At 42.5% G+C, this 143,122-nt stretch overlaps 4 protein-coding genes across 5 annotated transcripts; 2 read left to right on the top strand and 2 right to left on the bottom strand.

Annotated features, from left to right (window-relative positions):
* Positions 1-28,545: 28,545 nt before the first annotated feature.
* RBX1 (ring-box 1) lies at positions 28,546-40,273 on the bottom strand. Its single transcript, XM_074168730.1, has 5 exons — positions 40,178-40,273; positions 37,740-37,818; positions 31,443-31,513; positions 30,056-30,141; positions 28,546-28,724 (listed from the first exon to the last, which is right to left on the bottom strand). Exons 1-5 carry the CDS (start codon positions 40,253-40,255, stop codon positions 28,712-28,714), a joined length of 327 nt encoding a protein of 108 aa, XP_074024831.1. The 5' UTR covers positions 40,256-40,273; the 3' UTR covers positions 28,546-28,711.
* Positions 40,274-59,738: 19,465 nt separating this feature from the next.
* Positions 59,739-78,698, bottom strand: XPNPEP3 (X-prolyl aminopeptidase 3). Its single transcript, XM_074168282.1, has 10 exons — positions 78,362-78,698; positions 76,701-76,817; positions 73,845-74,252; positions 71,854-72,056; positions 70,930-70,992; positions 68,965-69,078; positions 65,859-65,944; positions 65,015-65,198; positions 63,401-63,521; positions 59,739-62,588 (listed from the first exon to the last, which is right to left on the bottom strand). The coding sequence occupies exons 1-10, from the start codon at positions 78,492-78,494 to the stop codon at positions 62,422-62,424; spliced, it is 1,596 nt and encodes a 531-aa protein (XP_074024383.1). The 5' UTR covers positions 78,495-78,698; the 3' UTR covers positions 59,739-62,421.
* A 94-nt stretch (positions 78,699-78,792) lies between these two features.
* On the top strand, positions 78,793-105,402 carry ST13 (ST13 Hsp70 interacting protein). 2 transcript variants are annotated; one of them, XM_074162380.1, is made up of 12 exons: positions 78,793-79,014; positions 84,146-84,203; positions 85,477-85,546; positions 85,658-85,728; positions 86,245-86,311; positions 86,885-86,969; positions 89,050-89,160; positions 90,745-90,847; positions 94,172-94,288; positions 95,908-95,971; positions 97,172-97,272; positions 100,936-105,402. In XM_074162380.1, exons 1-12 carry the CDS (start codon positions 78,905-78,907, stop codon positions 101,062-101,064), a joined length of 1,086 nt encoding a protein of 361 aa, XP_074018481.1. In that variant the 5' UTR covers positions 78,793-78,904; the 3' UTR covers positions 101,065-105,402. The 2 variants fall into 2 exon arrangements, with proteins under 2 accessions (XP_074018481.1, XP_074018489.1); XM_074162388.1 differs by having other exon boundaries at positions 78,905-79,014; positions 85,501-85,546; positions 95,908-95,972; positions 97,161-97,272; positions 100,936-105,392.
* Positions 105,403-110,357: 4,955 nt separating this feature from the next.
* On the top strand, positions 110,358-129,316 carry SLC25A17 (solute carrier family 25 member 17). Its single transcript, XM_074168393.1, has 9 exons — positions 110,358-110,517; positions 115,272-115,332; positions 116,407-116,473; positions 119,210-119,361; positions 121,007-121,123; positions 121,818-121,963; positions 123,922-124,017; positions 128,164-128,246; positions 128,716-129,316. Exons 1-9 carry the CDS (start codon positions 110,374-110,376, stop codon positions 128,861-128,863), a joined length of 1,014 nt encoding a protein of 337 aa, XP_074024494.1. The 5' UTR covers positions 110,358-110,373; the 3' UTR covers positions 128,864-129,316.
* The last annotated feature ends 13,806 nt before the right edge of the window (positions 129,317-143,122 follow it).

The raw sequence follows: 143,122 nt of genomic DNA, 5'->3' as shown, positions 1-143,122 counted from the left end.
TGCAGATCTATATGTTTTAAAAGAGAGGTGGAGGGAGCCTTGCAAGGACAAATAAGTGACGGGAAAATAGTCTGGAGAGCAGAAAGTCTCAGAATTAAAGCTGTCGAGGCTAAGAGCATCAAGCTTAACACCATCACCTTAGAAGCGATGTTACGATTCTCACAGGTTTTTTTGTCTCTTATTGCTACTAAACTCCCCAAAATATTCCAGTTATAGAAGTCTTGTATTACTTCAATTTATTTATTGTCAGATTGAGTGTTACCCTTGCTTGTAAAGCAGTTTTTTGAACACAGCTGAGACTAATTTTAACTTTTTTTTTTAAAGTCTCCTTAGAATTAAAAGTTGACTGAAATAAGTCTATATAAGGTTTTCAGACTCTCTAGAGGCCCTTAATCCATCGTTCAATAAGGAATTGGTGCCAGCTTTATAGAGACACCAAGGTGCACATAAACACCTAGATGCTTTTAAAAGTCAGGCCCTTACTAAACAACGAGTTTGGAGCAAAGCAGATGTTTCAAATAAGAGTTCTGTGACACTAGTTCCTATCTAGAGACTTGATACTACCAATAGTTGCACGTGTGCTTAGTTTTATATAGCACCTAGTTCCACTGGAATCGCGCTGTACTGCTCGCCAGAGTAAAACAAAGCGCATGTGCGCTTGCTGGAGCACAGCCTGGGAGATAAAAGCTAAAGAACTGGGTAGTTATTTGCTACTCCGGAGAGTATCACATGGACTGGTTAGCTTTGTTAAGTACCAGAAAAATCTCACAAACAAAATAAAGTCCTTTTTTTTTTTTGGGTGCAGATCCCCCTCTGCTCTGGCTACCTGTTTATCTACCCCTCGAATGAGTTCAGGGCAGCGTACCTGAACTGTGGGAAACATAGACCTTTTGGTGAACGCTACCAAACCAACATCTATTTTCTGAACATGAATTGCAGATATAAGTAATTAACCAACATATTAGTAAACCCATACCTCTGCCTTACAAGCTTCACAACCAGTAGAATATCTTAGTTCTTTACATATTAGAAGGGCATATTTAGTTAGATTTCTATATTAGAGACTTAAATGCAAGCTGAAGTATATTAAAAATAAGTTTTAAAGAATGCTACTTCTGTATTTTTCTGACATCTAAAACAAGAGAAGAAGAAAGAAAAAGGAAAACCCAGGAAAACAGGGTTAAGATAAATCATATATATACATATAAACAAAACAAAAAAAAAAAGACCCACATCAGCATGTGTTAATTTTTCTAAAAACACTGCATATTCTTAAATGAACCCAAGTACATACAAGCGTTGCTAAATGCTATCTGCCAAAACAATAACATACAAAATTACCAGAAAGCAATAATAGAACACAAAGCACACTAAGAAGCAAATACATAAACCTATACAAATAAAACCAGGAAAGGATTATGGTATTAAAAGTAAAATAAAGCTATTTACCCAACAACTGCTCCTCCTTGCCTCAGTTTCCCCATTCTTACAGCAAGGATAGTGGTATTTATCCCTTGAAAATAATACCCAGAAGAATTAATTAGCTCATTATTGCCAGTAATTACAGCAGTCATTATGTGCTTTGAGATAACTGGATGAAAGTACCATAAGTCTGATTAAAATGAGAATCCGCTCAGGAAGGCAGTAAGAAGAGGAATGCAGGGCCTTGAACTTTTATCATGGGATCTCATTTGGCCTTAGCTGGTAGTTACTGACATTTGTGAGTGTGCCCAGCTGCTCTGAGGGCTACAAGGAACAAGATAAGATCTCCTCGCCCTGCAAGGGTCAACCTGATGCCCGGAGCTCAGCATCCCAACATCAGTGAGAGGGGCAGGAGGAGCAACAAGCGTCTCCCCTGGCTGGGAGGGAGCTGGGGCTGTGGCCTTCCCCTTCCAGCTGCTGGAAGGAGAAGCGGTGTGTGATCTCAAAGTCACTCGACCAACCTCCTCCCCTCCCTAATGCCGCTTGGAAATCGCCTATGCTAAATGAAACTTCCCTGCTCCCCTTCTGCAGCATTTGCCCTGTGGCCACTCAAGTATCTCCGAAAGAGGGTGGCTCGTGGGATGGGGGGCAGGAGCCAGGGATGGGGCACTCCCATCTTCTCAGCCCTGTTTCTGCCTGCAGTTTCCAACTGTATTATCTTTTTTTTCTTCCTGTATTATCTTTTTTTTTTCTTCTCCCCCCCCCCCCCCCCCCCGAGCTTTCCAGGGCCACTGCCTGTGTCTGGCAGGTAATTTCTCCTGTTCCCCAGCTGCCTCCCACCTCCGCAGCTCTCTGCTCGCACAGCACCGCTCCCGGGAGCGAAGGAGGAATGACTCCCTTTCTTCATACCGGCAAGGAGATCTGCGTGTGGAGGGTCCTTCCCGGCGCAGGTCAGAGGGGCGAGGAAATGATTTAAGGCTGCAATTTTTGCAAGTAATGCCAGGGCGCAGCTATATTTCTGGAAAGCAAGAGCCAGCTGTGCCGGCCCAGAGAACATCGCTCAGTGCGGCGTCAACATTAAAACCCAGCAGCGTTTTGATACGAGACAAATTTTATTAAAACCATAAGAAGTAACCATCCAATAGCTGGTTCTTGCATCTAGCGTGTACATAAAAGAAAGGGCTGGCTTTCTGACAGCAAGCAAAATGCTTTCAGTCCTCAGCCCCAGAAACGCAGGCTTCCTCAGTCACACAGTTTTCAATAGCTGCAAACACAGAGTTATGTTGCTAAATGTTAAGGGCTCAGCTGTTTACCAGAAGAATGTTTCCTCCCTGGAACACATGGTTTTGCTTAAAAGAAGTTCTCCAAAAAACCCACTTTATTTCATTAACGAGTGCAACATTATAGGCCTAACAAACATGCTGTGCAATCTCCCCTTGCAAGAACGAAATAGAAAAAGGTGACAAAAATCGACCTCTCCATCTAAGAGAGGGGCAGAGGTACACTCTGCCTAGGAAATACCGTAGCTTCGAGGTCTGATGATCCAAAGCCAAATCTTGTGCTCTGAAATGTGTGTATCTTCATACACTGTTTTCATATTCTGGTTCCCATTGAAAGCACGAATGTGGAAGAGGAGTGAGAGGCTTGCATGCTCCCCCACCTTCACCAAGGGCTGGCCGAATCACTGCCTGTCTCTTCCCAGGCTCAGCTGTCCCCTCTGGAACAGGGAATTGGTGCTACTCCCCCCTTACAGAAAGCACATCTGAATCATTAAATGAAAATGTAGTACTCTCATCTTCTAAATAAAATTACACCAAAATTAATGCGTTTACATCAGCAGTTGATTTATCCCAGAGTGTTACAGGGACACAAGCAAGAGGTTCTAGAGTGAAAGTATAATATTGTTAATTAAGAGCCCTTGAACTTGCCATGTGCTTTGAGCTTGTGGAAGGTCAAAGGATGGCAAATTCCTGAACAACTCGGTCAGCTCAGCACTATATTTACAATGATCTGCTAAAAATTATCATTGTGTGATGGAGCTCAAGCTAACATGGGAGATCTGTGCTGAAAGAATTACACTTATTGTAACGACCCGGAGGAAGCACGCTGTTCACATTCCTCTTACTTCTTTTGACTCTGGTATCCAATGGGAAAGTTCTTGATAAGCTTTATTGCGCTGCAGAAGGTATAAACAATGCGCTTTGAAATCTGCCGAGCTTAAATCCAAAACTTATCTTCTCATTTGTTTCCTGAATTGCCCCACAGATACAAATCCACTGTCCGCACATGCTTATAAAGAACAAAATACATTTATTTCTGTTATAGATCCCCTCCTTTGCTGTTTTTTCGTGTAGTGTTCCTTAATTCAGATAATTTTTTTTTACGTGCTACAACATTCTTCTGTATGCTGAACTGTGATGTGTTGTTTGATGTCTGTAATCAAAATGCAAAGAGCGAAAAAGTAACATTTTTTTCTGATTTATTAGTTTTCATGCTTCAAGATATAAAGTGATTCCTTCAATGGGGTCAGGCAGGAATTTATTCTGCGGCAGAGAAATATACTGAATTGAGAGGTTTTCAGTACAGAGGGTATTGGCCTTCTGACGTAGCTAATGGGACCCTGTTGTTCACAGGATAATACACTTAGTTAATCAACACAATCTGAGCTGTTTTTACAGTTGCCATGGAAGAAAAATGTTCCACAGGAAATATAGGTCTGTTTGTTTCTTTTTTCTTTTTCTGCTGTTCTCTAAAAAGCTCTTGTACTTTCTTGGCTTTTTGGCATGCTAGAAAAGTCAATGCCTTCATGAGTGCTTTTCTTCTACATGCAGATAAAAGTCAATTATTAACCACAAACACCAAAAGCCAATTGATTCTAACGCGACGACTCTGTGTAAAACAATAGGGTTAATCCTCAGTTCCTTACCTTCCTAATTTGTATGGGTTTATCGCTTCTCTTCCCAGAAGTTCCCTCGCAACCCCTCACGTTTCAACGCCCATGGGGGTTTTTTTTTCTTGGTCTCTCCTAGCAAGGGATGATGATATCAGGCAGCCCTGGAATTTCTGTTCGCATCCTCTGACCTGTACGCAAGATCTCTGAGTCTCAGAGAAGGAAGCATCAGCCCCTGATGGTGCTACACTATTAAAAACCACCAGGAGAGCAGCAAGAAGGCAGAAGCTGTAGCGGCCCCCAGGCAGCACGCTTTTCCTCCTGGTGCCTGAAACCAGCAGGGCTGGTTTATGAGCTGATTTGTGATACTTACTCCAACCTCTTTTGCCGTCTCAGATGCCTTCCCTTTGATCTCAGGACAGGCATGTGAGGGAGATGCCACAGCACACCCTGGATTAAATACACAGCGGTGGACACAAACAGCCCATCGATGGGATGTCAGGGGAGGGCTGGTTGCCGGGTCCAGCGCAGGCACAGCAATAAGGATGCAACCACCTGAAAGTAAAGCTGAAAACTTTTGAGACGGCTCGACCGGCCATTAGAAAACACTGGCAGGCTCCCATGAGAAGCGAAGGTTGTGGTTGGCACAATATTTTGGCAGCAAGGACTTGTTTATCTTTCATTAGAGCTGAAGAAGCATTTAGGTAACTTCTCCGGGAACGTAGAGAGCTTTTCTAGTGATCAGAAAAGTAACAGCTTCAAGGTTGATGTTGCTCCTCTTTTGTCAATGTTTATATGACTGCAGATTTGTTGCTGTTTAAGAAGCCACTTCAAGAAAGCCAAATACAAAGTGTGAGATGCACAACGGGCATCACAAAATGACAGAATGTGTGTGATGAGTAAATGTTTTGTGCAAGCTTTTAGGCCCTGTACAGAGGGGCTTGGCCATGGCTATTCTGCGTGGTGCTGCAGGGCCAAGCCCCAGGAGAAGCTTCCCTGGGCGACCAGGACACTGAGCTCCCCTGGGCAGAGAAAAATTAGTTGTCTCAGCAGGAGGAAAAAGGGTTGTAACATCGGTCCCGCAACAAATCCTTGCAGTATGAACCACCCCCTGCTTCCACAGCTGCCCTGCCCAGCGAGCATCGGCCCTGCCTTTGGGAAGGGGCAGAGGGGACTGTGCCTGGCCACGCTGGACCTGCTCCCGCTGTGCCTGCTACCTGCCTCCCGGGGGACATCGTGGTGGTGGTGGTGGTGGTGGCTCAGGCAACTGCTCCAGCAAAAAGGACCATGGTGTGGCGTGTGGGGAGACGCAAAACTTTAAACACGGGTGTGAGTAGCGTAGCAAAAAGTCTGGCGGCTGGATGTGCCGGTTGTCTTGGCAGCTACGCAGGGTTTTTTTCTCTGCTCAATGTAGGCATCTGAATTCCTACTGAAAAGAAACAGAGGTGCCCGAGGCCTCGTGTAATTCTGCAGTTTGCTGGTTCACATGTCTTCTGATCTGTGACGCTGCCACAGATACATAAATATATTTATGGATATTTCTATACCTCAGGAGTAGTGTTTTGTTTAGAATATTCAAGCCACCCTGGCATATTTAGCCCCTGCTAGAAAAATCTTTTAAATTATTTGCACCGAGGTAAGCGTCTCTCTACTTGCAGAGGAGCTGCACCAGCTGCCAGCAGGTGAGACACGTGTGGAAGGTTCCCTGTTCCCGTGCGAAGGAGCCGAGCCAAGGGCTAACAACGGTGGCCCGACACTACAATATGAAGCTGTGCTTGCGCGCGAGTATCCCGCATCGGTGCGAAACGGGCCTGTGGATTCCTCTGTCCCTCCTGGGTATTTCAATTAAAAGCCGGGGAGGAAGTCCAAGAAAATGCCTAAAATGGCTTGAGTCCTTCCTCACGATCTGGAAATGGAAGTCAGCGGTGACTAACTCCAGCCCAGCCATCAAACCCCTCCCTCCCCGACTCAGCATCGCTCTGCTCGCTCCCAGCTCCTCTCCTTGCAAACAGTCGGTAGTGGAGACAGGGAAGCAGCCCGGCTTCGAGCGCCAGGAGCACAGGAGCGACTGCAGCAGTGACCATCACCCAGCCGTCCTGCTGTCTAACCTAGGCAGAAGTGATTAAAACCTGACAGGGGCAAGTCTTGATTATAAGCAGAGGAGTGATTTTAAAAGAGGCTGCCACCAAGCCTGGAAACAAAGCCCAATTAAACCCTGCCATTGACTTAAATTGGCTTCAAACCAGGCCCCTAGCAGCCTCTCCAGTAAAAAAAAAAAAAAAAATTTAAAAAAATTGCTTTTTTATAATTTTTTTTTCAGCCAGTTCAGGCGATGTCTTCCAACCTCCTCACAAAGGTAACAGATAGCAATATCCATAACAAACAAGATTAACTAAAGGAGTGGTCAGGAAAGCCCCATCCCATACTCACTCACAGTGTGATGGCCTCTGTAATAGGTATTTTTTTGCTGTTGATTCAGTTATGGTTGTGCAGTTGAGCTGGATTTTAAAGCATCAACCCCAAAAGAAGAGTCAGCTGGATGCTGGGAGCAGCAGAAGCGTGTGCTCTGATGGTGGATGACTCCACGACACCAGCCCAGTTCTTTCTTTCTCCATTCACTCCCATCCTGAGCCAAGTGTGAAGTTTCAGCCCTTCTGCTCAAAATTTCTAACTGTCTTGGTGCAGATAACCAATGGAGAGCCTTTTTGAGGGATTTCAGCTGCTGCCTTCCTTCCACCACTCATCCATCTCACATCAAAGTCCATTGAGGCTTGCTCTTCATGTGGTACCTACCCCACGGGGGTTGTGGTCTCTCATGGTATCCAAGAACTACGATAATGCAAAAAATAAAGAACAGAATGGGATGCTTATCATCCCAGCGATGTGTTATTCAAAATCTTACAGTTCAAAATCACACCTTCTCTTTCAGTTTACTTTGGCCGCAGCTCTTTCCCCAAGGGCTTTTTTAAAAGAGTCAGAGCTCTGCAAGCTCGCGAGTGAAGGCTGAGGGAGGATAAATCCGCCAGTGTGGGGTCCAGGATGCCCTGTCCTCTCTTCCTCAATGGTGCGGCATAGAGAAAGATGTCCTCAAAAAGGCTGACCACTTCTGAGATGAAGCCCAATGCCGCTGGGTGTCTTTGGGAGGTGCTGGAGACCAAATGTGCTTGGAGATGACTTGATTTACAGGGTGCAAAGGTGAGCTGCCTGCATATGCCCTACCCAAATTTACCATTGCCCTCAGGTTTTGGACCTCCGTTACTGTTCAATAGGGTAAACCTACCTTGGATATTCCCTGCAGAGGTGATTAAAAAGGATGAGCAGATGAAAGCACACCTGAGCAAGGATATCACTAAACTAATTCATTATTTTTACTAAGCTAATTAAAGGCAGACCAATGAAGTGATCACACCGGCACCATGGTTAAGATCAAATCAATAAGTCAATAGATTCAAATGATCGGCCATCAGATTATATATCCGTCTATCAAAGTGATTTGTGAAGTTGCCACTGAAGGAATTACTTAGATTTAATCCTGCCTAGGGAGATTTCAAGGAGCAGGCAGAGTCTTTTCAGGCTAAAACCCCAGCGTGCTTCAGAGCAGATGCAATGACCCCCCTGGTGAAGAAGACAGGTCTTCAAAGGCTGTAAGGATATCCCCTCTTTGAAAGATACATCTCCGTCGCTACAAAGGGGGATGTAGCTGTCCATTCTTATTTGGATTTTTTGCCAAGTTACATGACCCAGGTCATGCGGTAATCTTTCTTAGCTCTGTTTGGGGCACTAATTTGGTAGGTATCTCCACGGTAACTCTCCTTTAACACGTCTTTCTTAAACATTAAGCTTGCTTTTAAGCATATTAACATTTATTGTCTGTATATTCCCAATTTCACAAATGGTCCAGTTTTCCTCCACTGTTAAAGCAGAGGGAGTGGTCAGGGAAAACCCAGCTACTTCTGAATAATCTTGTTTTCAACTCCAAAGATTGCCACCCTAATTCATTTAAAACTTTATTTCAGTAGCCCTTCAAGAGTATTTTTCTCCACCAATACATCCGTTCATACCAACAGAAAATTGGGAAAACGAGAAGCGAGGGAATGAGTTCATTAAAACAAAGGTAAAAATAAACAGCGTGATTTCATCTGCATCATTCCCTGGGATTTTTTGTTCATGTCTGTGTTTCTCCGTTATGCTGAGCACAAGCACTGAAGGCTTCCTGAAGCACAGCACTGAGCACAGCACTGAAGGTACGCAGCCTGAAGCCTCATGTGGACCCGGAGCAGGCTGCAGCCTGCCCAGCCCGGTGAGAGCCTTCGCTTGAGTCCCGTTCCTCTTCCTCTGCCTGGGTTATCCACTGCGAGGCAGAGAGGTGATGTCGGTGTTTTTATTCTGGGGAATGGATAATACGAAAAGAACCATGTTTCCTGCATCGTTTTCATTTGTATAGGTGTAATTTCTCTTTAGATCGGGTTCAGGCTGTACGACTGGTGGGCCACTTGTGGAGCCTGGTGTTTTAGGTGGTATCTGTCACCCAGGTCCCTCACAAGTTGTTCCATCAGCAAGTGATCCTCCATTTTACCTAATCTTATCTATCTACCTATCTATCTATCTATCTAGTATAAAATACAGACAGGTATGGGAGGAAGCCTTGTCAGTAAGGCAGTTGCCAGTTTCGCAGTGGGATAAAGGAAGTATAATGCTGTCAGCAGAAATCAGTTTTCAGAAAACTATCCTGCTCAACACGCTTTCTCCCGAATTTCCTCATGCCAGTTCCTTCTCCAGCGTTGTCAGCAGTTGTTAAAGTACTGTGAACTTTTTAATGGAAAAGAATTGGGGAAGTAACTTTGGGTGAATTTTTTACTTACTCTTACGGCTTCTGACCTAAATCTACAAAATGCTGTTATATTAATCAGTATTTGACCGTTAAAGTTTTCTTAGAATTGACTCTAATTTGGGCCTATTTTCATCCCACAGCCTCCAGTCCAAGCAAGGGTCAAAATGTATTGAATTCCCCACTCATGGGGGCTCCAGACTTGCTGGTAACCCGGTGAAGGATTTTCACATTTCTTTGTCACTCGCATGAATTATAGCGTGCCTGAGGTGAAATGGGGGCCTTAAAAATAAAAAATGAAAATGTAAAATAAAAGATGCTCTGGTTCCCCTTTTGCAGAGACAGCACAAATCAGGAGGTGAGCTCTGCACGGTGCTCTGGTAGAAAGCAATTTCCTGATTTAGGGTGATATGTAGCTAAGGATTTTGACTGATCTCATCTATATGTATATTCACTCTTTCCAAGATGCTATTAGTAGGCATACCCGAAATTTGAATGTCTTATTTTATTTTACAAAGCCTCCTTTATATTATTTTTAGGGAAAGTTATCTGTGTTACTTGCAGCCTGACACAGCTTGGGGTCATCTGCAGGTTTAGCAAACCTAATCTTTCCTCTTCCAGGCAGATAATTTATATGAAAGCCATGTACGGGCCTGTACCTGGGCTGGATCCTGTCTCACCCTCACTCCGTACAGCCTTTCATTTTGAAAATGAATCACTGCTAAGGACCAGAATAGCATGGGGGTTTGCCACCCATCCTCTACTGGTTTGATCCAGCGAGTTTCTCTGCCTGATTTAGGAGAACATCGCGTGAAACTGTGCCAAAGCCCGGCTGGAGCCGAGCTGTGGCACATCTGGAGTTTCTTCTTTCTCCCCAGCGCCTGCTGCTAGTCTGCTTTAGGAGCAAAGTGGATTGGTTTGGGCTGGTGTGCTCTTGACAAATTCAAGTTGGCTGCTTCTCATCTCGCTGCCATCTTCTGGAGGTTTACAAATAAATTGATTATTTGTTCCAGAGAGTTAAAGTTAAGCTGATGGGTCTGTGATTCCATTGGCTCCTCTCATCTTCCCTTTGCTGTTGATAGGAACTCTTTTGCCCTTTCTTAATCTTGGGGTGCCCTGATGTGTCTGTCACAAAATCCCCAAATTCGTCACCTACCGTTCTGAGGTAATGACAGTCAGTGTTGGGTGAAATTTCTCCTGCACAATGAGATTGAAAACATATGCCTCATCCAGGTGCTCTCCAACTACTTCTTTCTTCCAAGGTTGCATCTCATTCCCTTTGTTAGCTGCCCACTCAGCAGCAATATTTTCACTGAAGACCAATGATAAAGAAAAGTATTAGGCACTTTGAGTTTATTGACATTATCTATCAATAGTATTTGCTATTTATTGAGTAGCAGAGCAACACTTTTCCTTACTCATCTTCTTATTACGATGTGAGATGAAATCATCCGTGAACTGTGCCCCATGCTGAAGTCAGGGGTGTCCAATGCTCTTTTTTTTATCAGTGCACGACAGAGCCAAGTGTGGAGCCAAGCTGGTTTGTTCTGGCCTCAGTAATGGATTTTCAATACATTTTTAAAAGTTTTTCTGGGCTCACTCTCAAATAGAAACTTGGGCTGGTGAAGATATCAAGGTCACCTCCCTTCCCCAGCGCTTGTGCTAAACGCGGACAGCTCAGCGGCTGTGCTAAGGCCACATTTCTGAAGGTCCCCTCCCAAGATCCAAAGTCCTCACATCTGCCCAATGACTCCTTTGGCAAGGGGGCCAGCAGGGAGGACCCTGTCTGTAAAACCTCCCACCTGCCTCCCAGAGAGCTCCTGCCGAGGACAACCCTGACCCCCCTGTCAGGATGCTCATGCTTCTCCTGCACTGTGGAGTCTCGGAGGCTGAGGCTCCCCTGCATCCTTTTGGAAGCCCCGTCGCTATGGCAACAGTGTGCAGCTTTACGGTCTGTTTGTTGTCCACCTATTTCAATCGGAAACGCTTCTGGAGCTTTTATATTTTCAGGGATTTTAATTCAAATTGCTAGTGGGCAGTTTTGAATTCAAGAGGGAGACGATTACACTGCGAAGAAAAACTTTCAGAAACCTTTGCGGTCCGCTGTTGCCTTCATTTATTCCTTAATGATTAAAAGAGACTTTTTGTCAATTTTATATCCATTTTGTATCATTGCCACGCTGCTCTGAGAACATCAGTAAGAAAGAGAAAAATCTTTATTTCTGCCCCTGGCTTGGGTGCAAAACCCACCAAATCACTCCTTATGACCCAGCCAGGGTGGCCTGTGGCAGTGAGAGGAGTGGCAGGGCTGCCCAGGCGATGTCCTGCCCCGATTCCCAGGGGACCAGCAGGAGTCGAGCAGGACGAGCTGGTATCGCTTCAGAGTCTGCAGCTTAAAGGCAAATTTGGCCTGGAGCAGATCTGTAGGTGGTCCAGAGCGATCCCCCTCTTGGTGCTACCAAGCTCAACCAGGGGACAGACGAAAGGAGAAGCGATGGAGGTGAAGCCTCAGAGTGTGCATGTGGCACCTTCACCCATCTTTGCTCACCTGTTCATCACAGAGGGACATTTCGGAGGCCAGCGGTCGCTCCTCCCAGCTAAGGATTTAATGCTTTTACCTGCCAGATTGTAGTGCTTGTGATCTGATGACTATTTTAACCAAGGATCCCAACTTGCATCTGTGTCCTTCTTGGCCTGTCCCCCACCAGGGTTTCTCCCTGTGTTTGGCAGAGTCTTTATTCTTTGCCTTCTGCACATTCCTCCAGCTGCTTCAGGCCCTCGGCCACAGCAGTCCCCTGGCACCCCCCATCTCCTTCCTCTTTTCTCTTAGGAGGTGAAGAGCAGCTCAACTTTGACAGATGGTAGTACTTCTGCATTTAATAGTAGTGTTTTAGGGAGGCATTTGGTTTCAAAGGCATTAAAATATCTCTTTCTACCTTTGTTGCATTTCAAACTTTTGCATTTCGAAAGTTTTGCAAACTGCTGGCATGGGGAAAGCTGTTTGGTTGGAAACTCGTGGTTTGCTCTGTAGGTTTGAAATTATCAATGAGGAAATCCTATTTCTCAAAATGTAGTTTAAAAAGAGCTACCAGGTGACTAATAACGAAAAACGTACGGATGTGAAATCAAGATGTTATTGGGGAGAAATACTGAACTCTGCTCAGAATGCTTTCAAATAAAGAAAATAAGGACTATGTTTTTAGTTGTGTTTTCATGTGGTTTGGTTACTAGAGTTCATTTGTTCCGGACAGCCAAAATAAATTATTTTCTTTAGATTTCCTAACATTTTTACTCCCACCTTGCCACATGTTTGAGACAAAACACTGCCCCCTTGGAGAGACAAGAAATGAAATACTGGCATAGCACAGAAATGCTCAATCAAAGAGAAAACCTCGCCTTAAGTTACTAGACAGCACAAATACAAATGTCAAAAAAGTGGCTGGACGCCCAGGATAACTAGGACTGGTCTGAGGCACTTTGGCTGATCACCCCCTGCGCATCGGGGGTCCCGGTGCACATCAGAGAGTCGAAGGGTAATGGTGTGTGCTTTGAAAACCTGCAAACGCAGTCCAGCCCTTGGCCTGAGGTTTGCAGGGAGCAATGGGTGGTGTTTGCCCTTGCTGAAGAAGGAGGGGATGAAGAGTCACCTCCCTGTTCTGGTTGGTGCCACCCTGTTGATTTTCGGGAAGCTGTTGCTACCAGCGATGAGCATGCTCAAGTTGGCCCAGACGCTATTAAAAAGCTATTCCGAGCGCTCTGGCTGGCTGTACGCATTAGTGACAAGATTATTAGCATCAGAGGAAATCCCAACTTTTGTTAGGAAGAATGTAAACAACTGCTGCTCACAAAAGAGCTGCTTCATTCAGCATCCAGGAAAGAAGAAAAAAAAAAAAAAAGAGAAAAAAACCCTCTCAGGCTGTTGCTGCCCGTCTGGCTTCTGCTCAGCACCGTCCTGCTCCGAAGCAGAGGGCCTGAAGGCTCTTCAGGGACAAACAACAGGGAAAAAGCATAAGCTTAAATGCAGCATTTCGCATGAAAAAAACCTGTGCACAGGTTTAGATGTCACCTCACACCGAAGCCAGCCCCTGTTCCCCATCAGCTGAGCTCAGAACATCATTTCCATACATAAATATACACACTTATAATAAAAGTTATGGCATTGTGTGAGCTCCCAGAGATCTGGGATATCAGAAGGACTGTAAATATGTAGTGTTGAATTCATTGCAGTCCATGGTCCCATATTGGAGTCACTGTCCCCCTCCACGATCTCTTGACAGAGCTCAGTACATTGGCTCGGCATTGCCTTTATCCTCTACTATAAAAAAAAGGAGTCAGTTTGAAAAATCCCTATTTTAATGCATTTTCATCTTAGGGAGTTGGAAGAGCAGCAATTGACAAAGACAAAATAACAAATTATCACATCATTGAGGGTTCTTTTTCTTTCTTGTCTCCAACTGTAAAAGCAACCATCTTCTGGTCACCTATCTTTGCTGAAGGACCCAGTTTCAAACTGTTACTGGCCTAACCCCAAACCACCATTCAATTGGGCTGAGACACAGGCTTGTCCTGCAGCAGCCCCTTAGATGTTTGTTTTCTGGAGCTACCAGTAGGTCCCAGAGTGGTGCCAGCAGGATGTCCTGGAGTGGATAGTGATGCCTCTGGATGGGGCAGGCTCTGTGGCTATTACTCATCTCAGCTTTCATGGCATGATGGGGCACAAAACAGTCCTGGGAGGCCATGGGGGTGCTGTGCAGAGCAGAGGAGGAAACATCTCCCATCCATACAGTTTAGCAGTGCATGTGCCAGGCAGGAAAATCAATTGCAGAACTCTGCCAGTGGGAGACCTCAACGATAAGTGTATTTGGCCCCTTACTGCCCGGACACGTCTCAGTTTCAGGGTAACTTATGGGATCAGGACAAAGCAGGGATGAGTTGGGATGCTGCAGTCCAGTCCCTGAGCAAATATCTAGGTTCAGCTCCTCCAAAACACCTTGTGGACAGTTTAAACCCAAGTACTGTCTGGCAGCCAGAGATATGGGCAACAGGTGAACAGGTTGCAGACCTCACCAGGATTTTGAGCCACTTCTCAAGCCCACCCCTGCCCTGTGATCCCTGTTTCAGTGCTTTTCTGAGTGAGGCTGACCCCAAAGCCCTTTTTACTCCAGTTGGGAGTTTATTGCTTTTAGGGTCGTTGAATTCCTCTGCTTCTCTAGAGAATGGCAGTATCCAACAGCAGCAGATACTGCTGTGGCAAAATTGCATGGGCTCAGGGTAACCTGGAGCTGCTCTAGAGACACCCTCCCCCCCCCCAATTAGGACCTCCCAGCTAGAGATTCTCTCTCCTACTGAACTGGTGCCACCTAGTAAGTCCGTGATGATGTCCCACCGTGCTGGAGAGGCTTTGGGCATCACTCCAGAGCCACGGGGAGAGCAGAGCGCTTGCAGCTCTGCGGTACCCACGCTGCTGCCGCCGGATAAAACATCACCAGGAGATGGGAAAGGCCACAGCGAAGGTGGTGGGAGGGCTCCGGCAGTGGCAGAGCAGCCCGCTCCCAGCTCTGCTGCAGCTGCCTGAGGTGATTCATCCCGGACCGGGAGTAATTGGTGTCGGCTGCTGAAACGCCGAGCCCTGAAACTTGTTTCGTCATATTTAGCATTTCCCGCTATATGACATGCAACTTTTTGCAAAGTGCTCTGCTTGGAGTCTGCGCTGGAGCAAAGCCCTTAGTCACCCCTGGGTCGCAGCAGCGCTGTGTCAGTCCTGGGGAAGGAGTAGGCACAACAGATCTTGCAAGAACAGGCAAATTACTTTCACTTGCTCAAGGAAAAAAAAAAAAAAAAAAAAGCAAAAAAAAGATAGTAAGAGGAAGTGAATAATTTAAAGCAGCAGGATCCAAAGTGAGTTCCTTTATTACAGAAAAGCCTGAATCATCTACTGGCATGGTATGGGAGCTGCAAGTGCCCAAGTGATGGCAGGGAAATCTTCCCATGCAAGAGGGCACACATACTGATGGCAAAACAAGTAATAGGACCTTGCTAACTGCTTACTGTGGGTTTGTCCAACAGGGCTCCTTGCTCAGAGCTGAGAACATGACTGCCCTGGGGCTGGCTTTCCCCAGTGAACCTCCATGGAGTGCAGAGGACTGGCAAGAACCAGGCTCCGACATGATCTAAAAGGAAGATAATCCTATAGAGAAGATCATCTACTGGGAACATTCAGCATTGTGTGTTTTAAGATGTTTGTTTGCTGAAAATGTTGGTGGATTCGTTTTCCCAAGCCAGGCATTTTGCCCACAGGCACCTGGAGAGTTTCATCAGAGCGTTTTGCTCCTCGCACCACCACCTCAGTCACCAACCCTAAAAAATTCACCTCCAGAAATGAACAGGTAGAGGTTGCAGTGATTGTCACGCTCCTGATGGGAGGCGCTAAGGAGGAGGTCTTGAAGATTGGCAAGTCTTCCTATAACGGACTTCCTTCACTGTAACCAGCCCCTGAAAGAGGCTGCAGCATGAGACCCCAAGCACTGTTTAGCATGTTTACAGGGCTCACTCCCCCATGCTGGCAGCCAGCCACACTCTGCAATTTGCTGTAGCCTCCAAAACATCTCCAAAGGTGATCCTGAATACCCCTGTTGGCAATTCAGCAGTGGGGAGTCCACCATCCTCGGTACAATGTCAAATCCCGCTTCAGGCTGTAAGGGTCCCACACCTCTGGCAGTAAGAGAGACCTCTGCCAAAACTCCCACCCCACCAGCCAGATTTGTGGGCTGGCGAAAGGGTGGGCCTGGCACGCTCCTCTCCAGCCATAAGCCACAGACCCCCTTGTAGAAGCAAGCCTTGTCATTAAGTCCTGGTTGAGATGCATGGTGCAGCACATCTCTTGTTTGAGCTACAGCTCCAGCTTCTCCACAGACTCCAGCAGACATCTTCTAGGTAGTGTTTTCAAATTTCTCCTCGGTATGATGAAAGACTGGAAGTTCAATTTATTAAAAGAAATAATCTTAGCCTCTGGAGCTGAGATTTTGGTTTCATCGCCTCGCTTCAGGAGCTGGGACCTTAGCACAGATGGATAGTGCCTGTCTGTTAATCCTGCACCGGAGAAAAGAAAGGAAAAAAAAGCTCATCATTTCACAGCAAACCAAAGAAAGAAATCATTTTGGGGCCCTATTCCTACCTGAGACTCTAAGAGCACTGATGCATCGAGGCCTTAGAGTCTTTTTTTTTCAAAGGTCAAACGCACATCCCTGGTACGGAATGAGCAGAATAAAAATTGGCATTAAATGCTGTGCGACTAAAACCTTGATGCAGAGTCACTGCGGGTGAAAACTCCAGAGAACATGAAATGCTGTTATAGTTGTACTACAAGGCCTTGGAATATTTTTTTTTTCTCTTCTCCTCTGGCGCCTGATGTTCCTGCAATTAATTTAGCCTGTGTTTCTAACTGTGTATGAGCAGAAGGAGGGGACAGGAATGTAGTGTAAAGCAAATTGATTTTTGGTTTTCCTTGTATCCAAACAGTATGACTTGTTAAAAGAAGAGCTTACATTTTAGCCCTAGCATAAATCTCTCTTACATTGTGGGTAATCCATGGAAAAAAAAAACAAACCCCAAAGAGTACATTTTGGGGAGGAGAAAAAGACATGCACACAGAGGCCTGCGAAGGGACCTGTGTACTGCAACTGCCAGAAGACAGGTGAGGACCAGGGCTGGGCGCAGGGATGCTGGATGCCGGCACTGGCCGTGGCAGCTGCCTGGAGGCCACCCAGCGGGATGGGAAGCAGCTGCTCAGGACAGACAGCCCAGGACGGAAAGCCACCAACAAATTACTTCTGATCTCGCCATGACTCACTACAGAAACTTCCCTACCTTAGCTCGTCTTTTAAAGACATCTCCACTGACGACTGATTTGTGGTGTTGGGGTTTTTTTTTAAGCCAAACTTAGAAAGCAACCCAAACACGTGAGCACTGAATAATTACCGTACACATTTAGCACCCACATAATAAAAGCGCTTGTGCTGCACTTTTCCAATCGGGAGTGCCGTAGACTCTGAGTAATCGTTTGTAGCCTCGTGCTACCGATGTTCACGTTGCTTTCCCAGGCCTGCCGATGAGAGAGCGGAGGGCGAGCCCGGCATCCTGGAAAGGCCGCAGAGTCAGACCGAGAGCGCGCGGGTGTCGCTGAGATTTTCAGCTCTCCCTGCTGCACACAGCCTTTTCAAAATGGCAGAGCCAGGACTCCTTGCCTGTATTTCTCTTCCTGCTGTTCCTCTGAACACTGTTCTGCACACAAACACACCCATGGACTAAATATCTTGAAGCTCATCCTTTCCAGATGTACATTACCCTGTCTTCTCTTCTTCAAGCCTCTGTATGACTTATGCTGTAGCTGAACCCAAGGCAGAAGTGCAGGGAAAAATGACGATGGAAATAATCTGAGGAAAGAAAGAAGCCAGAGCAGCTCTGCCAGCTTTTATGTCTCCTCCTAAAGCTGGCATGAACATAAACATGGCTTGGAGGAAGCACATAGAGCCACTTTCCTTGCTCACAGCAGTTTTGAATGGGCGTAGGAGGACCTGGCACCCTGAAAGTGAGTAATTTTCCTGGGCGCACTGTGTCAGAGGGTTGGTGGTGTAGCCTGGCACACCGCTGTGCCCATTGGGATGCTCCCCACACCAATCCCTGAAGCTATTGAAGAACTTCAGTGCTCACCTTCCATAGCCGCCTCCCGGCTCACCAGGACAGGCAGGTGCAGGGCCTGCAAGTGTGCGGGAAGCGAGTGGAGGCACGGCTGGGGAAGGAGGGAGGTGGAGAGCAGGGTGGGTGGACCGAGTGTCCAGCACATGGAGATAAAATCAAAATCCCACAAAGGGATGTGTTCCTCACGTAGAAGGCTGTTTGAAGGGCTGTTTTAAAAGATTTCTCCAGTGGACTGAGGAGGAAGAAGAAGACATGCCCAGGGAGGTGGTGGAGTCGTCATCCCTGGAAGTATTTAAGAAACGTGTAGACATGGCACTTCAGGGCATGCTCTAGTGCCTGGGATTGTTGGTTTGTGTCTGTTTGTTTGTGTCTGTTTGGTGGTGTCCCTTCCAACCATGAAGATTCTGTGATTCTGTGACATTTTACGTGCTTGAAGTACAGCACGTGTTGCTTTCAGATATGTTCATGGGGGATTTAGGGACAGCTTGATCTACTTAAGATGCAAAAGATAGCCCAAGATAGACTGAAAATTTGGAACAAAACCGAAGGACGTCATGTTGTTACAAACAGGTAAACACTCTGTTCCTCTTTCAAAGATTTTAAGCAGATTTTACTGCAGATCTTTTACTTTTTATCCTCATGATTTGTACTTCCGATGAATTGTTCACTCAAGAGAAGGCAACCCTTCCATGTCCACATTGCCAGGGGGAGCTGTTCCAGGCCCAGCTGGCGAATGAAATCTCCTCCTTGAAAGAAATTATCCATAATCGGTGAAAAGGTTTCTCAAAATTGTATGGAGAGTCTTCTAATAAAAAAATATAATAAATAAATCAAACAAACAAAAAAAACCCCAGTTCTGTTAGTCCCATGGTAAGGAATTCAACCTACTTTTACTTTACTCCACCTGGAGCTCTTCAGCTCTGCTTTTACAATGACTGGGAACGGAAACACAAATTTGATGCCACTCCCGGTTCCAGAACTGCAGTCAGTCCAAAATGTAAAACCTCTTTGGTTAATACTTTTAGCTCTGTCCTTCTTCAGTCTCCAGCCTTTAAGCATTCACTTGTCAGTGAAGTGTCAGTGTTCAGCCCCCGGCTCTCGTCTGGAGGCAGCTCCTCAGGATGTCAGAGGCTTGCAGTCAGACGTTGGATAAAACCCCACTTTTCAAGTAGCCTCTCAAAAGCTGTTGGAGCTTTCTGAGCCTATTTCATCCAAGAAAAATTATTTTAGATCCATAATAAGGAGTTTATTCCAGGTCTTTTTCTATTTTGTATGCAATATTTTAGTTCTGGCTATACCCTTGCCAGCACCATGGGCTGTTATTTTGTCGTCGCTCCTGCTAATGAAGTAAATAGCTTTGCGTTCCAGCTCATGGTAATAACACAGCTATATTCCTAGTTGGCCTTGGCCAAGACAAGCTATTAAAATGAGTTTTGTTTAGTCACGTTTCAGTTTCTGAATCACCTTCAGGAGGCGGGGAGCTGGTGGAAAGGCACAGAGTAGGCTGAGAGTCAAAGGCAGGAAAAACATCTGAGACGAACCTGCCACTCCAGGCTCCGCTGGGACAAAAGCAATAATGTTGCTTGTCTCCTAACGCCGTGCAAAGATGCGGGTGAGAAAAGACTCATTTTTTTGTGTGTTCAAGTACAGTCCTTTTTTCTTTTTTTTTTTTTTTTTTAAAACCTGCCGCTTGCAGCTCACAGTGAAATGCCTGCGCAGACTGGCCGCTGGCTTTTGCTGCAGTGAGGTGGGCAGTGGAAAACGCGGCACTGGGCTTCGCTGGGTGCTTCCCTGTTACTGGAGTCGCTGTGCTCAGCAGCGTCTGTTCTGATAGGAGAGGGAAAAAAGGGGGGAAAAAAAAAAAAAAGAAAGGCCGTTAGATTATTTCACATGACTTGAACTGTGCAGCCTGATACGATCATTAGAAAGCTTTGACTGGGTTATTTATAACTTTTGATGCTAGTGCAGCTTTGTGCAGGCTCCTCTCTGAAGCTCCTACCTCGGCAGCTGCCGTCAGTAGCTTCACCTAACGTAGAAGCATCCATGATTGCAGTCTTTGGTGAGGATGGTGGGATGAAGAGATCATCTTTGTGTTCACTTCATGAAAACGCTGCCTTCTGCTTTGTTGGGGATGAGGAGGGCTCTAGCCCCACATCTCACACCCCACATGCTTCTCGACACCACCTCGTTTCTCGTTTCTTTAGCTATGTAGGGTTGCATCCATACCGGGATCCCATAGGTCCTTGGTACAGATCCGGCATCTCTCACTGCATGGGCAAACCTTTTGAAGGGGACCAGCAAATTTCAGGGCAGCCAGGAAAAAAAAGCCTTCACCTCAGCAAAACAAGCCTCTGAGCAGTTGCCAATTAGCTGCTGCAACAGCTCATGGTGTCAGGTAGCGTTTGAAAGCCAGAGATTTATATTCCAGGGTCACATAAAGTCTATGGCAAATCAAATCTGTGATGATAAAAAAAGGCTGTAATAAAAAGATTTGACACAGGAAGTCTTATAAACTCTTAATTTTACTTAGGATAATTACAGTATTTACATCTAGGTAACGCTGACAGTTCAGGGCTTTGATATTCTCTAATGTGATTTATGGGCAGCAGAAAGGAGCTGGGTTGAGGTCATCATCTTCGCCCCAGGAACATCCGTTCTCCGTGCAAAGCTCTGACGAGTGTGTGCCACCCAGCAGATATGACCAGTCACAGGTCTCCCCTCTGAAGCAGACCAGTCATGTACAGCATCCACAGCACGGCATCTTCGGGGGCTGCTGCTCAGAGATGACCCTAAATCACGCTGACTAAATGCTAATGAAGATACTACATTTGCAGACAACTCAAAGAGCTCGACAAAGAGCCCAAGGGAATAAGCCAAAAATGGTGTACTGTCCCTAGAAGAGACAAATGAGAAAGGAGAAAGGAAACAAGGCTGCCTCATCTTCCAGGAGCTGCTTTTGGTGCTTTGGTAGATGGTTCATCAACTGCAGCCATAGCCCCAGGTATAAAGGAGGTCACCGTCATCACCTGTAGCTCCATTCTGCCAATGCAACTTACAGCATTGGGCTGAGGAAACAGATGCAAAATGAGCAACAACCAGGGCTCTAACATCAATTTTCAGCACAAATGCTGCTGCTGTTTGTGTTTTTGAGGAGTTGCTGTGTCCCCCCATCACAAACGCCATTCTCTCCCTTGGAAGTCTCCAGCTGTAAGCAGGACAAGCCATGTAGGTGAGGTGGTGGTGGTGGTTGCAACCTGGGAAAGAAATGTTGCATGAACACAGTGGTTGCAGAAACAGTAAAAGCAATTTTTGAGAGAGATGTCAAATGTAGTATGGGAATGGAATAAGGACGGGCTCAGTTTCTCTATCTGCAGAAGGAGCATCTCTGGGTGCCAGTCTCAGGTTTTAAAGGCAGGTAGTATCTGGACCAAAAAAAGGAGACTGTTGTTTGGGTTTATCAGCTGGTAGTGACTGTCTGAAAGAGGCTGATGCTTGTGGGTCATGCCAGGGAGCAATGGGGACAAGGTCTGCAAAATTAGGAAAAACCTCCTGAAGCAAATCCAGCAGAGGCCTTTTTGAATTTTACCATCCTGGAAGTGGTTTCCAGTAGACCCACAGGGATTCACATTTACCTCAACCCTCTCAAGAAGATCCCACAAGGATAAAATGAAATCTGTCCTAAAATGCCTGAAAAGGGATGGAGTATCTCATTCTGCCTCCAATCTGGGAGTGTTACCTCTTTGCCATCTGACTGCCCCTCAGGAAAGGTACACACAGTGGCACTGAGAGACACCCAAAATACCTGCCTGGGAGGACAGGTCACACTGATCCCTTTAGGGAGTGGTTTATCTTCTTGGAAGGTTTCTGGAGAAACCAGAGGCTCAGAGATGATTCTCACAGAGCTGCCATTTTTCTTCATAGACTTTCATTTCTGAACAGTTTGGAGATCAGTGATTTATGAGTATTTTAAATGTTCGGTCTCCACGTAGCTGAGCAGGGAGATGGATGGCCACTTGCTCCGCACGGAGCAGCAGGATGCGAGAGCCTCAGCACCTGGAGCCACCTCTCACACCCAAAACTGAACAGGGGTGAAAGAGTTTTCACAAGCACAGGGACTTACACACTGAAACTGTACACAACTGAACTTGCTTTTTGCAGAAAAGGCTGCAGCTCTGGGATGAATTTTGGCAAACACACGCCCTTCAAAAAATCCGTAATACTGAAGTTCGGGGGAGGGGAAGCACACAAAACATCCAAGCCCATGTTTTGCATTAAAAAATCATAACGTTTCATGTCTAAAACGTCAAGATGAATCATTTCAATGCATCCGATACAACCGAGATGAAGAGACTGCTCCAACAGCACGCCACCTCTCTCAGCGAGCAGACAGGAGACAAATGCCCCTTTCGATTCGCATTGTAGCTGATGTCTTCTAGGACATGGAAGAGGAAGGGGGATGAAAAGGATACTGAGCACGCTGTGTCTCCAGAGAAAACCTCCTTTAATCCCCTTCCCCAGCACAAAAGGACCCACTTGAGACCCAGCATGAGAAGAAAAAGAGGAGATGAGAGTGACCACAGAAGAAGAGCACAACCAGAAGAAGAGCACATGTTCTCAAAAGCCCTGCCAGCATACTGCCATCTAGGATCATCTGCCCGTGACAGCAGACCGACTGAAAATACCTGCCTGATGCCCCATGGACAGAAAATCCTGATGTGCCAGGGTCATACTGCTTTGCAGTCCCATCTTGAGTTTTGATACCTACCATGCTGGGACCTCTGGTACCTTTCCAGAGGCAACTGCCACGCTGTCCTCCCAGCTTATGTCCTGAAGCCGCGAGGCTGGGACTTGCCTCTCATGCAAGGACCAAGAAATCAGGTGACTGTGCCATGTTCACAGGCATATGGAAAGAAAAGGCGGCAAACGGGCAAACTCCAGGCTGCTGCAGTGAGGCAGGGAAGTTCAGCAAGGTGGCAGTCAGTGGTGCATCCCCAAACCCGGATCTGGCCTTCCCAGAATCAGCTGATTCTAATCTTTGACAGACTTTTTTTAAGTTGCAACCTCAAATACTTTTTTTTTTTTCCCTTGTACAGCTGGGACCGTTGCTAGCAATGGCACAATGTGAAGGCCCAGCGAGCTGCACCACCACCGGGCTGAGGTTTGGGGAGCATCCCCTTCTGTGTCCAATGGGGAGAGGCTGGAAAGCAGCTGAAAAAAAGAGAGACACCAGGCCAATGTCCTGTTGCTGGGAAGGCGTCAAGTGACAGAGAGACAAAACAGACCTTCCAGCAACTTGTAGCTTGACTTCTGGGACTGGATGCAACTTCAGCTCAGGTGAGCCAAAAATCTTCCCACCGACCCCCTGCCTCAAGCTGCGGAGGGAGGAACGTTGATGCCTCAGGATCTCCATGGGAACGGGATCAGAGAGGGGGAAAGCGGAAGAGGAGAGCAGGGAGCAGACCGGAGTGAGCAGCGGGGAACGGGGAGGTGGTGGCTGTGGGGCAAGTGGCCCGTGGAAGCCATCCGTGCTGCCGAGACGTCCTGCGGTGAGGAATAACAGGCTTGCTGCAGAACCTGCGGCACTGGGGAAGAAAATGAAGCAATGTATAGAGCGTGTGGTGGGGGGGATGGCGTGCTTCCTCACAGCAGATTAAAGCTGGCAGCAATATCGGTGGAATCAGCTTGTGTGGAAAAGCAAAAGCAGGAAAGAAGAGCTCCCTCTTCTCACGGGTTTTGTGGGGAGGAGAAGGACAGGGTAAGCAAAGCAGGGAGACAATGGTTGCTTCTCCACACCCATCCTCCTCGTCCCCTCCAGCCCCCTGGGGAACCTGTGGTAGGAAAATACCCTCGGCAGTGTTACCACCTCCTTCTCTCTAGCCATGGCCTGGGGATCTCCTGTCAGTGGCAGCTTTCACCTGGGCTGGGGTGAGCAACTGGGATGCTGGTGCCCGTAGACCCTACTCAAAACCTCATCGTTCACCACCGAGGTGCTTGTCCCTTTGCTGGATGGCAAAGCAGCTGCCGTAGGGCAGAAGCACAGGAATTCATGGTGGGCCAGGGAAAGGACGGGCAGTGGGGTGGCCTGTACCTCTGCACCTTGCAAGTGCCTCTCTGCTGTCCCATGAAAGTACCATATTCCTGCTGCCCAAGAATGATGTGGGAGCATTCCCACACTGCCAAGGGGGAAGAGCCTGTGCTATCTACCAATACCTGCACTGGTAACCCCCACTGGGACATCTCCTTGCCTGCCTCCTCATGGGAGCAGTGTCCTGGGCAAGCACAGGCAGTGACAGTCCTGGTCTCTGCCTCTGCCCATCTCTTCTGTAGGGATAGGGTTTAGCAGTGGTTTTGGCAGTGTTAGGTTGTTGGTTGGGCTCGATGATCTTAAAGGTCCCTTCCAACCTAGATGATTCTATGATTCATATTATCTTCCCATCCGTTCTTCTGCCCTGCTCCTTTCTTAGCTGAGGGAATGAAACCCATGGTGGCGCCAGTCAGGGAAGTGCCGGTCTTGCCATCCTCTGCCCCCATGCCTTTGGAGAAGGGAGTTTTCCAGAACCAGTGCAGATCTCCCCCTCTGGGTGCTTCCCTCCTGGAAGCTCAGCTCTGCCTGCACTGGCTCACATGACTAGTGTCATCTTCATATCAGTTTTGCTGAGCATTTTGTGACCACAGACTACTTCAGGGTGCCATTAGCTTCTCCACAAGGAACTATCAGGAGAGGACTGATGGATGCTGGCATCTTTGCCTGCCTGCATACACAGATGCAGATTTTCACACGTGTGAGTTAGGTTTCACCATCGTCCCTGACTGCACAGTGGTGGCAGCAGCTCCCAGGGCTCCCCCCATGAGGGGTACAGGCACAGGGCCACCCAAAGCAGTTGCACCCAATCCAAATATCTGCATCCCTGCCCTTCTCCATCCAACTGAGGCAGGAGGACACAACTGTAATGTTCACTCCATAGTGTGTTGCTATAAGCCTGTGTCTCGGTTTGAAGTAAAACCGAACCAATTTTCTGTTCTGTAACTTTACATCCTAGCTAGGCCTCCTCTAACTCTCTGAAATTAATGGCATATTGTGGAGAAAACTGCTCGTTCTCAGAATGATAAGACCAATGTTTGTGCTCCATGCCAAGGAATGGTATGCAGGGAGTCCCTTGCTTATACTTACTGCCATAACAACCAAGGTCAGCCAATTCCGTTATTTGCCCCCTTAGAGGGTCGAAAACAGAAAAAACATAGAGGGGTCACATCGGTGGGGAGGAGTGGACAGGACAGGTGACCCAAACCTGACCAACTGGGGTATTCCATCCCATCTGCCCCATGCTCAGTATAAAAGCTGAGGGATCAAAGGGTCAGCCCCTTCCTGCGATGGCCGACGTCCAGAGAGGACTCTGTCTGTTCATCTGCCTTTGATCCCGATCCGTGTGTTCCGACTCCAGAGCTGGAATCCAGTTCCCATTCATTGCTGAGACCAGTCTGGGACTTCCCCAGTGCCTGCTGGTGACGAGACTGTCATCCTGGGAGCTTGATACGGTTTTGTGTATATTGTATCTATTTCATTATTTTCTTCTTTATTTTTATTTTAATATTAATTCTTCATTAAAGTAGTTTAGTTCATTATAAACTTCTAAATCTCCTTATCTCTTTCTCCTCCTCTCTCCTCTTTTGGGGGGGGGGGGAGAGGGGGAGGGAAGGGCCATCTATCGGTCTGGTTTTGGTAAATTTGGCTGAAACCACGACAGCCTGGCAAACTGGTCAAGGCTTCAGCCATTCCTCTCAGACAACAGACACCTTTCAGCCAGCAGACTCCTGGATGGTCAGCCGTTATTTTAATGTATGCTCCTTAGGGTGATTTTGAGGGGGAATCTCGACATCCAGAGTTTCCCCCTCAAACTGCTGCTCAGTTTGGTTGCTGTCATCTCCTCCTACTTCTGCACAGCCCAACACGCCATCCAGATTCTGGCATTTTAATGCAAGAGGAATTTGGCCCACGAGGCACAGCTGATGCCACAAAGCACCTGGAGCTCATTGCCTCCTTTCCAAAAGGAAGAGAAGGAAGCCGCTGTCTGGTCATTTTGGCCTGCCCAGAGTGCTCTCTGCCAGGGCCTGCTCAGCGATGCAGCTCGCCTCGGCTGACAAACTTGTGGAAAGCATCAGAAATGTCAAAATTGCCTTCTGCTCTGCAGCAGGTCTACCAGGGATTTGTTTTTCTCTAAGCCAGGCAGCTGCAGGATACTCTACTCTCTGCAGTTTTAACCGTCATCTCCTGATTTTATTTTTGGGTCCACAGTTCAGACACATCCTTCATTTATAAGATGGACAAACAGTGCTGACACGGTCATCGCTTCTCCCCTGCATACCTACCTTCCCCCCAGGATGCTTAGAAATGTGTCCAATTCCTCCTTCCACCCAAAAAACCTCTCTGTATTTTACAAGAAGGGGAAGTTGTTGTCGAAAATGATTGTTGCTTCAGGAAAAAAAAGAAAAGGGGAGGGAAGAAATCGGCTTTCCCCCTCCCACCACCACATCCAGTGGAGATGGAGGCCGAACAGTAAGTTGGGACAGAGCTGTTGCCAGCCTGAATGAGCAACCATGCCCTGGGGAAATGGGGCAATTTGTGCCTTTGGATAAAATAGATCCCTCTTACCTCCCCTCGATGCTGCCTGACGTGGAGCTTCTCTCTTAGGCCGCTTGCTGAAGCTTTTCTTCCTCCCTGAAAACACAACCCCTTAACGTGCTACAGAAAACAGCTCCTGTGCTGGAGCTGCTGTGGGTGGTCACAGAGCTCCGGCCAGTTGCGGCAGGGGAACAGCAGCAGGGACATTTCAATGGGCACCAGCTGAAAAAGGGATTGTTCCTTCCCAGGTCTGTAAGCATTTGCTGCTTTACAGTCCGTATTTTTCCACTTGGGAAAACCAGATTTGGGACAGACGCTACGGTAGCAAGCCAAAATCAAAGTTAACAGCTAGGGCTTTACACGCTGCAGGTTCAAAGGGTGTGGGGGGAAAGTGCTTGTAGCCTGCCATTTGGAGGGATCGATTAAAAAAAAAAAAAAAAAGGCAATAAAAAAATACAAAACTAAACTGTCTTCTTGTAGACACAGCCTCAAGCAAATACATGCGAAGCCACGAAAGAGGGGGAAATGCCTGCACTGATGTGCCTGTCCCCAGTCCAAAAACACACGCTCAGGGCAGTATGTGCAGACTGAAGGGAGATGAACCAGAATGATGTTGCTGGACCCAAAACAAAGTTCTCAAGGAAATACATTCCCCCATCAGTGAGCATCTGGGTTCCAGGTCCTGAAAAAAAAATAAATCAATCAAACACTGTAGGCAAAACGGACTATCATAAACAGGGACATCTGACATTTTACGCAGCTGGACAGGACATTAAATGGGAGCTCAAATCCAAGGGAATGGCATTTAACCTGGATATCCCGCTGCCTGGATGAATGTTTGTTGAGAAGATCACCTTTCCCCTCTGCTTTTCTGTTCCATTCCTACACCCATCACCAAAACTGCCTTGCAAATTCAGGATGAGCTTTCTACCAACTAAACCTGGTAAATAGTGTCTAGCTATAAACTCTTCTGATTCTAGTTGTTCCTTTTTTTTTTTTTTTCCCTTCTTCAGCGTGGAAAACAGCGAACCGTATTATTTCAGAGCACTGACACCAGCTGATAAAATAATCCTGACATTTGCTTGCTGCAGATTAAAGAAAGTCCCAGCAATTACTGAAAAACCTGCAAGTTTTGGTTCTGTCAATGACTATCTTTATTCCCTATTGCTATAATACACTAATGTTTAACATCAGCTATCAAATTTCCCATCCTCAGTAACTTGCAAAAAAGTGTTAATCCAAAGGTTGCACCATGAATAACCAATGGAGGAAATTTACTGTATCTGCTGCCATGAAGGGGCATGGCCTCTTGTAGCAGGAAGAATTTCTTGGACCTTGTTTGAGTTCCCAGCATCTGCTGAGGCTGTGGACACAGGGCCCAAAATTTGATGCGGTGAGGACACCAGGCTCTTTGGCACAGGAGATACCAAACAAAACAGTATGTAGTTTTCAGAGTAACAATTTTTGGCCAATAAGAAGTACAGCTTGGCTTGAACTGGGACAATACCAGTAGAAAGCCAACCAAGAATTAGTTTGTTCATTGGCTGGAAAGCTAAAAGTAAGTAGTCTATCTAGCACGTGAATTTCCTGAGTTTACTTTCACCTGACACTAATAAAAACTAACATGAAGTTAATGTCCCTCAAGCTAAACAGATGGAACTGAAAACAGTTAGTGAAATTTTCCTCTACAGGGGAGCTAGTCTAGTCAAACTCAAGAGCAGAAGCAAGAGAGCATAGTTTCTAATAATGACACAACTCGTAATTGCACACATCATCATTTCAACTCAGCTGCAAGAAAGCAAGTCCACATGAAATGCTATTTGCATAAATTATGCTTCGCCAGGCCAAGTCCTGCACCCACTGCACTACGCGATAGAGCTTAATGCCAACCTCGGCAAGCCAGAGGCGTGGTTCTTAATTGCACAGGAGTAAGACCAAACCCACAGTCAAAAACTGGGCATGATGACAAGAAGAGCTGCCCAGTTTAAGAGTTGCCGAGCTTAAGTCCGCCTGGTCTACAGATAATTCTCCTCCCTCATTCACTGACTGCCCACTCCTGAACACAAGACAAAAAAAACCAAACAACTTAGACAGGAAGCTCCAGCAAGATTTTATTCAATGGTATACAACAGGGAGAAATTAAGATTAAAGAAGAATCGTATACATTACTGATTTTTCAAGTTGCTAAAACAAACCCATAGTGACAAGAACAACTGAGGCTGACGACATAACAAGAAGCGTGGTGACCATCTCTCTAGTGTCCATACCTGCAAATATATAATATGTTAATGCTTTATTAAAAATTATGTTTCATACTGGTCCTGCTTTGGGCAGATTTATTCTTATTCTACCACAATGCAATTAACACGTAAACCAGATGAAGGTGAAAAGCTATGTTATGAAAACCTTAGGAAGTTCTCCACATTTCACTTCCCCCGAAAGTCTATCCAGATACTAGTTAGAAGAGAAATTGAGCAATCCATGATATCATACTCAGGAGACCCTCAGTACCACAACCCACTTCAAATATACCCTGCATGAAAGCAAGGCCAAAGCCCGTCACAGCCCCAGACATATTACTGAGCATCCATAAGAAGATATTAATTCATGTCTCCACTTCAGCCCACGCAGCATTAGCCACCAGCCAGGCAACACAGGCTCAGTTTTCATTAAATGTTCATTAAACCATCGTAAAACTATGGTACTCAAGTTGTCACGTCAATGACAATTTACACAACTGATTATGAACCACATCCCAAAGACAATCCTGAACAGTTATAATATCTGCTTTGCTTTGTTTAAATCTGGACTCTGGTTAGAACTAATTTATTTTTAAAAAAATGTTTCTTTTTAAAAAAATAGGGAGGGGAAGGGAAATTTACAGTTAAGATGAATGTTGCAGAATGAAGCAAGTGACAGGCAAACTTCCTAACTACTGTCAACGGACAATTACCCCTCAAAATACAATTACCCCTCAAAACCCCATCCATGTATCTCCTACTATTATTTTAACAACAGACCTTTGAAGAACACAAAACAAAATAAAGAATGCAGAAATTATGGATAAATGGGCCAAGGCTGTGGCAATGGCTACATGGACATTTGCTTTCCAGATGCTAGGAATTAATCTCTGAGGCTATTAGGGTTACAAAACAAATCGCCAAGATACAGAAGGACCCAATAAGACGTCTGGCACCTCAGTAGAGATGCTCTGGAAAACAAGCAGCTAAATTCAGGTCATTTTCTAAACCCATATTGCTCATGCAGCAGTATAGCATTCACCTGAGGCTCCACTTTCAGCGAATTCCATTTCTCTTCTGCTCTCCATTCTTTAGAGAGACTGTCAATAGAAATCACTACTTTTTAACAACTCCCACTTACCCCGCAGCTATTTGGACTTCCTTCAGAGCTCATTTAGCACCAGGTGACTAAGGAAAGGTCCCTATGCAGCAAGGTGAAGAAAACACCTTTCCCAAGAGCAACTATACCCTCAGACCCACAAAGGAGAGAGATTACCCACATATCTGACATTGATCATTGCTATTGACAGAAGGACAATTGGATTTTTCATTTTGAATTTTATATACAGGATACCTACTTTTGGAACTCCCATTCCCTGTTGTCCAGTGGACATACTTGGCGAGTTTTGAGCCAGCGAGAGATGCAGTGGAAGTGGAAAGCATGCTGGAAGAGAAAGATCAGATCAACATCATTTCAGAACACGTGAATGTATCTCAATGTGAAAACTACCATAGAAAGCATCATGGTGAGAAGTGAGTAGCAAGTGTTTGCAGACAAAGATGGGGAGGACCCATCAGCCAGCTCACTAGTAAACACCAGGGAATTGATGGATGTTTTCAGAGAGGAAAGGAACACTAGTGAAATGGCAGCAGGGAGCCTGTTCCACAGTGCATCCCAAGGCAAGCGACTGACTTCTGATGAAGGAGAGAACATAGAGTTTAGCAGCTGCTAAAATTGGCAGAGCAGATGCTGATAAGAAGCATAATCAGAAAGACAAGAAAGAGGATTTCACAGTGAGTAGCAGGGATGGTATGTATGTATACATGCTGAAGCTTTCTGCCAGTCTTCTGGAAAAACCAAAGCCTAAATAAAAAGGAACTTGCAGAATTAGAAAGAAAAAAATTTCAATTGCATGTTTAATAAGGACACCCTTTTCCATATTCCATATAGCTACTTAAAAACAAGGTTTCACTTGCGGTAACTCTTACACACAAAATTGTAATTTTGACACTAGAATATCCTAACGTGGTTTTAAAGAATTGCTCTTGCCCTTACAAGCAGAATTGTAACATTTACAATCCTGTTCCAGCATTATCATGCTGTAGCTTGATTCCACACCATAGTGAAGATGGGATGAGGAATAGGTAGTTATTCTATTATGGAAAATTATATCTTCCAGCTCAGGTCTGGGCTGGCTAAGAGATATACAAGTTTGAGTTCACATGCTAGTGGGTCCATGTACGGAGTGCATAAGGCAACAAACTGAAGAGATGGAGATTACACACTAGAACCGATTTGATCTTCCTCCAAAAGTGGAAGCAAATCACCTCATTATCCCATACTGACTCCTTGAATCAGCCTGCACAAAGACAAATCAAGCATGCTGACATACAAGTAATCCTATTACCAGGGAAAAAAAAAAGGCATAGCTCCTAGGCAGAACCTTGATCAGGAAAAGCAGACTCAGAACGAAAGAGTTATTATTCTTCTTTCTTAGAAAAAAAGGGGTAAAGGCCTATCTTCCTCCCTTTTCTTCTGTGTCCTCTGTATTACACCTCTCCAACTTTCACTCTTTTTTTTTTTTCCCCTTCTCTCTCCTTTCTACCCTCTACTAAACATATGGTACTTAAAGTTCTTTTTTCTGGTGGATTATCTGAAACACTTTATAAAACACGTTTTTTCCCGAGCCATGAAGGGGATAGCATCACCACATATGAGTTCCACAATAAAACCGTTTTCCTTACATTGCAGACACCCCATGCAACTGTGCACTCTTCAGAGGTAGCTGATGCTTGATTTGCTTGACATTCTATGCCTGTGAAAACAAACATTAAACACATATATGCAGGAGTAGAAGATGTACATGCAACACCAACTCATAGATTTCTTCATAATAGCAAGGGGTGGGAGAAGAGCTCTTTGTTTTGTTGCATTTATTACATCAGGAAACATGAGACCTGTTGGTTTGATGTGTACTGTTTTCCCAAAAGTATCAGATCAAAATGTACTTCATCCTGCTTTCCTCCTTCCTCTACATTTTTAGTATTCCAAATTTCCAGAGGGCAAGAGCACACGGCTCATCTACCAGTAACACGTGTCTGCTTTGTAAATTTTAGGGATAAATATTTTTAATTTGTTCTCTTGTGTTGTAATAGATGCCTATTGATGATCAGTTGCAGTAACAGATCCATAAAAGAAAGTTTACTTAAATTTCTTACCCAGGTTTCTCTAAATATAAATTCACTGTCTTGTCAGACATTTTGTACTATTTACAAATTAATTTGCTCATGTAATGCTACAGTTTGATGGTCTCTCTTTTATAGTCTTGTGACAGGTAAGCACAGGCCAAAAATACATAATAGAAAATACATTTTTAAAGGTATTTTTTTAACTTTTTACACCTTAGAGCTGAGTACGTAGGATGACCCCAAAAAAGATAAGTGCTATTTGTGGGTTTGGGTTATTTTTTAATTTTTGTGTCAGATGGCATGGATGAAGGAGATGAGAGAGAGAAAAGAAGGAAGAACAGCACTGAGATAATAAATCCAGCAACCTGATGCTCTGTTCTAGACCCTGAAAAATTCACTTCTGCTCCCACTCAAGAAGAAGCTCCAGGAGAAAAAAAAAAGATATTTCCAACACCTCCACAGCCAGCAACACAAACCTACGAGACCAACATTTTATCTTCTACAAAAGGATGCTTTCTTTAAAAGTCAAGCCCAAATGATTTGAAAAGACATTCTGAAAGACGATTGGCTTACAACTTGACACATGGGCTTGTTGCTTCCTTGTTTTGCAGACCTTTTTTTCCTGGCAAAGAAAATGTCTGAACGAGCTCCAATTCTCTGTTCAGTTTTACTGTGCCCAAATATGCTTGGAGGAAAAGGAATTTGATTCACCAATTAAAGATTCAAAAACTTTCAAACCCCACAGGCTTGGCCGAAAAATGTAATCTTTATTTGCTCTGTCCTATTCATCCCTTTCTCCATTTTTCACTCTTAAATAGAAATAGAATGTGGAGATAAGCAAAATAAGAGAAAGGCCCATTTTTTCTGAGATGTGAGAAAGATCAGTGTACCTCAGTCATGAGGAACTAGTCAAAATAAGACTGAGATCTAAAGAAACTCACTAGCAACAACTGTTATGCAAGATTTGAATGAACCTGTATTTATTATATGGTTTACATCAAGATATGATATATGTAGCAGGAAGTCCAAAGCTCAATCCTTGGCCTGCCTATAGAAAAGAACAAAATCCAGTGCACCTGAAATGTCTGATGTCTTAATTCCATCAGCACTCAATACATACAGCAATAAAACTAAATCTGATTAAGAAAATGGAAGATGCTCAAGAACCCTGAAGAGCTTCAATTACTTTGGACATTTGTTTACAATTTTACACCCAAGATTACTGCAACAATTTTACTGTTACTGCAGTATAGACTCATGGTCTTGCTGAGTATCATGGGGTATATTATATTAAGTTTTAAATATTTGGTCTGGACAGTAACAGAAGATGGTGAGAATATGAGTAGTAGGAAAAGGAGAGGAAATTAATTTGAAGGAAGAAAAGTCAACTGGTAAGCAAACTTTAACTCAGGAAGTATCAGCTGAAAGCAAGGAAAATATTCCAGCACACAATATAGTTATTTTGTTTCTTCTCCTCTTTCCCTGCTGGAAACAGGATATTGGGCATATTAGACTGAAGTCCATCTAGCCCATTTTTGTGTCATTTTGTCTTCTTTTTTTTTTTTTTTTTTTTTCCTGTTCCTCTCTAAGTGGCCCTAACCTGTGAGCTGAATGCTTTGGAACACATTTATTTTTTTTTCCAGGTGTTAGAGGACTCTGTATTTTGACTGGGAATGAGAGGGATGAAAGGTGGTTTAGGTAGGGAGGAAAAGCAGCACTGAAATTCACTTTAGTGTTACTCAAGCATTTGCTGGCAAGCAAATACAGTTTAAGACACGACAGCCCAAAAAGCTTAAAAGGACAGATGAACTTTTGCAGAAATAGCTGAGAAGGAGTTCCCTGTTGGTGATGTAAAGCCCTTCCAACAAGACACCCAGATTTAACTCCCTCATCAAACAGGCTGGAGACTGCTGCTGGCGCTACTACCTTTGGCTGCCTAAAAAAATGACCTCCCAAAAGCTGAAGCACTTTTTGGTCTCCTATTTGCCTCATTTCAGAAAAGGACAATATATCAACAAAGAAATAAAACAAATGAACAATCTCTGTCAGCGAATGAAAGCTGATGATTCTGACTCTCGAAAGAAAGAGAAGCTATTCACCGTCTGCTGACCCAAAAGAAGCGGTAAGGGTCAGACAGTAACAGGTACCGGAGGAATACTGAATGACTCTTCCTTTTGCTTTGCTTTTGAGAGAGTATCTGGAGGTGAGGGTAAAGAGATACAGTTAAAAACTGAAATACCTGTAAATAATTGTGAAAGATGCAATGGAAGCATTTCAACTCAGGGAATTACAGAAAGGCGTATTATATAATAGTAACTTCTGACTCCTGGCACCTGTTAAGAATCATCCCTCTTCCTATACAACTTCTATTGCAGAAATCTTCTGTATATTTATGTAACAAGAAAAGTAGCCTAAGATTTAAGTAGCCATAATGCCAGGTAACAGAAGTAAAGTGCATGTCTTTTGTTTGCAGCTACAGTAAGAGCCCACTGCACTAGTAAATTTGATGATAAGACATCTTCTGCTTTAGCAAGGATAACCACTGTATGGGTTCCCCTTTTTCTTCACATGTTCTCTTCTAAAGTTATCATGAAGGGATCAACTTATTGGGGAAAAAAAGAACTCAATACACACAGATTGGCTAACAAAACGCATCATGTACTCAGAAAGCAGAGACAGAGAAAACAACCAGGCTAATAAACATGAAGTACATTTGTTACTCCTAAAATGTACAATAAACTCTCCAATTTATTTTCAAGCTTCAGAGGGATTTCAGAGTTTTCCCCTTGCAATCCTCTCCAGTTTCTTAGGAATTATCTGCAAATTTTACCAAATGTACTCTATGTTCCCCCTCATCATATCATCATATGATACCTTCTACTTATAACCCCCTTGTATGACACTCTATTTCCTGTTAGTATCACATCCTCAAAGTATTTGTACACAGCTATCATCTTCCACTCCTACTTATGACTTAGCAAACTATATATACTTCTGTTCTTTTAGTTTTCCCAGAAATCCAAACTCATTCAACCTGTTAAGCATCCTGAGATTCTTCTCTGGATTCTATCCAATGTATCTACCTTGTGAAGCTGGAATATCAGATGTGGTACTTTGTATCTTACTATCAAAGAAAGGGAATGGTATTTTGATGCCACATTTTATACAGTTCAAAACTATACGGGTTACCTTACTACAATATTACATTCCACGTTTTAGACCAGAAGGTAATCCACTATACTAAGCATAGTGTTTATTTAACACTCCCTAACTTACCATGTTGCAATGACAGCGCCAGAGAGCAAGCCTTTGAAGAAATCAAGAACACTGCTCAAGTAAAATCGAAATAAGACCTGGCTCTTTCCAGAGAAGAATCAAAACAAAACACTGAAAACCTACGCATTCCTTCTGTACACTAAATACAAACCATAGTGAGGGCGGAGGGAATCCTTTCACCATATTATAACCGAGTCATAATGTACACGCATGAGAAGAACTGCCTGACACCTTAACATTGTTATCGCCTAGCTTTTGGATGTCTGACTTTATAATGTTAACAATCTTCCATTAGTATGGCTGGCATTACTTATCACTCTTTTTAATGTTTTCCCTTTCAAGGTTTCTCTTCATCACAAGGAGATGGCGGCATTTGTATCCTGCATTATATCAAATTGAATCTTGTGTTGTTCTTCCTTGCACATTCTATTAATTTTTCCTTAATTTCCCATCACTTCACATCTCATGTTTGAAAATCTAATTAAAGTGTTGTTTAACAACATTAATGATCTGTAACAAGGAAGTAAGTAAATCCAGAGCCAACACTGATCTCGGAACACCAATTTAGATACCCCCTCTACTCTGTATACTGTCAATTTTGGTCTGTCATTTGCAGTTCAGGCTTTTCATAACATTGCTCATACCCAAACTAATAACGTGTTATGCTTCAGCAACTTAAAAAAAAAAAAAAAAAAAGTAGTTACCTATGCTCTCTTCCTTCACTGTTTTTCCCAATCTACCTATATGCTCACAACCCCACCCCCATTTTAATAGGTTTGGTTTTTGCTTTTTTTAAATAACTGAGGCATGAAATTCTCTACTGGAAAATAACACCTGTCCACTCTCCTTCCAGCTCCTCCGCATCTCTCCTTCATCCTCTTATGTCCTCTGTGCTATTTATAAAAAATAGCAAATATTTGAGAATCTATTTGGTCTCTCATGGGAGATCTATTTGGTCTCTCATTTAACCTATACATTTGTAAATTCTATAAATGCAACTTAGGTTCTAACAAATCTTTAAAATTCCATTTGCCTGACAGAGATGTGCTTTCCTCTCTAATATATTATAAATCTGAGAGACTAAGTGGTAGTCCAGTGTCCACATCAAATACTTTTCAAGATGGTACAGGTTAGAGGTACTTAAAAAGGAAATCTTTACGTCACAGGACCTCAGCATATTTCATAACCTCTGTCCTCACTTGCTTCTCTTCAGTGTCACCATTCCCTTTCTAATAACCAAGAATAAACGGAGGCATCGATAGGAAGCACCTGGCTCAAAATACAAACATATCTGTCCCAAAGCAAAGAAGTGAACTTGCTTAACTAACTTTCAGCCCTGTGTGTTACAGTGTGTTTTCTCTTTATTAAAAAAAAAAAAAGAAAATCTTCTTGAAAGCAGTTTTTTAATTATTATTTAAATGTGACACAAAATCAGGTGCATGTCTCACTAGTTGTTACTATAAACTTGAGGTCTCATTTGTCTGAAACATTTTAATTTGATATAGGCTTACTTGCAGTAAGTTACCAGTAGTTCCAAGGCCTACTACATAAAACCAAAGTGCAACAAAACTATCACAATGGGATCATGACAGGCCCTTCCCAGGTACTGCAGCTGTAGCTGCTCTTGTTTTGGGGGGTTCCACAATCCTCACATTTTAGTAATATAGGCAAATTTCTATCTGGGGTATGTTAAAAGGTCTTCTGTCCATCATGACTGAAACAAGATGGACAGTTATGGTGTCAGTATCTTGTCAGTTTTGAGGGGGAAAAAAAATGGTTTTGTACTCATTACCAATCTTTTAAGGGACTGAAACCAGTGACTTAATGCACGCACACCTATTTCACAATAGAAATTTGTACACTTAATTCCATTATCACTTTATTTTCCTACATAGCAACCATATTTGTTAATTGAACCATCAAGATTATACAGCAAAAAATCAAACCAATACTAGCAATACTTTGATTTTTATTTCGGCATTTGATTTTTCTCTTTTGTAAACAAACAATTAATTCTCTAGGTGGCTATAAAATTCCCCATACTATAACATTAACTAACTTACGCAAGGTAGTTTTTGTAGAACGAGTCGTCAAATGAAGTCACTGGTCCAAGCCTTTCCCGGTCAGACACAGAAAGCGTTACAAGATCTCATCCTATTGAGTGTCATTGAAAAGCTGATACCTATAGCAACATCCCAAACCCTAAACTCTAATACTTCTGTTTGTGAGCAATACTTGTTGATCCTGAATAATTTCAGTTCCTCCTGCCTCTTTATTATTACTCCTTTTTCTCTTTTTTGCATCCCAAATACACTCAGCAACATCATCTGTAGATGTGGTACCAAGTGATTCTGCTCTTTACAAGAAAAGGGCGAGGGAAAAGCAGTATGGTGACAGAAGTCACAATAATAGATTATAGGACTTCAGCGTTACATAAAATAGAGCTTAGTATTTGCGCTGTGAAGACTTCCTAACTGAAAACTGCATTTGCTGAATTATACCCTCAACAGGGGAAATTTCAGCCGTGCGTCATGTACAAGTCAAAATCATCAACTGTATTCCCCACCATTTACTTACATAGATCCATAATATGGTTTCTGCAAATGGCACAGTTATCAACCACAATGTCCCATGCCCACAGAGCTACTGCGTTCCACTAGAGAGGAAAAAAAAAAAAAAAAAGGAAAACACAGTTTAGACTCAATTTACAGCACACAAATCTTCATCATTCCTCAAGACCCCATGTATTTTTTAAAAGGAAAAGCTTGGATATTTTAAAAAAAAATTAAATCTTAGAAGTCCTGAGTAATTCTTTATCTTGAGTTCATAAGTGTTAATAGAAAGCCATGGCACGTTCTTCTCACATACCTCTCAGACCCAGTGTCTCATTCCAGCTTCAGAAACAAGAAGATAACTGCCATAGTCCCCTTTTTTGTCAAACAAATGCAAGCATCTGCATTTCTATTCAAGATCCAGAGGCAGCTCATGCCACATCCTCAATTCTGATGGAAAGGCCTGTGCCTTGGAGAAAGGCCACTCCAGATGCCATTTTGTTAAGAGGAATTTCCATTATTCCCAGCAGTTCTTCTAGTAATCACCCCCCAGAGCAGTTGGGGCCAAGAACTAAAATCACGTGTAATGCTACCCTTTGCTGATTCCTGAACAATCTTCTGCAAAACGTTACTAAGCAATGACCTATCAGCAAGGCTGAATATAAAAATTTGAAAGTACTACCAAATTAACCTTTTGAAGACTTTGTTTATAAAAGAAAAAAAAAATAAAGAGGAATACCTCTGTCCCATGCTACTTCAGGGGAAGGGCTGGCTACAAATTTCCATGACAATTTTAGAAAACTGATTCAGAATGAAGAATTTAAGACAAGCTATGCAGAAAAGCATAGCACCTTTTTATTCTTTCCCACAAAAACCATAATTGGGTCTTTTGTAAATTCATGAAATAGATGGGCTTGCCTTCAATATTCAAAGCAATCCAACAGCATATTGGTAGCCAGGATACTCTTAATTTACTACTTAAATGGTCTAGATATTTTTGTTTCCTTCCATTTTTTTCAGTATATGATTGCATTGACTGTACTAGAGTAAATCTTCTCTACTTTGTTCCATTTACATCTCAATGTTTTCATTGCTTCCCCTCAGTTTGGGATTCTGAAGGAGGAATGCAGATTGCCAAGTATCGATAAGCAGTATCAATTTTGATAAGCACTTCAATTTTTCATTAGTACCGATACAAAAAGTCTTCACAATACTACTAGATCTTTTAGGAAATGGGTCAGTAATGATCTAATTTTTTCTCCCCATCTTCCAAACTCAAGTCTAGCCAGCCTTCTGGCCAAGGTACTCATCTCTCAAGGACTTCATCCATACTTCAAGGCTGCTAGGATTAAAAATTCCCAGCACCCTTATCTCTCCCATACTCTCAGGTACTTAATCTTTTGTCCCATCATAAGCTACTCCTACAACTCACAGACCTGGACTGAGCCACACATGCAACAAATGTTCCTTGGCACCTTGCTGTGGAGGAGGAATGCCACTGACACATAAAAGGTGCCGCTTCCTGCTCATGTGCTATTATACCTGCTCCAATTTCCAAAGAACAAGCAATCACGTCATCCAAACATCTCCTTCTGCATAGATCTGCAACCCTGTACAGAACTAGGGTTTTCCATCATCACTGATGACAGCTGTGAGCACAGATCAGTGAAAATGTTTGCTGATACCCAGTCCAGGGGTAATTTTTCCTCAAATTCTACCTTAGTACAAGCCCACACAGCTTCCCTACTTCCTCTGCACCCTCCTGTAACAGGTGCGGCCTACTGCCAGGATCCAGCTGACAGACAAACTGGTGGAACTGGGCAGAAGAGTGGCATTATGGCTGTTTTGGGGAAGCAGACAAAGCCAGGGTAAAAGAGAGCATTTGCTGAATACACACATTGTTATGGCTTGATTTAAAAAAGAAAAAGGGGAAAAAAAGCCACACAAATTTGTGCAAAGCACCTTATGTAGCGCATAGGGCAGCTCAAGCAACTGGGCCAGAGCAGCCAGGACTGAGAAGGCAGCACTCCACGCCTGCTCCCCGGCCTGAGCTGCCCAGAGGCTCGGCGAAACGCGGTCCGGCCGCGGAGGACACGGAGCAGCCGAGACCAGCCATGCGAGCAGGGCCCGAGGAGAACGGGAGACGAAGCCCCCCGACAGCAGCAGCCCCCTCAGGCCTCCCTCCTCCCGCCCGCGCGGCCTACGCCAGCCGCGCCCGCTGATTGGCCAGCCTCCGCTCCACGTGCGGCCAACCGCCTCGGCCATTGGCCCGGACGCACGCCAAGACGCCCCCACAGGCACCGCCCCACCCCTCCCGCTGCGCCGGTGCGGAACCGGGCGCCCGGCTTCGTGAGGGGAGCGGGAAGTCGCCCTCTCCCCCATCCCGCTGACCGCCACCGGGCTGTCCCCGGCCTCCTCTCCTCCCCCTGGGGCCGGCTGGAGGAGCGCGCCGGCGAGCCTCACTTTCTTCACTTCGAAGCGCTTCTTGCCGGCGCCGCTGTTGGTGCCGCTTGGGGTGTCCACATCCATCGCGGCCGCCATTTTGGATGCGTGAATCTCCCGTCCAGCTCCGCGCGCATGCGCGGCGGGAGGGGCGGGGCGAGCGGGGGGCGGTACCCCGAGAAGAGCCCCGCCCTGTCGCCAACAGGTGCGGGGAGGGCAGAGCGCGCGCGGTCACGTGAGGCGGGGGCTGTTCAAGGCGCCGGTCAGGGCGGGGCCGTGCGCCGTTACCTCATGAAGCGCTCCTGCCGCGCGCGGGGTTGCACAACCCGAGGGGCGGGCGCGGGCGAGCGAGGAGGCGGTGGGGGAGGGGCCTTTAAAGGGGCACGCGCCCTGAAGGGCGGGGTCCTGCTACCCGTCAGGGGAAGCAGAAGAGGCGGCGGCGGGCGACGACCCCGACACCGAGATGGGCCCCGGGCCTCCCTCAGCCCGGGCGCGCTCGCCTCCCCGCGGCCGGGGAGCGGGTGCCGCGGGCCGGACCGCGCTGCCGGGACGGGCTGTGGCCTCACCCCACCCCGGAAGGGCTCGGCGGCCGCCCGGCCTCGCCTCGCCTCGCCTCGCCTCACCTCACCTCAGGCAGTCCCTGGCGCGACCCCGGTCTCCGCGATTTCACTAAAATCACTTGGGATTTGACTGCCCTGCTATGAAGAGTTTCAGTCCTTAATAAACTTTTTTTTGCGAGTTTTCTTGCATTCTAATTGATCTCCAGCTAGGGCAGAATGAGGTAGGGTGGTTGGTGTCCCTGCTGTATTAGCCCTTTGGTTCACTAGCAGCCCAGTTGGTTTTTTTGGTTTTTTTTTTTTTAAATGGAACACCAAATTGTTAGGACAGAGGGGCCACGAAGATGATCAGAGGGCTGGAGCACCTCTCCTAAGGCTGAGAGAGTTGGGGTTGTTCAGCTTGGAGAAGAGAAGGCCGCGGGGAGGCCTTATAGCAGCCTTTAGTACTTGAAGGAGGCCTACAGGAGAGATGGGGAGGGACTCTTTAACAGGGAGTGGAGCGATAGGACAAGGGGTAATGGTTTTAAACTGTAAGAGGGAAGATTTAGATTAGATATTAGGAAGAAATTCTTTACTATGAGGGCGGTGAGGCACTGGAACAGGTTGCCCAGAGAAGTTGTGGATGCCCCATCCCTGGAAGTGTTCAAGGCCAGGCTGGATGGGGCTTTGAGCAACCTGCTCTAGTGGGAGTTGTCCCTGCCCATGGCAGGGGGGTTGGAACCCAATGATCTTTAAGGGCCCTTCCAACTCTAACCATTCTATGATTCTATGAATTCACATTGTCCAGACTGCTCTCTTATAATGCAAATCAGGCCTACAGTGGTTATGATCAATATGGGTTTTACTTGTGGTGCTAGAGCCGCCCAAGCCCTGCCTGTTGTGTTACAGAGATGGAGACAACAGGCATGGGAGCTACTGCTGGGAACTTCTGTCTCTGTCAGTACAGCTTAAAGTACTTGTCTGAGAAAGCAAGTAGCAGTATTCCCCAAGGTGTGGAAACTGAGGGGAAGATACTCCACAGCAGGACAACAGCGGGTCTTGAAATGTCACCGAGCTTCACAGGTCCTTGTAGATGTGCTATCTCTCTGCAGAATCCACCCTTTTAAATCAATTTTTACACCAGGCTGCTGCACAGATGCAGGAAGGAGGAGGTGGTAGAAGCATAGAAAGGGCATTCCCTTGCATATATAGAGGCAAGTGATATCTATACTGTACCTGTCATAACAAAGCCAAACAGCACAATTCCAGTCTGGCTCCATCATAACCATATTGCTGTATGCGTACAGCTTTTACCTGACGTCCAGAGCCTGCTGGGATGGGATGTCTGGCAGTCTCCAAATAAACTTTAACCTAAAGTAGGTGCCTGCAGTAAGGACAAGAAGATGGTGCGGTTGGATGTATTGGAATAATTTTCAATGGGATTCGTATCTGAAAGACGTGTAACACTTGTGCCTTGAGTTAAGCACGTATCTAAAGGTTTGCAGGGTCAGGTTGAGCCTGAAAGTCGCACACAGGGAGTAAAGATAAGTTTGAAGAAGAAAAATGCCCTCTCTCATTTATACACCCTTTAACACCTCTCGTTGTCTACAAGGAAAATTTCTGTTTCAGTTAACTGCCCTGAGATGCTGCTCAATTATGGTCTGCCTTTTATTGCTTACAATAAAATGAAGCTGCGCAGATTCAGGTTTTCATCCTGTTGCTCCTTATTCAGGAGTCTAGTGTGAAGGCCATTGCAAAGGATTAGTTTGAAAATGGAAGGTGGGTGCTTGAGAAGATTGATTTTTCACCTTCAAGAAAATGGCTTTTTTCAAAGCAGAATTTGCAAGATTTTCTTTTTAATAGAAACATTAATTTTAATCCTAGATCTGTATGGTAGTGTCCACAGTAGGACATTACTCAGCAGGAATTCAGGAAATTCAACAAACATCTACAGTAGGGCATATGCATACCAGAGAAATGTTAAGATTCATTTTCACTTTAAATGACTAGTGCAATATAAAATTATAGTCTTCCCACCTCAGCTGATGTCATCACGGGGAGATGGTTGCCAATGGGTAAAAGCCGGCAATCATACGGTCTGGATTTATCTTTCTGTATCTGGCAGCAAAAGGAATATAGCAATGCAGATCTCGAGTTAGGTCTCGCTAAAAAGGTGGTGGTGTTTTCGGGAAAAGAGGTAACAAACCTGGTGCAGAATAGAACATGTATCTCATTTAATTAATATTTACTGATACGTGTGCGCAGATGCATAATACCAACAATGGGAAGGACGTTAAGAAATCTCCAGTGTGCTTCGCAAAGTGAAATTAGTGATGGTGTTCCCTAATAGTCTTGCACTTCATAAAATGGTCTGAGCCACATCTTCTTTACTGTACATGAAATTATTTTCTGTTGATTTTAGTGCCATCTCTAATGTCTTTCCTCCTGGGAAAAGTGCAGCTCCTCAGACCTGTTTTCCCCCCTCTTAAGGCTGTATGTTATAGAGAGGTGTCAGTAGCTGCCGCAGAAAGAAAGGCTGCAGCTTTGAAAAGCATCAGCCTTAAAAGAAATATAACACTGTGGTCCGAATTACTAGGGGTGCTTTGAAGAATGGACCATTTTTCAAATCACCAGGACATACAGGAGACTGCCAAGCTGAAAAGGCATGGGGACAGACAGACTAGGTGACACGTGGCAGCTGCTCTGAATATGGTTAGTTCCAATTAAAATGAGACAAACTCCCTCTCCCAGTTGTCAAAAACTGTTCCAGCAGGCAAAGTACCAACAACCTGGTGACTCCAGTGCAATTACCTTCCAAAACCAGTGTCTTTCACTTTCCTCATTGTCTTTCTCCTTTACAGTCCTTCTGTTGGTGTGGTTTTTTCTGCAGCCACCAACATTTTTCTACGTGGGATTTATCCCCCAAATGATTCACACACACACACCCCCCTCCAATACACTCACCCTTTGATCACGTGTGTCTGGCTGGAGTGCTGTGAACTGCTCATCCCCGCACCTGCACCCACGCGGGGACAAGGCAGAAGGTCTGGTGGTGGTACTTACCAAACCTGTTCCTCCAAGGCACCAGAACGGAGGGATCCACACGGCAGCAGGAGGATCCCCCAGAACTGAGTCAGAAGGAAAACGCACACGGGAAAAGTTGCTTTGTTTTTCAGTCCTGGCAGCCTGAGCCTTTCGTATTCTGCTTCCCAGCCCTGCTGGCAGGATGAGTGATGCATCCTCTGCTACCACGACCCATTCTGGGTGCGCACACCAGTGTCACAGGACCTCTCTGGGGCACTCGGGTGACTCTGAGAAATGAAGCTGTTCTGAAAGAGAGGAGAGAATTGCAACGCTTTCAACACACTTGTGTTACACACTTTTCGACACACAACTTCAGAGCAACACTGTTCCTTTACTGTACAGTCATGAGAGTAGGGATGGGCCTTCCAAAACTGCCAGGAGCAAAGAGTGGGGGAAAAACGGGAGGTGGCCTTACAAGTGCTTACAAACCTCAAGTTTTTCTGCTGTCTTTCTGTGCTTCTCCTTCTCAGTGCTTCTTGCTTAAGGTGTGGTTTCAATGGTGCCCTAAGCAGCTTCAAGCAGGAATTACCTGGTATATGAGACTAGTTCCCGTTCAGTGGTTGGAAACCAAGGAGCAAAAATCAAACTCATTTTATTACTCTTTAAAGAACTGTAGAGCTAGCTGGCTGCCCTCCAGTTGCTGATGCTACTAAAACCATTTGAACTGACTAAGTTGGGATTTCTAGCACCCTTTGCTTTTGGATGCCCAGACCCACAGACAGCATTCACAAATGACTGACGGGGCAAAACTGAACCTACTGTCTTTCTGTGTTGCCACAAAAACTTCTCAAAGTTCACAAAGTAAGTAATCAACCTCCCACCAAGGCTCTGTAGCATCCCCGGCTGATTCAGTGTGCTTGGCACAGGAAACCTGAATTCAAAGAACAGAGCCAGAGGGGTAGATTAGGCAATATATCCCATAGATTTTTGGACCAGACTGTGCTTGGTTTCTGCAGAAACCCAAACCCCCTGCTTCTTTGCATGTTTTCCAGATGATGGTCACATTATACCCCATATAGTACCCCTGGCTTCACAATCCATTACTAAAACCTCAGGAGAGAAACGGAGCCTCCAGCCCCCAGTAATCCAGCTAAAAAGGTCAGATGAGATTCCGAGAGAGGAGCAGGTTGTACCATCTAATGGGATAGTGACTAACTCTTGCTCTTCTATTCTCATGGTATTTTACCTAAGCTGCTTGATAACTTGCAGATAAAAAATATATATATACAACCATCATGACGGCCTGCAGGTAAGTAGGTGCTTGTAAAAACCATGGTACTTAATGACTGTGCCTGATCTCCTGCAGACAGCCTTTCCCCACAGGTGAAAAAAGAGCAGCTGGGAGTGTGGCTCAACAAATGACGCTGTCCCCACAGTGGGCACCCCAGCCCCACATCACACCGGACAAATCAGCTGCAGCTGATAGAGAGAAGCATGATCAGGATAGACAGACCTCAGTGCATTAGGATGAGGGTGTCAGGCTGATCCCACTCCGCTTCAAGAAAGGGTTTGAAGGCCATCCTTCCTATGCATCAACACTCCCACACTCCCCATCCTAATCCTCGCCCCCAACTAAGGAGCTCCACCTCAGAAGGAATCCAACACCAACACCACCCTCCTGCCTGCCACCCTTTTGCAGTTCTGGCTGCCGAGCTGCAGATGCTGATCGCATCTGGCTGTGCTGCCACCTCCCGAGAGAAACCAGCATCCCAGCTTCTGCTCAGAGGAGAGGACATGTTCTGCAGCCAGGCTCGCAGCCTGCACGGAGGTCCCCAGGGGAGCCAGGGCTCTCCATGTCGCTCATAGCCTGGAAAGACAAGAGATGGGCCCAAGAATCACCATACCTCGAGGTTAGCTGCAGCCTGGCTGCCTCTTTCATTCAGAAGGCTGAAGAAGAGGTGGGAGGGTGAGACTGCCTACAGCAACCGAGAAAAAACGCACACACAGGAAAGAGTGAGGGCTTGAGAGAGAGAGTCCTGCTTTAATCTGAGCTGGGATCCTGAAGAGATGTCTGAGACAGAGGCTGAGATTGTAGTTTAGAGAGAGGGCAAGTCTTTCAGAGGGTGACAGGAAAGCAGTAACAGGGGAGTGATGGTTTTTAACCTGAACATACCAGAAGCACAGCATGAGGTGGCAAGAGGCTATGGGATAGTCCAAGCGCAGGAGACAGTACCACTAACCACACTAGAGATATCTTTTGAGTATCAGGTCACAGTCTGGACCTCCTTTGTTGCTTAGACAAGAGTTTTCAAAGTGCCTTTTATCCTTCTAAGTAGGATGCAAAAAAAAAAAAAAAAAAAAGGAGAAAGTTAGAAAGTTGCAATTGCTCAATACAAGTAGTTATATTCATCTACTACTGCATGTAAGCAACGTTGGAAGATGCTGCCAGACTAATTTGCAGTAGCCAGGAAAAACCACGAGGGTAACCAAAGTAGTAACACAAGCTTGCCTGCATATAAATCAATGAACTCCTACTGATTTGGGAAATCCGTGAACCTTCAGTAACATGAGGAGAGGCAGTTCCAGACTGCTGTGTGGGAGACACTAAAACACTGTTTACAGATATTCTTATCTACAACTTCTCCCTGACAGTCTTGAATGTGGGGAGAGTCACAGAGAGGGAATAAGCACTAAAATCAGAAAAAAAAAACCCATTATCAACAAAGGGAGGTCTGGAGGCTACCTCCAGTGAGTCAAAGGTTTTGATACTGTTTGAAAGGAGGCGAAAACCATCGAGCTGCAGCTTTGCATTTGTCTTCCCCCACTAATTCTTTGTCCTTTTTCCAAAAAATATAGCATCCGAAAATTCCTCCAAAGATCTCTTCTGACCAAATCAAGTTCCTAGCTGCAGGCCCTGCTCAACAAGACACAGTTTGTTAGCCTTTGCCATCCTGCTTTGTCACAATAGGAGAGATGCTGCTATCAGTAAAAGCATTTTGTTGAAGCCCCTGGTAGTCATAGCAAAGGCACCGTTTGGCAATTGAAAACTGTAAAAATCCAAATCTAAGGGTTTTGGGGGGGGGGAGGGGAAGGAATGTGAAGGTGGAGTTCAGGTGTGATTTCAGGGCAAAAAAAATAACTACTTTTATACCACTTCTTCATGGAAAGACACAAAGGAATGGGAAAAATAAACTAGGTGGCCCACAGACACAGCAATTACTGTTGCAAAAACTATATGGATATTACAAAAGGAGCCAAAAGCCAGGGAGCCAGCAGTCCCCTGCCTCCCATACCAGCATAAGCAGGAACAAAAAATTGTGGTACCTAACTCAGATAGTTCTCAGAAAGCAAGATTTCAAGTATTTCTGGCATTTAACCGCTTGCTCTCATTAATGCCTAGATAAAGACAATATACTGAGTTTAGCCTTGCGTTGGACTCCACTGTAAAGTTCATTGCAGCATCTGGGTCAGTGAATCCCACAAGAGATGGTTTGCCTGCCAGCTCAACACTGAACAGTAAAATAGATTAATAAACTGTCATATTTCTTTGCAGGTTCATATACCTTGAACGTTATCTTGCTGTGTCAAACGTCCTTTCCTTTAATTTCAAAGCTCAGCACAACTGGATCTCCAGAACACCAATGGAAAAAAAGGGCCATTTGAAGCAGCGAGCATTCACTGATCAGAAAGCACAAGCTCCTCAATCCTGACAGCTTCAGAAATGCAGAAAATAGGAGCGAGCAGAGAAACAAGTGTAGGTGTAGGGCCTAGTGCTTTGGTAATTTTTGCTTTTAGTAATTTACCATTGCAAAGCGATGTAGTCCCTTCTTCCCCCTCCTCCACAGTCACTGTGGGGTTTGTTTTTTTTTTTCTTTCTCTATCTGCTCACCACATTCATAAATCATATTTCTCAACCCAATTTAAGGATTCACTGATTCCTGTCTATGACAGGAGGAAGGGGAAAGAGCCATATCCAGCACTAGGAATACTCTCCTACCCACCTGCAGTATCAACAAGACTTTAAAAAAAAAGAACAGGACAAGATGCAGCAGATTCACGGAGGTTTTAGCAAGACATAAAAAGTTCTATATTGGGTGAGAGTTTCCTACAACCGCCAAGGTGTTAGTTCCTTTATGTCAATATATAGAAATACGCATGAGTTCATCGTGGAAGATCCTTTTGTTCACATTCACTCACATATAACCTTCTTTTGCAAGTCTGCAATCATGCAAGACAACTAGTTGTGCAGGTCTGAAAGGGAATATTATAAGTAAATTTGAGGAACCAGGAAAGCTGAAAAAAGAAAGAGGCCAGAGATCTGGCAGTAGCACACACATACAAACCATCAGCAGTTACCAGACCCTTTTCATTCCCTGGAGAAGAAAAAACAAAGCTCCATTCTCTTACCTTCCTTTGTTCATACAAAAGTGACAAAGTACCTACCTTTGCATTTAGACACATTTCTCCTGCTGGCAAAGACAACTTCTGCAAATGCCCAACAAACAGCAGCCCTTGGTTAGAAAGGGGGTTAGAAACTCTTATTTCATACAGCAAAACTATCAATTAATTAAAACACTTTGGAGAGTATAAGGAAAACTGTTCCCTTTCTCTTTTTTCAGTTCTAGGACAGGGGAAAATGGAACAGATGACAATTTATCTGGGTAAGAGTGGGGTGGGGGAGGTTGAGGTACCAATAACCCCCAGAAGCTCACGAGTGCAACTTGCATTCCTATGTTACCTGATTAATAATTAAGGTGGTTGCTTATGCTAAACCAGTTTTCCCTCGATTTACTCTTTTACTATTTCCTTCTATTTGCTCCTTTCACCCCTGCTTTCTCTCACAGTGTATTTTATTGTACGATTCTCTGATTGTATGTTCACATTTCACTCTATTTTTGAAGTCAATCATTAAACCCCAGGTTGCAAGTTTGTTGGTGTGTAGAAATTATCAGGTAATCTTTCCCTTCTGCAAATACCTATTTCATTCCATCTTATTTGCATTATGAATCAATATGGAGCGTGGTTTGCTTTCCATCTCCCACTTCTTTGCTTCGAGAGCAAAATCTCTGAAAATACCCTGTAGACTTACTGGTCACAAAGATAAAGGGGCTTCTCTGCAGTCCTGCAAAGGTCTTTGGTGAGGTTTTGTAAGGAAAATTTAGGTATTGTTTTTGCAGAGGAACGACTTGGTCAGTCTGCAATGACATGGGCCAGGAGATGATTAAGAACAAATGGGCTTATCAGGAGACATGCGAGAATACTGATCACTTAGACAAAAGGGAAACCAGTCTACAACAGATTGGTGGTTTAAAGGAAGGATGAATGGCTAACTAAGATGGGCAACATGGAGGAATATTACCAAAAAAGGGAAGAAATAAACAAGTGAAGCAAGAGGTGTAGGTGGGGTGATGGAGAGAAGCAGAGGCAGGACAAACGGAAACAGTTTTAGTCGCCTGGGATAGGCTGGGAACTCTGAAGCACCCAGTCAATGGGGAAACAGGGGAGGGACACTGCGGCCGGGAATAGGGAATAAAAAGGAGTCACTCCAGGACCCCAGGTGTGCCTACTTGTAGGGTCACCCATTTTTGCAGGAATGTCTAAATAAAATGTGATTTGTATCGATCACTGCCTGAGCCATTGTTATTGGATAAGGAGCTTTTCTCACAGTTTCAGGACAGAGGAATAATCTATTCCGTGAAAACACCAGAGCTGCTGTCAAGGCAAGCTGAAGTTTAGAAACCTTAAGTGTCCCAATACCTAGGAAACACAAACTAGAGAGGATTTCGGATCTTTGTAACCTGGAGGAGGCCGCCTCCTCACAGAGCCCAGCGAGTGGTGGTATTCCTTATGCCACCTGCCTTGATCAGTGCAGTTACAGCTGGCAAAAGAGAGGAGTAAAAAACATCCATCATTTGACAGTGAACAGGTTTACAAATGCAGCTTTCAGCGGAACCTTGGGTGTTTGTTTGGAAGCTTCTTACCATGGTTTGCAGTCACCCCTCCTCTCCTGACGGGGATGAGCAGATTTCACTCCATTAACTGTATCTCCCTCGGGTTCTCTGTTCAAGTTAAAAGAAAGTTCTCAAAGAACTTGGAGGGCACATTTGGGACTCGTGTACAACACAACAGTGGTTTGTTTGCAGCGGCTTAATTTAAATTGGATTTCACATCAATTCGCTGAACAGCTGAGGAACCCCGTGTGGACACACTTATTTGCCTTTAGAGTTGGCTTAAAATCAGTTCCTAATCGATTTAAGCTCAGCTGATCAGATTTAAATATATATTTAAAAGGTCAACACAACCTTTTGCATTGATTTAATGAAATGATATTGAAAGCAACGCTTGAGTAAACTGGTGCAGCTCTGTGTAAAAGCTGTCCGAATTAGTGTAATATGGATTGTCAAAAGATGGAGAAACATTTCTCCCCCTTGAAGCTGGCAAATTCAATCTCTTGATTGAATGCTAGCAAGATAGAGGCTGATGGATCTCTCCTCTGATGGAGACACATATTGATTTTATCATTAGATATACAAAACAAATGCCTAATTCAGTAATGGGCACATTTTATGCTTTCCCTTGATGGTGTTGATCTTAGCCCTACATATATATTTTTTAGCTCAAAATCACATATATTCTCTCTTTGATATGAAAGTTCAAAATTCAGGCCTGGGAATGTTTTGAAATTATGATTTTTAAAAGACTGTAGTCTGGAAATATAGGACCTTTTTAAAAATTCAGATAAATAACAGCATGAAAGGATCACTATGTTAGGAGCCTTTTTCACTGTTTAACAGGTGCAGATATTCACCATAAATTAAATCTCATTTGTGCTGAGTGGTTGAATTGCTGAGGAATCCATTTATTGGTATGTGAAATATTTACTATGTATAGCTGGACAGCTTCCCAGGAATTCTGATGAAACACATTAATGCACAAGAAAGAACATCCTTTCTTCATAAGACTTGTGAAAGCATAAGCTTTGCTCCTCTCAGTATCTTATATGGAGTCTTTGAAAACTATCTGAATTGTTACAAATTTATCTAGAATACCTATTAAGAAAGATCTTTTTAGGTAGAAAATTGTTTCTCTGTTGAGGAAAGCTGCTGATATAAACACGAATATCCAAAATAAAATACACTTTTATTTAAATTATGTTTTTCTTGAGCCTTTTTAGAAATTGCCTTTTTTTTATAGATGGGTGAGAAACCACATGCTGCTTTAAACAATTTCAGATGCCCAAAAGAGAAGAGCGATATTGGGATCACTTCAAAAAGCACATGAACTTAGAAGCCAATAACTAACATTTGGCTGGGAATTATTTGCATGTGTCCTTTGAATAAGGAGCTCTATTTGCTAAGAATGATTTATTTAGACAATTCAGCTATGGATTTCTGTATCTGTGGAACAACCAAAGTATGGTACAAAGGTAGGAGAGACTTCCAGCTACTATCTGAAAGTTCTGGGTTCCCACCTGTAATATGAGATCTGGGTTTGCTATGTACAGTAATTGATCTGCATGACAAATACAGGCAAGTTTAGCTCTTGGGGAGTGTTATAGTATGCAAGAAAAAAAAGGACACCAATAGCAGGTTTACACAGACAAGAAAAGTTTTAAACAAGTGGAGGCCACATTCCTTGCAGCTAAGGAGCCACATAAAAAACCCAACCTAAATTAAACAGCAATAAAAGCCAATATGAACTGTGCTATATTAAAAAGCTAATACCGAGAGCCATGAAAGCTCTAGAGTTTACATGAGCAGCCTATAAAATGCTAATGTTACTAACACCAGGGAACTCTGTAGAAACCATCCCTCTGCAAATCCAAAACTATATTAAAACAAACAAACAAACAAAACCAACAAAACCCCAAAAAACCAACCCCAAACTATTTCCAGGACCAGGAATAACAGCTGTGTACAAATTTGCAAGGTTAAAATTTGTTCTCTGTTCCTGATTCACAGGCATATGTCCCCAAAGTATACATATAATTTTCAAGAATATGTTTCTCTGAGACGAAAGCAAGTCCTCCGTCCCACCTGGCATAAACTGCCTCTGAGTTTGAGTTCAGGGCACCTGAACATGAATAGTACAATTGCTTTTTCCACCCTGTAAATATTATGGCTATGCAGTGGACTGCTTATGATAGTCTGAAGAACTCCTTTAGACTAGCTGTGAACAGCAGTATTTATACTATTTTTTGCACAGATGCTTGTAACAGTATTTTGAATATTCATGCTTTATTCAAATTACATGGGAAAGACTAGGTGCACAGGGCAGCGTGTTTATGTCTGTGTTGGCTTTGACTCTAGAGTGAGGACATTTCATTGTCTGAACAGTCAGGGAAAGAGCGTGAAAAAGAGGCAACGAGTTTTTATATATTCACTATGATGCACAGAAAACTGCTGGAAAGCAGTCAAGGGTCAAATCTTTAAAGTTTTTTTCCCCAAGAAGATACAAACTGCCTAAGTAAGGACTGGATGAAGCGTTTCCCCCATGAACACTGCACACATTAGGCTAAAACCATTGTGCTAATTATTTTGACTCTAAAAACGCGGAATAAGTGAAGAAAGCATCTTTTTATTATAAAATTGAGTATTTTAGTTAAAAGGGGAATTATGGCTTCTGCCATTAGTGCTAGCACATTCATACAGATTTGCAAAAAAGAACTTATTTTCTCACAGAATGGAAGTTTCTTTCTGGCTCCACATATGCAAAAGCTCATATAGAGCTTGTGGTCTCCCTCTATGCAACCAACACAGCAGCAGTCACACAGAGAACCGTCCTTTGCGTAAAGGAGCAGCCAGATCAGTTGGGAGACATTTTCTCCATCATATGAATGCATCGTTAATATTTAACGATTCAAATACTCATCAGAGTATGACAGAGAACATCAGTCAGTTCCATCCAGACTGGAATTCATAGGAGCAAAAGTCCTATCCTAACAACTAAAACATTGCTGGAATAACACTGGGAACACTTGTTCCTGTTTCCATCGGCTCAGCAATACTTCAGCTGGCTTTTATTTGAGGATCAGCTGAGGGTATGACGTGCAATAGCAGACCATACATAAATCATACTTCCAGTCAGAGACTGGAACATCCCAGTTAACTTCAAGATCAGTCTAATCTCAACTACATCCTTAGGGGCTTTTGTACCTGGGGGGAGTGAAAGGGATACTTTAAAACTTTTATATATTAACCAGTTATAAAATTAATTACAATTCATATTGTTAACTCTTCTAAATCAGCTCATCTCCTACTTAAAATTTTATTCTTTATATGAATGCGTTTCTTGAATAAAAAAGTGAGAAATAAGGAATTTTGCTTAGATCTTTATAATCCAAAAATGTTTTTAATCATCTAATTTATGTAACAATTTCAAAGCTGGGAGAAGAGGACATGACATCTGCAACAAGCATAAATTTCAAGAATGCTTCTATTTGCCATGTGGCAGTTAAATAATATTCTTTTGAAGAAGTAACACACATAATAAAAATAAAGCAAATTGTTGTTCCTTGACACTGGTGACCTCTAAAAAGTTCCTGAAACAGATTAAATATTATCATCAGTTCAGCCACCTCCAGATAAAATTAAATACTGCTTTGTGGCACAAGCAGGTTATGAGAGACTGAATGGAAGAGCCTGAGCAGAACAAAATTCAAAATGGAGCAAGGCACATTGAGAGCAAAATAGCGATACGACTGACTTGAAAAAATAGAGGAACTAATGAATTCAAAATTAGCAATAGAGACTGCCCATCAGTGTGTGCGCCGTATGGTCACTTCTCTTGGATTAATGACCGAAACGAGGAAAGTAGGTGTATATCTGCTTCCCCCTATTTGAATTGAAAAGGAAGCACGCAGAAAAGCACACAGTAGGTGTACACAGGCTCACACCCCTTGTCTTCCAGGTGTGGAATAAAGCTCTCACGGTGATGCCCTCCTGGTCAGTGCTTGGGGTTGGGAACGGCTGCCTGGGTCAGTCTCCTCCAAACTTTTTTCAGGGCAAATCCATGTTATGGATGCTGTAAAAGGTCATTCCTCCTTTTAACTACACTTGGTGGCACTTGTATCTTCCCACATGCAATCTGGAGCAAGCTTTCCAATGGAAATGTTGTTCTGAGAACATCAGGTGACAGGATGGGAACGTCTCCTGCCACAGTCTGTTTACTACCTGTTAGATATAATATAGTTGGATCAATACAAGTTTACTGAGTGGAATAGAAAAAAAAAATGGAGGTACATGAAATTTGTACGGTGCCTGTTAGATTTCAAATGTGAAGCAAGAACAACAAACAGACATTGAGGATTTCAGGGGAAGACCTTCGCTGTTGAGGAGGTTAAAGTGATCCAATATAACAGAAAACAGTTTCAAGGACGGGCCTTTTCTGAAACACCAGATCCTGAGTCTAGAATGGAACCTAACAGGCAACATCGATTCACAGGATTTCTCAATTCTCTCCTTTGCACTTACTCTTCAGGATTTGGATTTTTTCTTTCACTTTGCGTTGGCATGAGCAGTCCGAGATCTGCAAAGCCAGGTGATTCGGGGATATAAATGGGAGACTTGGATAACAACTGGACTATGCTCAACTCCTGCACAATTGCTTATGTTATGGGAACAAAGCTGATGGCAAGACGAGGGGCAGGCCCTGTTGTAGTATGGATCCAGGCGCAGAGGAGTCACTTTGCAACCCCTTTTGCAATTTTACATTTAAAATACACAAAGATTATATAAAGTACTAGGGAAAAAAGAATAAAAACAAGATGGCACTATTTACTGGAAGACCTGATTTTCTTTTGTGTGTGTTTGTAGATGTCCAAGATCTTTTCTAGCAGTGGAGAGCCGTGCAACACGTATGTCTCTTCATGGCTTATTTTCTTGTTTTCCTCTCTGGTTCTGTGTCCTTCTGGGTTTGCTCGCCTTGCTAAATTGTGAACGGCCCTGTTCTGCAGCTCTGGGGACTGAAGGGGACTGTGCAGCTCTGCCACTGAGGGAGTACATGAAGTTCAGTATTGTAGACATTTTTGTAGAAGTAAAGTCACAGTTCCGGTGCCAAGACTAAACTAAACCCAGAGCAGGTATCCAAGCTCTTCATTAAGCATATAAAGTTGCTCCCTATCCTCCCTATAATACCTGTTTCGGGGGTAGGGCACGGGCAAAAAAGGTGTGTAGATTTTTAATGATGGGGTAGCTAACAGCTGGACCAAATGACTGAAAGAAACAATCTTCCATCTTTTCCTTCTCCCTCCCCTAGCATTCAGATCAAGGCTTGATGCCTCACTGAGGGATCTGTTGCTGTCACACACGAGCTACCTGGCTCAGCATTAAATTGAGGAGGTAAAATGCAATGGCTGTAATAGGAAGGTGCTCAAAGTACTTGATCAAAGGGTGCCTCCTACCCTTTCATTTAGTGACTCTATTAACCAAAGACAGGCAATATTCTGGAAGATTTTCAACTCAGTCTTCTGTTAGCTTGTGACTCATTAAAAATGGAGTTCTCAAGAAAATTAGCATTTGCTGCATTTCTTGTCTTAAGTGAGCTTAGAGAAACAGCTTATCAGTCTTCTAATTTATTATTAATATTCACTAAAATTTGAGAGAGTTGCATACTAGAGGAAAATAGCTCTCATATCTAATTGCTGAGATTAATTTGCAGTTATCAGTATATTAGGAATTTAGGTTTGCATTACAATCCTCCTTTTGATTAATTGCTATACTTGTTCTATTTTATTTCTCTAAGAAACTAAGTTAGAATTATATGTTTGTGTTCAAAAAACCCAGTTTACAGTTTTGAATTTCAAGAGTAATAATCATATCTTTCAGATAGCACATTCTCACCTTTTTTGGAAAGGCACTCCTCAGGTGAGAACCAAAGAATGCTGCCTCCTCAAAACCCTCATACGGCAGGGAAATTACGTTATAAAACTGAAAAAAAACCCTGAAGATAAGGCAATGTTAAGGCTACATGGCAACGATTTACAGTAAAATGTACTACAGAGATAATGCAATTATTCAAACCCCAAGAATTATAAACCCTGGAAATTCTAAGGTAAAATTAAATTTAGCAAGAAATAAAGCATACAGAAATGAAGAGTCAAATACCTAAACAATCTTAATTATGCTTGAAGAAAATCTCTTCTAAATGTCTAACTAGCTAGAAGGCACAACGTTTGTTTGCATAATATGTGTGCGTTTGTGTATATATACTAATACACACATGCTTTCAAAGATGAATCATTTCCACTTTATACTGTATAACTGAAAGTTCACTAGAAACCTCTATCTGTTCTGTAGGGAAGGGCAAAAAATATAGCCTGCCTTTTAAAAAAACCTGTTAATCTTATCCAAGTCCACAAACGTAGAACTATCTCAACATGAACTGTATGTTTTTGCCTGGTTACAGTCACCACAGTAACACCCATGTAGCTGTTAAAAAGCTCATTGCCTGGAAAAAAAGAACAGGGTAAAGCATAAATTAGAAAGCAATATACATACCAGATATCTGCAATGCATCACAGGAACCACAGCGGTACCTTATGGAATCTGACAACAAGTAAGAGGTCAGTGCAACGCGCACATGGAGGCGACGGCTGTTTCAGCTGCAGACTGGTACCTCTACAAGTCTGGTGTGGGAACAGTTAGGAGGAGAGTCGGAGATTTAAGGCCTCTGTGACAGGGGCAGCTGCGTGGGGATGTGAGGACCAGACGTTCCTGAGCTGTGTCTCTCTGCCCCTCTGAGAATGAGTAGATATATGGAACTGGTCTGAGGGAGTATATGCACAGCATGCCAAGAGTCAGCCAGACCAGCTCCACCACAGTTTCAAACCCATGAGAGGAATTCTCCTTATCCCTGATGCCATATCAAACCTTGTCTATCCAGGGGGCAACGTTAAAAATGTTAAGCAGTTACTAGATCAAAACAGGATCCTGATGGCGCATCAGGACAACGGCATAGAAACACCAACACAAATGACAAACTTCACCCAGGCCACTGAACACAAACGATCAGTCTGCCAAAAGGAGGTAAGAGAGGGTGTTCGTAGGTGTTATCAGTTCCCTGGTCTTTGTAGCCTAGTAAGGAACCTGCACCTAGAAAGCTTAAACCCCAACCCCTTCTGTACCATGAACAGCTGTGCCTTCTCTGAGTGACTACAACGCTGACCAACACGTCCACAACCGAGATGCAATACCATTAATTACAGAGGTATCGCTTGTAGCTCCCATAGGCAAACCTGATGTTCTACGTTGCACTCTGTGTGCATGTTAGACTGGAAAAACAAACTATATTATCCCCAAACTTAAAGCGCTACCTCTCCGAGTAAACGATTATCACATGATAAGAAATCACCAGACATCTGCTAACTATTTCCTGGTACAAGAGTCAGACTGCTTAATCTTAACTTGGATCAGTGGCCTACCCCATTTTGTATTAATCTCTCAAAAATGGACAGAGGCAGAAGCTTCGTTCTGCCTAGGAATGAAAAGCAGCTGAGCCTATCTCCCCTTTACACAATATTGTTCATATTGGCCCAGTTTACTGACAAAAACCCACAGTGAGCCTATTTCCCTGGAAAGAACTGCACTTGGACCAGTTTTTACTGGACAGCCAACTTCTAGTTGATGGTTGAACCACAGGCTGAGTGTTCCCGACCTCTGCTGCCATGATACTCCTGCCTGAATCATGAAAAAAAGAGATTCCTTTAAAAAGCCACAGGCTCTTCATGGTCTTGAGAAGAGAAAACCATCACCGAGCTTCAACTGCTGTCAGTTCTGAACCATCACAACGTGTCTAAGACCGGCATTTGCAAGAAGCTCCCAAACCAAGATGGCACGTTGGTCCTGAAGTGCTACTTGTTTCCCCAACATCCAAAAGGAAGGAACATTTTGAACTCTTTCTCACTTAGCCATCCTCACTTCTGGGTCTACAACCAGCTTTCTCGTTTACTTTTTCTTTGCTCAAAGACCTGGTCATAAGGCTTACCCAGACAGGAATTATTTTTTTTCTTTGCCATTGTTAATGGATAACTCTGTCATGGTAGTTAGAAAGGCATATGTGGTATGAGTCAGCACGTATGGAGAACCTGGAAATTCTTCCTCGTTCCTTTCTGCCTGTCTTCTGAAGAGCCTGGTTTTGGTTAGCCAAGTATCGGGTGGTGCTTCTGAGAAACAACCAGGTGGGCTCAGGCATAATTTGTCCCAGAAGACAGTGGTCCATTGCTCCACTTGCTGCTCGTGGGGAAGGCTCAGAGCTGGCAGCCAGTGAAGGCAGCAAGACAAAAACTCCAAGAAGGTGATAGGAGCTGAATGGAAAAACTGAGCGTCACTGAGACCCCCCCATACCATCCGTTTTGATTATAAATTCAGCTTTAAAACGTAACTTATCGTTAGACCCCTGAAATATAATGAATTTTGTCAGACCCACTCCTACAGCCAGCGTTTTCAGAGTGTCCAAGTGGTGATTTTTAATTAAGTAGAGGCTGAGCATGCATGTAGGGAGCACATATAACAGAGATGCTGTAATGATCTCAGAAAATTACAAACTTAAATGCAGTTTAGATCTGCATACTAACAAAGAGATGCCTATATAGGCTTCTAGACAACTCAGTTCAAAAGAAATCAAAAAAATTCAATTTATTGCAGTGCAGAGTTTTGTTATCCAATTACACAAAGTACTACGCATCTCATAATAATTAAAGCATTTTTGTCATTTATCTCATATAGATTTTTTTCTAACTTTAACCCTCTTCTTGCTTTATGGTGATTCTCCTGGCAGTAATTACTAAATTTCCATAGCAGTAATTTGGGTAGCATAAGAGCATGTAACCTCAGCCTTGCTCTCTCCATCACAATGAAGATTTTGCCAAGAAATGTACGTTTTCCCCTTCACATTATTTAAAATATGACACATGATCAATAACATGAAACTGCAGAAAACTTTCTCATATGATAATTCTATTGATTTTTAAAAGAAATAATTAAACTAACTGTTAAGACCAAGTTCATCAATACAATCTAACTCCTTTGTTCACCCCCCCGGAGTAGGACAAATCAATCGGGGTCTCCTGGTTGGCATTGCCAGTTTCCTGGAGCTACTGCACCACTCTTGACAACATACTGAATAGCCATTTTATACCCTGTTGTTCCCTCCTTGCACTCACATCCACCTGCTCACATCCCCACAGCTCCAAATCATACCTTTCTCCTGAATCTTCTCTATTGCATTGTGCATTCCCCAAAACCTCCATCGCCATTCTCCTTTACGTGCTCCCCCAGTTTCCTTCTTCCTACACCATCAGGTTCCTTCACAAAATAATGAATGCAATTTTAGGAAAGACATATTGTATTTTTCACAGATAACAGAGACAGAATGCCAAATTGTGTTACGTGCCAAATTTCTTTTCACTTTGATGACAGAAGCATGTCTGCAAATCAGCACCTCTCCTTAGACTGTACTTTTAACAACAGGACTTTACTACTAACTAGTTCTCTGCAAGGCAAAGCAGGCCACTGGTAGAATGTGAGATGGGAAAGGCAAGAAAAGCCTCCCGGGCTTCCTCTGAAAGCAAAGCAGCTTTCACACAGGGATGGCTGCCTCTCATTTGAAAATTTTCTCTCCTACTCTGACGCCCTTAAGACCTGGGCCGTATTTGCAATAAAATCTCTCTGCAGGTGAACTTGCATATGCCTCAATTTCCCTTTTGCTTCCAGTGATCCCACCAACGCCCTCACCAAGCTGCTGCCACCGAGAGCTGCTCCTGCACCCAAGTGGTTGGAGTGAGGAATCTCTTCCGTGGCAGAGGCGGACCACAAATCTGGCAGGACGGGACAGGCCATTTGGGAGGTACACTACGGGTACGTGCAGCTGGAGAAGGGATTCTTTATAGAGTTTCTTGATGAAGGTTGTGTAAAATGTTCATGGATTTGGTTTTGTTCAAGGGACGCTGCAGCATGTGTGTAGGTCCCAGGCGATACTCTGATTATCCACGTCTGCAACAAGTGAGAAAAAGCCTTCAAAAATTTAGGTTGATAAGACTCAAATTTAATACGTTCTGCAAAATCCACTCCTCTTTACATGGAACAAGAGACTCAAAACATCAGCAGCAGTTTATGCTGAAGAAACAGCTAAACACCGTGGAGGAATTACAGAATATGGAGCAATGCACAGCCTAAATCAGACACACTTAGCACGGTGGGGCACAGCAGCCCTAGCAGATCCGTTATTCCCCACTCAGCAGTCACAAACACTTCTTTACTGGCAGAAACAGTAATCCACAACATTCCTGAGATCTACTGGTGTTCTCAAGTTGCAGGATTTTCCTGAGAGGAGTAGGAATTAGTGTGTGTCTCCATTTGACAATGGTTTTTCAAGTCCAATATAGGTTACAGATAATTTATAAATCTCCCTGAAAAATAATGCTCTTCCTGGAGGTGCTTATATCTATTCAACAGCCATACAACTCGATGGCCTGAGAAATGACTTTCTACAAATTGTTTTATTTTAAAAATAACTTTTTTATATGTATTTCAAAGGCTTATTTACAGTAATTACAATTATTAACTCTGTTAGGTACACGGGCAAATGTGCAGATCAGCACACACATGTAGCTCTCAGGTTAATGGTATTTTAAGCTGTTTACATAGTTCCAAAATCCAAGATTTGTCCCAGTTGACATGGCTCTAGCAGGTGTAATTGGAACAACAAATGTGTTACAGATCAGAACAACATCCAAGGTATTCATCAGTTCTGTGTCCACACTTAACAAGCCCTCCTTCTAACAATTTACGCTGTATGGGTTACTGTAACACATGAGCATCTAAGAAATGCTTCCGTCAAAGATTAGCACATTCTCTTAACTAGGTGAAAGTTAATACACTACACTCTGTAAGAACATCTACTTTTCATCATATTTAAAAAATAAAACAACAGTATGTCTTGGCTGCCTTTCAACTACCAAATTCAAACTCCAGTGCATGCACCCAGCTCCTGTTAAAAGCAGTGAGAGATACAAGACACTGTCCATTTGGCCTTCACTAAGTGAAATGAAACACAAAAGAAAAACAAAAAAAAAAAAAAAAAGAAGAAGAAGAAAAAAAGAAAAGCAGATTTCACTAGAGGTTATGCAGCAACATAGCCAGAGGTTGCATTCAGGAACCCTTTTGACTATCTCCCCCACATGATTCCAACTACATCCACTGTGGGGAATTAGGGCAAACTGGGAAAGAGGCAGTGATGTTGATTAGAAAGCAAAATGGACTAGGAAGCAGTACATAGACATTATAGTGGGTCAAAAATATATAATGTAGCAAGAGACAAGAAAGAAAATTGAGAATAACAGACGAAAAATACTGAAAGCTACCATCAGAAAGGAAGTAAGATGATGTGATGCAACAGCAAACACAAATAACAGGACATGCACCCATGAGAGGCATTTTTCAGACATGTTAACTGGCTGCTTGTCAAAATATTTTCAGTAAATACGCAGATGCCATGTTTGCCTCTAGTAGGTGTATTTACTGCTGCATACAATGGCCTAGGTGGTAGGCTGATGTTGAGGGAAGACAACTCTTCTCTTTACTCCTCATCCATTGTAGACTCTAATCACATTTGCAGCTGCCTCAAAAATATTATCACAGAGCATTAGTTACTGACTGCCCTTGGCAAAACCCAAAAAGCAGCTGTGATCATGCCCCCAGTGTTTTGAAAAGGAGAATTACTTTAAATTCCATACAAAAGCTGTATAAGGACTTGAGACTCATCATAGGGCAGACTCTTCAAAAATGCGTTGATTGATAAATCAGAAAAGTGCTGTGACTGTCCCAGAATTGCACACCTCACATCTAGGTGACAACCAGCAGCTCGCCAGTGGAGTCCAGCACAGCCAATGTGGCCCTGCTTCCCAGGATAGAGGTGGGTTCAGAACAGGAGACTGGAATGGACATTTGAGACAAAAAGAAGGGAATGTGGAATACAGCAAGAACGAGTATGTCCAACCTCCTGAGCCCTATCTGTCCTTTCTTACCAAACACTCCAATAAGCTGAAAAATCAGATGAGATGTTTTTCCCTGTGGTTGGCCTATTTTATATATGCCTGAACAAAGACCAACCACATCCTTATCCTTAAAGCATTCTCCACAGGCTTCAGAAAAAAACCTATCTCCCAGGCAAACCCATTTTCCTGACTACCAAACCCCCTTCTTCCAGGGCTCTGTAAAAATCAAAGCTGTCTGACACACTTTATTCCTCCAAAACAGCATTTATCAAAGTTTCATTTTAAAAATCTGACTGTTGTAAAACTACTGCTAAAGGAGAAAAAAATGGGGCCCTGGTCTCACTAGTTGCACCTATGCATCTGGAGAGGGACCAGGCAGAAGTTCTGCTGGTGGCACTGACAAAATTCATCCCTCCAAGGGCACCAGAAGAGATGGATCCACAAAGCAGATGGATGAATCCACCCCCATGTCCTACAACAGCTCAACATCAGCACTAATTGAATCAGAAGAAAAATGCAAACAGAAAAGATTGCTTTGCTTTTTCATCCCTCAGCACCCAAGCCTTTTGCATTCCACTTCCGAGCCCCAGTCTTGGAAACAGTCATTAACTCTCCATGCCCTCTACCACTTGACAACTACAGTTGGCTAGAGGGATCTGCATCCCTGGAGGGCTGCGTCTCCCCAGGAGGATGCAAAAGGCAGAGAAGAGGCATCACGAGTTGCGGCCACAGATCTGCTCGATGTGGTAGACCTCCTTGGGACAGTCGGCAGACAAGATGAGAGGCGCATCCTCTGTTATCACAACATCATCCTCAATGCGCACACCAATGCCACGAAACCTCTCCGGGGCACTCACATCATCCTCAGGGATATAAATGCCTGAAAGAAGGAAGGGAATTAAAACACACAACACTTTCCAGAACAACACCTTTCCCTTGCCGCACCACCATGACAGCAGGGTTGGATTTTCAGCTACATAACATGAGTTTGATCCTGAAAATTTTTAATAAGGAAAGCTACTCTTTTTCCCCTCACTCATGGCAGTTGGTGGGCAAAGAAAGGAAAGTGTCCCTTAGTGCCTACAGACACTAGCATGTTAATAAAAACTTCCACAATTATAGCTGACCTTTCTTCACTTCTTGCTCTCAATACTATGTTCACAATGATGATTTTAACAATGTTCTGAATAGAGAGAGAGAGGAGCCAAGCATTAAAAATCAGTTTCCAGCTGACAGCTCCAAATCCAGTGACAAGCAGAAAGAAAGATTCATCGTGAAATGCCTAATTTGCAAAGCTAAGTTGTGAATGCCTGCAATTGCAGACTGCAATGCTTGAGACTTACACCACCAGTGACTGGTAGTAGATTAGTCCCAGTAACACAGAACATAGTACAAGTGAATTTAGCCTCTCTGCACTGCAATTGACCTGTGCTGCTGTGGGTCAAACAGCAGGGTCTGAGGTCTATACTACTCTGCCTTCTGCGGCACAGACACTTTCTGAGAGTTTACTCCCATGATTTGTTACCTTGACTCTGTTTGGGAGGGAAATAAGGTTTTCTAATACTGTAATCATTTTCAATTTCACCAGAAAGGACCTGAATGCTTTGGTCTCAGGGATCAATTAATTACTCAAGGCAATACTTTATCCTCAGTATTGGCATGTTTTTGTCAACTGACTGCATCGCTTTTTACCTGGTTCAATGGTTATCACCATGCCTGGCTGGAGTGGGAGCGATCGGGATACATCTGGGGTATCATGAACATCCATGCCCAAGTAATGGCCCACATGATGTGGGCAGTACTTTCGAACAGCCTAGCAGAAGACAAAACAAGTGTCACAGGGGCAGTTAAACACAGCCCAACCTATCGTTCCAATACAAACGATGAGGAGAAGAGACAGAATAGTTATGTGCTTTACTAGAAATCTTACTGCCAAGTCACCAGGCTGTCTTCCATTTACCAGAACTGGATGGCCCTCAAAACCCACCCGTACCAGGTGCCTAATATGAGCGTACTGCAGAGTGTCTTTCTCCCTCACTGAGAAGAACAGTCCACCACCACCTCAGCATGTCAGGCAAGACTTCAGTTTTTGGCTCACTGAGCTTTGCTGCCCCGATCCTTTCCATCCCTTAAACATCCAAGCCCTGCGTTGCTCCCATCAGCAGATCCTGTCAACCAGCAGCAGCTGATACAGCTGTTACGTGATGTGGCAAAGAGGTCTCCTATGCACGACAGAGTGAATGCTGTGCCAATTTCACTCAGCAGCTAAGGCAGGATTTTAATCCACCTCTGCAGGGCACTGACACCGCCTTCCCCCGCATCATCCTAATCCCCCTCCCTCCAGCGAGAAGCTCCTTGACAGCAGGAATCAAAGAGCTAATTCCTCCTCTGCCCCATGCTCCTGACATTCACTGGGGAGTGAGTGAGCTGCAGACTGACGCTGGTCTCATCTGGCTGTGCTGCCACCTGCTGGCATGACAGCCTCCGTTCACGGGCAAGAACTTCTGCTGTTATTGAACTGACACTGTAGGACAAGCAGAAATCTGTCCTGCTGCCAAAGGGGTAGTCCTGTCACCTGGTTCCACCATCTTTCTTGTATTAGCATCAGCAATCATGCAGGTTTTCAGTGAGTGGGACCGGATAAACTTCTCTAACTGCAAACCAATCCTATTTTACCTGCAGGTTCAGCTCTAAGGGAACCAGTTTCCCAGCCTTGTTCACCGGGTAGCCTGCAAATCCCAATACTAACACAAAATGGTGCAGAAGCGGCAGCAGGTGGAATGACTGAGAAGAATGGGCTGCACGTTTTGGTGACACTGCAGATTTATGCTATGTTAAACAGATCACAAAACTATGACTAATTGCCTGCAGCCAGCCCTGGACCCAGAATTTTGTGTTAGTGCCAATGTCTCAATAGGTCCCTTCAGACTGACTGTACTCTAAAGTTGCACCTACACTAACAAGTAATGCAGACCAATGGGAATGGATCTGCAGACTGAAACAGCAAGTGTTGAGGAACAAATATTCACATTATGTGTATATAAGACTGGAGGGTTACCTCAGACTAAATTGTGTGCTGAATGGCTGAAACACATCTTCAAAGATGTTTAGCCTCGTGACAGAAATCCAGTCCTGTGCCGAGACCAGCCCACAACATAAATTAAAGCATAGTGAGTGGGGACAACTGGAAGATTCATCTCAAAACCACATTCCTGGGCCAAACTAAAGCCACTAACATAACCCAAGGAGAAAACAGTCAGGCCTAGTGGGGGGAGGCTGGAGTAAAAAAAAAAATCTTCTAAGTACCTTGAAGAAGTGGCTGTCAGTGATGCTGCTCTTTAGTATCCCCAGCTCTTTCAGTTTCTGTCCAATAAGGCTCAGCATGAGGCTGTAAATATTTTCTAGACTCATGCCTGGGGAGCAGAGGCTCAGGCAGGACTTCTGGATATCCAGGACAGCCTGGTATAGTTCTGCTTGGGGTTCGGTGAACCTGAAAACCATCGAGAAAAGGAACAAAAGACATTTCTCACAATTAAACCTCTACCCAGAACCAGGATTTGGGACAGATTCAGTTTAATGTTGGAGCAGGGTAAGTCAGAAAGGAAAGCAACTGGCTCCTTATATGAAATGCCAGACAAGCCATCACTGCAACATGCCCTTCAATACACTGGGTAGAAGCAGGGTTTCTCAGCTGCCAACTAACCCCAAAGCAAACCAAGGCAAAGCTACTGCAGGAAAAAGAATGCACTTGAGCCAAAACACACAGGAATCAAACACACAACCACAGGGACACCACACCAGCAAATTCACAACTGACAGAGCCATGTACAGGTCAACTACACTCCTGTTTTCTTACATACAACCAGAGTCAGACACAGCTGAATGCACAAAAGTGCTCTCTGCACTTTTAAGCATGCTATAATAGCTGAAAATAGCAGTAATCACACATATTCATGCAGTAATTAATGAGACAGTGGGGAATACAGCTTCTCATGCTCAAAGATTAGTTTATATAATTTGATTACTCTGAAGAACCACAGAATGGGACACGTTAAAAACCTACTCACAGAGATTAAACACACATACACTCAATCAATCAATTATTTAAGAGCTTCTCAAAGTTCTTCAAAACAGCCTTATCGCAGCATACCTTCCATTGACGGGCCAGGTACGCGTGATGTCACTTACATAGCAGGCAGACTCACATCCACCATCTAGCAAGACCAGTTCACCATCCTGGAGAATAACAGGAAAAAATGTCCCGTGGGTCAGTCGGGCTATTAACTGAATTGATTTTTCTGTCTGAGAGCAGGAAAGGAGATTATGTATTTACTTTTGCAAAGCAGCTACAGAGATGTGAATTCCTTTTGCAGAACAACACCCCAGGTGCTACTGTCTATAAATAGGCTATTCCAGTTGGATTGTTTCTCTGCAAGGTCATCTCTTGACTGTTATGCTCATTTAAAGCCTGAACTCTTAACACGCTGATTTTCAAACACTTTGGAGTAAAAAAAGACATTTTCCTTTAACTATTTTGTGCTCTGAGACTTCAGTCCCACTCACACCTGGATTGCTTACTCCAGGAAATTACACCAGTCACTCCTTTCACTAGAAGTTCTCTGCTAGTAACTGAGATAGAAGGGTTTTACAACAGAAACGTAGATTTCTGAGCTACCCATAAGATGACTAACAGCTAAAGATTTAGCCTTGTCACAAGGTAGGAGGACCCAGCAAAATCACTTCTCTGAAAGTGTATCACTGTTACCAAAGGCAGGCCCCTGCTTTGTTTATAACCATATGCCAACTAAAATGAGTTAATTACTGAGCTTCTTACTGTGTGAGAAAATAGTTGGGTCACCGAGCTGATAGTGATAAGGATGGGATAACAAGAAGTAGTTAATCACCTCAAGGTTCTCTCATATGTCAAAATATGTATTCCTATACCAATTAAGACAGAGTTGTGGCTACTTCAAAGGACATCCTTATCATCCTCAAGTAGTTGGTAAATGTACAGTAAACTTTTCCTGTCCTGAGATGACTCAATACCTTCAAAGTATAACGTGAGGAAGGGTATTCTTACCCAAACGACCACCGAGGAGCTCACTGCTGTGCAGAAGTGTTTTGCTGATGCTGCAAAATTTAATATGCATCTGCAAAAGGGCTATTCGGTCATCCTAATGAATATGTAAGCCTAGGTAAAGTTATGTATTAGGTAGGCAGAATAATGAGAACCTTGTGTGTATAAATAATGGGTGAATGTCTCCGGTAAGGTGTGCTAGATTTGTGGATTTCCACCTAGCACCTGACATTGAATAAAGCAATATCTCCTCTCTAAACTGCTTCTGGTTTCAAGAGCTTTTGTTTCAGGTAACATCACTCCTGTAAACACACTACTGAATAGCTTGTACCATCTTCCCTGTTCTCTTCTGGAACTTTCTTGACTGCTCTAAGATATACTTCTGAATCTACCTGGTGATTAAGAGAAAAGCTTTTGGAGATGTGAACCTCCAATTCACTTCAGCAAAACTGTTCCATGTCAATTAAATCACTGCCTGCACATCTTCCAAAAAGCCATGCAAAAAAAAAGACACAGGGCCAGCAACAAAATCACTGCCTTTTTTTCCTTCCTTAAAAGGACTAACAACAAATAGAGCAGCGAGATCTGTAAAAGTTTGCATTAAATTCACTATGGATTTACACTACATGTAATCCAAGGCCTTTTATAGAGATTCACTCCACAGATCCCATGACTGTGTGAACAGCCATGATGCGGAATGACAAGGAATCATTCTAGCACGTTAAGGGAAAAAATAAGAAGCAGAATTTCACTGCTAGCACTAATTCTAGCAGCTACTATCATTGTGTACGGTTAAGTGGCACAAACACTTACATAGTAGATAAAGTAGCAGTGAGCAGATCCCACTATCCCACTGAATAGACAGGCCATAAACTATCCATTTAAACTGTACTTTTAACTTTTTCAGAACAGCTGGTTCAAATCTTTAAGTAAAATATAAAATTATAGCACCTGCCCTCTTCTAAGCAATTAAATAAGCTAAGTAACAATTTATTGGCTAAGGGAATTCAGCCTGTGCTTTGATTGTCCAGCAAGTGCTTTATGTCATGCAGCTTGTCCTCATTCTTTAAAGCTCAGTCCACTAAGTGGTGGACTGAATGAAGCCCACAAGCAGCCTTCAGATACCTTCCAAATTAGACACTTTGTTAGCCCATTTGGCAGCAAGATCTGCAGGAAGTAGCGCACAAAGGAAAAGAAAGAGTCAAGTTTATGGGTATAACCTCCTACTTAACAGTTTTGAAAAAAACAAGTGACAGTCATTTAACTGAACAACTTTAACAGTAGCAACTGGAGTTACATGAGCACGCCTGACCTCGGATGACAGTACAACAAAGGAGGTTTCTTTCTGCCAAAGGCAGTCTGTCATATCTTTTGTATATCTGTCTCTGCAGATCACTTCAAGGTCTGCTACCACACTAGCTTCAAGAAAAGACAATGCCAGTGGGAAAGTTTCATCTTGCATTAAGACAGAGGAAAAATATGTTCCTCTGAGAGTGAATCATGAGTACAGCAGTGGGGGAATACTGCTCCTCAAAATACTTATCTGAATCTAAAGCTGTATCATCAGGAAAGCTAGAGAGGGTTCAATTCAACAGTTTGAATCTTCAGAATAAGACAAGACACGTTAGTTTACATACAGCCATCTAATTCACATCTCAACATTTAACGCTGATCCTTTCCCTCCTCGTTCTCCTTTCCTACTTTGCTGGCCTACATGGAGTCCAAAATGCTTTTCAGCTTCACCAGAGCAGGAATGCACTACTGCACCTTACGTTGCAAAGCAAGGCAAGTGACAGCAGGAGACACCCACACTGCCTTCACTCTGCCTGCTGCAGTGTTCCCTCTCCTTTGTGAGGTCAGCGATCCACTGCTGCACACGGGGTGGGAGCAGACCTGCTCACTCAATGAAGTTACTTGCAAGCTTGTTTGCAAGTCCTTCCAGCGTTCAAAAAATACTGCAGAAAGTGCAAAGAGTAGAGAAAGAGACTACATGGAGTGAAATTAATCTTTCACTGACAGTAAAACTAACCAGGGTAGGACTCCTTTCCCCTGCTCACTTGAAAATAAGTATTTAAGTATTTTGATCTGCTCAGTCAAAACAAAGAGCAGCTAGGGAACACATATGGGGACAGTGTGTCACAGCACTGCATTTTAAGTTACTGGACAGCATATAATTTACCTTGATGAGCTGATTGTTCTTCACATAGTGCAAAGTGTTGGATCTGTTGCCTCCAGCAACAACAGGGGGGTAGGCCAAGATGTCAGCACCACGAGCCCGGCACTCGAATTCAAACTGGAATACCAATTCAGAGAGCAGACTGTTAGTGCCGATTCAGGTGATTAACTGCCCTGGGGCTATTATGATTCACGTGCTACAACTCTTAATTTGTACAACACAAAGTGAAACTGGGAAGTGAGTTCCCTACATAAAAGCAGCATTGAGGGTCTTCCAAGAACTGGAAGAGAAAAAATACAGAATTATCCACTTTTCAATAGAGTGTTTTAAGCCTGCATTTGGTCTCAAGGAAGTTTTTTCCAGTGCAAGATGTTCAATACTGTGTCAAACATTCATTATGTTGTCATAAATCACAGAATGGTTTAGGTTGGAAAGGACCCTAAAGATCATCGAGTTCCAACCCCCCTGCCATAGGCAGGGACACCTCTCACTAGACCAGGTTGCTCAAAGCCCCATCCAGCCTGGCCTTGAACACTTCCAGGGATGGGGCATCCAGAATTTCTCTGGGCAACCTGTTCCAGTGTCTCACCGCCCTCAAGAGCGAAAAATTTCTTCCTGATACCTAATCTAAATATATCCTCTTTCGGCTTGAAGTCATTGCCCCTCATCCTATCAATACATGCCCTTGTAAAAAGTCCCTCTCCGGCTTTCTTGTAGGCCCCCTTCGGATACTGAAAGGCCGCTATAAGGTCTCCCCAGAGCCTTCTCCAGGCTGAACAACCCCAACTCTGTCAGCCTGTCTTCACAAGAGAGGTGCTCCAGCCTTCTGATCATCTTTGTGGCCCCCCTCTGGACCTGCTCCAACAGGTCCACATCCTTTCTGTGCTGAGGACTCCAATCCAGGTGAGGATTTGTTCTTCTGTAAAGTAATTCTCTTAGCTGCCATACAACTTTGTGAATTTTCAAAGATCCTAAATGTAAGCATGACAACAGTTGTGTTTTGCTGTTGTCTTTTACAACGACAAAGCACCAGCATATTTACAGCAGTATCCATTTTCATGACTTTTGAATTAAGGTTTGAAAGCATGCACTACCCCAATGTCCAAGGGGAAAAAAAACAACACCAAAAAAAAAGCACTATAAGCCTCAAGGTCTTTACCTTTCTTCAGTGATGAAGCTGATGAAAGCATAGAAATTAATAAACTTACATCTATAAAGACCCTCTATATCCTCAATATATTATAACACGTCTTTTCTGTAATTATCAAAACCACGTGGGACAGAACACTCCAGGATGCCGACATGTAATAAAGTAGGTTTTACGATCCTGATCTGGAGTGAAAAATTGATCTGTAAAATACACTTAAATTAAAATAATTTTCTTTACAAGTCATTACTGCTACTCAGTGCTATGTCAGCACAGGTCCATCTATGTCATAACAGCAGGTCAAATCCTGCTGATGTTTCTCAAACAGATATCTCACTGCAATGCCTTACAAAATTCCATACCAAACGTGCAGGCCAATTAGTCCACATTTTGCAACTGAGAGGCATCAAGATAGCTGTGGTAATTGGATGTAGTAAGAGGCTAGAGTCAAGAGAAGGAGACTTTACACTTTATACCTTTAAATAGGTGTTATAACTACTTAAATTCTGTACAAGAGAAATGTATTATAGAATAAGATAGTAACTATATCGCTAATTGTTTTGCACATTTTTTAATCCAGTGAAAAAGACACGAATAGGAGATAGGCAATCACTATGTTCTTTCAATAAGTGTATGGGAAGTACAGCTGAAGCATTCCTCACAATGACTTTTCTGCAGGTCCTAGGGACCACAAGAGTTGGATGAAGAAGAAATGTGCTACGGTAGGAGGCACATTACAGAGAGATTTTACATTTCTAGTTTCCTAGAAAGATAACCAACATCCAGCCCTTCTATCTCACCTCCAACCATGAAGTACTCACCTTGGCATACAGAAAGGCTTCATCCACTGGGGATTTGCTGGCAAACATTGTCTCTACAAAAGCCTATGAAAAAGAAGGGCTTTTCAGTTAGCAAAGGAGCCTGAACTTGAAAGAAGTTCTTTTTTTTTACCTGCTGTCTTTTGAGGAAGGCCTAAAATCAGCTGGCCCAGAACATGGGAACCAGAGGCAGCTGAAAATGCAGAGTGCTGTCAAGACTAGAACCAATTAAGCTCTGTTTCCCGTGAAATTGTATTTAGGGGCTGACTGACTCTAGTTTTTGAAAAAGCGTTAGATGATCGAAGCTGATCCCATGGGTTGGCATTTCACAGGCTGTCTCACCGGTGGATTTCCTCGTGTGTAACAGGAGTGCCCTATGCAGCTTCTCCTTCAGAGAAGGACAAGCTGTGCCCCTCTCTTCTATTTGACTATCTATTTTAACATTTACAAAAACATAATTGCATTTGAGGGTACCTGTCAGATTTGTTTAAAACTAGCCACTGAGCTCAGAAGGTATTTGACTGATAAGGGGAAATTTGGAGACATACACAGGCAATGTGTTCACACAAAGTTTCCTCAAAACAATAGGATAAATGGGAAAGAAAATGGTGTAGGGAAGTCAGGAAAAGAGTAAAGAGGCTACCCCTGTTCCTGAATGGATATTGCTTTTAAACAAATCTAACTGCTCTTAGCTTTTCTTCACTGGAGTTACACTAATTGAGAGAAGCTGGTAGTCCGAGTTGTCTTCCTGTTTCTACTTGTCTTGTGGAGGCAGCTGAGCCCAGCGGATGGTTGAGAGACAGCAGTTCAGTAACAGATTAGACCAAAGCTATATCCTTCCAGCCTGTCCCCCTCCACCAACAACCCCCTTCTCTTTCCTCTTTAAAGGAATGTACTGGTTAATTTGGAGAACACACGACCCCATACCTCTGCTGTCACTCGTCCAGCTATCTTCATCCTTTCAATCTCTGCAGGAGATTTGATCAGCCGAAGGTTTTGCACTAGATGTCGGATGCCCTGGATGTGGTTTTTGTTTCGCGCTTTTATCTCAGCCAGGGGCTGCATGTAGTCAGAGTGCAGCTCCGTGTGCACTGGCTTCGTCAAGTCATACCAAACAATGTTTGACTCACCTGGAATACAAAATAAAAGCTGACACAGACAAAGATAAATGTAGAAACTTCCGTACCATATTGAACAAACTCACTCCTCCTAAAGTAAACCTGTTGCTGTATTTGAGAAATTAATTTCCTCTGAATCTGCATTTACAGACCATATAGACACTTTCACTGTCACAGGATACTTGTAATCTCTTCAGAATCTGCACAATTACCAACGCATAGCTTAAGTTTTATGATCATCACTGAATGTACCTTGCACATACACATTCAGAGTTTGCATATCAAAGTTGCACTTGTATAAGCTAAGCAGCCATTGCACTGCAGTGGTGCATGTTCTCAATCACTCTCTCCTGTAGCCTGTTCTCGCTGATGCTGTAAGGCAATTTGCCTTTTATCCATAGCATGGAATCAGGGTCATTATTAACTACACTTCAGAATATCTTTGGGGAAGAGCTGCTTATTTCAGCCATTCAGAGAAGATGAACTTACTGAGGACAAACATACTAACCAATGTGGAAATTTATTTAGAACATCAGTTAGCACGCCCGTTCTCCCCACAGGAATGTTTTAAATGGGCATGAGTAGGAAAGTCATGTTGAGTCCCAGCTAAGGTTTACCTAGGCCCTCCTTCTTTGGTGATAGTAGCCCTTAGCAAGTGCTTCCAAAAAGTCTCTAATAAACAGGGCATTTATAAAAGAGTATTTCCCCTAGTACATCCTCCCTACTTCTGGTTTCTTCATTTCAAGACTGCATCTTCATAACGGTGATTAACTGCTTTTCACAGACCTTTCCCCCACGGAAACTTCTGAATCCGTTTATACTTTTGGCATTCCAAACCTTCCAAGAATGATCTACAACTCAAAACTTACAAGGTGTCAAAACCTGCCATCTGATCATTTTATTCAGTGTTTCTTTTATTTGTAAATTATGAAAAATAGCGACTAATCATTCCTACTTATCCTCTCTGCAATAGCTATAACCATACACGTCTCTCGCACCCTACCCTCTGTTATCTTTTTCAAACTGAGCAGGTTTGTCCAGCATCTATCTCATGCACACGCCATACTTCTGATCATCCTCATTGCCCTTCCTGTAACTTTTCTATTTTCATATGTCATTTTTTGAAACAAAATAACTAAGAATCTGAGATGGTATTTAAGACTCCAGCATTCATGCTATTTATGTAATTCCCCCAAGCAGTTGTCCTTTGCATATTGTCATAAGCCTTCAACTTCATTTTATAATGCATTTATGTTCATCCTGGATTATAAATATTGAGCCTAGAGAGTGATGTTAAATGCAAAAGAACACGTCTAAAAGACAACAATGTTCATATTTCAAGAGCAAGTTAACACATTGCTAAAAAAGCTGAGTAGATTAACCACCTCCCTGCGTGGATCATTTTCCAAGTCTATTACAAATAAAATACCTTCAAGTTTCCTGTGCTTCGTCTGGCTCTGGCTCTGTCAGCAAAAACATGACTAAAACAGTAACACAGTTTAGGATGCTCTCTTGTTTATCCTGTTCCTTACATTTCACAGATGTGCACACTTGGGTTCACGTGGACACACAAGAAATTCAGAGGGGAGAAAAACCTATTATTTTCAAAACTACATTTCCATTAGTGACCCTCAAGAAGCTAAAAAGAACTTCCAATTGTCTTTGTCATACTGTCATACCCCCTTCACCTCCTCAAGTTCATGATAGTTTTGAATTCGTGTCACAGACCAGCGTCCAAACCCATACCATTCAGACCCTGCAAACCATGGCTCATCTCATCCCCCCTCCATTATTTGTTACCTTTCAGCTTAGCCACCAAGTGCCTGAATTCCTCGATGGTATAAGCTTCATCTACTCCTGTGAGAGCAATTGCCCCATCCGTGCCCGATCTGGGCCCATCCCACAACTCTCGGCTTGGATCTCTCCGGGGAACAAAAAGTATGGATTTGTGGGAGGGCAGCGCTTTGCCAGGAATGCTCTGCAGCACCAGGATGCTGTCAGGCTCCTGGAACCCACAGAGGTACAGGAAGTTAGTGTCCTGGTGGAAAACATAGGGGATGTCATTGCTCATGTAATACGTGGGGTTGGACAGCAGAATCACTGTGTGGTCTAATCCATCCCAGCCATGGGCTTCCTTCTGGATCAACGCCATCAGTTTGTGTCGACGGAGAGCATATTCCACTTGTGACAGTCCCGGGGTTACCTCTCCTACAAACACAAAACAAATCAGGTCGAGAAATTCAAGGCACTCCTGATATTTTCCTAGTTGCATGCCTGATTCCTGCCTACTCCCTGATGCCTTTCATATGCACGGCTTCATTGTGGTCCCTCATCAGCATTTCCATTGCTCTCTCACACACCTCTTCAGCTTCCATCCCTACAGCACTGTCCTCACTCAATCTGCTCCTCCGTTATGCAAAGACAGGTATTTATTTTAATAAATTAGATTTTCTATTACATATTTCTGTGCAAAAGCAGAAATCACAAAACCTGGTAGATTTAAACAAACATCCAAAACAGATGGTGTTTTCAGAACAACATGTAAAAAAGGGGAAGGGGCAAGGCAAACTGGACTTTGACTGCTGAAAACTGATGGATTTTACAGCATCTGGACATTGAACAGAGGATTACCTCCTGAGGTTGAGCATTAATTTACTCAGATAAAGCTAGAATGTCTATTCAAATACACACTAAGTCAACTCATAAAGTAACTAGTTCTAAACCGTGAAGTTTAGACAGTGGGAGATCAGGTAGAAACACAGACATTGAAGAGTCTAACCAGTCACAAGATTCCAGACAGAAAGAAACCACGAACTGCAGGCTGGCGGCAGTCTCCATTTAAGAGAAGGAATCTTCTCCAAGGCAGATGTAGACTTTCTCAAGAATTAACAATTAGGATTTTTCCAAAGTCAAATAGTACATTCCCAATGACTCTAACTAAACAAATGATCTCTTAGATGAAAGCACGTTTTAAACTGCTCCAGTCACAAGGGATATGAAGTCAGCAATCAAGATACTCACCAAAACCAGACTGAAGTTGAAAGAACAACCAACAGCAGCTTAAGTATGTATTTTTAAAAATGTGAGACTTCTTAACTATAATATGTAAGCCTTAATCAGTACTTTGGCTAATACCCTATTTTAACATAGATTGCATTTTCATACTGTTAACTTTCTACTTTCACAGTCTCTTCTTCCTCTTTAATATATTAAGCAGTCATAATTCTAGAATAAAAACTGAAATTTGACTTGCACTGAAAGTGGATTCCTGCATGGGTGGGGTGGGGAAGTTCTATCCAGAATGTTTTTCCTTGAAAAGAGTTTAAGAAAATCACATATGTTGTATTTGCATTAAATTTTACTCCTTTTCCACACCATACATGCCCAACACCTATTTGGTGTAAAAGTCTGTTTGTTTTTTTTTTAAAGAAAAAATTAAAACCACCGAATTTAGTTTACTCCACAGATCTAGAAATGATAGAGAACACAGAAATTGTTTTAATGCAATCTGACCCCACATTTCTACAATATTATACTGCTAATTTCCTATGCTCCACTGCATTCCAGTCATCTATCACACAGAGTCCAGTGAAGTTTAGAAGCTGCAGTAGGGTGGAACATGGGAATCCCATTTGTCTTCTGATGGAAGGCCTGGAAATTCTCTTTGCCTTAGAAGTATTTGCTTTTAAAAACAATAATTCCAATAATGTTGTATTATTTCAAGGAAAACATCACTCCTTTATTAAATGGAAAATTACTATAGGCACCTACAATTAATCTCCAGTGTCTCAGCTGTGAGTACTTTTAAAGTGACAGCCTCCTTTACTGTGAGCTGTTAATCAGTGCCCTGAACATCCTAATCTAATATTGAAGTTAGCCCAGCTTTGAGCAAAGGGTGGACCTGCTAACTTCGCTAGGTTCCTTCTGACCTGAATTATTCTACAGTTGAATATGTAAGTGCATGGTTCATCTGTTCTCTCTGTATGGAAAAAGAACACAGAATCGGAATGTTTTCCTGGACATATTCTTGAATATATTTTTATTTCCCTTTTTTTTTTTAATAGACTTAATCACAGTCACCTTGTACCTACATGCTCATTTTTCATTAATCTCATAGAACTGCACAACCTCAGCTTCTCTTTCATCACTACTGTCTAACTTTATAGCCACAAGGCTCTTTTCCTTCTTTTCCTCACAGCTTGAATACTCTTCAGGTGGCGTGCTCTTTAGACAAGTGGTGTCCTTCTATCAATAAATGTCTCCCCAATCTCCTTTTCTGAATGACACCTTTATTTTGTGTCTCACAAGACATTGGATGTGAAGCATTTCAGGTTGCACAAAGGTCTCACCCTTAACATAAATCATATGTATTTGCAGGACAACGAGCTCACAAAACGCCACTGTGGTTCTGAAGTCAGTGACACAGAGCATTCAATGAGAAAAAGTAAAAAGCTAACACATGAAGCCTATTTTTGGAACCAGTATCATCTCAGACAAGGAAATGAACTACTAAATATAATTACTGCCTAATGAAGGTAATCATAAACAGCTGAAATCACAGACACCTGTATGATACAGCAAATCAATACTCCATCCTAGGCAAATAGAGACAAGAATGAATACCAATGATTGGCTTATACAGGGCCTGAACCTAACCTGGTTTGAGAAGGTGTGGGTGTGTGAAGGGGCTGGGCTGGCCCAAATACCGGTTTGGAATCTTCTTCTGCTGGGCAGGCTGGATGGAAAATCTTCGGAGAGCACATGACTTGCAAACTGGAGGAAAAAAAATGCACCACATCAAGGTAAAAGACCTTTCCCGTTAGCAAACTGCAGAATTATACTCCAGTCATCTGACTCTTGGTAGCATTCATTCACCTTATACAACATAAAACCTTTTCAATTTGTGGTATACCATAATAGTTTATGAAACAATGTGTACAGAACTTAACTAATGATCAAATATTCATAAAACAGATAGAAAGAAATTAACATATACTAAACCTGACAATCTAGCACGAAAACCCAGAGAGCTATGTCAGTTTGCACATGCCCAATTTCTACACTTGTTCTCCTTCCCTTGTTTTCCTCAAACACTGCAGGGCTCAATGCACAATGCTTGTATATCATCTTTTCTTGACTATGTCTTCAAAAATACCACTCATATAGAACAATTATACAGTTTTCAAGGCCTTTCCAGTTCCACAGGTTTATACAGTAATGCAATTTTTTTTCTGTATGAAAGATTAAGAGTTTCTGTTTATGTATTTAACTTACTTAACATTAGAATTAGCCAAATTGAAAACTGTTCCTCAGCGTACAGTTATGCATCCCTCTTCCAAATTCACACGCAGCCAAAGCAGCCAAGTTTTAAAAAGAATTACAGGTGTGCATTTGGGATCTGGGGGTGTGCACGATAAGGTAAAAGTGAAAATTAAATACAACTGTCACAAACTTTACCAACCTTGTAATTCTCAGTCACACTTTTTTGTGTCACAATTGTTTGTGCCTAGATACAAAATCAGAGGCATGGAAGCAGATGGTAATCAATTTCCTAACATCCACCAGCTGATGTTTCCGAAACTGGTTCTCTGTCACTTACCATGTGTCTACTACAAAAGCAATTCATGCTGCCGTAGCATGGCACTGGATTCTTAGGACAAATGACAATCAATTCTTCACTAAGCCTAAGCAAGTGTTAACACAAGCAGTGCAGCTGCCTGCTTTTCAGGGGGCTGAGGCTCAGAAATTTACAGAACATACAGAGCGTGGATTTTCTGTGGGAGCCAGTTATGATTAGCCACTAATTGAAGATCACTTATGCGTGACAACCAATAGTCATAACATAAAGCATTCACTGGTTATGACTGACTGGAGTAACAGTCTGGAGACTTAGGCACTGAAACACAATTACAGCCTTTTGTGCAGTTTAAAAAGAGAGGGTTTTCATTGCTTCTTTCCAACTACAGAGAAAACAAATAGGATACCTTGCAACGAGACAAGGGAACACAACAGGCATTAAAAAAAGCAATGTATTGAAGACGGCAAGAAGCTTTCCGCTTTCTTGGAATCATTGCTTTCTTTTTCACAGAACAAGCCGTTCTTCCCCCGAGTGCAACCGTGACCGCGGCCAGCCGCTTTCCCGCGCCCCTCGCACCCACAGCGAAGCGGCCACGGGGTGGACCCTGGTGCTGAGGGGAGAAGGGCGGGCTCTAAGCGGCCATAGCACCTAGCGTGCCCCGGGGACGCAGGCCCGGACAGGGCCCGAGCGGCACCGACCCGCTGAGGTGCAGTACGGCGTGCGGGTAGCAGTCTCTGACCTGAGAGGCCCCTCACCGCCGCCACAAGCCCCTGGGCCGGAAGACGCGACATCTCCCAGGGAAGACGCCGGCGTGGGGCTCGGCCCGGCCCGGCGGGGCCTTCCCTCGCCACCGCGCAGCGCGATGACACCATCAAAGAGCGCCGGCGCCACTAGCATAGGCGGCCGCCGCAGGCGCCTGTCTCAACGGTAGCAGGGGATGCGAGGAGGAAACCGGGTCACGGCGGAACCCGGGAGAGGCGGGCGACAACATCAAGGAGTGTAGAAGGGGGGAAGAGAGGGACACAACGATGCCGCACGTAGCTGCACGCGCCCGCTCGGCGGCCACCTCCGCTTCTAGAACGTTCCCGCCGCTGCGCGGCAGCGGGGCGGGGCCAGGCCGGGGAGTGGGCGGGGCCCGGCGGAACGGGGGCGGGGCCTCTGGGGGGGCGGGGCCGGCTGGAAGCTTCCACGGCGCCGCGCGGCGGTTGGGCAGGGAAGCGAGCGGGATTCGGTCGCCGTCTCCGCCTCCTCACTCCCCTTCTGCTGCTGCCGCTCCTCCGCCATGGACGCCCGCAAGCTGAGCGAGCTGCGGGCCTTCGTCAGGCTCTGCAAGCAGAACCCGGGCCTGCTGCACACCGAGGAGCTGGCCTTTCTCCGCGAGTGGGTGGAGAGGTCGGTCGCCGGGCCGCGCTGCCGCCCGTTGAGGTGGCCGTGAGGGGAGGCGGCGGTGAGGGGAAGGGGAGGGGTGGTCTGCGCGCGGGACGCGGAGGGGGGGGGGGGGAAGGGCGGCGGCACGTGTCGGCGCGCGGTCCCGCCGCGTGGCCGGGAAGGAGGTGGGGGGCGGTCGGGTCCGGTGCGGTCCTGTTTGACGAGTGTTAGGCGGGGAGCGGCTCCGGTGCGCGGCCGCCTTCAATCCTTCTCTTCTTCTCCACCTGCTCCTCCTTCTTTTCCCGCCCGGGGCGCGGTGCGGTTACGGCTGGAGCGTTAAAAAGATTTGTTATTGTTTTGTTGTTTTGTTTTGTGTTGTTTTTTTAAACTCTGGCTATTCCCGTTGCAAAACCCTGCCCCACCTCTCCCCCCCCCCCCCCCCCCCCCCCCCGGCCATCTCAGTGGCTCGGCTTTCCAGGCTGGAAAGCCCCAGAGCAATTACTTACCCGAGCTAATTCTCGCAATTATGCAGCAGAGTTGGCTAGCCTGTCTGAAAACGGAGCCCAGTTTGTGGGGAGGTGAGTGGCGTGGACTCCCATCCTGGTACCCAAAAGCGTAAAATACCTGACAGTTCAACACGCGGAAGAGTTCCTGGCCCGAAATGTGTTTTGTTTTCCCCCTTTTAAGTTTTAGGTATCCGAGGAGCTGAAATCTTGCTCCCCTGTGAGGCACTTAAAGCATCTGCTGTTTACGCTGCACGTCGTCTTCTGTGCACGCGTGGCCTGTCACAGCAGATGCTTCTCGGTATAAAAACATATGATACAAGCATATAATAAAACATCCTCAGCTTGGAAGGGCTGAGGTCCTTTGCTGCTGGCAGAGAACCCCCATGTTGCTGTATTCTGCTGGGGTACCTCTGCTTGGCTTTCATAGCTACAGCCCTCACGAAAGGGCTCAGAAGTGAGAACTAAGTCCTCTGGGATACACGTTTTGTGAAAGGGGAAGTTAAAAATTTCATATCTAGTGACAAACTGGGATTTATTTTAGAAAATTTGCTTTAAATTTTAATCTGAAAGTACTTTAACAGTACTTTCTGCTGTATTAATTAGCAGATTACAACTCATTACAGCTAATTAGTTCAAAAACTAGTGGGGTTTTGTGTGCGTGTATATATAAGTAAATACTGGCATGTCACAGTATGCCATATAATGAAAATGGCTACAATGAACTACTTCTTTTCTTTTTACAGGGACGTCTAAACTTCTTTATGTATCTGAATGTCAGCGTGGTTGTAAAACCAATCCTATTTAACTAAGCTTGGTTTTGCAGTACTGACAGTAGCTTCACATATCCCTAGGAGTGAGATGCATATCTTTTCTATCCTACTGCAGGTCTTTACTTCCTTTTGCTAATGTGCAAAAGACTTCAATGCCTCACCCTAGGTTACATCCATTATTCTGTTGCGTAATTCTGAAGGTGTAAACAGAGTATTTTGGGAGGGAGAGGAACAACGCTGGCTTCTTTTGGCCAGAGAAAGCATTAGGGAATGGAAAGGTGATCACCTGACTTCTAACTTTCTCCATGTTAAGGGGGGGGGGAGGGGGGCTCTAACTTCCAGGTTAATTTTTAGAGTTTATATTTGGTTAATAGGGGGATGCTTGTATTATAAGTATAAAAATTAGGTTTTGAACTGTGGAATGTTTTTTTCCATGTAAGATCTTCACTGGATATCTTTATCTCAGAAGTTAAAAAAATATTTCAAAGTAGAACCTCCTGTAGCTCTCTTTAAGTTTTCTGGTTTTCTTCACGTATTTGAGCTAAATACTTGAGTAAGTTATTGGATATTTGGAGTGGTAGACAAATTACTTTCCATGTCAAACTGGAAGCCTGGTGGGTTCCCCTCTTCTGTTTCTTAATAGTGCTGTTTGCAGTAGGACTATTTAGTGCATTTATAGGGTCTGCTCATTCTTTGGAAACTGCTTGAAACTTAACATGGCCTGGCTTGAGGTGGAAATAATCTCAATGAGTCTGGTATCTCAGTCAGGCTTACCTGTATTAATGTAAAAGACATAGGTTTAGTCCCCAAGGTAATGTTGCAAGTGATTAGAGAATAATGACTAAATTACACTGAAATCCATCAATAAATTTTTCAACTAAAATTCTGAGTGTTGATTTGCTGTTTTGTTAAAGTTAATGATTCTAACTTAAATGGTGCTACGTGCTCATCGAGCCAGAATGAGATGTTTTATTTCTGACTTGCTGTTAATGTTGCATCAGAAGCATTGTCTTTCCTGTTTTCATGTACTTGTTGTCTTCTCACCTTTATTTAACCTGTATTTAATTTCTACATAGATGGTCTCTGTATAGAAATCATATAAGCATACACTGGTGTGTTTGGAAAGTGTTTGACATTCCTTTTTAGTCATGCCTGCTTTTTCATAATTGCATAAAATACAAATATTTTGACACGAATTGTTATGAAATGAGTCATTAAAAGCCAACATGTTTCAAAAACCTGCAATTGAGCGAAGAAACAATAGCAGTCCTTAAAAGTAAAGCACAGAAACCCAAATTGATGAACAGGGCTTTTTGCCTCTTTTGTTGTTTTGTTCAAATAGAATTTGACCCTTTTGAATTCTTGGTAATCCAGTTTCTCTCTAAAGATAATTTTGCTGTCAGTGATGAAAGTGGATGCAGAAATAACAGTTGTGGTTCTTCCAACAAGAAGCATTTCTCATCACTGTGATGGGTGATGCAGTCATTGCTGCAGTGGAGCCCTGACAGCTCCCAAGAGTTGTTACTGGAATTGCACAACTCTGTTTTAGCACAAAGGTTTAATTTAAAATCTTTTTTATTGTTGTTGTTGCGTGTATGCTATTTATACAGCTCAGTTTCTGCCTTTGCCTTTAAGACTGTCTCATATATCTGTATACTGTTAGGTTAAATACGTTGCAAAATTTGCATATATCCTTGCTGTGCTTTTTATCGTTGTAATCAAATACTGGTTTAAGGGATTTTAGAGTGACTTGCTTTTGAATTGTTCTGGGACTGTAACTAGATTTGATGGAGAATAACTGGATAGTAAAAACATTTTCAAGGACTGGGAGTGAAACTGTTTAGCCTTGGCAGTCCATAAAATAGCCTGTTGTAAAGCCTGCCTATGTGTTAGTTAAACGTATATCATAAACTGTTCTGAGCCTGAAAAGTTTTAGGGGGGGATGTGAAGAGGGCAGAAGAGACTGACCAAGTTGTTTTGGTCTCGAGATGATTCAAGGTGTCAGATTAAAACCGGCTGGTCTTGAGGCTGATAATTTGGAATTGCTCAAGAATTTGATTCCTGCGTGGGTTTTTTGGTTTTGTTTTTTTGTTTGTTTGTTTGTTTTTTTAGCTTGAGCTGTTCTTAAATACGTGATTGGAAGCTGGGAACGTTATTGACCTTTTTGAGTTAGAGGGTTCTTAGTCTTCTTCCAGTAAGCCAGGCTTTGTAAGAGTCTTACTGTTTAAAAAAAGAAAAAGGAAAAAAAGAAAAAAGTGTTGCTAGCAAGCATTAGATGGATCTTAGCTTGTTCGTGTTGTGTAACCGTGGATATTAGCTATTAGCACTACTAAAATGCTTCAGAATTTGTGATTTCCTTTGTGCAGAAGATGAGAAGTTCCAAGGCTTCCCTAGACAGTCCCTATGGTCCTGGAGAAAACCCTTGATTTCTTTTTTACAGACTGGTAAAGAATTATGTGCCCTATTGTCAGCCTACAAGGGTAAAAATTTAGGAGGAACAGTTACTACAAGTGCTGTGTGTTTTGCCTTGCTCTGTAACAGTTTATCAGACTGCAGTTGTTTAGTTCTTGCAGTGTAACTTAGATTAAGTAATGTCAACATTCCAGGGACACATTTAGATTTTTGCAATGGCTTCAGAAGATGCCAGTTTTTGGAACTTGTGGTATTTTATCTTGACAGTTTATCCTTGTAGACTGGAGGTAGTGTAGTGCTGTTTGCTTGCCTTTTTCTGCAGGTCCTTGTGCCAGAATCTGTCACTCCTGCCACCTCCTTTTCCCTCTTCTACCCTCTCCCCCCAATTCATCCCTGTCTCCATCCTGTCCTGCCCCATCCAGGTTTGTTTTCAGCTACTTTGGGGCCTGAGTGTGAGGTGGTGCTGGTGACAGGAGGGAGAAAAGAAGGGAGAATGGGACTGAAGCAGTCTGACTTAAGCTGTAGGATTTTATCCTTAGGATATAGTTTTATGTTGCACTAATTCCTGAAAGCAGATAGTCCTGCACCCTTCCAGTTCCTCCTGCCCATTCCTGTTGGCCTGGTTCCTTCTCCTCTCCCTTGCATCACGTCTTAACAGTTGAGTGGGGCCTCAGGGAGTTGGTCAAGCCTGCTGAGTTGATAGAAATGCTTTTATCCCTTCGGAGCGTGTATGGCCAGAGCAATTGAAAACTATCAGGAGATGGGAATGCCAGGCAGAGGATGGATGGGAATGGTAGTCCTTGTGGCAGCTTGCCATTAGGCATGATTAGATGTTATATGAAACAGCTGGAGAATTCAGCCTATGCTTATTTCTGGCTGCTACCCAAAGTCGATATAATATAGAAGTTTATTCTATACTGAAAGAATGCTGTCTATACAGAGAAGGCTTCTTAACTTGTAGCTAAGGAAAGACATGAATATTGAAATACATAAGAGAAATGAAATTGTTGTCTAGGCAGCAATTTTTTAATTGCATAAGCATTTTAGGCCATTAGGGTTTTCCTAACTTGTTAGATCTCTGTTCCAAAAATAATTGTAATTTTAGTAGTATCTGTAATAATACAACTTAGCTTTGACTTAAAACATAAGTTACATTTTAAGGAGAAAATTTCAGCCAAGGAGGCAGCTTTTCCTTATGAGACAGGGTGGGTGGATGATGTGCGTAAGTACAAATGACAGTGGGGTTCTAGGTGAAAGAGCCAACAGACACAGTGGGCATTGCGTTACACTAAGAAAAGCGTGGTGCATGTTTGCTTTTTATTTGCTGGTTTTACAGTGAATTGGATCATCATGTTTTGTGTCGCAACAGAAAGCTGAGATTATCAGCAGAATTTGAATTAATAAAACACGTCACACTTTTGATAATCTTACTGTTTTTTTTTTTCTCTTCTCTATTTTACTGAAAAGTATGGGAGGCACAATACCGCCTGCTCCAGCCAGTGCATCCACAGAGGAGACAAGTAAGGTGAGATATGAAGAATTTATCATAAAAACTAACATTTGGACTCTCTGCAAAAAATACTGAGCAGGAGGAGGGAAAAAAATTGCTGTCTATTTTCACTTAAATAGGGTAGGTCAGTATGCTAGGGTAAGTGAGTGGGAGAGTTCAGTCTGAAGCCCATTGCATGTTGTAGATGACTCGTTACAGATGGTTTCCTAATTTATTTCAAGCGTTATCATGCTCCATTTCCCTAATCCTGAATGCCTGATGTTCTGGGCAATGCAAATGCCAAACAAAGTCTTAATTTACTTTTTTTTTTATGTTCTCATTGTTTATACACCTCTTCTGTAGTCATCAGTGGATTAAATTATAATCTGTGCATGAGAAGAAATATTAGTGAGCATGGTAGGTAATGAAGTGAACAGTTGAATTAGCAACTTTTTAAGACAGTATTGTTGAAGAGTTTTTCCTCGTATTTTGTTCATTTGTTTTAAAGGACATAATAGATTTGGTTTATAGATATTTGTAGAGGGATTTTGCCAAGCCTGAAATTCTTTTAGAAAAAGTAGAAATTTTTAAAATTTTTTTTATTTAACAAGACAGTGGATGCTGGAATTACTGGCTAGTTACAACTGTATGGAGGGATTGTGTGTACGTAGCAAGTATGGTCTGTGACACTGAATATGCAGACAAGCAGCTTAAGTCTGTGATAAAACAGGACATCCTAAGTTATGGGATTCAGGGGAAATTAGTACTGTAGTTGGAAGATGATAAAACATTTGAAAAAACATTCTAAGTACGTGTAAGTGGCAAAGATCTCTGACCTTGGCAATTGCAAACAATATTTTGATCATTGATACCAGCTTATTGTTTACTGCTAAGGGACCCTGGCTAAATAGTACTAAATTGAGAGAATTTTTGATGCAGAGAATGTGTGAGGGAAGGCAGGAAGATAGGAAGGATTGGTTAGTATTAATTGCAAAACTCGTTCTGAATTGGGTATTATCTAGATTATTTGGTTTTGATTATTCAATTATACAATTTGAAGGATGGGTTTTAGCAATAATAGAAGATCATGTGTCAAAATTTGGGCTCTGAATTATTTGCATGCCTGATAGACTTAATTTGAGAGGAGGAAAAAGGAGATTTGTATCTTAAAAATAAAACAGTTTAGCTGTAGAGCAGTCTGATGCTTTGACGATTAATTTTGGATTTTCTGATGCATTGTTATTTATTAGAGTGGGAGTAGAATATCAGTCAGAAATAATGTGTGCTTACAAATACATTTCTGTTTCAGGGCAAAGCAGAGGAACAGCCAGAGGAGCCAGTTAAATCACCTGAACCAGAAAGTGAAGAGAGCGACTTAGGTGTGGAAAATAGATGACTTCTATCACATTTCACCAATTTGAACATGATTCTGGAAATCCTCTCTCTTGTTTGTAGATGGAGCTTAATCTTGCTTTTTGTTTTTCCCCCAGAAATTGACAATGAGGGAGTGATTGAACCAGACAATGATGACCCTCAGGAAATGGGAGATGAAAATGTGGAGGTAAGGACAATATTTTCATTGTCTGTGGCAGTAGGAAAGATAGGGAGAGGTTTTGAGTGTGGTCAAGGATAGCAGCTGAGGGGAGATGAGTACCATGTTAGTCAGGTAGGCAGCAGTTGCTTTGGCTCTTTTTCTCCTAAGAAGAAAACTTAAAACCACAGTCTTTTCTTGTTCAAGATTAGAGTCCATCAAAAAGTTCAGTGAGGAAGATCAGGTCAGAAAATACCAAAAAAAATTATCAAAACACCCACGAAAACTAGATATGTGGAAATATGCTATTATTCAACTTAGCTAGCAAATGCTCAAAAGGTAAAATAATGGTGGCTAATGTCTGAAAGCAAAGTTGTTTGTATTTTGGGTTTTTTAAATTAGGATTTCAATGCAAATTAAAAACAAGATCCTGGAATCAGAAAACAGGACCTCCCTTCTTCTGTGCTGTCTTAGCATAGTAATTCTGGCCTGGACACTACAGTTTTTGGGGTTTGTATGTGATTTTTATTTTCTTTATTTTCTTAGGTAACTGAAGAAATGATGGATCAAGCTAATGAGAAGAAGATCGAAGCAATAAATGCTCTAAGTGAAGGTCATAAATCTGTTTTTTAATACATGTTCAAGGACCTTAGGTTTGGTTCTCCTTTTAAAAAAAGGAAGTAAATATCTTGGACAATTTGAATGCTTTCAAGGAAGAGAACCTACTTCCTGTTGGATATCCAAAACTATCTAGAAGACGAAAGTTTCTTTAAGTGCTGTTTTCCCAGTGTAGCTATGGTTTTGCACAGGATGGGTGAAATGAGGTACTGCAGCATCTTAATTACAAATTGCTCATTATAGTACTTCCCTACATACTATGATTAGTGTCTCTAGTGGTTTGTCTTAATGCAGTGAAAAGCTGTGTAATAAAGATGTGACTTCCTATTTGATTGCATACAAAGTTAAATGTAGAAATTTAACTGGGAAAAATCTCTCCTCCCCTCCAGAATTAACTTTGGAATTTAACCTTCAGTAACATCACAAGAGGGAGAAATTGATTTTCCTTTGTTCATAATGTTCCATTTAAGAAGTGCCTAAAGACGTCACACCCTGTTAGGCAGGTCTGGCAATTTGAATGTGATTTCATTGTGTAATGATTTGAAACTTTACTGATATTCATATTTAGGTGATCTTCAGAAGGCTGTCGACTTGTTCACAGATGCTATCAAGCTGAATCCTTGTTTGGCCATTTTGTATGCCAAGAGGGCAAGGTGAGTCATTATAAATTAGTGATTTCTGTTTCTGCCTGTTCTGTTATTTTCATTAAGGAACCTAAATAGAATGGCAATGTAAGGATCTAGGTAAATTTAAACCTCATGAAGGAAAAAGTACACTTCATGCATTTTCTCTGAAATGTGATTAATCAGATTTGCTGAAGCAGCTATATACAGAATATTGATAATTGAGTAAGTAACAGAATGATGTTCCAAATAATGCCTTTTCGTATGTTGAGTTAGAATAATGCTGGATAGCAAACACTTGTAAAACTGAAGGTTATTCTGGGATTAACACAATGAAAATCATGTCCTGTTTAGATGCAAAGTTAATTGTGGATTATGTGAATTCTCTCCCTGTTGTACCTGCTAAATTAATTCATTCACTGTGAAGTAGACTACAGTCTCAGGTTCAACAGTCCTACGTTTGAACAGGCCACACCTATTCCTCAATCTTTTCATACCCACCTTACTGCTAATTGCATCTACCAGACTGCAGATAACGCGTTGGGAACATTGTCAGATTTGATGTGTGGTTGCCCTAACTTCGTAATGTACAAACATATTCATCTTCCTAATTCTTGAGGAAGGCTAGGCAAGTACAAGCTGCAGAAGTTCCCACAGATACTATTTTTTTTTTTTTTCCCTTCTACACACACACAAGAAAATCACTAACCCTGGATGGTTTGATAGCTTAGTGGATATTTTCCATAGCAAGGTATAATTCAAAAAAAATGTTCAATTTTTGATTACTTTCATGTGATTAATAGTGTCCTTTAACTGTTGCATCCTAGTACGTCTTAACTGGGACATGCTTTGCTGTTTTTTCCTCCCCATATGAAAGTTTTTGCATGGAACACCACTTGTGTACCTTAATGCGCTGTTGCCATTATAGTAGTATTTTTTTAAACCTCTTATAGTGCCATATCTTCTCAGGACTGGGATTAACAATGAAAACCAGAGTGTTAGGAGAAGTTCAAACCTCAATGTGGTCTGTCGTAGAAATAAGCAAACAGTGTATTAGGATATTGTAAAACCTGCAGTGTAACAGCAGCACTGATCAAGTGCTGTGAATAATCCACCTCTGGTAGACTTCAGTTTTAGTTCTGGAGGGGTTGTGCATTTGGGAAACCAGGAGTTTTGCGCAGCCAGCCGCATTGGAATGTCCCTCATTGGTGAGGTGTAGCTTGGAGACAGTTTCCTGATGCATTGTCCACCTGTTTGATTCTAGAAGAGAATGTAACTTTGTGTTTGCTTTATAACAAGCCTTAATGATTACTTAAAGCCCCTTAAAGATAACTTAAAGTTACTTACAGGCAATCCGCTGATAAATTGTTTTCATGTAGTTATAAAAGGACGAAAGTTCTGACTTAGAGTATCTTGAATATCAAATACTTCTGTCAATTCAGGAATGTCTGATGTTTTTAGTGTTTTCTTCAGAGGTTTTTCATTTGAAATGTCTATACCTTCTAAAGTACTGCCCTGCAAGTTAATCTGATGTGCTTGTGTATTGTAAAATTTGCAGTTATTTTACTTAACTGATGAGGTATTGGGACTAATTTCTGGGTTTGTGTTTTGGTCTTTTCATTTTAGTGGACTCATCTCCTATTTTCTTGTATAGTTCTTGATGATTCTAGCTGTTGATCCTTGTAGCTTGCATGATGACTCGTGCTTTCTTTGTCTTACTGTTTTAATATGTATGCCATATTACATAGTCTTTATTATTGTTGTTTTGTTCAAATTGCTAGTTGCCATTGGCTATAGACTCCAAACACATGGAATTGAACTGTCCTTTGCATTTATATATCCTTTCCTTTAGCACAAAAGTTATTATTGCTGGCAAGGCTTGAGTCTGAACAATGAATTGCTTTTGCTTCTTGCTTATGATTCACCTGCAATGATGGGGGGGTTGGGAACTAAATTTCAGTGACTTCATTATCACTACGAAATCTTTTTTAACTCAGCTCTTCAAGTGTATTATCTCACTAGATCGCCTGTTAGTCATCCAAAAATATTTCCAGCTTAAGTTAGTAACTTGGTATTTAAATATGTACAATAAACCTTCTTGTTCCCACAGTGTTTTTGTGAAACTACAGAAGCCAAATGCTGCCATTAGAGATTGTGACAGAGCCATCAAGATTAATCCTGACTCGGCACAGACCTACAAATGGAGGGGGAAAGCGCACAGGTAATGAAATGCACCTGTAATTGATATTTTCTTTAATTAGGTGTGGAGAACAGTTTTGTTTATGCATTCTCTCCTCCTCTCTGTCTCTGAACTGTCTGTCTTGTACCTGAGAGCAGTAGCCATGAGCCTAGAAACCATTGTGCTGAGTGTATGGCTCACAGGAAAGAAAGGATGCTGGTGATTTATTGATGGCAATTTATGAGTAGTCCTTCTGACGCTGTCTTCTTTTACCTTTTTTTTTAAACGTATCTTCTAATACCTTACTGCTGTTCTGAATAGCATTTTCTAATAATTTGCTAAAGATCATGAGTTCTGGAACAGTAGGATTTATTTATTTGGAGGTCTTCTGTTTTCACTGAGTTCACTTGTTATTTACTAACCTATATTTCTTAAACATTTCTCTGCTACCCATATTCCTAGATCCTAGGGCTCTTTTACATAGTAAATTAAACTCTCTAGTTATTATTTGTCGCGATTGGAGAGTGGTACTAAGCAAATGGTGTAATTCTTTAAAATGGCATTAGGCCAGCGTGCATCCTCCCCCAGCTATAGTTAAACCTTTTTTTTTTTTTTTTGAAAATGACAATAAATCAACCAAAAAAAATAATACAGTGATTGGTCGGGCATTGGAATAGGCTGCCCAGGGAGGTGGTTGAGTCACCATCCCTGGATGTGTTTAAGAGCCGTTTAGATGTGGTGTTGGGGGATATGATATAGGGAAGAACTTTGTAGTGTAGGGTAGATGGTTGGACTCGATGATCCCAAGGGTCTCTTCCAGCCTGGATGATTCTATGCTTCTGTGCTTCTTACCATCTGTTTAAAAATATAAATAAAAAATGGAAGGAGTAAATGCTAATAGAACTGACCCAAGAAAAAAGCATTTTAAACAGTCTTAAAAAAGAGTAGTTTGTTAATGTCTACAATTTTAATAAATGCCATGGAGCCTAAGAGAGAGAAGACTGGTGCATAGTTTGGATTAACGCCTCTGTGAGCAGAAGTGCTTTGACCATTTAGGAATACCACCATTTGCTTAAATTTTCAAGAGTTTGTATAAATGAATAGTTAAGAATTATGCACAGTAGCTTATAATGACCTTTTCAACTAAGACATGGTGCCTCCAGTTACGTGGAATATTTGAGTGCTGGGTAAAGAAGGTCCGCTTAAGCTTGAGGTAGCAGTGGTGTAGACTTGTACAGAACACTGAATGTGTAGTTTTACACTGACCATGTACCCAGTGGTGCAGAGTATTTTTATTATGCTGCTTCATGTGCTTAGGTGGGTTAACTTCTCCCTGTTTTATCCTTCTTGATCATAGCAAGCAATGACAATAGCTGACTGAGGGGTTTTTCCCTAATTGTTACTTAAAGCAAAAGTTATTGTAAGGGTATGAAGCAAGCATCATCTAATGGTATTGTAGTGCCCAGGTTACAGAAAATACCATGATTATTAAACTTGAAACTTCTGTAAGTACATATAGCTGCAGGTAAAAATACTGAATGCTGCATGGTTGTAAATATTTTGAAGAACTGTAAGAGTTCAGTTTGCTTTTTTTCTTTCTGAGTGTTGGTGTCTTCTGAATTTCAGACTTTTGGGTCACTGGGAGGAGGCTGCTCATGATCTTGCACTAGCTTGTAAACTGGATTATGATGAAGATGCTAGCGCCATGCTGAAGGAGGTGCAACCAAGAGTAAGTGAGGAGGCATGATGGAGGTTCATCCTCTATTTGAATGACATTGCTGCCTTCAAATTCTTCCAGTATGCATTGTCTTGGGGGAATGTGTTCAGGTTTCATCTTACACTTCAGACTGAGTTTATAAATACTTTTGTCTTCAATCACAGCTGTTTATGGCTGCGTGTAGAGAAATTGAGTCTCTGGGGCTGGGCATATAACTGAACTATGGAATAATACTCCTTTTCTAAAATCTTCAGAAGAATCTAAAGTAATTGAAGTTTGCCAGGCATTTTAGAATCTAGACTGAAACATTCAGAAGAGCAAGAGAGTGCTGTGATAATGGAGTTTCTTCAAAACGTGTCTGAATTGATCAAAGCTTCATCCTAAACGTGTTTACAAAGGAAGCACTTTGCTGTGATTTGTACTTTCATTAGTCTACCCCATGAGGGCAGCATAATCTCTGTAAGACTAGTTTTCAGCTTTTCTGAAGTGGTTGACCCCAGCATTCTTCTAAGCAAGAATTTTTGTGCAAAAAATGTAGGACTGTTGATAGCAGGCTTTCTCTTTCATCTGTTTTGCACGTTCCTTTAAAGTGGTTGATAGACTGCGGATTACAGCTGTTGCATTATATAGTGTTTAAGTGGCAAGGCTGGGAGGAGGTGGAGACTGTAGGACTGGCCTCTTGAAAGAAGGGACATAGGACTGTCCATATATCAGATGGAACCAGTTCCTGCTGGCTGCAACCCAGACCTGCTGGCCAAAGCTGAGCCACTCAGTGACACCGGTGGTTCTTCTGTGATACCATATTTAAGAAAATGTTAAAAACAGTAGTGCAACAGCTGTGAGAGAGGGGAGTAAAATAAAAAAAAAAAGTGAGAGAAGCCATCCTGCAGACACTAAGATCAGTGAAGAAGGAAGGGGAGGAGGTGTGCCAAGCAAAGGAGCAGAGATTCCTCTGCAGCCCATGCAGAAGACCATGGTTAAGCAGGCTGTCCCCCTTGAGCCCATGGAGGTCCACAATTGAGGAGATAACCAACCTGCAGCCCGTGAAGGACCCTATGCCAGGGCAAGTGGATATGCTCTGAAGGAAGCTGCAGCCTTTGGAGAGTCCACAGTGGAGCAGGCTCCTGGCAGAAACTGTGGCCCATGAAGAGAAGCCCATGCAGAAGCTGTTTTTCTGTCAGGAGCTGTAGCCCATGGAGGACCCACGCTGGAACAGTCTGTTGCTTAAAGACCTTACCCTGCAAAGAGGATGCACACTGGAGCAGTTCTTAAAGAACTGCAGCTTGTGGGAAGGACCCGTATTTGAGTAGGTTGTGAAGGACTGTATCCTGTGGGAGAGACCTCACGCTGGAGCAGGAAAAAAGTGTGAGGAGGGAGTGGCAGAGGTGCAGTGTTACTGACTGACCACAGCCCTCATCACCCTGCACCATTTTGGTTTGGGAAGGAGGTAGAAGAGTAGGGGGAAAAAAAGGAGTGAAGTTGAGCTTAGGGAAGAAAGGGAGTGGAGGGAAGGTGGTTTTATTTTTATGTTTGTTTCTTATTATCCTCCTCTGTTTTTAGTGGGCAATAAATTAAATTAATCTTCTCCATGTTGAGTCTGTTTTGCCCATGATGGTAGTGGATGAGTGAGCTCCCTGTCTTTATCTCAAGCCAGAAGCTTCTCCCTGTCCTGTTGAGGAGGGCAAATGAAAGAGTGGCTTAGCATCTGGCAGCCAGCCAAGTTTAATCCACCACAGGCATCAACATTCCTGTGTCTAATAACTTCAGCTTTCTGTTTTACTACCACACCTTTGTAAAAGACACTGTCTCCAGCAAAACAGAAATTTAAACCATCTTAGAATCTCTTCGTCTTCTGTGTTGGAGACTATTGATCTGTGGTAAATCTAATTAGGTCTTAGGTCTAAACCTTTTTTATAAAACATGTACTTAATGCTTGACTCAGGGGGAACCTTTTATTTCGCAGTTAATCTGCCCATGCACAGAAACAGCAGAGTATCTCTGTGATACATTGGTGTGTAGTTGCTAACTGTGAGGGATTTGTTTATGTAGCTCAAGGAAAAATGGATGATCATGGGTGATTTTTTTTTATCTTTAATAAGTGAAGATGATACATTCACCTAATTTATTCACTTCCAGCTTTCCTAGCACTTTTTAGTTTGTAGCACTTTCAGCCAAAAGTCTGAGTTAAATTACAGAAATGCTTAGCTCATTTTGAGAAATGCTTAGAAACAATGAAAGTCAAAACTTTGGTAACTCTTATGTTTCATTAAAAAAACCAAAAAACTTCTCTCTCTCTTAATGAATTACTTAATGGCCATAACATAAGGTTCTGCCAACTCCTACTGCCTTCAATAAAAGTCAGTCCTGGTGCCTGCAGTGTGCTTTCTCTCGTAGATGTATTTCAAGAATGATATGGCATGGAATGAATATTTCCTAGCTAAAATAAGTTATATCAACTCTTCACTCCTTATAAAATCATTTCTTTGTTTAAAGAGTGGTCTGAAAGAAGAGTGTCCCTTTTAGTAGTAGTATCTCTGTTCTTGAACCTTGATTTTGCTATATTTTTTAGTTAGAGAAGTGTTACGGGGTGGCCATCATACACAATTTTTAAAATCATGAACCACTTTTTGCAGTGCTTTATAAGGATACATTCTGGTTTCAGGAAAGCAGCACTACAGTTAAGTGTTCTATTGGTAAATGAGCCCTGAATGAGGAGCCTTGGGGAGTTTATTGTTAACTGCTCTCTTCTGCTGGGGCTGTAGATGTGATAGTCTTGAGAAAAAGCCAATAATAGGAAGGAAACTTTCTGCCCACGAGCCCTTTCTTGGTTTGGTTCAGGTATTCTTTGATTGCTTATGTCTAGTTGTATATGCTGCAAAAGCATCTGGAACAGCAGTAGCACTACCTAAAGTGCGTCTGTATGCAGGGGGAATTATACTTCCTGTTGCTGTGCCAGTAAAGATTCCCTTTCCTGGGCAGTTGCTGGTTTTAGCCCTGGAGAAATTAATATTTTGGCATAAAAGCATGAAGGGATGTGGAATGATAGTGTGTTTAAGTTCTAACTGTGGTGCAAGTCCCAGAGCCCTATAGCAAAAAAAAAAAAAATCCTAGAGTGCATGTTCTGGTGAATCCAGTTAGGGCTTAGTAGGCATGAGTAACTGCCATAGAGAGGAAGTAGGAAATGACTCCTAAAACAAAAGGGCTTTAAGGATGTGAAGTCAAATTTTATTTTTATAAACGGGTAGAAGCAGATGGTTATGCTTACATGTATTTTGTATTGAAACATGTGTGGTATGCTAGAAATGTATATGAAATCTTGGTCTCCTACTGTAACAGGCTCAGAAAATTGCCGAACATCGCCGAAAATATGAGCGGAAGCGTGAAGAAAAGGAAATCAAGGAAAGAATGGAAAGAGTGAAGAAGGCACGGGAGGAGCATGAGAGAGCACAAAGGGTGAATACTTAGGCTTTAATAATTCTTAATAATTTGGAGAGCATTGTAGTTATTTTGCTTAAAACGAATTGTAGAGAAGAATTACTTTCATTTTTAAGTCTTGGAATTAAATTTTAGAGAGTTGATTTCTGTCTTGGTTACCTGACCAATAATGACATCTGGAGAAAGCAGGGTAGTAGTGCATCCGCTTTTATTGCTTGTGACAAGAACGGGGTCTGGAATCTCTACTAATCCTGTATTTCAAGACGTCACTTATTGTATGACTGTACTGTGCGAGAACAGTTTTCACTTCAAGTACTTACGTCTCCCGAGGTGGGAGGTTTTAATTTAAATAATACTTTGCTTCTCTTCCTCACTTTCTGACAGTTTGCTTGCTTTTTCTTCATGCTTTACTCATATATTTTAATGATGTTGGGGGTGGGAGTTAATTCTAAAAGTGTAAGTTGAGGAGCTAAAAACGAACCACAGAATCGTTGAGGTTGGAAAAGGCCTTTAAGATCGTCAAGTCCAATCATACTGTTTTGTACATGGACTGCTCTTGAGTCTTGTCACAGGCTTCCTAGTTTGCTTGTTGTGTTTGTATACTTTTGTTCTCACTAAATCTAAATTAGATGTTAATGTGTAAATAGAGCCAATACTTGGATTCAGCTCTTTTGAGTATCACGATGCACCAAACAGTATATGCTTTGGACGCAGAAGTGAAAACATGGAAAAGCAAATTGAGTACAGATAGTTCTAGAGAGATGCAACAAAAACTTGGTAAAGCAGAGAAAAGGGTACGAGAAGTATGTACAGAGGCTCTTGCATTCATTATAAAGATGCAGGGTGTTGCAGCAGATACAAACAACTTGACTGCCTGAGGTTATGAATTCAAAGCTGACCAGAGGTAAATTGTTGTATAGGCTGAATGCTTTTTTCTTCTTGTGCTTTTGCTTGCTCCATGTCAACTGTTTCAAAAGAATAGAGAGAGGGGCAACCACTGGAAGAGCACATAGTTAAAATAACCATTAAGTTTCTGTATTTAATTTTTTTGGAAAAAAGTGTAGCTTGAAGCTTATTATTTGTGTTCATACTGGAAAACAAGAACACCCCTGAGCCCAAACTGTTGAATGTTTGAGTCCTATGAACCATTGTAGTTGTCATCATATGCCTTACTGTAAAGTGTAGAATTAGGGAGCCACTGCTGTCTTTTAGCACGTCAAACAATTCGTTAGCAAGATGTTGGGACATGCCATGACTTAGATTAGTGTCAGCTGTTAAAATATCACTTTTCCTATAGGAAACTGCCCTGCATTTATTCCAAGGATACAAGTTCCCTGCTTTCAGGAGTGTCAGATAACTTGCGTACTCTTAAGCATGTTGGCTTAAATCACACAGTTCATACTGAGTAAAAACATACTCTGTGTAACTTGTCTGCAAAAACATACTAAAGCAAGAGCAGACATTGCTGTTTCTTGTTTGTGGTTTTGTACCTAGTAGAATGCTTTGTTTGTTTATTGCGATAGCCTACCTGCCTGAAACGGTCCCAGCTGTTTTTTTCCTTCTGAAAACCAGTTGAGTGGTAGAAAACATGCTGTAGTTCCATTGCTTTGTGTGGAATGATGTGCTTTCATCTGCAGGAGGAAGAAGCAAGACGACAGGCGGGAGGAGCTCAGTTTGGTGGCTTCCCAGGTGGCTTCCCAGGTATTTTATTTTAAAGCACCAATACTTGAGGTAGAGATGACTGTTGGAGGTTTATATGTTTCCGTGTGGAGTATTATAACCACAGTTTTTATAGCATTTGTTCTTAAAACAGAGCAAAAAATATTTTATGAAGTGTAGAACTTGTCTATAAGTAACTTTGCTAGTGGGAAGAGGGATGGGATTCTTTCTCTTAAAGAGAATTGATGCTGGGTAGCAGGTAGAGGGAAGACAGCAAATGATGACGGATAACAATGAAAAGATTTAGATCTGAGAAGAAAAGAAAGGTACAGTACTTGCTTAATAACATGCTGAAAAACTAGGATAAAAATGTTTTCTAAATTACCCAGGGTGCCTTGGACCCATTCTGCTTAAGAACAATAGTTCTAAAGCTGAAAAATTGGTTGACTATTAGGGAAATCTGTGTTGGTTGTAAGCTATTGTTGAACAGAGTAGTTTTTTTCAAAGGAGGTGGTAGGTGGTGTATTTTACCTTATAGAAAAGCTGTCCTTTAACAGTTCCTTGAAAATTTGGCTTTCCATGTTATTTTGGATAAAATAAATTGAGGACAAACAAGAGAGAGTACTAATGCTCTTGAAGATTGAGATATAGCTGAGGTGGGCTGTGTGCATGCTCCAACCAGATCAGCTTGTCAGGGGAACCAGAGAGACCATATCTACCCTGCTCAGCACAGCTGGAGTAGTTGCTGATTAAGGATTCAAAAACAGACCTCAAGCATTTTGCTTCAAGGATATTTTTGGTTTTTCTTTGGTGGTACAACTTTTTCAAACCTAAAGTTCCTATCAAATGTGGAATGTGCCTGGGAAGTGCTACTACTGATCTGCTTTTTCCCTGAATCGTTCACCCCCAGGCATTCAAACTCTTTATGTTCCTGGGCTTGATAACTACTCGATTTAAGTTAACCAAAAAATAACTGCATCTGTGTACAAGGTGCTAGAACCTGACGCTCATTACAAACCTCCTATTCAACCGAGTTAAAAATGTGGATGAAGTAAGATGTAGGTCTTCATGGAAAGAGAAGGTGAAGATCCTGCTTTCCGTTCAGTGGAGCAGCTGTAGCCTTATGGAAGACATGGCTTTAGAAGTGTGGCAAAGGAATTACATCTTAGTCTCTCTGTGAGCGTCCTGTATAGATGAATTAAATGTTTTTCATCATACATTCTTCTTGTCTTGGGTTTGCAGGTGGATTTCCTGGGGCTATGCCTGGAGGTATGCCAGGAATGGCAGGTATGCCAGGTCTCAATGAGATTCTCAGTGATCCAGAAGTCCTCGCAGCCATGCAGGTGAGTATCTGTTAAAATCAAAGCTAAGTGTTCTGAACGGGAAGAACAGTGCCTATGAGCTAAGGGATGGAAGAACGATGTGGCCCCTCCCCATACTGCCCACCCTTGGTAGACAAAACTAAGTGTTATATAGACTTCTTCATCTCTTCTGAGTCTCCTAAATGGTCTTTTTCCACACTTGCTCCTTTTTTGAATACACACAGATTGTGGCAAGATAATTATGCATAAACAAAAAAAAATGATTGTTAGTATTGTTGCAACACAATATATTACAATAATACTGAGATGAGAATTGCTTTTCTCTTCAGGGGATTAAGTGTTTGGTTTTTACCAGAGGCAAAGTAGTATCAGAATACTTCTATATCTGGCACTTCCCAAATTAATGTTCAAAAAGCTTACTTCTCCAGTGGGGTTGATTAATTGCTCAATTAATTAATTGCTCAATGTCATCTTTTACACAAGAAAAATACTCCATCAGATTAAATAGAACATATATCTGACAACATCAGTTTTAGGGGCAGGTGGGCTAGGAAAAATCTTGAGCCGTATAGTTATATTTACGTACTAATATAATCTAGTGTCTTGTTACTTTTTCTGGATTGCTGTGGATCATGTGGTGTTGGTCTCAGCTCATCGAACAGCTATGATCCCAATCTAAATAAAAGCATCACAAAGGACCTTTATTTGGTATGCCCTGATATCACAAAAAAGGTATCACTTGCCATACAAAAGTTTATGGGTTCCCTTAATGGTGTCTGTTGTTTAGAAACACCTTTACTTAGGCTGCCATGTTGACTTGAATCCAAACCATCCAAAAAAAACCCCTTGTGATTTGTAGTTGTATACATTACCTGGATAATTTATGCTTTAATACAGGAGTTTGAAATTGGAGTTGCTGAAAACAGAGCTTTGAGGCGCAGCTAAATATTAAGCACTTGCCACATCCCTTTAAGAAGACTCCATTGCATGCCGTTTATATACGCCCCAACATATTGTAGGACTCTGTTGCAAGAATGTGTTGACAGTGTTTTCTGATAATGCCGGCACGCTTGAACATGTAGAACCTGTCAGCAAAGCCTTGAGTCTTTTGCTGACCTCTTTGTGCAAACTTTACATCTATGATCTATTCAGCATTTCACCTATGTTTGTACTGCCTTCTTTTCTTAACGTGTTCTGAATGTGTTCTGGTCCTGTCTGAATTAGCAGCGTAAACCCTAGTCTTAAAAAGAGTTTCTACTTATGTCTTCAGACTAGAGTTTCTACTGCTCGGCTTCCGCTCAGTGCGGCTATGGAATATGTTGTCGGATCATGGTAGCTGGCAGCTATTACATAGGTTATCTGGGGAGTTACGGAAAAGTCTGATTTGTCTTCGGGATATTTCCTTCTTTCTTTTTTTCCAATTGTGGCTGATACTAGTCTTTTATGCTTAAAAGACTCAAAGTGGCAAAACTTCTGTTGCCTTTCTTTTCATAGCTTAACGGTAGTATCTGTGACTCTTTGCAGTGACTTCTAATGTATGTTATTTTAGCTTATTTGCTCTTAAGCTTTTTAGTCTTCAGAAGAACTGGCTGAAATTTGTGCATGTTTTTCTTATTTTACTATTTTGGCTGGAGGGTTCTGTAGTACTTCCAATCTTGCATGTGCAACTGCTTTCTGTGAACACAACATGACATTTGTGTTTTGGAGAGCTGTCATGGGTCAAATAGAAGTTCTTTTCAAAAGAAGTGATGTGTAAGATGAACCTATGAATTCCTTATTTGACATGTAGTTGTACGTTAGACCCAGACTTCCACCAAAATGTTAAGTTAGAAAAAAGAATAGTGGTAACTTTTTTTCCTTAGTATTTTTCATTCTTCTGCAACTAACAACTACAGTGTTAGAAAACGGATTGTTTCACTAATGATGTTTACACAATGGTCCCATTCTACTTTATGTACTAAATATTTCCCTATGCAAATGTTGGTATCTTCAGTCTTAAACTTTGTTCAGATAATACTGCTCATTGATGTGAGACCCTGGATGTGTTAAACATGTTTATAAACATAGTCTAACATTTAGGGCTTCTGGGGAGTTGCACAAGTACAGAATATTTTACATGCTGTGAATTTATAGGACTGTAAAACACGTAGCATAAAATTGGAAATTTAACATTCATTTAGGTGTGCTTTGACACAAACCAGTGACTAAGCTTATTCAGCTTTGTATTTTCTGTGTGTGAATCCAGAACAAAGATTTAACAGCACGACACAATCTTTGTAGTCATGCCCTGTTTTGAAATCGGAAATTCAAGAAATTGGAGGTTGTGAAAGTTGTCTTTTTTTCTTTGCATAGGAATCCTGTAAAGTGGAGAAAATGTATCTAGTGTCTGTTTTCTGAATGTTAGCATCCTGTTTTTAGTGGACTTTGCAGATTCCCTTTTGCAAGGGGGACAAAACACTTGTAAATTCTTCTGACAAAAGATAAGACTTGACTCTTTGTTCCCAACATGTATAAAATGTGACTGAACCATGTGGGTGATTTCAGTGGAGTCCACGCCTACTAAATGCAATTTTGGGTCAGGCTTGATAAACAGCCTTTCTCTGTGTCTGATGGTAGAATAGATACAGGGTGGTGTTACTGTAGCACAGACAGCTCTGAGAACACCAGTTGGTTTTTGATGGTTTCCAAAGAATACATCTGCAGTAGCAGTGGGCTAGAAATCTAGGGAAGATTGTGTGTTTCAGTGAAACTACTTAAATGTGCTAGAAAGAACAGCAAAAGAAATTACAGCTGATGCAGATGATTTGTATTGGACGTAGCTAAAGTGCAAGCAGTTTATTGGATTAAAGAAAACTTGAATCTTTGCAGAAGTTGCTTACAATGGAAACCTTTTTCCAGGCTGAGATGTAAAATCAGGCTATACAGATTTATTGAAGAGCACTGTTTAAAACATGCACATGTAAAATGAGTTAAACCAATTCTAGTTTAATGGAAGCCAAAGGTGTACAAGAAATAGAGAAAAAAGAGTATTAATGCTTCTCATACTAAATAGAGAAGACGAAGTTGGTATTCTTTTGACCACTGACTTTAATGTATATGTGAATGTATTTATTAACTGTAACAGTGTGATGCTGAGATAACAAGGTTCAATGTCATTTGTGATTTCTCAGAGGAGATGGGGAATTACTGAGAATTAGATGCATTTTTCAAAGCCAAACATTGCCACATCATTTGCTCACAGTCCAGCAGATTAAAGTTTCTGCTGCTAGAAGGAACAGGTGAAAGGGATGAGTAGCAGCTATTGCTCAGAGGAGGGTTATCCTATTGTGCATGCTACACACATAGAGCTCCTGCATCCTTCAAAATGCATTTGAAGATGCCTGAATAGAAATAATCTAGTAGGTATAGCTGTGTTTGGCACCTGGTTTGGGGAAAAAGAAATCTTAACCCCTTTCTCACACATTGTGCTATTACTGTAACAAGTTCAGTAATGACTCCGGTGTTTACTGATGCAGTGTTAATACCATGCACTGTCATTGAGTTCTCTTTAGAGACCTCTTGCCCAAAACTCTAATCTACTCTTGTCATGTGAAAAGCTGAGGAAGACTAGATTAATGTTGGAACCACATAACCACTAACTTTTGTAGACCTAATGCCCTAATTATTTTGCTTTTTATTCTGCAGGATCCAGAAGTTATGGTTGCATTCCAAGATGTTGCCCAGAACCCAGCAAATATGTCCAAGTACCAGAACAATCCCAAGGTCATGAATCTCATCAGTAAATTGTCTGCCAAATTTGGCAGTAAACCATAAAATCCCTGGTTCTTAAAAATAATATCTGAATGGGAAGGATTGGATTTGGCTAGCCAGTGTTGCAATAAAACAAACCATTGTACCTCTGATCTTCTTAAGAAGAGAAACGGGGTGTTCAAAGGAGAACTGCTCTCTAGCCCCAAGTGTTGACTTTATTCAGTGATCGGTTTATAGCACCCAAATTATATTCAGATGACCTAGTTCAACCACCCCTCCTTGTCCAAGAGTTGCAACCTTTTATTATAAGTATTACAGACAGTTTCCTTTGAACGCTCCTGTAAGAAATCGGGATATTCCAGGAGTGGAAGATAAAAACCTGCTGTTGAGTTATTTTGGATTTACTTTTTTTTTTTTTTTTTTAAATCTCGGTGAGCAAAAAGGAAGGAACTTTAACAGTTGAAGTCTGTCTTAATCCCCTTAGGACAGAAAAGTTGGCCTAGTCACAAATAGCAAAGGTGGGACAAGTCTGAAGAATTAACTGGATAAGGGAATTGTCTGCAAATAAAAGTCTTTTTTTTTTTTTTTTTTTTAAATGGGTTACTGACTTTTTACAGCTCTTAAAATTATCAGTATAATTATGCTAGCTAGTTACACACTGGAACTTCTGGCAGTACTATAAGTAACGTAATACTTTGATCACCACAACTGTGCAGCAAAGGTACAGTCCTATCCTTTGCACAACCTGGCATGAAGTATATATTGCAGAGGCCACAGGTTTTGTTACTTGCTCAATTTTTGTCCAGCACCTTTACGTAACATTTTATTTATCAGTCTGGGTATGGGAGAGCAGCTTATTGTGTGTGCTTGTGCTCTTGTCCTTTCCCAGTTGGCAGGTCCTCCACTGGTTGCACTCGCCCTTCCTTGGGGCCATGCTTACCAGGTTTCATCTATTTGGAAACTTTAGGGAAGGAATCTTGTTCCCATCACTACCTCTGTCCTACTGAATGCAAGCCATCCAGAACATGTAAATGCTGAGTTATAAATCAGTGAAGGGGAGAGTACCCAGCAAAATTGCAGCTCTGTGTTCCGAGTCTGTTTGAGTCCTTACATGCTTACTGATTAAAATTTCTTAGCCAAAGTCCTGCTGTCTCTTTAGAGGTGATGACTCTTTCTTCACTGCATACTGTAGTCTTCCATCTTTTCTTGTATTGTTTTCTTTATAAAACAAACAAACAAAAAACCCAAACAAAACCCCCAAAACAAAACAAAAAGCTGTTGTCATGGTTTCATACTTCCATGGTTTTGAGGCTTGGGATACAGAGGAAAAGGTGAAGGAATTGGAGCAGACAGAACATTCTTCTAACACTTGGGGATTAACAGCATGGGTACCCTTGAAGCAGTGTCTGTGCTGATGATGTTTAGTTGATTTGACTACCAATAAAGACAGTTGTTGCTTCTGTTTGTCTTAGCTAAAACATTATCTTTCTGTGGAAAAATGACCATAGTTACCTGTTCATCACTTGAGTCTCAACATTTGTGTTACTCTTCTGTAATTCTGTATCTTAAGCCATAATTGATATTACCGTTGTTTAATAAGTCTGGATTGGTGTAGGAACTCAACAACAGTTGCAAAAAATAAATCCCCAAATGCTTTTTCTCATACTAATGACCCTGCAGAACAAAATGTGAATCTTTTTTGCTGAAGAAATATAGTTCTGAATACTTCTCTTAGCCTTTAAAAATAAAATATGGTTTTGAAAAATAAAGCTTTTTGGGTTTGTGTAACTTTCTGATAAAACCTGTTTTGCTTAAATTGAATGTGAAAGTGCTTCAATTAAACTGTATATATAACTTGTGATTTAAATTGGAACTAAATGCTTAAGGGCTTGTTCTTCACAACCAGATGATCTCAAGTTATGATTGAGTGTTGCAGTGTGCCTGGCTTTTGGTCAATACTCTTCATCTCCTGTTTCTAAGAAGGAGATGCTGGAAGTAGGTCACCCCTCAGTAAAGGCTGAAACTCGACTTCTTCATTCAAGCTGGTGCATGACTTAAAATATCTTCAATTTATTCCCTATGGTTTCCTGTTACTCCCTCTTAGCCGTTTGTGTCTGTCTATCCCTGACTAGTCAAAAGTAGGAAGTTACTGCTAGCTAGTAGAAATGGTCATATCTGTGTCCTGCTTGCTTACACATCAGCTGCCTTTATTCAGAGCTGAATGACTCAAGAAAAAACTCCCCTAGTTTTGGTGTTAGCATTAGCAATCTAGCTGAATTCTTGTGATCCTTTGGGAATGCACATCCCATGACTCCCTTGGCGTGCAGGTTTCTTGTTTTTAATGTTATCCATAATTGGGGAGATGCCTGGACCTCATCTCAGTTCCCCAGGTTGGCATGTGGACATGTAAGCAGCTAAACTGGTTTGAACAGAAGTGCAGGTGCAGAAAGTTAACTGCCCAGGAGATGAGCAACAATGATAAGTTCCAAATGTGGGATGTAAGCAGGTATATGAGGAAGTTCGTAGTTTCAGTGCTTGCTCCAGCGTTTACTGGCAGTTCCTTCAGGTTAGTTGCTTCTCTTGCAGCACAGAGGAGGGATGGCTCTTATTAGTACAGTGTCAGTAGTCAACTCGGCTGACTATTTGACTTTTAAAAGCTGCCAGCGTGTATGAATGGTTGAGCCAGCACAGCGCGGCATCTGAGGTGCTGACCCAGCTTCAGGTGTGCGTTTCTGCCTTGTGAAGCAGGTGGTGTACTGCACTGTTTGGCCAATCCACTGCCAGGGATTAGAAGACCTGGTCTCCCAGAGAGCGTGATGATACACCTGCAGCTGACTGGTAGTAGAGGGTCAAAGCTTTGTTATTGTGTGCCTGAGTCTGAATGATTTATCTGTCCTCTGTGGTTCACTTGCTGCCCCAAAGGAAAGTAAATGTCAGGTCAGATGCTGCTTCCAGACTGTACTACTTCACAGTGAGCCCTATTGCGGAGAATGCAAGGCTTGGTGCCTTTAGCAGAATTTTTTTGAAAATTTCTCTCACTTCAGTGTTCGGCTATGAATAGAAGCCATTTGTCAAAGTGGCTTGGTTTGTCTTTGTTGGAAGGCAATGATCAGATGGGCAGGAGCCCAACTGTCTCAAAGTTGGATGAAGGCAGGTGGGACGAGACTGGGCAGAGCAGTGATAGGCCAGAGGCAGGAGGCGTCAATAAATGAATATTAAAAAGTCCTGTAAGGGTAAAAGCGTGTCATAGAAACAGCTTATTGCAAGTGCCCAGCAGTAGCATATGTAGTTTAAAATACCTGTCTTTAAATGCCACTTTGTTCTCCGTGTTTGTTACTTTCAGGACCTTTGCACAAATCTTGTACAAGCCACACTCTCGTATATGTTCGTACATCACTCTTCTGTGAGACATAAGAGCAAACAATATTGTTATGGGAGCTTGTAGCAACTGCTGTCTGAGCAGAATCCTTCACCCAAAGGCATGGGAGGCTGTGGACCTAGCCAGGGTGAGCTGGAGCCAGGTCAGCTTTGGCATGTACCTTCCTGTGGATGGTGGCATACTTCTGCCTGGAAGTGTTTGGAGCCCCTCTGAAATCCCATGGGGCATCTAGGCTGAGGGATGCTGCAATGCTTTCAGGGTTGTAGGGCAAGCGGGTTGTTGGAATAGGGGTAGAGACTAGAGGGTTGTTTCCTTTCTTTGGCGGCAGGGTAGTCTAATAGTGGTTAGCATCGGAACGGAAGTAGACTGGCATCTTCCAGCAGGATCAGAGCCTTGTAGAGGTGGGTCTCAAACTTACTTCATACATGATGGAGTGAGGGCAGCATTGCAGAAAAGGAATTCTGAATTACCAAAGCGCTGATATGGAGTAAAAATGGCAACTTCCAACTGGATGCAGAGACTGCTACATTGAGTGCTACAGGACAAGTCATAGGAGGTCAGTAGTTATACAAGCAAATGCAAATACAGGGGAAGCAGGGACAGTTTTAATGTGACAAAGAAAGATGAAGCAGGTCAGGTGGCGGTTGCTGGATCTGTGCCATGGAGCAACAAAAAGATTCAGGTGACTTTGGGCTACAAATAGTTGATCACCTTGTGAATCAGAGCTTAGGTAAGTCACATTCTCCTGGCGTGGTCCTCACAAACAGGAACTTTGTGTGAGACAAACTTTCCTTCACCCCCACTGACTGGAGGTCCTATTGAATGTAAATACTGAGGACTTTCTTGTAAATCTGAATCTTGATGACTAACCAAATCAAGATGTTAACTTGTAATTTTGCTAACAAAGTGTTATTATTGTACCTGTCTTTGATGTACAAATACGCTTTTGAAATGTATATTCTAGATGGATGGTCTCAGACAAGCTTTAGATCTTGACAATAAATAAATGTATTTCCAGAATGTGATACGACTCTTTTTGTAAAGTAAGTGGGTAACAAACAGGCACTTCTGTTGTTGCGCACATTTACTAAACCCACGATTTTTTTAATGTACGAACATTTCAGTGGCTACAAGGAATACAAGTTGCTACAAGGTGTAAATAAATTAAATGTGAAAGATTAGAGGACTGGGGGTAGCAGTTTATCTTACACTTTCTTCCTGAAGTACAACAGCTAAAGCAGTCAGATGGTAAGCATAATGTGTATAGAACAATGGTATTCCAAAAGAAAAGGTATTTATTTGTGAACTATAAATAACAAGGAGGTGAGGTCTAAATCTGTTAATAGAAAAGGGAATTCCATTATTGAAACCTTTAGTTTTCTAAAACTAATGTTCTCACTTTGGAGGGTAAGAGCTTCTAGAAATTAGTTAGTTTGGATCTTGCATTTCAGAAAGAAACGTGTCATAGCAGAAGATCAGAGCAGTCACCTAACAACTAGTGCAGTGTTTAATACAATTACCTTTTAAAATAGGCTGGAGGTATAGGTTACTAAGAAGTCAACAGAATTAGATGGAAAAATATCAAGGTATTATATTAAGAACAAAGTGGCTGATCTGCTGCTTCTCATTAGAGAAAATTTACGCTGAGGCTCAGCCACTTGTGTCTAGATCTCATCTGGCAAAGGAAAGCACCGAATTCCACCTGTGCTTTCTGATTTCAGATTTAAAAAAAAAAAGAGCTAAAAAAATGGTTTATCACAAACAGTTTATAAGGAAAAATGAACACAACTGTTCTAAAGATCTGTGCTAGCTTTTTTGTGTTACCCCACAATAAAGAAAAATGCTTGAGAAAAATTTATTTACAGAACCCATTTTGTAATCTGTGATACTTTTTCTTTAGTTTCTGGTGTGAAAACTTTTCAAACCAAAAGAAATAAAACAAAACCAGAATGAGTTAATAGCCTTTTTAGAAAAAAAACAACAAAAAAAAAAAAAAAAAAAACAAACCACAAAAAAACCCCCAAAAGTAGAAGACCACAAAAATGTGCATTTAGAACTGATGTTAACCATTTATGAAGTGCCTGCAAAAACCAAACCAAACCAAACCCAAACCAAAACAAACACCAAGGCACCAGAACTTGCGTTTGATAATCACTTAGTCTATGAAAAACTAAAGGTGGCCAAGGAACATTTGGTCTGAACTAGTAAGGCTGTTGAACAAGTCACATGATAAGAGATTAAGTTTAGTAATGGCAAATGCAAGTAGTTTAAACTGAAAAGCATTTCAACTTCTCTGGTGTCCCTGAGCCCAGGTGAAGCGTGTAGGGAAAACTCAGCAGCATTCTAGAGGCTCAGTCAAAATCTGTTCAGGCAAAACACACACACACGTACTTAAGAAATGGGCTTTTTAATCCGTTTGTGATTGCAGTGCTTACTTCTGGAATAGGCAGGTCTTTCCATAATCTTCTACTTAAACCTGATGAATCTTGCCAGGTTTGTGCGATCAAACATTATCCCATTTAATGAATTCAAATTGTCAGCACATGCAGTCTCATTTGTTATTCTCTAGTTGCTTTAATCCATGATGTGCTGGGAGTATGATCCAGTTTATCATCCTTTTCTGAAAGAGAAGTTTTGCAATAGATTTAGAAAGTCCTTTTGAAAGTAGTAATTAAATCTGTCTTAACATGTTTACACTCTCTAATGAATTGAATTTCTAAGCAAAAAAAGGAGATGTGCATTTCTAATTTTTTTTTTTTTTTGGAAATTAATGTTAGAACAAGGAGAGTAGTAGGGTAAAATTGGTTTAAGTTCAGAGTTCATCCTTTATTTGCTGAGGTGAGACACAGTGCAGAGGCAGTAAATTTGATCTCTGGAGTCATTAAGTGTCCTCATTCTTTCTCATGAATCAGAAACAAAGCTGTGGGCCGTAGCTTTTCCACTGTTTTTCTTCATTAGGTCTGTATGTTCCAGCAATGAGGTAAGTTGACTTCGGAATATTGCAATTGTTGCATTATCCATTAATATTCTGTTTTGCAATATATACAGGGTATAGTGTTGTATTAAAAATGTTGCTAAATAGAATGGTAATAGTACAGAATGATTTAGGATGGAGATCCACTCTGTAGTACAGACCGGCTCTTAGTGAAGGCTTCCCTCTGCACAAGAGGGACAGAACCACGAAGAACAGCAGTGAGTTTGTATCCTGCTTGAAGGCTTTTCTTCCAGAAGCACATGTACCTGATTGTGCAAAGTCACTTGGCATCGTTGTTTCCTGGTTTTGTAAGACCTAAGCTGCTCCTGGCTGCTTTCATGACAGGACATAGCCAATGAAGTGCAGACACCTTAATTCTAAATTAAGGTCTGGGTCTTTTACATGTAGGGGGGGTGTCACAGGTGAATTATTAAAAGAAGTCATCATTGTGGGGTTTTATTAATGATTAAATGATGATCAAATTGTAATTAATCGATGATTGAAAATTAAATTGTAATTGGTTATTAAGCAATAATTGAATGGTAATTAAACAGTAATTTGACAATGATTTAAATTATGATTTAAACAATAATTTAGATAGTGGTCAAACACTGTACTCCTTACTACACTTATAATAATTAAGCTATAGCTGGATATATAAAAAAATGCTGCTAGTGTACAATATACTTTTAGACCTAACACAAAATGTCGCTTACCTCATTATAGATACTAGATGCTGGGTAAGGAGTCTCTCAACCCCAAGGAGTATCCTTGAGAGACATCCCTGCTTAAGGGGCAGATCATTGCTGAGCAGCCCACTGCCATAAAGGAGAGCTCAATGGGCTCATGGGGGCTACAGATATTTATAGCATAAAGTGATTGACTTGTAGTCAAGCCCCCTTTTGGTGTATGTGCACTTGCGCAGCTGTAGCAATTTTAGTTTTGCCTAGTCACCCCAGGGGCTGGTGCTGTTAGCACCTGATAAGACATGGCTTAAACTCCTTTGTTCCTGAAAAGATACGGCCTAGCACAATTCTCAAGGTTTGCAGAACAGGGCTGATTTCAGTCAGGCCAACTTGTCGGTGATGCCTGAACCAATGTGCTGTTCACTCGGTGATGGTGGGTGCATCTGTCACAGGGGATCTTCTTAAAAAAAGAAAATTATTGGGGCTACCAGTGGTATCAGCCTTGCATGAAGGAATTGACAGTTGTGGCCTCTTGGGTTGCTGGTGTCGGCATCTAATGTTGGACCACCGCTCTGGAAGAATGTTTTTCTCAAACTGGAACACTTGCCTTAGGCAGAGCAGTCTGCGTGTTCTTTACAGGCCCCCTCCCTCATGGAAGAACACGGGATCTTCCTCACGGAAGGCTAAATAAAGACAAGAGGTCTGTTACTGGACCACCTGATGAAGGGATGTCTTCCCAAAAGGAAATGGCTTATTCAGCTGCGGGGTAATGAAACTTTTGGGAATTGTGTAATGTGCTAACTGTCCCGTCCTTGTTTAGATAACGGATGGTAGGGTGATTCCTGCCACAGGTGTAAGTGCTATGATCTCTTCCAGCTCAAGCAACAGGCAGCTGGAGAGCTGTGGTCAAAGAACTAAGAACTGCAAACGTGAAGAACAAGTTATGAAGTTATTTTTTTCTGTTCAGAAAGGGAGAACAAAAGATGGAGTAATAATATGGGGAAAAAAAAAGCCAAGGAGTAACATAATACAAAACAAAGAATTTTCATTCCTATCTTTAATTATATTTTTTTTAAGTATAGGTGAAGCTAAGAAGAGGGGAAGGATTGTTAACACAGCCAAAACCTTGAAGCTGTCTGGAAACCAGTAAATGACATGAGAATGGGGGAAAAAACAAACAAGACAGGAATAGAAACAGGTACCATCCCAAGTGATTTTACAAACTGTGGTATGTCCAACCTCATTTCATTTCCTCAGCTCTTTCCTACCCTGCAGAACCTCTTCTACATGAAAGATGAAGAGGAGGCTATGGGATCCTTGGTACTTTCCAAACTGTGTATGTAATAGTCTTGACACTGTGTGCCTTAACAGCTGTGAACCGTGGCTACCCCGTCCTTTGGCTGGTTACCTGTGTCTAGCCCTGTCTTTGTAGCATTTCTCCTTCCATCCCCAGGCAGCAAAGGCAGCGACAGGACCGGAGATGCTCTGTGGGTACCAGCCTGCGTCGGCTGCAGGTGCCGGGCAGCCCCTCAGCCCTGAGGGCAGAGGAGAAGTAAGAAAGGGCTTTGGGGCCAGGAAAAAGAGCAAATGACATAGTTGGGAAAAGCAACCGGCTCGATCGGTCCACAGGGAGTAAGAACTGAGGAACAGTCAGCTTGAAAAAGCGTTACTTCAAAGATACTGGACTTTAGGTAGAAGGTAAGGGGCTTGAGTCAGAAAAAGTAGAAACAGAAGTTAAATACTGCCTCCTCTTCATAATTAAATGTTTATTTTAAACGTTTGGGAAAGGGAAGCTGGTGGTGGAGAGAAAAGGTATTACCGTCATTTCACAGGAAGGCACAATGGGTGTTGCCATTATCTTCCCTAATTCTGCATTTTTCTTAAAGCCACAGCAATTATTCTAAGCCGCCACGAGGTAAGCCCAACTTGGTGTAGGAAGAAAAACAAGCCGGAGGTACAAGACTAGACACATAAAAAGCACTTCCAGGTCTGCTCATCCCACCGAACTGCTTTGCAGTGCTGAGGGATTCCACTAACGCATCTCCCCCCACACCCCCCGGCTTGGCTACGTGATAAAATTCGCCATGGAACGCTTTCCCGAGTTGCCCCTCCAGCCCTTCTCGTGTGGGTGGTCGCGGGCGGCCTTCGCGACCACCCCCACTCCCCTCTCGCGGAGACCCGAGAGCTCCGCACTCCCCCCGCCCCACAACTCTCTGAGGCGTCGCCGCCGCGCCCCCCCCCCCCCCCAGCCCGGGCCGGTAGAGGCGCAGCAGCGCGCGTGCGCCGGCCCCGCGGGGCGTGGCCAGGCCCCACGTGACAGGAGGGCGGGAGTCATGGCGCGAGCGGGGCCGACGGTGGGTAGCCTGGGTCCCGTCGGTGCCGCCGTGCAGCCGGTGGCGGCGGAGCGGCAGCAGCCCTCCGCGATGTCTTCCATCGCCTCCTACGAGAGCCTGGTGCATGCCGTGTCCGGGGCTGTGGTGAGCCGGCGGGGCGGGGCGGGGCGTCGCGCCGCGGAGCCGTTGCGGGCGGGGGAGGGGGCGTCTCCTCAGTGGTGGCCGTTGGTAGTGATGGGGCTGAGGGGGGCCTAGCGGGTGGCCGGGCCGGTGGGGAGGAGGGAGCAGCGGGCGGAGCGGCCTTGCCAGCCTGGTGGGGGCTGCTGAGGGGGTCGTGGGCCGCCTTAAAAGCCTTTGTTTGACTGAGGGGCCGCTGGGGGCGGGCCGCGCCTGAGGGGAAGGCTCGGTGGGAGGCGGGCCGGGGTAAACTGTCTTGGGGTGCTGAGGTGTGCCCAAGGTCTTCACGGTGACAAGAGAAGGGTTTGGGGCTCCCTGATAGCGAGTCGCAGGGAGCCACCCATCCCCTGCGAGCACGCTGTGCAAAGCCCTCGTTTTGCCTGTCACCAGTTTTGGATGTGAGATTTGATAAACCTTGAGGGTTGCTGTCGCCTTGGGCAGCTGAAGCTTCCTTCTGGGCAGTTGGAGCTGCAGGTGTGCTGCCTGAGAAAGTGAGTGTATAACTATCTGAAGCTGGGCATCAAATTAACAAATGAAAATTTAAGCCTCTCAGAAGTTGTAGGGACAATATTTCAGCTATGTAATTTAAGAGTTGTACTAAGCATCCACATTCAAACCGGTAGAGAGTAGGTTTAGATTAGATATCAGGAAGAAATTCTTGACTGTGAGGGTGGTGAGGCACTGGAACAGGTTACCTGGAGAGTTGTGGATGCCCCATCCCTGGAAGTGTTCAAGGCCAGGCTGGATGGGGCTTTGTGCAACCTGGTCTGGTGGGAGGTGTCCCTTCCCATGGCAGGGGGGTTGGAACTCAATGATCTTTAAGGTCCCTTCCAACTGTAACCATTCTGTGGTTCTATGATTCTATGTTCTTCTGACTCATTACCTCAGCACAGTTCTGTGGGCTGCGCTTTTTTTTTTTTTAAATTCTTGCATCACAGCCATACATCAGCATTCTTTATAACAATTTAAACAAATGGTGAGACAGCATCAGAACAGTTAGTACCCATGTCAAAGATCTTGCCAAAATTTGTATTACAGGAGCAAACAGAAATCTCTAATTCAATGACTACATCTTTACTGTAACAAAAAAATACCAAGGTTTCCAGAATAAGGCAGAAAGAAAAAAAAACAACCACCGCCTCATTTTAGGAAACAGTTCTTGCTCCAGAGCTTTAAATTGTATATGAATATTAAGTGACAGCAAGTGGAAGTCACAGGGGTACCAGAAGTCCAATAGCTCCAAAAAGTTCTGTCTTCCTTCATAGCAACATCACTGCTGTGATAGAAGCAGTATCTTAAAATACAACAGTATACAATCTCCCCTCTTCCAATTTAAAACCGTTACCCCTTGTCCTGTCACTACATCTCCTGACAAAGAGTCCCTCTCCGGCTCTCCTGTAGGCTCCCTTCAGATATTGGAAGGCTGCTATGAGGTCTCCCCATAGCCTTCTCTTCTCCAGGCTGAACAACCCCAGCTCTCTCAGTCTGTCCTCATAGGAGAGGTGCTCCATCCCTCTGATAATCTTCATGGCCCTCCGCTGGACCCGCTCCAACAGGAACATGTCAGATCACAACATAATAATGTTTGTTTCTGTTCTAATATGGTAAAAGTTCATAGATCCTCTGGGCTACCTAGTCAAACCCAAGACAAATTAATAGTTTTATGAGCAGCAAAAAAGTCAGTGCTTGATTTCCTGTGAGCATTGAATTACTTAAGTATTCTTTAACTCTGCGTATATCTATAAAGTAACCTTCCTGTTATAAAAGCTGTAGGAATGACGACTTTATAGCAGTATTATGGCAGTAGTCAGGCTGCTTTGTTTTACTCTGGATGTTGGCTGACAACATAATTTATTTTTTTATATTTTAAATTTGTAATGATTATTTTTTAGAAATCCAAACTTTAGGCTGTGGTCCTGCATGCCTCTTGTGGGTGGCAGTCACCTCAGGCCATTTGTTCTGTCCACTTGCTGCCACCTCTTAGCTACTTCACAGTTGTTAATGTGGTGCTGCGGCTGATCAGGGGACTGATCTGACTGAAGAAGGAGCCTAGTGGAAAAAGTTATTTTTCAGCCAGATTAGTTTCCTTATCTGCATCATTGTGTGGGTGCCCAAAAAGTTATATCGCCAGAACGGAGGAGGCAGGGATGCAAATACAGTTGACCAAGAGCTGGGATTACTTAAGCCAGTTTGTACCTGTCCTAGTGATCGTTCAGCAATAGCATGACTTGACTTGGCAAACTGCTGGCATTCAGCACCGACAGGGAGGTGGTGGGAAGGCGGACAGTGAGGCCTCACCCTTTCAACAGTACAAGGTCATGTGCTTTATTGTATGTACCTGCAATCAGTAATATGAGTTACCTTCCCTGCTGGTTTCAAGTCTGATTCAGTAAGGAATCTGAGCCCATCTCAAGGGTTTTTGTTGCTGGGGAAAGGGCTGATCCTGCTCATCCTTCTTTCCCTTACTTCTAGCCATGAGATCCTGTCTCTTCCATATGATGCTTCTGGCAGTCTCCTTGCCATGTAGTTGGGTTGTTCTATTTATGAACCGAGGAGGAAAGTAACTCTGTTTTTTGGAGTTTATTACCCTCAATTTAGCAAAAGGAGGGGAGAGGGTACAAATTACCTCTTATTGGGAGTAATCGGTTGGATCAGCTGAGTTATCTCATGACATTTTGTTAAGCTTGAGATTCATATGTGTTTTAACCCAGTTTTAAGAAACCTGTAAGGCTCATTGTGCGGGAATGGTTTGAAGCTGCATCAGGGAAGGTTCAGAATTCACATTTGTAAGCATTTCTTTACCGAGAGAGTGGTTGACCACTGGAAGAGGCTTCCTAGGGAGGTGGTCAATGCCCCATCCCTGTCAGTGTTTAGGAGCCATTTGGACAATGCTGTTAATATGCTTTAACTTGTGTTAGAGTAGGTGATAGTTGTAGGTCCCTTCTAACTGAAATATTCTATTCTGTTCTGTACCTTGTGTCCTGTGTGCCCTACTATTTCCCTGTTTCCATTTTCTACAAGTGTTTTGAGTGCAAGTGTTTGTGTTGCTGTATATTGGATTGCATTGAGATTAGGATTCAGGATAAAACTCTCACTTCAGGATGATGGAAGCAGGATAAATCGAGCAGGGGAAGGCTGGAACTTGTAGTGACTGTTCAGTCTTGTAATTGTTTTGTGCATAGGTGTGTGTAACTGTGTTTTGAGGTTGGCTTCAGAGTTGCTGTAATGCAGCTGTCATTAGGAGGTATATTTTGGCTCTTTCTGGCACTTCTTTTTCTGCTGGTACTAGCCTTCTAACTGAAATTTATTTTTTGTAATTTTTTAGTCAGATGGGTTCATTAATCCTACTTGCTGTCCATCTGTATTCACAGTAGGAACCGAGAATGAGCAGACACCAGATAAGTAGGTGGGAGAGCAGAACCAACCCTTTTGGCTAGAGCCCAAACTAAATGGGTTAAAATAACTGGGTAATTATGGCCAAATGTTTCCTTTCATCTGCTACCCGGTGTTACGAAAACTGGAGAAACTTAAGTTTTGTGAAGACTTCAACCAACAGTTGTCTTAGTGAGAAAACACCAGCTGAAAAATAAACCTCTGTTGCTGGTTGTAGAGAGGTTCAAACTGATTGTAGAGAGAGGTCCAAGCAGCCTGCTCAGGAGCTGGAGTGTTCCCAAAGGCAAAGCTCACTTAAATGTATGGCATAACATAGTTCTAGAAAAGTTCGAGTCAGACTGTGCTATATGCTTTAAGCACAATGCTTGTGTGACTTCCTGAATCCCAGACCTTCCCACCATTTAAACGGTTTGCATGGCTACTAACAGAAGAGTGCCACAGCTTCAGCAGCCAATTAATGCATTTAATATTACCATAGAGTGTTAACAGGTTTACACGAAGCCAGGCTCTTTTGGAGTTAGGTATCATTTTTCAAAAAGCTGTACAATATTAATGCTGAAATACTAAAGAAGGATGAAGCTGAATGATGCTGGAGAGGGAGGGAACAGCCTGTATGGAAGATGAGGGCATTTGCAAACACAGTATTTAACCCTGTTGTAAAGGAGAGTGGCTGGTGGCTTTTCCATTTAGAAGCTTTAATGGTTGGATTGCACAGGAAGTGAAGAGATAGTGTTGGATTCACAGGAACACCTAGGTCATAATTTAATTCATCAGGTGTAACTCATGCCATAGGGGGTGTCTTGATAGACAGATCTTTATTGCCTAAATTGGAATTTAGTACAATGCTAGATCTAAGACCTGAAAAACATGTACTATCAGTTTTTAATGAACAAAAGTTCTTGTGTTGTTTTTTTCTTAGGTTAAAACCAAGCTATTGTAACACAACAGTTGCTTGTGTCATAGTCTTTTTTTTTTTTAAACTAGAAATTGGGTACTGAAGCTAATGGGAGGTAAAGAAGGTGTGGTATGTTTGTCTCCTGACTCACACTTTATCAGCTCTTGGACTTTGGAAACTTTCTCTTTGGGCAAAAAGTTTCTAATAGTTTTAATTTTAGCTTGATATAATACAAGAGAAAAAAAAAAAAATCTCATTTGCAAGCATGGGACCGAAAAACACTTCAAATAGACATTGTTATGTATGGGGTTTATCCCCTTTTTAGTTTATTCACTACACTGGTTTCTGGGTGAGAAGTGAAGGGGTACAAAGAGTCTGGCAGGCATCTGTACAAGCAACTGATACTCTATAGCCAGTTTATTTTGTTTTCCAGGGCAGTATGACTGCAATGACTGTATTTTTTCCTTTGGATACAGCTAGGCTTAGACTTCAGGGTAAGTGTCAAACTCTAGTTTCTTTGTATGATGGTGTTTCTGTTCATCTTGGCTTGTGCATTTGTAAGGGTGGTTGTAGGGGAACCTGTCTTGCATGAACAGGAATCTTACCTGTGTAACATTAACACCATTTAATCACTAACACCATTTTTCCAGCTGAAGGTAATTCTCCCTTCTGAAAGTATTGGGCAACATTTTAATTAACTGAAAAGGCTGTGTGATGTGTGGCCAGACATGGCTTTTAAATGGTTGTTTAAGACCAAAAAGAAAAATAAAGATGTGAGATTACACAGGGTTACATTTGTGTGCTGTTGCTTTTGGCTGCTGAGAACACTTCAAAACACAGGGGCAGTATCATGAACAACTAATCTAGAATTATTCCTAGCAGTGGTTTAAGGGGAAAAGTCAGGGTTAGAGCTGGGAGTAGGAACATCCAATATTTACAAAAATGCATCTGGGTATAAACTTTATTGTTCTAACACTCTGTCTTCTAATCAAAAATCACAGAATCACCAAGCATTTTAGCACTGTGACTAAAGCGCTATTAAGCGCTAGAGAGGGAGCATCAGCCAGATCGTCAGAAATACGTGGTTGAGAAATGAGCGCCATATTGCTATTGAGCAGCTTTCAGTGCAGGAAGGGACAGTATTTTGCTAAGGCTTAGGTGTTTGCAGATCAACTGTAAGAGATTGCTCTGCTAATGATGCTAGTCTGGAGTCCAAGGAATGATTTTGAGAGCAGTTAGGCAGGCCCAATTCTAGTCTCTTCCCTAAGGAGAACCTACCTTCAGTTCATGTCACAACTGTCAGGTTAGGAATTGGTAACTACAGATATTCTGGTGCACAACAGAACCTGCTAGTCTGGGGAAGAATAAAAAAAAAAGGAAGTAGCCTTACCTAGCTAATGAAAATAAGGAGATGCTTTCTGGATTTGCTACAGAAATAGGGAATGTCTGTCCTTTATGAGGAAGAAGAAACATGCTTTTCTGGAGAATGTTCAGAATAGGAAGGATAAGGACTTCAAAATGAGTGTTAAATTGGAATAATCTAAAAGTTTGATTCCTCTGTTTTCCAGTTGATGAGAAGCGGAAGTCTAAGACAACACCAGCAGTCTTACTGGAAATAATCAAAGAAGAAGGCCTGTGAGTAAATACTGATTTTTCTGCTTGTCTTCATGTAGACAAGCTCTAAAACTAATTTGAATTTATGTGGTATAGCTAGCCTGTATCTGTGTGATTTAAAATGCCTCCCTTTAAGTGTGATATGACTTGCATTATCTTACGTGTTTGGCTTCAGCTAATTTGGATTAACTTTCTTGAGCACCTTATGCAGTTGATCTGTTCAGTGATGTAACTGTGCCTCCATTAGGGAGGTAGTTGTACTTCCTCAGAAATGCAGGCTTGTAGGCAAATGTACCTTCATGTACCTGATAAACCAGCTTCGGATGCCTGAATTCTTGGGTGTGCCCATGTCTCATAACCAAGATGAAACTCTTGGGGCAGCTGAGCCACTTTCAACAGGATAATTGAGACATGTTTCCCAGCTGGAAGTTTTTTCTCCTCCTAAGCATGTGGAAGTAAACAAGTGACTTCATGCTGGTGACATTCAAGATCTATATATAAGCAATTAACTTTCAGCAATGCTGTGCCTTAGTATTTGCCACGTAGCCTGAGCTGAGCTTGCTGGGAAGAACAGTTGTGTGTGTGTCCTTGTCAAAAGCATTTTCCTAAGTGAATCCCTGCAACTCTTAAGTAGACCAAAGCTTCCAGGACATTAAAGTTGGCAAAAGTTTATCTTGGCCAATAATGTTTTGCTACCTTTGAACTTAAGCAGTTGGCAGTTGTATACATGAGTACTTCTTGGTCAGTTGGTGATTTCTTTTGTTCACGTTCTCACATAACTTCCTAATTTTTCATTTTTCCTTTTTTTTTTTTTTTCCCTTTTCTGTTAAAATTGAAGTTTACTTGCCACCTTCATGTGACAAAAGTTAACTGAAGTGGAGAGACTGCAAAAGTGGTCATCCTACTTTTCCTATGAAACAGAAAAATCAGTGATTCTGGCAAGAGGGGAACATTGTGTCTTCCAAAGTTATTGAGAAGGCCTGACTAAGCAATGATACTAGTTCTAGAGATGTATCTGGAATAACAGCCCCAAATAACAACACATTTAGTTTGTTTAGTCTTGTCTCATATTATACCTTTGTGAGACTGCTTTTCTCATCTAGATAAAGCAAATAAAATTACCTTAGGTTTTATTTGTGTGTAGAAGTATTTGTTTGTGAATTAGGGATACTAGCACTGACAAGTAATTAAAATAAACTCATGTTTTTTGTCTTAGTTTCATGTTTTGTACTACAAGATATTTAGTTCAAAAATCATCAGAAGTTGTTCGTAATAAATTCAAGCAAAACCAGACTAACATTCTTAGTTAGAGGACATGGTCCCCAGAGGGTGTTTCTCCCTTCCTTTTGCTGCGCAGAAGAGAGAGGTGATGCAAAGATTGTTTTAATTCTACTCATGGCTAACTGTATGGTCAGTTAATTTGTAACTGTACCTGTATGGTTAGCTAAGCCTGTGACTTCAGAAACAGTCCTGATGTGGTGTATTCCCAGCTACGTGGGAGGGAGAAGCACTTGATACATCCAAGATGGAAAAACTAGCATGTACATCATAAGAACAGTCAGGTGCTGCACTTACCAGCCTTGCATCTTTTATGGTATCCTTCTTGGGGGTCCTTATATTCTGTGTATTCCCAGTATTTTAATGAATACTAAAGAGTCGTTGAGGAGACTTTTTTATGCTCTCAACATGATACCTGTCCTGTGCAGCTTAAGTAAAGGTGTGTATCATTATTTCTTTTTGGATGTATTGTAGAACATGCTGCGTATGTAGGGCCACTGTTGAGATGTCCCTGTTTTACAGGCTTAACAGGCCTGTCAGAGAAGGGAGTTTTGTTAGTCAGCTGTTATGAAATCATTCTTAAATCAAGATAGATTTGGATGATACACAATGACAGTCATTCACAACACCTGAAAAATAAGATAGCTATGAATCATAAGGGGATATTCAGTTTTTCACCTGTGATTAATCTAGTTAAATTTAAATGGATAATGTCTTTTTCTCACTTACATGACTGATTTGCTGTAGACTTTACTGCAAGGCATTTATTAGAAATTCCTCCCACCTGCATATCTCCCAGGTTGCATGCTTTGGAAAGCTCTCCTTGGTGGAGAACATTAATTTCAGTAACTAGTCTTCCATCTATAAATATTATGTAAGAATTGAGAGGCAAATTTTTTTTCTTCTATACTATAGTTTTGGATATTTTATGTTGAAGGAGTAGTTGTTTTTATTTTTTTCTGGCTACATTAAGAATTGCCTTGTTTCCTTGGAGATGTGAGCATCTCTTTACTGAGTTATTATCTTGTGTTAGATTTACAACTCCATTGCTCAACAAAGATGAGAATTCTCCTCATGCCTGTATCAGACTGTATGTTAACATATATACTTCAAACATACATTCATCCCCTGGATGTTTGTAGTTCATGGCTGACTGTTGGTAGAGAGCAAATACAGTGGTAATACTTCTGGAGTGAGTGAGCCCCAAGCTTTTCACTGTAAATATATTGTACCTCTGCAGCTCCTTTTCAATGTCATTATTCCTAATCACTGTAATTTATAAATATAAGTGCTTAATTTTTTTATGGTACAGTCAGGAGTTTAGTATGGTTTGTTATCATTAATAGTAAAGACATATCTAGTTAGTGTTGTGTGTAGTATACATTATTGTATCTCTGGGACCCTCCACCAACATGTGAAATCAAACAGGTCACATAAATCCTTTGCTGATCCTTACCATGACTTTTTCCTCTCCATTAGGTTGGCACCATATCGAGGATGGTTCCCTGTTATCTCCAGCCTTTGCTGCTCCAATTTTGTTTATTTTTATACATTTAATAGTCTTAAAGCTCTCTGGGTCAAAGGTCAGCATTCAACCACTGGAAAAGACTTGGTTCTTGGGGTTGTTGCAGGTAGGACTTAAAAAATTTCAATTTCATAAAAAAAAGTTAGTATATTCTATCTAATGTTTTTCTTTATGAAGTCCACTGGAGGTCACACTGAGTGCTTATGCCTCCCACTGTATGCAGACCTGCTTCATTGTACAACTCTGTTCTTCTGCGTCCTCCCCGCCTCATAATGTGCATAAGCTGTTTGTATTCTGAATTCTGGCACACAACACAGTGCTGTTGCAATCTAGTATTTTATTTGTGCCTGGTGTGTTGTTTACCGTGGTATTTGAGCATCATCTTTTAGGTGGTGAACACAAGTGGCAGGGAGAGATGATAGGTTTTATCAGAGGGAAAGATATATGCCAATTCTGAAATATTTTTTTATTAGGATAATAAGAGCTTTTAATGTAAGGATTTGGGTGCCAATATTCAGACTTTTTTGGGGTCATCTAAAAGTGACAGTGAATCCCTAGATATATGCAAGTACGGTGGGAACTTTATGTTCTTTTTCATCCCTTCCTCTCATGTGGATGCTACAGTGGCAAGTTAGGGCTTGTCAACTAAATGACAACTTCTATGACCATAGTTTATATCATTATAATGGAATAAATCTGATGTAAATCGAAAAATTCCACTTGAGATATTTACTAATTCTCCCTGCTCATCTCTTGTTCCTCCTCCTGGTAGCAAATACAGGTTGGAAAAGTATATTAAAAATTCCCTTTCCACTCTGGAAAATGAAGTTTAATGACTTCTGTAACTGAGTCTGGGTGAAAAATTACAAGTATGTTGTGTTCTAACATGTTACTCCATAATGTAATCGCATTGACTTTGGTTAAGAGAGGTTAATGTGGCTTGCCTTTTCTAGTGCTTGATTTTGCTCAAAACTTTTTTTTGAGCTGATTGTAAGCCTTATGAAGGATACTGAAATATGTTTATATTCTGCTTTTTTTGAACCCTCCTAAAGGAAAAGAAAAAGAACAAATAGGCACAGTGTAGGTACTGAAGTTTCACTTTTTTCAGATTTACTGTTCTTGATATTGAGATGGACCCAGTATATTACTATAACAGAATAATTCAGTCTGTCACTCAGACTCCTACCAAAGCAACCAGTGTAGAAAAAATTGCTAAATTCTGTGATGCAGAAATATTAATAAGAAGGATGAGAAGCTTGTTTTTAAATAGTCTCTTTAAAGTAACTTTCTCAGTCACTATTGAACAGGTATCTGTTTTGATCTCTCCTCATAAAATAATCCTTCTAACCTTAGCACTCTGTGTTTCTTTCTGAAAGTAGGCAGGCAGCAAGTCACTATGGAGTGAAGTAGGGCATGAAAGAGTATGTTGTGCTTCAGAGTGGTGTAGTATGCAGCAAAGTAACAAGTTCACTTCAGATTCCTTCAATGTGTCCGTATCTGATGTGTTTTGTTGTTTGTGCTTCTTACTGCACGTAATCTGCTGACAGCTACTTCGTGGTGGAGCTGTGGGGAGGATACCTGAAGTAGCTTATTACAAATCACCAGTTTATTTTTGCGGTTACACTGTCTTAATTTTCCCCTCTCTTCCTACCAGTAGTTTCAGTAGTGTGTGAATTGGGGTAAAAGTAGATAAGAAAACATTGAAATCTTCTGATTTGGGCTGATTTTCTTTGTGCTGTGTTTTGCTTTAGGTGTAGTGAATGTCCTGTTGACCACGCCTCTTTGGGTAGTGAACACACGTCTGAAGCTGCAGGGAGCAAAATTTAGAAATGAAGACATTGTACCAACCAATTATAAAGGCATAATAGGTAAGCACCTGTTGTTGTCTTCAACCAAAGCGAAGTTCATTAAATGAACTTAAAGGACTCTGAAGTTCAAAGACTTCTATTCACCTAGTGGATTTCACCCTGGAATGTCTATGCTTCTCTGTCACTTTGCAGTCATTGAGTTTTACAGGAAACTGGACTTGGCCATTTCTGATGGTAATTAAGAGTTTGCAGAATGCACATCTGTAACTAAAATACCTTTTGCAAAGGCAAGTTTCTTATCATACAAATCCTGGAGTAGTAGTGAGCCCAGTGAAGTGGTAGCTGGGAGTCTGAGTTTGGACAGACAATCTGCAAATTCAGGTTCACTAACCTTAATCTCTTAATCACCCACAAGTTCAGGCGGTCTTCCTTTTAAAAATAAGTAAATAAATACTGTTGTCATTTTGAACAAGATTGTTGTTGATGCTGAGCTTGCACTATAAAGAGCAGGGTGTCTGTGGAGAGAGCTTTGTTTACATTAATGGTGGTGTGAACTGAAGGACCTCTTTTGTTACTATTTTTCTGTTAAATTCCAGAGTAGAATGGAAGGAGAATGGGGAAAAAAAGTAACATAAAAGATTACAGCAGGTTTTAATACACTTTGAATATAGGCCTTTAAGTGTAACTTCTCATCTTCTACAGTCAGAATTTTGTACTCAAAATTTTAATGACTTTTTTTCACCTTTCTTCTCAGATGCCTTTCATCAGATAATACGAGATGAAGGAGTCTTAGCTTTATGGAATGGTACTTTCCCCTCTTTGCTGCTGGTCTTCAATCCTGCCATACAGTTCATGTTTTATGAAGGCTCTAAACGGAAGCTCTTGAAAAAGCAGCTGCAAGTGAGTATGTTTTGAGGCCAGGTGATGGACATTTTCTTTGGCATGTGTTACTTGAGCAAATCCAGAACTGTAGGTTTGGTTCTGAATCTTGTATTTTTGAGGGTTTTTTTGAGTTAGTATATCTTATTAAAAAGATCCATGATTGTGAAGTGAGATTGGAATCTCTCATGTCCCTAGGGAGGATATTCCTGTGATGAATTCCTCTTCCTGTTAAAAAAAACAAAACAAAACAAAACCAAAAAAACCCAACAAAACAAAACATAAGCTGCACCTCTTGTCCACATTTATTTAGATTTGTTCACAGGTTGAACAAATCTTAGAGATTTCAATTCTAATGTATGTACAGACTGTTTTGAAGTCAGCTCTTAACACTTTCTCCAATAAATCAAGCATATCGAGCCGTTGAAGTATCACAGATTTGTTTTGGACCCTGTCATTTTAACACTTTTTTTTCCTGAAGCCGTCAATTTTTCAATATCCTTTTTCCAAGGATAGAAACTAGAATTGAATACAGCATTGCAATCATACCTCCCCAATTCTCCAGATAGAGGTAGAACCACTTTTCTGTCCCACCTTTATAGTCCCTTTCTCTTTCTTTATTCTTTTTTTCTCTACATCAGATATGATGACCTGAACTCACGGTCCTTCTGTGTGTTTTAGCAAACTGAAAAGCATTTGTGTTACATTTTAGGATAGTATCATAACATATAATACGTTTAAGCTGCGGTGCTTGGCTGTTAATTTGTGAGACTTTTAGAATGCATTTGGCTATATCAAAATGTTAGGTGATATCAGTGTGTTACAAAGGCATCTTGTTTTTCCTCAAGACAGTGAAATTATTTTTACATGAGACTTTGCATCATAAATGAGGCTTGAGGTTTTTGCCGTCTTTAGTCAATACTGCAGCTGTAGCACTCTACTAGTGCCTGATGGATCTATCTAGTTACATTATGGATATTGCATCTTTTGAGTGATGAGCTGAACTTTCCCCTGCGCTGTTATTTGCCTGTTGTCTAATTGCTTTATTTCTTGTGTTTCTCTTAAATTACTTCTACCTTAAATTTGGGCATGTTTTGTCCATGGGTAACGGAGGAAGAAAATATTTTTAGTGTTTTTTTTTTTCTTCCCCCTAGCAATGGTCTTTCCATAGATGCTTTTATTTTTGGATAAAATTTTTCTTCTTATTTGATCTTTTCTTGATTGTCTTAAGTATATCAGATTGACTTTTTAAAGATGTGCATATTTCTGATTGGAATAAACATACTTTGCAAATTTGGAGCCTGCTTTGATATGGGCACCTGCTTATTTTCAGTGATTAATTCAGTGTTAGACTGAGATGCACTGTAATCAGGTTAGGCTGTGGCCATGTATTTGGTGCATTGTGGAACGTTGTGGGATTTGGAGGTGAGGATGAGCTTCCAGCAGGTGTTCTAAACTAATAGAGGATGAGATTTTTAGCTTGTATCATCAAGACTAAGATTCTGCCTGATAGCGTAGTCATTATGTTGTAGGACTATAGAGTGGTGTTCAAGGATTCTTCCACTGTCACCTTTTCACAAGTGCCTTGTACTAGCTTGAATGTTGCAAAAGCTGAAATGCTTCTGATTGATATGTTTAAATACTACTTCTCTTATCTTTTGTCTACTCTTGGTGTTTTAAATTGGTCTAGTTGTATGGCTTTATCTCTGATATTTTTTTAGTAACCTAGTTATAGTAAGTTAGTAATGCAAAAGCTTGTGATCAGGTAAAAGCTACAAATAAACTTTAGTTGTGGGAAAGTAAGTTGGTTGACCTATAACTAACTTTTTAAAATGAGAAGACCCGGAGACTTTGTGAAATCTTTATGCCAAAGATATTAGTACCTGCTAGCAGATTATCTAAGTATGGAATCCCCAAATGCATAAGGGTAACTGGCTGTTTTGGTACAATGTCAAATACGTTCTTTATCTGTTTGACAGCTCACATCCTTGGATGCTTTTGTCATTGGTGCAATAGCCAAAGCAGTAGCCACCACCCTCACTTATCCTCTGCAGACAGTCCAGTCGATTCTGCGGGTAAGTAATGATTTCAGTTCAGGCTAACTGCCTCTGACTTGTTCTGTATAATGCAAGCCCTGTCCATATGGCTTGTTTTCCTTTGCGTTAATGAACCTGTCATTTTGGGAGCTCCTTCGCACAATGCAGGTCGTTGACAAGGCTGCCTCTTTTCTTTGATCCTGTACTGACAGATTCTGATAGAACTTTGTATTCCTGGTGCACGTTTCAACATCATGCATTAGTACAGTGTCTCAGAGAAGCTGATGCACCGTAATGCTTTTAGGCACTGCAAAATTTACTTATTTGAATATAAATAGAAAATGTGTCAAGTGGGAAATTAAAATTAAACACTCTAAGCCCAGTTTGTTTCCAGATGACCTAGGGTAATCAAAAAAAAAAAAAAAAAGAGTTCTATTCATAGGTTTTGTTTTATTTGAATGATGGTCTGACCTTGTCAGTACCCAGAATGTGATTCATCAGGGGAAGCTGAGCTCCCTCATAAATAATATCTTTAACCATTTGCCTGGCCTTGTGCGCTAATTGTAGTGGTAATGGAAATACTTGCATTTATTCTCACTTGCAATTTGTATGTATACTGGATAAGGCTGCTACCTTAAACATGTACCAATATTGTTGCAATATTGAAACAAGACGAAAATGGAGGTGAGGGAGACCTGCCGTACATAAGCAAGCATATTATAATTTAATTTCTGTGCTTTTTCATCCACTTTTTGTAAGTTGTTTCTTGAAGATTTTTGTAACAGTTAAATATTAATAAATGTTTCCACATGCAGTATAATGCTATTTTTTCCAAGTAAGGAGAAGCCCTAAGTTGTGCATATGGTAAAACCATCATACGTGTTTTAAAACTTGCATAAATTTGGAGAATTAGTTAAATTATTGAACATGATGGGCCTTCTATGCAAAGGGTATCACTTTTCAGACTTGTCCAATAAGGTTTTTTTATTATCTGGAAAAAGCTATTTTCATGCAAATTTTGTAATTATTTTAGTTTTTCTTCTCTCTAATTAGGGTGGGCAAAATGTATTTTCATTTTTGATAGCTTTTAAAAAGATAGTTTGGATGCTGTATTTCAAACTAACAGGACTTGAATGTATTTACTGTGTGGTTGCTGCCACCCTGAAAAGATGCTGGTGGAACTTTTGTGGCTGCACGGCTTTCTGCTTCGCCACCCTGATGGTGCACAAAATGGAATCCACATCATAGACGTGTCAGCCACACTGTACTTGTGTCAGCAGTCATTTTTTCTGAAGTGTTTCTAACTGATCTGATGATCAGCTGAGCTAGTGCCTTCATTCGATGTTTTGTCCTGTTTTAGCAGCCTGGACATGTCTCGGGAGTTAAAATACTAACACAGACTTATTACTGAAGTGACAGATACAGGAAAAACATTTAAGCAAATTTAGCTTTGTTTGGATACGTTGCAACATCAGTCTGTTTTTAATTTGTGATGTGTTTTCTGCTGGTGTGAAGGAGAACTGGAAGGAAAGTTGGAGTGCTCTATTTTAGCTTTAGCATTGCACAGCAGCACAGGTTTTTTTACATCAATATAACTGCTTCAACACTCACTCCTTTGCGTGGTTACTGCAGAAATGGTTACGATCTTGTGACTATTACTTCATGTTTTGTCTGTTTCCTTTTGGCTTTTTGAACAAAATTCTTCTGTCTCTTGATGACAGTGTCATTCTTTAAAAAAAAAAAAAAAAAAGGCGGGTCTGGTAAGTTGTGCTGCCAGCTTGATGTACTAACCAGCTGCTGCTGCTTACTGCTCACCTCAGCTGAAGCCAGCTAGTTCACTGCTGGCTTGCCTGAGTGGTGATGAGTTGCCTTTCTGCTAGAGCACAGCTAGCCATTGTGTCCTGGTGGTGGTGGCCCACTGTGAAACAATGAACTTTGTGCTGCTTTTCCATGCCACTCCGTCCTCTCCCTGGTGATGATGGGGAATACAAGGACCTTTATCTAGTTCTGCAGTTACTAGGGGTAACATCTTTCCCTTTGCTGTATGAAGGTAGCAGCCAGAAACCCTGAATACTTCTGGTGAGAACAGAGCAAACATGCATTTGTGACTTCAGGTACATCTGTGATACCTGCGCTGGCCAGTTTGAACTTGCAGTACTTTGCAATCTGTCTTCTAATCTAAAGCTAGCATTGTTATATTAAAGTTTTTATCACTCAGTATGAGTGCTGTTCAAAAAAAGAGTTATGAATAAAGGTTTTAGTGTTTTCAGAAATAGCATTCTGCCCGAAGCCTGCTTCGTATAGTTGTAGGGTTTTTTGAAACAATGTTAGCAGACTTACACACAAGCTAATACAAGCTCAATATAATTCATAAAAACTTACACATCATAATTAAGTGCTGTTACCAGATTAGAAGTACAAGACTCTTTTCAACCTTAAACCTTTAGAAGCTTACTATTGTTTGAAAGTTATTAGGGTTCTTTGTAATGACGTCTCTACACCTTTGCTTTCAACTTTTTGGCAAAGCGCTCTTCTTGTTCTTGCTTTCCATATAATGAAGAGTTATCCTCTGTCATTGATAGTGGTAAGCAGCTTCCAGCCTTGCCATTTGGTATGTCTATCTCCTTTTCAGTCATTAAAAATACATGGCACTGCTGTTACTCATTATGCAGTGAAACTGTTCTTTAGCCTATATGTCGGTAAACAGTGGATAAATTAAATTTGCCTCTGGAGAGATAGCAAGAGTGTTAAAGTTCTTAGTGATCCTGGGTGGAAAAAGTTCTCTTTAAAACTCAAGCCTCTTTTCTCTATTGTAGAGAATGCTAGTCCCTTTGGGAAATCTGCAGTAATCAGTGAAGTATTGATGTCCTAGGGAGACATGAACTCTTCACCCCCTTGATGAACCTTTATTTGCAGTACAACAACAGTCTGATGGTGGAGAAGAGAGGAGAAGGAAGCACCTAATCCTGGTTTAGTTTGGAAGCTTATGAGTAATCTTGGCAGTGTCTGGCACTGTAGCTTGGAACCTAGTTAGGAATATTTTTGGGATGTGTTTGAGGCTTTGACAATAATCCTTAATGTTGATTTATCAGTACCAAATGATTTAGTTTTTGAAGAGATCGTGGATTGTGAGCACGTAGTTGCCTAATAAAGGGAGATTTCAAATACCATTCTGTTGCTCCTGTTTCCATCTGAGTTCTTAAGACATATAGCAAAAAGCTCTGTGTCGTCCTGCCATTTTCTTATAATTTCTGAACTGCCTAAATCTACTTGCGTACTCTGTCTACTGTCAATTGTAATTTCTTACACTGAAGAAGTAGCAGTTGCCTGAGGAAGTTCTGGGAGAAACTCATCCAGAGGCAGTTGCGCAAGTTCACCTTTCTTAGCACAGAAGCATAATACAGGCTTCAAAAGCTGTTTGACTATATTATAAAAACAAGTGTGGCAACTTTTGCATAGTAATAATTCATAGTTAAAGATTGCTGACAGTAGTATCAACCTGTATCGTATGAGAGTATCAATAAATGCTAGAAAAGGAGTAGCTGAAATTGCTAGTTTAACTCTAAGATGTATAATTACAGCAGCAGCTGTCATGCCTACTGGAAAACAGTTTGGGGATAAGCAAACACAGTGAGTAAAAGAGAAGTATTATTTAGGCTGGGTAGGTGGATCAAACAATTTGAGATTCCTTTACAACAGCTCACATGTAAATGTTTTGCTCAAAGACCATTGCTGGGCAGATACATTTTGGGTTCAGCTATGCAATCTCAGTGTAACAATGGTTCACAGATGTATGAGGCTTTGAATTGTGGTTAAATGAAAGCTGAGCCAGCCAGGAAGAACTTGCTTTGAATGTCATCTCCCTACTAAGACTTTGCAAGTTATGCTTTTGAGATCTTGAAAACTGTTTCCTCCAGAGCAATTGAAAGAGACCAAGTATGGCCATGTATAATGCTTTCTTAGAACCCATCTTAAAAACGAATTATTGTAGCACATAACGCTTTAATGTTTGCTGTGTAAAGCTCAATAGTGTGAACTTTGGCCTCAGTTCTTCACTGATGGCTAGTATAACCTGGAAAATATTGAGAGGTTTAAGAAAGGCTCTCCACACTTTACGTATGTGTTGGATTCCCTGCCTAGCACCATGGGGAAATAGTACAACAGAATGCTCTTCCTTTTTTTCAGTTTGGACGCCACAGGTTGAACCCAGAGAACCGAACACTAGGCAGTCTTAGAAATATTCTTTACCTTCTTCAACAGAGAGTGAGGTGAGCTTTCTGGTTTTTTTTCTAATACGATACAGAAGACTTGAATATTAGTGATATGATGAAAATGTTGCTGGATCTAACTTTTGATTCTTTTTGCCTCTTTTAAACTTGCCATTTAAGTCAACCTGTTTTTTTGTACTAGATTGTAGAATAAGTACACAAAACCAAATTCTCCTAAATATCTGTACGGTAAGTGGTATCAAGGATATCTATGGATACCAGTCATTCACCTCATCTTGAAAAGAAGCAAGTTTCCTGCACAAAAGACTTCACTTTCTGCAGAATTTTTTCTTTATTATGTTATTAAATATAGCTGGCACTCGAGATCAAGAATTAATTTAGCATTCTTACAGTTGTCATTAACTTAACTTGTGATATTAAATTCTTCTTTGTGGATTGCTAATTTACTTATAGAAGGCTATTCACATTTGTTTTCTTGTTGTGTTTTGTTGGTTTTTTTTCTTCTTAGGCGTTTTGGAATAATGGGACTCTACAAAGGCCTTGAAGCAAAGCTCCTGCAGACAGTCCTTACTGCTGCTCTTATGTTTCTAGTGTATGAGAAACTGACTGCTGCAACCTTCACAGTCATGGGGCTAAAGCATTCGCGCAAACATTGAACAAAAAACCTATGCCAAAGATGATGGGGTCTAGAAAACACGTTCCACTTCTGAGACTAGGCTGGGTAACAAAGGGTCCTCACTTTCTCTATTACTCTTTCTTTTTAGCCACCTCCGTTTCCATTATTTGGAGAAATTTGGAATACACTCTATAGGACCTGTTGCCATGAATTCAGGGATAGCCCATTTCCTACTCTTCTGTGGACTCGCTGTGTTAAGAAACAAAGCAGAGACCTTATTTAAGCACTTGACATGAAATTTTAACTACTATATGATTTGTTTGACATTCTTGGCACAAATAAGTATTCCTCACTATGCTTTCTTGTTTCCCCTTAAATTATCCTCAACTATTCTATCTTTACCTTCTGTCAGCAGCTGGTGGGGCTGGTTTCATGTTATTTTCCTTGACCTGTGTTTATGTCACTTCATATTTGGTTCATTAAAATAATTCATAAAGAACAAGATTTTTTGACATAGTTTTCTTTTAACTTCAAGTATGTTTGTGGTACAGAATAATAGGATATTGCTCCAAATATCTGGTGGTGAGATTTCTGAACAGCTAGAATATATATTGCCAGTAAGCAGGCATGGTTGCCTTCTTGAATCCACCTATTTTGAATCTTGAAGACTTGGAATGCAGGTACTGGCTACATAGGAGGAACATAACCTCTTGCTTTTCCAAGCTGAGTACCTTAAGCTGCTTCAAAAAAAATGGACTTGCTACACAGAAATACATGAAGTTCTCTAACCCCATTCCTTCTGAGAACATGTGAATTCACGCCATGTTCTCATGCAGACAGGGAGCAAAACCCTGTGCTTCAGAAGTGGTGTGCCCTGTCAGAAATGTGCTTTATTTTTCCACTGATTTTCCCAGACGCTTTCCTGACCATGAAGCGTAAAGGTCATAACTGTTGTCCCAGTTAATGTAAGTATATATGTTCTTTTTGCATTGGTTTGTTTATAGTCCTAGGCCATAAAATCCAAATAAATCCTGCTGTGTCCATCATTAAATTTGCAGTAAGATTGTTCTGAAGAGTATTTTTCTATTTGAAGTATTGAGAAATTCCGTGGTAGTTTAACACCAAGAATGTCTGGGAGGAGAATGAAGTGCTGCAGGAAATATGTTGCTGAATTGCTAAATGGCACCCTTTTTTGTGTCTCAATGTAGTCAATTCTGAGTATGACACTGGAATGCAATTCTGCAGATAATGCTGTCTTTTGAATGAGAGTGAAAACCTTTACATCGACTGTTTCTTCTAAGAGTATTGGGAGTATCAGTATACAAGAAAAATGCTCTTCATTCAATACTGGATGCTTTTCAGTCCAAATCATATTTGCATATGACAAGTAAGAATGAAAAAGCGTAATGAGCTGTAATTATCCTTTGATCACATGAAGTTTAATGAAAGGCTGTAGGCCTTGCCACTGGAAAAGAAACAATGACAGTTCTAAGGATTTCAGTGAAATGAGTTCTCCTGTGGAAAGATAGTCTGCTGGTTTTTTGGTGTATTTAATAGGAAATCTAGAATCAGCAGTACAGCTTTTGATGAGCTACCTCACTTTGAAATTCCTGCTGTTGGAATCACTCTGGGAAGCTGAGATTGTTGGCTTTACGCAAATGCAAAGCATTTCTGATGCCACTTTAGCTGAAATCTGCATGGCTGCTATAAGCTTTTGTTGAGTGTCTCTCAGATTTTTCTGGTCTGTGGCACGAAGGAGCAATTCCTGCAAATACAGGAAGATTTTTCTGGTTGCTATGCCTTTAAAAAGAAAGTAAATGCTTCTTTGCTATCTCGCCAAAAAATACTTGCCTACCAGCCAGTGTGGTTTCAAAGGGATAAAGTAGTATCTAATTTTTGCAAAAAAGCTGAGTACGGAACAGCTGTGTAGAGAAGTGTGTTGGCCTTGGCTGTGCCCCTCACCATTAAACCTGGAATAGACATTTTGCATTAAACTCTCTGCTCTGCTGACCAGTTGTTACAATGAAACAGTTTCAGAAAGGGATGAAAACAAAAACTACTGAAGCCGGGAGCATCTTCAGTTTCCTTTTAGTGATTGACCGATGGTATTTCAAACTTTTTACTCCTGCATTCTGCAGTGATGATTTAGACATCAGACTGAATTCACTCGCGTAACCGAGCCAAATTCACGATGGTTGAGGAATTGTTCAGTTGTTTGTTCAATCAGCAGGCAAATGTTCATGTTACAGGTGGTACCTCTGCCTAAGTTTTCTCAGGCGCAATTTGAACAGATGATGACATTTGTTAGAATTGCTAAAATTATTTCAGGCTTCGAAGGCGTATGCATCTTTGAGATTTAAAAAAAAAGCAAAATTTATCAAAGCAAACTATGAAAGACAATGTTTCTACTCTTGGTACTAAAATTGTTAGTCACCCATGATAGATAAATACTGTCCAGAAGGAAAGTCATAATACAATTCTTTTACTATATTTTAAAATGTATTTTCAGGTGTCCCCCTCATAAGCAAATGTATAGCTTCAGGTGTTGTTATAAAGACATGATTCAGCTACTCTGGCTCTGTAGTTACGTCATTTCACTGGAAAAATAGTTTTAGAAGAACTAGTTATGTATTTCTGTGACAAACAGCACAAAACATACAAGCGTTCTTTTAGACAAAAGTGCCTCCTAACGGATACGGTTTGGGCGTTTGGAGCTGGAGGTGGGCACGGAGACAAGAGTCTGAGGTGTGTGCGGCACAAGAAGCTCTACGCACGAGCATTTGCAATGAAAGCCTGTCGTGGTTTTGGCTGAATTTACCAAAACTGGACCGGCAGATGGCCCTTCCCCCCCCCTTCCCCCCCCTAAAAGAGGAGAGAGGAGGAGAAAGAGATAAGGAGATTCAGAAGTTTAGAATGAACTAAACTACTTTAATGAAAAATTAATATTAAAATAAAAATAAAGAAGAAAATAATGAAATAGATACAATATATACAAAACCGTATCAAGCTCCCAGGATGTCAGTTACATCACCGGCAGGCACTGGGGAAGTCCCAGACTGGACTCAGTGACGAATGGGAACTGGATTCCAGCTCTGGAGTCAGGAACACACGGATCGGGATCAAAGGCAGATGAACAGACAGAGTCCTCTCTGGACGTCGGCCATCGCAGGAAGGGGGCTGACCCTTTGATCCCTCAGCTTTTATACTGAGCATGGGGCAGATGGGATGGAATACCCCAGTTGGTCAGGTTTGGGTCACCTGTCCTGTCCACTCCTCCCCACTTATGTGACCCCTCTACGTTTTTTCCGTTTCCGACCCTCTAAGGGGGCAAATAACGAAATTGCCTGACCTTGGTTGTTATAGCAATAAGTATAAGCAAGGGCCTCCCTGCATACCATTCCTTGGCATGGAGCACAAACATTGGGCTTATCACTCTGAGAATGAGCAGTTTTCTCCACAATATGCCGTTAATTTCAGAGAGTTAGAGGAGGCCTAGCTAGGATGTAAAGTTACAGAACAGAAAATTGGTTCGGTTTCACTTCAAACCGGGACAAAGCCTCACGGTTCCCTGCGTGCTGCATTTCCATTGTGTGGCCACTATGTAACTGCATGTTCCAGCCAAAAAATTGTGTCAATTAATTTCTAGAGAACCTGGAAGAAAATACTTTCATCTTGAAGTGAAAAACAGACCTCCTCCCTCTTTTTTTTTTTTTTTTTTTTTATATACTATTTTAGAGGGAAGATGATTACAAAGGACAGCAGCAGAGAGGATCGTCTGTCTTAGCCAGGTTTCACGGTGGATAATTCTGTCCTTGGCTCAATTTAGGAGATTTAAATTTAATCCCATCCTGTTCTTTCTCTGGCCTGCCCCATGCTTCGGCTGAAGCTAGGACACCCCTAAGGCACCTTAGAGATTACAAAGCAAGTGGCTCCTTGGGTGTCTGTGATGTTTGGGATGAATTCTGCTCCTATTTGCATTCTAGACCATGCCTCTCATCTTTACACAGATTCTGTGCCTGTTAGGGTGGCATTTAACACATTTTAGCTTCTTTTAGTGCTATTCACTAAGCCCCAGGTTAGAGGTTGAGAGCTGACGGGGTATAACATATACTCTTTGTCTTAACATTGTTGAATTGCTGAATGTTGCTAAATAGCAGTCTCTTTTGCAGAGCTGGTTGTACTGCATGGAAGAGACTCGCTCCATGGTACAGTTTGCCTTTGGCTGCACCGAAGAAAGTTCTTAAAACCTGAAAGCTGTTACATACCCTGTGTGGGAGGAAGAATGAGATTTATCTCCAGTCGGTCCAAGAGGAATAAAGAGCGCTGCACCACAAAGCTTCTAGTACAGATTAATCCTTCCATTACGCATCTTACTGCTCATCTGCTGAGGAAGGAAGAGGGGAGCGCTGACCCTGCTTCTTGCTGGCCTTTTGTAGTGAAGGCAGGCAAACACAGTCCTTTCAGATAGAAACAGGTGAACCTTCCAGGCAGGGATGTTCCTGCACAGGGGTCCGTTAAGAAAACGCAGCTATTGGGAGAGGAGCGGCCGGAGAGCAGCCCTGCAGAAAGGGGTCTGGGAGTGCTGGTCAACAGGGGGCTCAACGGGAGTCAGCAGTGTGCCCTGGTGGCCAAGAGGGCAAACCACATCCTGGGGTGCATCAAACACAGCGTCACCAGCCGGGCAGAAGAGGTGATTATCCCACTGTATTCAGCATTAGTGCGGCTTCATCTTCAGTATCATGTGCGGTTCTGGGATCCACCATTTAGAAGGCATATAAAGGTCCTTGAATGCATCCAGAGGAGGGCGCCAAAGCTGGTGAAAGGGTTGGAAGGCATGTCCTTTGAGGACATGGGGTTTGTGTAGTTTGGGGAAAAGGAAACTGAGGGGTGGCCTCATTGCTCTCTACAGCTTTGTGAGGAGGAGAAGTGGAGAGGGAGGTGCCAATCTCCCTGGTACCCACTGCCAGGCACATGGGAACAGCTCAAAGCTGCATCCATCAAGGGAGGTTCGGACTTGAAATGAGGAAGCATTTCTTTACCAAGAGGGTGGTCAAACCCTGGAACAGACTTCCTGGAGTGGTGGTCGATGCCCAAAGTCTGTTGGTGTTTAAGATGTCATTTGGACAATGCCTTTAATAGCATGTTTTAACTTTTGGTCAGCCTTGAATTGGTCGGGGAGTTGGACTAAATGATCATTATAGGTCCTTTCCAACTGAACTCTCCATCTCCTCGCCAAAAGATGAAAGTCACAAACAAGCTGTGGAAGTTTTACCCTGTGGCTGAAGTGCATTTTGTATCCTATACAAACACGGCCAGTCGGTGTGCATAGCAAAGGAGCTGCGCAGCTTGGTTTCAGTGGGAGAAGGGGATCTGATGGCGACAGCAGCAATGGGCTATTTTTTGCTGTTTGGAAGAGTTGCCATTTGCCTGGCTGTGCTTTGGGCATGGATCTAAATGTTCTAGGTCTGAAAATGACCAACCTTTCCACCACACCAGTGTAACCTCCACTCACTGTTTTTTTCCAGTCTGTGTTATTTCCGTGGTGGTCTGTTGGCACCATCCATCCCAGCCTATGGCTCTGGTTGCTTTGGCTTTCCTCCAGGCTGCAGCTGCTGAAACCATTCCCTATAATCCCCCTGGAAAAGGCTTTGTGTCCCTGGTCCTCCTCGCCATGTGGCCTCGTGGACAGCCCCCTGGGCCTTGTGGGCACAGGGACTGCCTCAGGGCTAGCACCCCAAAGGCCTTCCCCTGAAGGATGCTGAGCGAGGGGCAGCCCGCAGGGGGCCCCATCACCCCATGTCACAATGCCAGTGCCTGGCAACGCAGCAGTCACAATGTTCCAGGGCAGGATAAAAGGGGGCATCCTCCCGTGTACCGCTGCCAGAGCTGGCTTGGGAGCAGCCTGAAGACATCCAAGTGGAAGTTCTTGAGGCTCTGGTGGAATTATTTGGAGGGGGTGACGGAACAAGATCAGTGGCTGATGAGACTGCTGGAGGTTCTCTGCTGCAAGGCTAGCTCCTGGTGGGGCCACCGTCAAAGCCCATCTGATGAATGGAAGTTCTGCTTTAGCCTTTGGGAAGATGCTCAGGAGATGAGAAGAACTACCAGCACTTGGAGGTAACTGAGGCTATCAGGCCTTTTCAGCTGGGTAGTGGTGGTACGATTATGGAAATGCCTTCTTGAGGAGCACTGCAGAGCTCACCATCTTCCTCTTCTGCAGAGCCAGTGGCAGCAGCCATAAGAAATGGGATGCAGAGATGTTGCAAGGAGTTCTAGTGCTTTGGAGCATCCACTCATGCCCTACTAGGTGCGGGAAGGTTTCTTGCCCCCAAGGTCGGTCAGGCCCAGGGGCACATGGCCACTCTCAGAAGCTCCTGAGATGGCTCCAGGTTGAGGAAGAATAGGGCTTGGGCACCTCCTTGGAGTCATGACCAAGCTGCGGGACGAGGAGGCAGGTCTTGCTCACATGCTCAGGGAATAGCCTATCGCCAGTGCTGGGGGTCAGGAAGGAATTTTCCCCCCCACCAGATTGGCACTGGTCCCCAGGGCTTTTTTGCCCGCCTCTGCAGCATTGAGGATGACCACTTGTAAGGACTCCTCTGGTGTGCTTTGGCTAGGTTACTACCTGCTGCTCATGGACCACGGAGATGGCCTCTCATGCCCTGCAGCTGTGGGGAGGAAGGCTTTTTTTCCCCCAAGGTGGGCCAGCAAGTGTCTCTGGGGGTTTTTTGCCTTCCTCTGCAGCATGAGTACGGCCCCTTGCCCCAGGGCTCCTTTAGGCCATTTTGGCTAGGTGCCTGCTGCTCATGCTCCATGAAGGTGTCTCTCATGCCCTGCATCCAGAAAGGAAGCTTTCTGGAGTGCAAAGGTGGGCCTCCAGGAGTTGTTTCTTGTCCTGTGTAGCACTGAGCACAGACCCTTGTCAGGGCTCCTCTGGGCCCTTTCATCTCGGTTCTTGCCTGCTGCTCTTGCACCTCCCGGGCACCACTTGCACCCTGGCTCTCTCTGGCTCTTGCCCATTGCAAGTTTGTAGTAGGAGCGAGCTCTGCTCTTCCCTTGGCTCCATTTCCCCAAGGATTTCTTGCTTGTGCAAAACAGCCTGTGCTTGGAAGGGCTTCAGGTTTGCTGCACCATCAGGAGCTGCTGCTTTTCAGCTCTCCCTGCGTGCAGACAGGGCAGATGTGAGAGTGCTTTTCATGCGTCGCTGGCTGAGAAGCACAGCAGAGCAAGTGTGGGAAGGCAAAACGTATGCTTGTCATCACTATGTGGCATACTTTTGAAAATACCCCATGGTAACCATGCACCACTAGTACTACTACTACTCCTTCATCATCATCATTGTTGTTGTCTTCTTTTGTTGTTGCCATCTTCATCTTCTTCTTTGCCATTGTCATCTTCCTCGTCTTTTTCCTTCTTCTTCGTTATCGTAATTCTCGTCTTGTTCTTTGTCTCCTTCCTATTCTTCATTTCATTGTCATCGTTGTCTTCTTCATCTTTTTCTTCTTCTTTTTCTCTTCTTCTTTGTCATCATCATCATTTTCATCATCGTCGTCTCCTTCTTTGTCAACTTTTTCTTTGTTGTCATCTTTGACAACAGGGCTTGATCTTGCAGCCTCACTAGTGTCAGAGATGTGGGGTTTTGCCATCCTGTGGAAACCCAGCTAAACTGGATGAACACAGAAGGCTTTCAAAACCACTCTTCACACATGCTTTTTGCAAATTTGCTCAGATGGTCAAATTATCTCGAGATGATCCACAGCTCTCACTCCCATCAAGAAGGTACGTGCCTCCTTCCCACAAAATGACTGAACCAGTGCCTTGGTTGGGACATGGTTACCTGTTCAATCCCGTCTGCTAGTGCAGAGCTGAGAAGAAATGTCATCACCGATTTCTTCAGCATGTACTGCTAGGGAAAGGAGGAGGTACCAAGAAAAATAGCATAGAATAGTATAGTATAGTTCAGTTGGAAGGGACCTACAATGATCATCTAGCCCAATTGCCCAACAACTTCAGGGCTGACCAGAAGTTAGAGTATGGTATTAATGGCATTGTGCAAATGCCTCTGAAATACTGACGGGCATGGGGCATTCCTGTGTAGCTTCCGTGGAAAATATATGACTGGCCTGGATGGGATTACGTCTGTCAAGGTCCAGTGCTATTTGGTGTGTGGTAAGTCTTGATGTAATTCGATGACTGCTGTCAGTCCTGCTCTATTGAGACACATTGGAAACGGATGAAGGTTGGAAATGGGTGATTTTGCACTGTACACTCGTGGGCTCTCTGTATGCATCCATGCATGTATCATGTATCTGGTCATGTATCTGGTCCTGACCTTTGGATCATACTATTTGGGATTCAGGTGTGTAGCTTGGGTGGAAAAGACAGGGGGCAAGAGAAGGCAAGGGAAAGTCAAACAGAAGAATTTAGGATCTTGTGTTTCTCATGAGTATCCCAGCATGCAGGAGAGAGGATTCCTCAAAAACTGACCGAGTACAAAGTAAGGACTGTACCTTCAGGGAAATCCCATCCCCAAATCACCGCCTGTGTTTGCATACCCGATACAAGCTCCATGCAAACTTCTTAGTAAGCAGAATGCTATGTGATCTAAGGGTCCTTTTAGTACCATCAGAATTTCTCATGATGTGATGATTTTAAGGAGGCTGTAGGCAGGCCAAAGTCATATAAAGCAAGAAATGGGCACCCCGAGGTTCCTAGTCTTTGGGAGGGGGAATAAAGTGCTGCTTCCCTTAGAGAGCTTCCCCACAGCCCAATTTCAGAGAAGGAAGGGGGTACCAAGAGGATGAGAGAGGAAAGAAGAGTTCAGTCCTTGGGCTAGGGAGAGAGCGGATTATCTGGAATGGTACATTAAACTATGTTTAATGGTAAGATTGGGAACTCCAGATCTGCAGATGTTCAGGAAAGAAGTGGAAGTCATCAGCTACCCTCCTGAGTGAGCTGAGGTACTGGAAGTGCTAAGGAAAGTCCTTCCTGGGACGTAACACCATAATAATCCAAACAATGTTGTTTGGCCGTCTTTGTAACTTTGTTTTATTTTGGGGAATCTCTATTAAGCTCCCGAGTAAATCTTGTCTAGTGGTGAAGCTGGCCGAATGCCCTGATGTACACCGAAGCGCTGCACTCCAGTCGCAGTCTTTAAAATTGGGGTCTTAGACTACATTCTCTCTCTACCCAGATGCCTGCAGCAGGTTCAGGGCACCCAGAAAGCATCTGGTACCTTTCCATCAAACTGCATGAGTCTTTGTAGACAGGAGTGACACAGGAATCTGTGTGGGAGATGCGTTTTTGGTGACTGTCAGGTGCACACAGGAAAGTGGTGGGTAATCCCAACCTCTCCAAGTCCTCACAATGGGCAGCATTTGCACTTACAGTCCTAAGAGCAGAGGCTGCTAAAGGGTGGCCTGTGGGCCATGTTGAATTTCTGCGGGACTCTTGTCTTTCTGTTTTTACAGGGTGAAGTAAAAAAAACCAACCAATTTTTGCCCTTTCTTTTTAAAAATGAAATTGAGATGAAAATTAATTTCCAGCCTGAGGACTGCTGAGCAGTGACCAAAATGACTCTTAAAATTTTCATTTAAAATCTCTGTGGAAAAACCTGCACTGATGGAATTATTTTTCCATCACTTGTGAAAAACTGATGCATGTGGGGCAGGACAGTACAGAGCCTTGGGAGAGGTGGATGGAGCTCTTTATGAGGCCAGCAGCGCTTAACACCTATGGTTGGGTTTTATGTCTTTTTTAAAAAAATCAATATGATTCCATCTGTGTCTGCAAAGACTTTCACATGGAGGGGAGAAGATGCTCTTTGCATAACAGACCTCTCTCTGCGTCTTGCAGTTGCTGCAGCAGAAACCTCTCTCTTTCAGGGCACGCTCTGACTGCGTAGCCTACAGAGACCTCATCAAAGCAAGTTTTTATGGTATGGAGAGGGATCAGATCCATTTCTTGCACAAATAAAGCTACACATGACCTCATGGTCTTGATGGGGCTGCTCGTGCAGACCCACTGTATAACTTCACCATCATGTAACATCAGGATGTAATTTACTTAATAATATTTATAGCTTACAGGTTTTGATAGCAGTAGGTAAAATAGTAAGGTTAGTTTTAGAGTTCAATAAACAATAGCAAAAGAGCTCATTTTGAACTGGTGCTACACCACACAAGAAGTTGCCTGGTACAGAATTAGTTTCATTTCTCTATCATTGCTTTGGCTGGTATTTGAAAGAAACACACTCCAGAACCTTCTGGGAAGCAGTAATTTAAAAGAGATATATCCACCTTTCTATTTGGCTAACAACCGTTTTCTCTGCTGTTCGAAGCAATGTAGTGAATCTGCCAAAACAGCTGGGAGGAGAGAGCAGCCGCTTTAAGGTAAGGGGCAGAAGCTTGCGCCAAGACAAGAGTGATTTCTGCGTACTCTGCAGTTACTGGGGCTGAGGAGAGGGAAGAGCTGTGATTTGGTGGTGGTTCAGATCAAAAAGCTCAGTGAGACAAGAGTCTGCCCCCATGGCTAGCAGCGATGGAGATGATAGAGATGATGATAGATGATAGAGATGATGGAGTGGTAGCAAGGACAAAAACTGTCTGTGAGAGGTTCCTAGATGTCCATCTCCAGCACGTTAGCAGATCCTAATGTAGCACTTGCGCAGTGGGGCCTGGCTCATGGGGGTGCTATCGCAGCAGTAATGAACAATGCAGTTCACATCATCCCCTTGGCCACACCAGAGGCGAGAGCCTTCATTTTTAAAATCACTGGCTGAAAAATATTCTTTTGGAGCTGGAACGGTGTCAATAGGTGTTTTTTTTTTTTTTCTTGCAGCTTTTAATTTGCAGTGGTGTTTGCTCTGATTTTTCTAAGCAGCTGAAGGTAGCGATAAGTGTGTCCATATCGCCGGGATTTTTGCCTGGATTTTGGCTGCCCGAATTGCATTATGGTGTTTAGGAGGTCCTCCAACCACACCAATATGCTAGGTTGTAACCATGTCAGAAACAACTTAAAAGGCACACAGTTACTGGTCACATTGGGAACAGCTCCTCAGAGGAGCAGATTTTAACAACAGGAAAACCCTCTTCCCAAAGTTGCATTTGTAGCTTTACCTCTAATGCCGAACACCAGCTGGACACACGTGTGCTGGGCTTGGGGGGGGGGGGGGGGGGGGGCATCTATGCAGAAGGGGCCTGGGATCAAACTCTGCCAGTCTCAGCATGGTGGGATCAGCCCCAGGTTTTCCATAGGAAAACACATTTTTCTGACTTCACCCGGTGCTCAGCTCACACTGAGAGAATTGTGATCGTTAGCGCTTGTTATCCAGCTGTCGTCACAGCACGCATTGGTCTTATTCTTAGTAACGGCTAATCTCTTCTGTACACTTACATCCAGATATGGAGGACGCATTTAGGTTTTGGTTTTTTTTTTTTTTTCCAATAGGATTTATTTGGATTTAGAGACAAACGCCTGCCAGGCTTTGGCAGGCTTCACTGTGGCTTCCTTACTGAAAATTGTTGCTTTACAATTCTTGGCTTGGCTTTTGTGATCTTAATCTGTGATGGACAGAAGATTTCGGCATCTCTGGGTGGATTAGAGATGTGATAGGGCTCCGCTAAATGTCCCGTTAGCTGAGGGACAGCACGTCAAGAGGCCCAGAGTTACTGTTTTGAACAAAAAAATCTCCCCTTGTCCTGTTGTTCTTGGGAAGTTTGTTGTTCTCCTAATGTCCTTGAGGAGCTGTGGTGACTTGCTGATGTGAAGGTTTTATGAAGCGCTGTCTTTCGTGAATGCTGATGTGAGAAAACTAATTAGATGGATTTTTCTCATCATCTTTCCTTGTGCACGTGTCCATGCAGTCCTAAGCCCTGGAGTCACCCGTTGCATACAAAATAAATGTCTTCCTTCTGAATTATTTCTCCTAGGCTTGCCTTGTAGCTGTGAATCACAAAATACTTTGACACCACAGTTTTATAGTTTTGAGATTCCCCAGATTACAGTGGGCAACGTATGAGGTTTTTATAATTTTTTGACAAGAGAAGACAGCCTTTTATTTCCCTGTTGTATTTTTACTCTTTCCGTAACATTTTGAAAGATATAAGTTGGAGACTTCATATGCTGCTTTCAAAAGTCTTAAAGTATTAATCAAAAATAAAACAGGATGTTCCAAGAAAACTGAAATATTGTATTTAGTGTTAGAGGATAAGGTGGGGAAATTTTCTCCTTTCCTCATCAGCAGGGAAGAGGACAAAGAAATGGAGGAAGAAGTAATAATTCTTATGTCCTCATTGCTTTTCTCTGGAGCACGTACATATAAGCTTTATCTAATGCTGAAAGAGAAACGTTCATGGAAGTCTCTTTGTGATGGAGTGGCATGCTGGCCTCACCTTTGAGAAGGTGACTGTTTGACTGACCTTTTAAAAATGAAAACTGACTCTGGAGACCTGGTAGCTCCTGTCTGTAAGACGTTAACCGCTCCTGTAGCGTACCTTCAGCTTTCATCGCTGAGTCTAAAACTGTATTCGTTTGTGAAGCTCAGCATCCTTAAGCTCAGCAACCTGATCACGCACCACTTCTCCTTGAGGAGTCTCTTTTGTTCTTGTTGAGTTAGAGGGGGCTCGATCTGGGGAGCTGGAGGGCAGTGGCTGTATTATTTGTATTTGGGGTATTTTCTGGTTTGTTTGGTTTGTTTGGGGTTTTTTTTCCTGTATTTTCGGTGGGTTTTGGTGCGTGCCGGGCGGAGGAAGGCGGCCGGACCCCAGCAGGTGGCAGCCGTGCCCCGCTTCCCCGCCCCGGCTCCCCTCTCGCTGCCGGGGAGCGGGCTGGGCAGGAACCGAAGTAGAGGGACTTTTACGTGATCCGAAAGAAATCAAATTACAGTCTGAAGGTTTTGAACCTTAGCCTGGGGGAAGGGCACACCAGGAGCTGGAAATGAGGATAGGGTCAGTGCCATTCTGCGTAGAAAAGTTGCATCGACTTGCTGGGGGGGGGATGCTCAGTTTTGGACACACGCTGCTCATACAAATTAAATTTTTGCCTTGGTGACATTACAGCGTTATAGTGAACTAAAATCCTAGATGAACTTAAGGCCTTTGTTTTAACACGGGCAAAATTTTTGCTTTGTGCTGTGTCAGAACGTTAATGAACTGAATGTGCTGCCTGTTGCATCGAATGCTGCTGGGGAAAAGATGCGCTAGTTGGGTAAATATATGTTGTATCAAGTGGGGGACAGTTTGGTGGGAAGAAAAAGAAGTAGCCAAGTGGTGTGTTTCAGTGCAAGACATTTCAGAGGTCAGAGTGAAATCCATGGAGTTACATAGAATGGAAGAACTAAGTTGCAAGAAGGAAGCACTTGTAAAGTGATTGTGGCAACCGGTTATGTCTGAATTCAGGACACTCCGGGGATGTGGTGGGATGATATTTTCATATTGCTGCCACCACCACCAAAACCTGCTAGGTCATTTCAGTGTAATCTTTATTTCACAGATATGGCATGATTTTGCAAGGCAGAGTGAATTATTTGGGCTGGGAAAAGTAGATGTTGCTGCTATGTGGGATTGTTTGCATTTTGGGCAGGTTTCTTCCTAGCACTTGGCTTAAAAATATCACTGGATAATTTCACAGTCCTACCAACAGTCATGATTTCGGTCTCTGCTTTCTGGTTTAAACAATTGAGTCCCTTCTGATGAAGGCACCCTTCTACCTAAAGGGCGGGTTGAAGGATGATGGAGCCGGACTCTTTTCAGTGGTTTCCAGTGATAGGACGAGGGGCAACGGGCATAAGCTGGAACATAGGAAGTTGCATTCAAATATGAGAAAAAAATCCTTTACAGCGAGGGTGACAGAGCCCTGGAACAGGCTGCCCAGGGAGGTCGTGGAGTCCCCTACTCTGGAGATTTTCAAGACCTGGATTGATGCAATCCTGAGTAATGTGCTCTAGGCAATCCTGCTTTAGCAGGGGAGTTGGACTAGATGATCTCTAGAGATCACTTCCAACTCTGACAATTCTGTGATTCTGTGATTTCCATGATCCGTGAATTGAGCCTGAGCCATCCTTCCTCTGCCCATCTGAAACTTCACCACAGCTCTCATCCTGCCTAAATATACTCTATTTTTTCTGAGGAGTTTGATTTCTACTTGCATTAGAAAGTCAGAGGTGAATGAAAGAACTTGGCCTGTGATAGCTGTGGAAACACGCTTTTTCAGTTGTGAAACCCTGTGCGGTTTGTAGGGCGATTGAAGTCATGGACTTCCTTCATTTGAGGCAACAAATTAAGACTTCAAAGCATTGTGT

This window comes from Numenius arquata, chromosome 2, assembly GCF_964106895.1.
Source record: "Numenius arquata chromosome 2, bNumArq3.hap1.1, whole genome shotgun sequence".
In the NCBI taxonomy this organism is placed as follows: Eukaryota; Metazoa; Chordata; class Aves; order Charadriiformes; family Scolopacidae; genus Numenius; species Numenius arquata.
Note: the sequence above shows the minus strand (reverse complement) of the source record. Positions and strands in the feature narration are given on the sequence as shown.

What these genes read in the sequence shown, in the direction of transcription:
- XPNPEP3 (XM_074168282.1), bottom strand. Translation starts at nt 78,494, where the DNA reads ATGGTGTCATCGCGCTGCGCGGTGGCGAGGGAAGGCCCCGCCGGGCCG. An exon ending in CCCACACCTTCTCAAACCAG is followed by an intron (nt 74,253 to 76,700) that starts GTTAGGTTCAGG and finishes TTGTGTTTGTAG; the next exon opens with GAGAGGTAACCCCGGGACTG. An exon ending in CTTGGTGGCTAAGCTGAAAG is followed by an intron (nt 72,057 to 73,844) that starts GTAACAAATAAT and finishes TTTGTATTCCAG; the next exon opens with GTGAGTCAAACATTGTTTGG.
- RBX1 (XM_074168730.1), bottom strand. Translation starts at nt 40,255, where the DNA reads ATGGCGGCCGCGATGGATGTGGACACCCCAAGCGGCACCAACAGCGGC. An exon ending in AGCGCTTCGAAGTGAAGAAA is followed by an intron (nt 37,819 to 40,177) that starts GTGAGGCTCGCC and finishes TTTCCTCTCTAG; the next exon opens with TGGAACGCAGTAGCTCTGTG. An exon ending in AAACCATATTATGGATCTAT is followed by an intron (nt 31,514 to 37,739) that starts GTAAGTAAATGG and finishes TTGTTTTCACAG; the next exon opens with GCATAGAATGTCAAGCAAAT.
- SLC25A17 (XM_074168393.1), top strand. Translation starts at nt 110,374, where the DNA reads ATGGCGCGAGCGGGGCCGACGGTGGGTAGCCTGGGTCCCGTCGGTGCC. An exon ending in TCTTGAAAAAGCAGCTGCAA is followed by an intron (nt 121,964 to 123,921) that starts GTGAGTATGTTT and finishes TCTGTTTGACAG; the next exon opens with CTCACATCCTTGGATGCTTT. An exon ending in CTTCTTCAACAGAGAGTGAG is followed by an intron (nt 128,247 to 128,715) that starts GTGAGCTTTCTG and finishes TTTTCTTCTTAG; the next exon opens with GCGTTTTGGAATAATGGGAC.
- ST13 (XM_074162380.1), top strand. Translation starts at nt 78,905, where the DNA reads ATGGACGCCCGCAAGCTGAGCGAGCTGCGGGCCTTCGTCAGGCTCTGC. An exon ending in CCACAGAGGAGACAAGTAAG is followed by an intron (nt 84,204 to 85,476) that starts GTGAGATATGAA and finishes TTTCTGTTTCAG; the next exon opens with GGCAAAGCAGAGGAACAGCC. An exon ending in AGCATGAGAGAGCACAAAGG is followed by an intron (nt 94,289 to 95,907) that starts GTGAATACTTAG and finishes TTTCATCTGCAG; the next exon opens with GAGGAAGAAGCAAGACGACA.